Consider the following 143,244-nt stretch of genomic DNA (forward strand, 5'->3'; position numbering starts at 1 on the left):
TTCGGTTAGATAAATTTTTACATGATAGAGGAATTAGGGGATATGGGGAGAAGGCAGGTAGGTGGAGTTAGGTCATAAATTAGATCAGCCATGATCGTATTGAATGGCGGAGCAGGCTCGATGGGCCATTTTTGGCCGACTCCTGTTCCTACTTCCTATGTTCCTATATAGAAAGATTACAGGACAGAGCTCAAGCAGATCGGTGGAAAGGCCAAAAAGTGGCCCTGAGGTGTCTTTGGTGGAGCAGGATTATAAAACATTCCAAGTCATATTGAACATATTAAAAACACAAGGAGGAACTGCTTTTCCCAGAGGGGGGTGAAACTGTGGAATTTGCTGACCAGTGGAAGCAACCTCAGTAAATAAATTTAAGATAAGGTTGGATAGATTTTTACATAGTAGGGGAATGAAGGGATATGGGTAAAGGCAGGTTGGTGGAGCTGAGCCGATCGAATGGCCGAACAGGCTCAACGGGCCGGATGGCCAACTCATGCTCCTATTTCTTATATTCTTGTAACCAGGGAGATGACAGAACCACTCAGGGAATTTATGCTTGGAATCAGAGGAAGTTGGCGAGGCATTAAACGACAACTCTGCAACGTGGACAGCGATGGGCAGCATAATGTGGGAATAGAACCTGTGTTGGAGCATTTTGAGATCCAGAAAGAGGTGGTGTTGGGTAATTTGAGGAGCATTAAGATGGGAAAGTCCCCTAGGCCTGATGGGTCCCCAGAGAGGCATGCAAAGAGATTGCTGAGGCCTTGACAAAGATTGTTGTCTCCTCACTAATGACAGGAAAGGTCCTGAGGACTGGAGAGTGGCTAATATTGTCCCTTCAAGATGGGGAAAAAAAGGATAATCCAGGAAATTATAGGCCAGTGCACCTCAAGTCTGTGGTAGGGAGGGAAAACTATCAGATAGAACGTACAGCACAGTACCGGCCCTTCACCCCACTGTACTGTGCCGACATATAAATATCTACCAAAAGAAGTAGTAAACCCTCCCTACCCCGTAACCCTCTATTTTTCTTCCATCTATGTGTCTAAGAGTTTCTTAAACGTCCCTAATGTTCCAGCCTCCACCACCGTCCAGACCTCCACAACCCACTGTGTCAAAAATATATCCCTGACGTCTCCCTAAACTTCCCTCCCTTCACTTTGTACACGTCCTCTGGTGTTTGCTACTCCCGCCCTGGGAAAAAGGTGCTGGCCGTCCACCCTCATGCCTCTCATAGTCTTGCAGGGGAAAGAATTTATGCTCATTTGGAGTCACGGTCAAAGTGTTTGAGGAGATTCAGTATACCACCGAAGACACTCGAAAACCTCTTCAGGTGCACCATGCAGAGCATTCTGGCTGGTTGCATCACTGTCTGGTACAGAGGTGTCAACTCTCAGGACAAGAAAACTCCAGAGGGTTGTTAACTCGGCCTGCGACATCACAGGCACTAGACTTTACTCCATCGAGGACATCTACATGAGGCGGGGTCTTAAAAAAGCAGCTTCTATCCTCAACGACCTCCACCACCCAGGCTGTGCCCCTTCACTCTGCTCCCATCGGGGAAAAAGATACAGGAGCCTGAAGCAGCACAAGGACTGCTTCTTCCCCGCTGCTATCAGATTCCTGAATGATCCACAGACACGGCCTCACTTTGACTTTTCGTGCACTAGGTTTATTCATCGTTGGAAGGTGGTTTATCTGAATGTTTCCCTGTGACGCTGCTGCAAAACAACGAATTTTGTGACATGTTCATGAGAATAAATTCTGATTCTGATATGGACAGTCTGTGTGACTTTGTGAGGGGGAGATCATATCTTATATATTTGATTGAATTGAATGAGGAGATGACAAGGAAGGTTGATGAAGTTAGGGCAGTGGGAGTTAAGAGAAGCATTTGCACAATACATAAAAGATATCGGAGCAGAAATGGACCATTCGTCCCATCGAGTTCATTCCACCTGCACGAGATCCATGGTCTCTGAATTGACTTCCCCATCAAAGAGGACTGTGACCGGGGTGACCGGGGTGTTCCGCAGGGACCAATGCTGGGAACATGTTCCTTTTGTGATGTACATCATTAGCCTGGATGATAAAGTGAGTGGGTGGGTTAGTAAGTTTGCAGAAGTGCAGGTGAGAGATAGAACTTGGGAAAATGGGAGCAGATCACAGGGAAAATCAGTGGGAAATAGAACCTAGCATAGACTCGATAGACTGAATGGCCTCCTTCACTGTCATGGAGAAATAGAGGCCTGTTTCCACACTGAGTGACTCGACCTTATATACTCATGCAATCACCAATTTTTTGGATCAAATTTTGGAGGTGGGGGGTCGACTTTTACATGGGTCATACACAAGATCATAAGAGCAGAAGGAGGCCAATTGGCCCATCGGGTCTGCTCTGCCATTTAATCATGAGCTAATTCTTAGCACTCAGCCTCACTCCCCTGCCCTCTCCTCATAACCCTTGATGTCTTGACTAATCAAATACACGTCAATCTCTGCCTTAAATACACCCAGCAACCTCACTTCCACTGCTGCCAGTAGCAACAAACTCCACAGGCTCATGACCCTCTGGTTAAAGAAATTTCTCTGTGTCTCTGTTTTAAATTGACACCCTTTTATCCTGAAGTTGTGCCCTCTTGTCCTGGACTCCCCTACCATGGGAAACATCCTTGCCACATCTACTCTGTCCAGGCCTTTCAGCATTCGAAGTGCCTCAATGAAGTCCACCACCCCCCCGCCCACCACTCATCCTTCTGAACTCCGACGAGTACATTCCAAGAGCTGACAAACATTCCTCATATGCTGACCCTTTTGTTCCTGGTATCATCTTAGTAAATCTTCTCTGAATCATCCACAATTGCCAGGGTGTACTTTTGATCACGGTGAGTACCTGCGGCGTTTTAGGCACCGGGAGCTCAGATGGCCGGGACCAGGTGGCGAGTCCACGGTCAAGGCAGCTCGACTGGATGGGAGGCTAGGGTGAGCCTCCGCAGTCGGGGCATCGGGAGCTCGGATGGGCGTGTATCAAAACGTACACCTGACAGCTCCCCTGAACTTTCCTACCCTCATCTTAATCAGATGACCTCTACTCTTTACTATTCTTGCCCCAGGAAAAAAGTGCTGGTTAGCCACCTTATCCAAGCCCTTCCTAATCTTACACTATTAAAAAATTGGAGTAGAAATAGGCTATTCAGCCCATCGAGACTTCACCTCTAATAAGTCACCTCTCATTCTTTGTCTCTTCAAAGATGTTTACATGGGTCATACAAAAATGCGAGTTTTGAGCCAAAAAAGTGGTGGGGGGGGGGTGTCGACTATTACACAGTATCAATGATTACACAGGTATACAGTATATGGTATATATTTCTGGATATTAAAAGAATTAAGCGAGATATCCTGAGGTAAAGATTTAGCCATGATCTTGTTGAACGGGAGCAGAGTCGCAAGGGGCTGAGGCATATAACCATATAACAGTTTACAGCACGGAAACAGGCCATATCGGCCCTTCAAGTCCACACCGGTTCACTTGAACAACTCCACTAGTTCCCCCCCCCCCTCCCACTCTCTGCCCATAACCCTCCAACCCCTTCATATCCATGTACACATCCAACCTTCCCCATGACGTCTCCCCTAATCTTTCCTCCCTTCACTTTGTACAGATGTCTTCTATTGTTTGCTACTCCCACCCTGGGAAAAGGACTGTCTATCTTATCTTAAATGCTTTTATCTCTTTTAATATTTTTACTGATTTTACACAAATAAAACATACAAAACATTTATGGAATACACAATAATAAATGACAAATTACACAACTCAACAAAATCTAAAAGCAGATTTAGTGCATTCATAATACATTTACTGCCTTTATCAACCATGCAATCAATCTTCAGTGCCTGAGTTTGCAAACCTCTTACTGTTGGCAGAACAACAGCCAAGCAATCTGCCAGTTCCAGGAAAAAACTGTTCTGAGCTAAATTTAGACCTTTAATAACTCCAATCCCCCATTGACGAGACAAATGTTTGCAATAAATGTTCTCATCCTTCTCCACTCTCCCTGTGGGAACTACCTGCAGAGAATGTGTCCCTCCTGCAGGATCTCTTCCAGAACATTTCAGCATGGTACAGACCCTTCAGCCCTCAACGTTGTGCCGACCTGTGGAATCCTGCTCCACCATAATCTAATTTTTCCCTGACTTTGCACCCTTAACCCTCCATTATGTGCCAGTCTGACAGTCTTTTGAACGCAGCCTCCATCACCACCTCTGGCAATGCATTCCTGGTACCCACCACTCCGAGTAACAAAACGTACACCTGACATCTCCCCTGAACTTTCCTCCCCTCATCTTAATCAGATGACCTCTACTCTTTGCTATTCTTGCCCCAGGAAAATAGTGCTGGCTGTCCACCTTATCCAAGCCCTTCCTAATTTTACACTATTAAAAAATTGGAGTAGAAATAGGCTATTCAGCCCATCGAGTCTACACCTCTAATAAGTCACCTCTCATTCTTTGTCTCTTCAAAGAGAAAAGTCACAGCCCTATCAACCTTTCCTCATAAGATTTATTTCCCAATCCAGGCAACATCCTGGTAAATCTCCTCTTCCCCCTCTCCAAAGTTTCCTGCACTTTTTAAATTTCTTGTAGAAATATCATCCAATTCTGTTCTGCCGTCCCGATATCTAGCTGACCTTTCCAGTCAAGTTGGGCAAGTTCCTCTCTCACACCACCGTAATTCCCTTTGTTCCACTAAAATATTGATACACCTGATATCAGCTTTTCCTTTTCAAATGTGAAACTGAATTCAATCATGTTACAGTCACATCTTCCCAAGGGTTCTATTACCTTTAGTTCCCTAATCACCTCAGACTCATTACACATCGCTCAGTCCAAAACCGCCGATCCCCTGCTAGGCTTATCAACAAGTTGCTCCAAAAAGCCATCCCGTAGGCATTCTCCAAACTCTGTCACCGGAGATCCAGAACCTTCCTGACTTTCCCCAATCCTCTTTCATGTTAAAATCCCCCATAATTATTTTGATATTTTTCTTCTGACAAGCTTTTTCTATTTCCAGCTGTAACTCGTAGTCCACTTCCCGGCTGCTGTTTGGGGGCCCTTATATAACTGTCAAAAGTGCAGAGAACAAAACAAAGGTCTCTACATCACTTTTGTTGACCTCACCAAAGCCTTCAACACCGTGAGCAGGAAAGGGCTTTGGCAAATACTAGAGCGCATTGGATGCCCCCCAAAGTTCCTCAACATGGTTATCCAACTGCACGAAAACCAACAAGGTCGGGTCAGATACAGCAATGAGCTCTCAGAACCCTTCTCCATTAACAATGGCGTGAAGCAAGGCTGCGTTCTCGCACCAACCCTCTTTTCAATCTTCTTCAGCATGATGCTGAACCAAGCCATGAAAAGACCTCAACAATGAAGATGCTGTTACATCCGGTACCACACGGATGGCAGTCTCTTCAATCTGAGGCGCCTACAAGCTCACACCAAGATGCAAGAGCAACTTGTCCGTGAACTACTCTTTGCAGACGATGCCGCTTTAGTTGCCCATTCAGAGCCAGCTCTTCAGCGCTTGACGTCCTGCTTTGCGGAAACTGCCAAAATGTTTGGCCTGGAAGTCAGCCTGAAGAAAACTGAGGTCCTCCATTAGCCAGCTCCCCACCATGACTACCAGCCCCCCCACATCTCCATCGGGCACACAAAACTCAAAACGGTCAACCAGTTTACCTATCTCGGCTGCACCATTTCATCGGATGCAAGGATCGACAACGAGACAGACAACAGACTCGCCAAGGCAAAAAGCACCTTTGGAAGACTACACAAAAGAGTCTGGAAAAACAACCAACTGAAAAACCTCACAAAGATAAGCGTATACAGAGCCGTTGTCATACACACACTCCTGTTCGGCTCCGAATCATGGGTCCTCTACCGGTATCACCTACGGATCCTAGAACGCTTCCACCAGCGTTGTCTCCGCTCCATCCTCAACGTTCATTGGAGCGACTTCATCCCTAACGTCGAAGTACTCGAGATGGCAGAGGCCGACACCATCGAATCCACGCTGCTGAAGATCCAACTGCGCTGGGTAGGTCACGTCTCCAGAATGGAGGACCATCGCCTTCCCAAGATCGTGTTCTATGGTGAGCTCTCCACTGGCCACTGTGACAGAGGTGCACCAAAGAAGAAGCACAAGGACTGCCTAAAGAAACCTCTTGGTGCCTGCCACATTGACCACCGCCAGTGGGCTGATAACGCCTCAAACCGTGCATCTTGGCGCCTCACAGTTTGGCGGGCAGCAACCTCCTTTGAAGAAGACCGCAGAGCCCACCTCACTGACAAAAGGCAAAGGAGGAAAAATCCAACACCCAACCCCAACCCACCAATTTTCCCTTGCAACCGCTGCAACCGTGTCTGCCTGTCCCGCATCGGACTTGTCAGCCACAAACGAGCCTGCAGCTGACATGGACCTTTACCCCCTCCATAAATCTTCGTCCGCGAAGCCAAGCCAAAGAAATCTTCATCCGCGAAGAGGACGATATACAGTTATATCATTTGACATAACTGTCAATAGGGCACTTTTATCAATCCCATTTCTTAAACCAACCTATAAGGATTCTACCACTTCTGACCCTGTCCCTTCTTTCTAGTGATTTAACATCATTGCTTTCCATCAGGGCCACACCACCCCCTCTACCTACCCGCCCATCTTTCCTATACACCATTCAGCTCCCAATCACATTCAGCGTTAAGCCATGTCTCGGTGATCATCTTTCAATCTGTAGCTGTACAACAAGGTCAGCTACTTTATTCCTAATGCTCTGTGCATTTAAGTACAGTAGGGATAGGGTCTCCCAAAACTTCTCTTTGCCCACACACCATCACACTCGTTTCCTATGTCTGTCTCTGTCTCTGTCTCCCTCTCACTTCCCTTTTCCCTCTGTCTCCTTCCCCCCAGCTCTGCATTCATCAGAGCCAAACCTCCCTCCCCCCATCAATTCTAACCTCTCCGCTCTCCTGGCCTCTTCTCCATATCCAATTATCACCTTTTGTCTCCCACTACCAGTCTTTTAATTCAGGCACCTGCCTGCTTTTACTCACCCCTTGAAGAAGGGTTCAGACCCGAAACATCGGTAATTTATCTTTAACTCCTATGGACGCTGCGAGACCTGCTGACTTCCTTCAGCATTTCTGTGTTTTTGCTTAGAAAGCTGAAAATTTCCAGATGCAAAGGGATTTGGGAGCCCTGGTGCAGGTTGAGTCGGTGGAGAAGAAAGCAGATGCGATGCTGGCGTTCATTACAAGAGGAATAGAATCTAAGAGCAGGGATGTGATGTCGAGGCTTTATAAGGCCCCGGTGAGGCCTCACGTGGAGATTGTGAGCAGTTTTGGGATCCTCATTTAAGAAAGGAGGTGCTGACATTGGAGAGGGTTCAGAGGACGTTCACGAGGATGATTCTGGGAATTAAAGATTTATCATATGAGGAGCATAAGAAGGCTCTAGGCCTGTACTCACTGTAATTTAGGGGAATGACCTGGGGTGGGGGGAGGGGGGAAATCTCTGAAATATTTCAAATGTTGAAAGGCATGGACAGAGTGGACATGGCAAAAGTTGTTTCCCATGTTGGGAGAGTCTAAAACAAGAGGGCATAACTTCAGGATTGAAGGGTGTCCACTTAGAACAGAAATGCAGAGGAATTTCTCCAGCCAGAGGGTGGAGAATCTGTGGAATTTGTTGCCACAGGCAGTTGCGGAGGTCATTGGGTGTATTTAAGGCAGAGATTGACAGGGCATCAAAGGTTATGGGGAGAAGGCCGGGCAGTGGGACTGAGAATGGATCAGCTCATGATTAAATGGCAGGGCAGACTCGATGGGCTGAATGGCCTATTTTTGCTTCTATGTCTTGTGATCTTATGAGTAGAAGGGGTGGAGAATGTCATGGTGGGCATTGTGGCAAGGCCGTAGATATCCTGGCGAACTGTGGGTCTGTCTCCAGGGTGTGAGTACTCTTGATGGTCTTCAGGAAGGCTGTGTAATCATGCACTGCAGTGACTAAATTGAGCAGGGTTTTGTGTAGAGGGTTGACAACCTGCCTGAAAGCCACTGCCCTGACAATTCCACAGTCATTCGGTGAGGTAGAGCTGAGCAAGTGCTCTTAGCTCCCAGCTCTACTCACTTTATATCTGTGACTGTGTGGCTCGGTATGATGCCACCACCATCCACTCACACATCTGTCCATGGCCTCATGTACTATCCCACCAAGACCACCCCTAAATTGGAGGGACATCACCTGATTTTGCATTTCAGCACTTGTCCAGCTGGATAGCATTAACATCAACTTCTCCAGTTTTTGCTAGCCTACTCTCCACTTCCACTCCTTTCCCCTCCCCCTGTCTTCTTTTCCTCACCTCTCTACCCCCTTTCCCCTCTATTCACAGAGCCATCCCTCCTCTCACTGCTATCCGTCCCTCCCTTCTCCACCTATTACCTCCTGCCTTTCTGACTCTGCCTCCCCTCTTACCTTTTCATTTAGGCACTTGCCAACATTTTCCCACATCTTGATGAAGGCCTCAAGCCCGAAATGTTGGTTCTGTATCTTTATCTTTGCTACATAAAGGACACTGTTTGACCTGCTGAGTTTCTCCAGCGTCGTGTTTTTCTTCAACTAAGGTGTCTGCAGACTTTTGGGTGAACTAAAAATACCATCTACAAATTCTATGACGATACCACGGTAGTGGGTTGTATAAAGGATGAGGATGAGTCAACGAACAGAATGGAGATTGAAAACTTGGCTGAATGGTGCACCAACCACAACCTTTCACTCAATGTCACCAAAATCAAGGAGTTGACTTCAGGAAGGGAAAACCGAAGGTGTACGATCCAGTAATCATTGGGGAATCAGACGTGAAGAGGGTGAGCAAATTTAAGCTCTTGGGAGCCACTATCTTGGAGGATCTTTCCTGGACCCAACTCACTAATGGTATCGTGAAGAAAGCTCGTCAGCGCCTCTACATCCTCGGGAGTTTGCAGAGGTTCAGTATGACATCCGAAATCCTAGCAAATTTCTCTAGAGATGAGGTGGAAAGTGAGCTGGCCGGCTGCATCATGGTCTAATACAAGGACTAATACCCCTGAGCATAAAATGTTCCAAAGTTAGTGGACACAGCCCAGGACATCACAGGCAAAACCCTCTCTGCCATCAAGAACAACTACAGGGAATGCTGCCTTCGGAGAGCAGCAGCGATCATCAAGGACCCACACCACCCAGCACACGCTCTGTTCTCGCTGCTGCCATCAGGAAAGAGGTGTCGGTGCCACAAGACTCGCCCCACCAGGTTCAGGAACAGCTGCTCCTCCTCCACCGTCAGACTCCTCAACGTCAAACTCAATCAGAGACTCATTTATGGGCTCTTACTTTTGCACTTTATTAATTACTGAATATTTATTTTCTGTACTGCAGTTTGTTTATATTTGTTTATATGCATACAGGTTTTTTCCCCCCACTACCAATAAGTGGTAATTCTGCCTTGCCTGCAAGATAAAGCATCTCAGGGTTGTATGTGATATCATGTATGTAATCTGATAATAAATCTGTGCCATGCAATGCCGAAGTGGGTCTGTATCACAACTCCTGACTCACCTGAACCAATGACACAACAATCAGTGAAGACTGTTGGTGAGTCAACAACCCAAAGTATCGAAAACCTGTCTCCCTCTGATGGGCACTGTGGAGCTTGTTGGAGGAAGTGGTACCATGCTGATGCTACCATCTAGTGGGAAACTCTTTTCTTGGGAGGATGACTCACACAGCTGCCCCCCCCCCCCACCGCCCACCCCTCCCCAGCAATTGCACTGAGTTCGCTTGACATGCACTGACTGCAGACACATTTCACTTCCTGTCGAGGGACTCTCACTCTTTAACCTGTCTTGTTTAGACTTTATCTCCAATAGGACCAGTAACTGCTGATGGAGTCTGAGTAGCTACCAAAGTTCTGGAGGTGAATCCACATATATTCAGTGTCTCTGAAGGGACTCTCTTTTGCTTCTCTTTCTCCGATTGTTATAAGCACAGCGCAATGCTCATGGTGACTCCGCCTTACGGCTGGCAAAAATCATTCTATCATTATTTAATGCATTATAACCTGACAATAGAAGGAACCTTGAAATGGTCAGCATGGTCAAGATGGGTGGATGGCCATCAGACTCCTCAGGGACAGACTCAATCAGGGATTGACAGAGATCCCAACAGTGGGGATCTCCCACTCGCCACCAATTTCAATTCTCTGTCCCACCCCCTTGCTGACATGTCTATTCATGGTCTCATGAACTGCCAGACTGAGACCACCCATAAATCGGAGGAACAACACGTCATCTTCCAACTGGGCCCCCTCCAACCAGATGGCATTGATATCAACTTCTCTGGCTTTCATCAACCCCCCCCCCCCACCCCCATCACTTCTTTCCCGTCACCTTCCCTCAGCTCTGTCCCTCCCTTCCCTGGCTCCTCTTGCACAAACATGGTAAGTTCTTACCTTATTCCTATCATATCCAATAAACACCTTGTGTGGGTCTGGATTCCTCCTCCGGCCGGCACTATCTGAATTCTGAGATTTCCTGCTTCTGGCACATTCTACTATTCCTTGAAGGGCTCAGGCCCGAATTGCTGGCAATATATTTTTGTCTCCTTCTTTTCTTTTTTTTTTCTTTGGCTTGGCTTCGCGGACGAAGATTTATGGAGGGGTAAAGTCCACGTCAGCTGCAGGCTCGTTTGTGGCTGACAAGTCCGATGCGGGACAGGCAGACACGGTTGCTATAGAAGATGAACAGACTGGCTGAGTTCCTCCAGCATTTTGTTGTGTTTTTACTACTCATTTAAGGACTCTTGTTTATTACTGAATATTTATTTTCTGCATTTGCACAATCAGTTTGCTTATATTTATTTCTTTTGTACACATTTCTTTCTTCTTGAGTACAGTTTACAGATACTGGTAATTAGAAATTCTGCCTGGCCTACAGGAAAAAAAAATCTCAGGGTTGTCGTCAAGTTTATTGCCATCTAATTGTACAGACGAAGAAACAGCATTCTCCAGTCATCAGTGTAAAACATGCAGACACACAACCAGACATTCTTAAAAGGATTCTTAAGGATACGATCGATGAGCATTTGGAGAAGTCCAGTGTACTCAAAGATAGTCGGCATGGCTTTTTGAAGGGAAGATCATGTCTTACGAGCCTAATTGAGTTTTTTGAGAGGTAACAAAAGAAATTGGAGGGTAGGGTGGTAGATGTGGAAGAATGAGGGGAGACTTGTTAGAGGTTTATAAGATTATGAGTGGCATAAATAGAGTTGATGTGAGTAGGATGTTTCCACTTAGATTGGGGGAGATAAATACAAAAGGTCATAGCTTTAGGCTGAAAGGTGAGAGGTACAAGGGGAACATTAGGGGAAAGTTTTTCACTCAGAGAGTGGTGAGAGTGTGGAATGAGCTGCCATCGATGTAGTGAATGCAGTTTCAATCTTGAGTTTTAAAAATAAATTGGAAAAATGCATGGACTGGGGAGATCTGGAGGGCTAAGGAATGAGCGTAGGTCAGTGGGACTAGCTAGTTTTATTGGTCAGCACAGAATGGAAGGGTCGAATGGCCTGTTTTCTGTGCTGTAACGTTCTATGGTTCTATTTAACAAGGTCACCCATTAGAGCAGGGGTGTCAAACTCAAATTCACAGAGGGCCAAAATTAAAAACTTGGACTAAGTCGAGGGCCGAACTAAATATTTATTGAAAATTTTCAATGACATCTGCATGTTTTCTCTTCTTTCAACATATGTAATGTTAAACTTTTTCTTATTAAAATAAATGTTTAATAATAGTTTTGGTTAAACTCTTTCCAGAAGAAGCATTAACAAATTAGAAATAAAATATTCAATCAATAATATTTCTTTATAGCCTTTAAGCTCCTTTTAAATGTATTTTTTTTCACAAGCCAACAAGTCAAAAAAATAACAACTTGCTTCAATGACAAACAGGTTTGTCTTTTAAAATGATGAACATATAGTCTGCTTCCCACCTGTCTTGAAAGGTCCTGTTTTCTGTCTTTCGTTTGGCCATTTTTCGTAAGGGGTTTATTACATGTGAGTTAGGCGACAGGTCACAGATGCTAATAAAAGTAAAGAGAGGTGGTGTGGGCGATTAGCGGGCTGACGGCAATGCATTTGCAAAGCATTCTGGGATTTGTAGTATTAGCTGTGCATGCGCTATACTGGCACGGCGGCCAGCGGGCCAGCTCTAATACATATTTGATATGATCTTGTGGGCCAAATATAATTATATCACGGGCCAAATTTGGCCCGCGGGCCTGAGTTTGACATGTGTGCATTAGAGATTCATTCAGAAAGTCATGTCGCTGGGGATCCATAAAGCCTTGGCTGTGTGGATTAAAAATTGACATGCATGCAGAAAGCAGAGAGTGGTAGTGGAAGAAACATATTCTGCCTGGAGTGGAGTGGAGTGGAGTGGGGTGCCACAAGGGTCTGTTCTGGGACCCCTGCTTTTTGAAATCTTTATAAATGCCCTAGATGAAATAGGTGGAAGGAGAGGTCAGTAAGTTTTTAAAAATATTTTATTTTGAGAATTTTCAATCAACCTGGTCAAAACAAAGAATAATTTAAAAAAACATCGATATCCATATATTATCAAAATAATGCAAACATTGGCCCACATGTCGAGATTAAAGGAAATAAGAAAAATGAAAAGTCAACATATGATTCAATTATTCTAAAGAAAGAAAAATTCCAATAATACGACAAAAATGCAAATTCAATGTCCATGTGGAACCAAAGGGAGAAAAAGAGAATGGAGAGAAAGAAGAACAAAATAGAGAAACCCTCCTTTGTGGTTGCTGGTTTGATCTTGTAACGTAAGGAATACATTTTTGAAATAATTTTTTTTTGTTTCGCTACACTGTGGTAAGGTTAGTGCTGGACCTAATTTGTCCCTTGATGGGCCAGTAGGTTTGCAGATGATACAAAGGTTGGGGGAATTGTAGACGATGCTGAAGGTTGTTGTGGGTTACAAAAGGATAAAGACAGAATGCGGAGTTGGGCAGAAAAGTGGCAGATGAAGTTCAATCCAGATAAATGTGAGGTGATGCATTTTGGAAGGTCAAACCAGAAGGCTGAGTACAGTAGAAATTTACTTTTTGAACCTTCTAATGCATGCTGGTCATAATCCCCCCTCCCCCCCCACCCACCACCCTACCCCGGCTCAGTGCCCCACCCTGGACATATAAAGAATACACATCTGTTTCTCCCATCTTTGGTATACTTGGTCCATGATGGAGGGTGGATGGGTGGGGGTGACACCATGATTTACCACACCAGGTGACACTAACTGTAGTGACGCTACTGAGTGTGAGGTACAGGTCACTGGAAAAAGAGGAAGAGGTGCATGCCGATTACATATGGGTTGAACCGGGTAATTTACCGGGTCCACACCCAGTAACTGCGTGGTGTGACACGTCCCAACCTCGCAGAGCAAGTTAAATTCACTTGGTGGGAGCAAGTGTCAGCGCCTGCCCTTCTGCCGGTGTGAAAGCACAGCCTGCTCTCAGTACTGGTGCGGACCCACGGGGAGCGAGGAATGGAGATACAGCGCTCCCGCAAGTTCAACCACCCATTCAATTGCCATCAGCTCCGCACAGGCTTTGAACGGCCCATTAAAGGAGCCAACCGCAATTTTATTTAAAATCCCACGACCACAGGATCTGCGCCCAAAATGTGGCGCCTCTGACTGGCAGCAGCCACGAGGGGTTGCAGACTCCAAGAGAGCGGAGGACTGGAGCAGGGCACCAGAAAATGGGGAGATCATCCCCCTCTGAGAAGAAGCAGAAGAGATGACCCATGGGATGGTGACCACGGCGACGGATCAGTGAGGGGGTTCTGCGGCTGAAAGACCCACGCAGGCTGTGGGCTGCTGGAGACTGCTGTCAGGGGACTCAGGGATGGCGTGGCTGGGGGGGGGGGTTTCCAGGTGTCAGAGCTGGGACGTGAGGGGGTACCCCTGACCGTGTTGGAAATTCGGATCTGGAGCTCGGGTTGCCAATGGTTGGGACTGGACTCTGTGAGGCTGTGGGACCGCTGGAGGCGAGTCTGCAGACTCCGAGGGAACTCTCTTTTGCTTCTCTCTCTGAGTGTAAGAGACACTTTAGGCAATTTCTGCCGATGGCGAATCTGTCAGCTTTACAAGAGACAAAAGCAATTTTATATAAATGTGACCCTGTTTTATTACACAATGATAATAAATTGAATCTTGAATCTTTGTCGCCACTGGAGACAGGACTCCCCTTAAAATGCCAGGTTGCTGTATGAACCAGGTAAATCATGGAGCAATGATGCAGTGGGAAAGGCTCCCGGGTGCAGCAGGCCCGGTAAGTTTACCTGCTTCCTAGGTGTGTTGACGGGGTGAAAGGGATATCTCTTGACATCTCGTCGTAGTTCAAGGGGAAAGAGCTGTACAGGATGGGTGCGCACAATTCATAAACGGGGATACACCTGCATTAATAAAATTTAAGTAAAAACACAAAATGCTGGAGAAGCTGAGGAGGTCAGGCAGAGATACAGAACTGGCATTTCAGGCTCGAGCCCCTCATCAAAGTTTGAGAAAAGGTTGGCAAAAGAGTGAGAAAACACACAAATGAAGGTCTCAGTGCCTTTATGTAGCAAAGGTAAAGATAAGTCACCAACATTTCAGGCTTGAGCCCTTTATCAAGGTGTGGGGGAACATGAGAGATGACCGAACAAAAAGCAAGACAAAAGTGTGAGGGGGGAGAGAGGTGGCAGGGCAGGAGGTAATCGATGGAAAAGGGAGGGAGGGGACAGCAGCAATGAGGGAGAGGGGGGAAAGTCAGATCTGTGTAGGTGAAAAACCTGAAAAGGCAGCTATCGTGTGGGGGGGGGGGGGGGGTGGGGAGGAAGTAAAGGCAGCAGGTTTAATGGAAAGCAGTAAAGTCAATGTTCATGCTATCTGGCTGCAGAGTACCCAGCCAGAAAATAAGGTGTTGTTCCTCCAATCTGTGGGTGGTTAGGGTGGGACAGTACACAAGGCCATGGACAGACATGTGAGTGCAGGAGTGTGACGCGGAATTGAAGTGGTTGGCCACTAGGAGGTTGCTGTGGTTGAGGATGGAGAGGAGGTGCTGAGTGAAGCGAGGTCCCAGCCTGTGACTGGTCTCTCCAATGTAGAGAAGGCCACAGAGGGACCACTAGATGCAGTAAATCAATCCTCTGGATGTACAGGTGAAGTGTTGCTTCACGTGAGAGGCTTGTTTGGGGCACGGACCGGGGTGAGGGAGGAGATGTGGGCCCAACTGTTGCACCTCCTTCGGGCCCAGGGGAAGGTGCTGGAGATGTGACGGGGAGTAGTGAGGGAGGAGGAGCGGGGAAGATGTGTCAGGTGGTGGGGTCTTGTAATAAGTGCTAGAAATTCAAGAGAATTATGTGTTGGATGTGGTGGCTGGTGGGGTGGTAGGTGAGGATGAGGGGGATTCTATATTAGTTGTTTCTGGGGGCAGAGGGGGCCAGGGCAATTGTGCGGGAAATGGAGGTGATGTGGGTGAGGGCTGAGTTGATAGTTGTGGAGGGGAAGACACGCTTGTGGAAGGCAGACAGACATTTCAGAAGCTCTGGACTGGAAGACCTCATCTTGGGAACAGATGAGATGGAGAAATTGAGAGAAAGGGATGGAATCCTTGCAGGGAACAGGGTGTGAGGAAGTGTAGTTGTGGGAGTTGGAGGGTTTATAGCAGTGATTTTCAAACTTCTCCCCTAAACTCACATTTCGCTTTAAACAATCTTTATACCATTAGTGCTCTGTGATTCATAAGGGATTGCTTAAGGTGGTCTGTGATTAGGAAGGGAAGGTTGAGAACCACTGCTCTAGACCCAATTGTTACTGAAATATTTTGCTTGAGAAAAGTTGTCATTGGCCCATTTCCTTTAGAGTTCTGAAACCGTGCACATATCGAGTCAATGGGGGACCATTAAAACAGGGGTGTTCAAACTTTTTCTTTCTACCATATACCACCTTAAGCAATCCCTCACTGATCACCGAGCATTTTCAACATATGGACTTCTTTTATTTTTATTTATTGAAACCATGACACATACATTCAAAAATCATATACGATTAATAGATAAAAGTTTTAAAAAACCATACGTGGTATATTATATAAACTAACCCCCTATAAACCCCCACCCCACCCCCACTAACCTATCTCCCAAAGAAAGAAAGAAAAGGAGATTAACCATATAACAAATTTCATTAATTAATTACCATGGATTAGAGAAACACCACCACTGTGCAGGCAGGGGGTTCAAAAACTCAAACCCATATAATCCAAATAAGGGCTCCAAGTTCTACAATAAAAAAATATAATCATCACGTAAGTTATATGTTATTTTCTCCAACGGGAGACGAGACCTCAATTCCATCTGCCATCTCTGAATCCTCAAATCAGTCTCATTCTTCCAAGTAATTGCTAAACGTTTTCTAGTCACAGCTAAAGCCAATCTCAAAAATGCAATTGGAAATCTATTTAATTTTAATTCTAAACTCAACCTTTTAATATTACCCAACAAAAACACTAAAGGATCTAGTGAAAGGTTCACTTTCAAAATAAACTTCTAAAAATTCCTTGAGTCTATTCCAAAAAGGTTTTTATTGTTACATATAACCAAATAGAATGTAAAAAAAAAACTCTGACATCTAAAACATAAATTTGCAGAAATTAAATTTTAATTTTTCCAGAGTTTAATATAATTGATGAATATAATTGTAATGAACTATCCGAAAGCTAACATTTATAATTTTAGTCACACTATCCTTACATAAATTCATCCAATCATCTTGATGAATAAATATTCCTAAATCCTTTTCCATTTCAACCTAGATTTATGCATATCCAACTTAGGCATTTTATTCTGTATAAATCTCAGGTATAAATCGCTTCTTACCACCCTCTGTAAGTAAAATTTCAAACACATAGGGATTGTTTCAGGTGGAATGTGAGTGGGGGGAGTGTAACGTGATTGATTGCTCTCAGAGACAAGTGAGGTGTACAAAAACGCTTTTAATAGCTTGGTTGGTCGACACAATAGTCCTCAGGTGAATCTGAGGTAAGGCGGGAAAACCAGGGTGGAGGTGGAGCCTGCCATCTGTACAAGACATAGACAGTGCATTCCAGATCAGTGTACGGAGCAATTTGAAAATCACTGGTTTGAAGAATACATCAGTGGAAAGTCAGAGATGGAATTAGAGAAGTCCAGGAAGGGGAGAGTGTTATCAGAGATGGACCTGGTGAGTTGGAGGTCGGGGTGGAAGTCCGCCGCGAAGTTGCCAAGCTCATCGCGGGTGCATGAGGCAGCCCCGATGGAGTTGCCAGTATACTGGAGGAAGACTTGAGGGGTCTTCCCTGTGTCGTCTTGCAGCATGGATTGCTCCACAAAGCCTGCAAACAGGCAGGTGGGTACCCACAGGATTTGGAGGAAGAGGGACGAGTTGAAGGAGAAATTATTGAGCGGATATGTTGTGCCAGGTGGAGGAGGGTGATGGTAGAGGGTGACTGGTTCCCCTCCCCCCACTCTTTTATTCAGATGCCTACCAGCATTCTCTCATACTTTGATGAAGGGCTCAAGCCCGAAGCATCAGTTACGTATTTTTCCCTTTGCTATATGAAGGACACTGTAACCTGCTGGGTTTCTCCTGCATCTTGTGTTTTTATTTCAACCACGACGTCCACATAATTTTGTTTTACTTGTTACAGGATATACATAGGTTTTTAAAAGGGATAGATTGTGGGGGTCACTTCACAAACAGATACTGACACTTCACGTCTCATTTAAAATGCAAGAGCTTTGCTGAAGCTGGACATTCAGGCCCCGTGACTTTGCAGAGACAATGGAACTGCTTTGGAAGGAACTTCCAAAGCAGGTGAAAATGGAAAAGTCCGGGCTCAAGTGCTGATAAAGATCTTTCAAGGATTGGGTTTGGAGCCTTGGGAGAGGTTTTGGTTTTTACAAGCAGAGAGAGGAAAGAACAAACAGGATTCTTCTCCGTGTGTGTGAGAGAGAGAGAGAGAGAGAAGTCAATTGATGCTGGAACATGGCAAGCTGGCAGCTTGTTGAAAAACCCCATTTTGAAGATGGGTTGTGAGTTCTGAGTTCAGCCTGTTGAAAACCCTTCTGGTCCTTACAAGAGGAAGCGTCTGGCTGGAGCGTTTCTCCTGAAATAAGGGAAACAAGAGGAACTCCGTGGTGACCTGGAAGAAGAGGTGATCATCTGGAGAACCCACGATGGGGCAGGTTTCTTCGGCAAGGCACTGAAGTGGCTGATCTGAAGGAATGAGTTTGTGTCCAACGAGCAACAAATCTCTCTCTCTGAAAACCTTCCTGAGCGGTAACCCTTTACCTTTCGAGCACCAAAGCCCGGTGAAGTTTATAAATGTTCCATTCTGTGCACAGTCTAAGAATTGCCTGATACCAGGGAACTTGGAGGAATGAGAAGGGAACCCAAGAACTTTCCTGAATTTACACACAGGGGCACTTAGAAGGAGAAGGGGGTTAAGTTCATAGTAATAAGTTCAAGCCTGATCGTGTTTTTATGTTTAAGGAAAGTTAAAAGTAAGTTTTGTTTAAGTGTGGGTGAAGTTCTATTAGTGCTGGGTTTTGGGCTCCTCAGGGCCCGTCACCTACTTCCTAATAAAGAGTAACAACTTTTGTTTATTACTGTATTAAAAGGACACCCCTCGTTATTCCTCACCCGTGTCACAGTCAGTGCCCACATTACCTCAGCACGGAGATCCTCCTCGCTCGGCCTCCACCTCCATCTGCCTCACTGACCAATCAGCGCTTCGGCCTCCATCTGCCTCACTGACCAATCAGCGCTTCGGCCTCCATCTGCCTCACTGACCAATCAGCGCTTCGGCCTCCATCTGCCTCACTAACCAATCAGCGCTTCGGCCTCCATCTGCCTCACTGACCAATCAGCGCTTCGGCCTCCATCTGCCTCACTGACCAATCAGCGCTTCGGGCTCCACCCCGCACGGCCGGTATCCAGGGCGGGCTTGGAGGCTGCAGCCAATCGGCGCCCGGTCCGATCCTCGTGCGGCTGCAGCCAATCGGCGCCCGGAGGTCTCAACCTGGGACTGCCTGTATCCCAGAGTGCATCAGGTCGGCTTCGTCGCGATGGTGAGTGAGTGAGGCGCGGCGGGCGATGGCGGGGTTGGGGGGGGGGGGAGGCACAGCAAGATCCCAGGGGAGGGGAGGGGAGGGGAGGGGAGGGGAGAGGGGAGGGGAGGGGAGGGGAGAGGGGAGGGGAGGGGAGAGGGGAGGGGAGAGGAGAGGGGAGGGGAGAGGGGAGGGGAGAGGGGAGGGGAGGGGAGGGGAGGGGAGAGGGGAGGGGAGAGGGGAGGGGAGGGGGGAGGGGAGAGGGGAGGGGAGGGGAGGGGGGAGGGGAGAGGAGGGGGGAGGGGAGGGGAGGGGAGGGGGCTCCCCGGATTGACCAGCGTCCGTGGGGAGAGAGAAGCCGCCAACTTCCCGGGCCGCTGTATAAGTCGAGCACAAATGGGCAACTCGGTTAGCACGGACCTGTAGGGCAGAAGGGCCTCTCGGGACTTCTCCGGTCTCTTCGAGTCAAACGGAGGACCCTACAGCGCAGTGCAGGCCCTTCGGCCCTCGACGTGGTGCTGACCCATCCTCCTTAGTCCTAACCTGACCTCCTGTCAGAGGGTGGTCCTTCCAATGCACCAGATCCAACTCTGGGGCTGAGATAAAACCAGTAAACATCTTGCATCGCTTCGCATTCAGACTTTCATAAGGGGACGAGTAGCAAAGTACTTATTGTATAATGGAGATATTAGAAAATAGGGGAAGATACAAATGATATAAAAAGGTTTTAAAGAGGTACAAAAGTTCCAAGAGAAATTTCTCGTGCTCACGCTCCCTTCACATCCTGTGGAATAGTAGCCTGGGCGGAGATGACGACATTATACCAGAGTCACTATGGTCACGCTACAAACAATAGTTCTCTTAAAGAGACAGGCACAATCTTAACAGAGTTAAAACACGTGGTTTTCGCCTTTATTTTTTTCTCTATTTTATTTATAGATGCCATACAATCAATTACATTTCATATACTTCATTCCCGAGGTTTTAACCTTGATATCCACCACCGCTGGCCAGGCAATTCAGACCCCTACAACTTTGCTTAAAAGAAAGACTTGCCCCTGATGACTCCCCTAAACCTTCCTCCCTTTCAGTTTGTATGGATGTCCTCTGGTGTTTGCTCTTCCCATCCTGTAGAGAGTTGAGTCAAGTTTATTTTCATCTGATTGCACAAGTACATCCTGACGAAACTGCATTCTCCGGTCCGAGGGGCAAGCCACACAACCTGACGTATACACACATGTACAGGCAAACCATACATATGCAGGATAAGTATTCATGTCTACAAGTAAATATTGTTTTGTACATATGAGAGTCTCTGATGTTTGGGGTTAGCAGTTTCTTTGGTGGTTTAGCACTGTCGCTGCCTGTGGAAAGTGTTAATCCCTTTCCTCTAGCCTTGTCTTACTCTCTCTCTTCCCTTTCCCTCTGTCTCCTTTCACAGCCAAAAACAATCACTTCTCACCTTTCCTCTCCCCCATCCTCTTATCATATTCAATTGTTCATTCCCCTCCCATTCTTCCCTTCTCCCCTGCCCTTTAATAATTCCTTGAAGAAGAGCTCAGATCCGAAATGTCATTCATGTTTCTTTACCTCTCCCGCTGCAAGACTTGCTAATTTCCTCCGGCACTTCTCTGTTTCTACTCCAGTTGCGCAATGTTTGCAAACTTTCGTGTTTTCCCTCCTGTAGTGATCGGCCAATTTGCCAAAAATTAGTTCTTGTATAGGGCCAAAAGAAAGAGTCGATTTTTATTTTTGCAAGGGAGTCCAATAAAGGTGATAAAATATGGTGTAAATTCAAAAGTGATGTAGTTCCATCTTAAACCAGGAAGGCTATGAAGGGGGGAGATGCAAGAAGGTTTGCCATGATAGGTTATCTAACTGTATTAAAGGGTATGGCAGTGGACAGGTACAGGTACATTTTGGAACGTATCAGATACACAGTGGGGTAACCATAACCATATAACCATTTACGGAGCGGAAACAGGCCATGTTGGCCTTTCGGGTCCGCCCCAGATCACTGATTTTGTGCGCCCTCTTCAGGCATTGGTCCCGGTAGATCTTCATTCAATAACGATGGGCATGTGTGAACCTTGAGGTCGGCTCACGAGCTTGCGCCCAGCACAGCCTCAGAACTTTGGTGGGCACTGCCCGAGGCCCGAGAACTGGAGTCACTTCTGGCGGGGAGTGGGGTGTTGACCAACGTCTAATTGCTGGGAGATGAGGGTGGGGTGGGAGTGAATGACATCCACTTGTACGTTCCGATATGGTAAGACACACTTCCCAGGGTGCCGCACTCCCATGGGGCAAACCCCCTCCTGCTGCACGTGCGTCCTCGCCATTTACCCAAGGCCTACCAATATTTGTAACAATTTCTGCTCATGATGAATCTTTATCTGCCTTATGCCAGACTAAAGGAAATTTGTGTAATATTGCTTGCTTTATTACAAAACAATAAAAAAATCTTGTCAGTTCATGGAAACTGACTGCTAAAAGAGTTCAGAGCAAAATTCTGTAAATAACCTGGTTATTTGTAAATCTAAAAAGAGATTTAAGAGAAACTTGTTCCCACTGTACGTGGAAAAATATGAAATTTACTTCCATGGGGAACAGTTGGGTCGATTAGCGAAGGTGCAGTAAAGGGGAAGGTAGATGAAGAGTGAGTTGCTTGGCAACTGAAGGACACACCTGGGCTGCGGGCGACTTGCGGTCGGGGGAGACACCCGGGCTGTTCATAAGAACTAGGATTCGACAGGGTGCAGAGGGTGAGAAGGGTTCTTGAAGTGCTTCAGGTGCTGAAGGCTTCCTGATCGTTTCAGAGATTTGGATCGCCGATGGGTCAACGAAAGGTTTGAGTAGATGTGGAGACGGCAGGAGCGCTGGAGGTGAATCCACAGACAGTGATTCTGAAGGGACTCACTTTTTTTTCTTCTCCTGTACTGTAAGGGGCGGCAAGAATGATGACTCTTTGTCTTTCGGCAGGCAGAAGGCAATTTTGTGTTCTATTACATGTTCTGTACTATTTTTCAATAAAGGCATCTTAAATCTTGAGATAGAAATGATTGGCTGATGGTGAAGGAGAGTGCAGGGTGTGGCACAGATGCACTGGCATGGAGCAAACAGACCAATGACCTGGAGTTAAACTTCTGTGTTTTGCCTGCAAGCATGATAGCTTGCCTTTGTCGAGTAATGTAGCACTTGGGTGCTAACAAGTTGCATGAGGTTTGTTGGGTGTGCAGTGTTAACTATCCTCAACTCAGAAGGGAAGGGGGGTGGGGGAGGAAAGAAGAGAGCTCTTGTAATTGGGGACTCGCTGGTTATGGGAGCAGATAGGTTTGCTGGATGAGATTGAGGCTCCCGGATGGTATCTTGCCTCCAGGTGCCAAGGTCAGGGAAGTCTCTGATCGAGTATACAGTATTCTGGAGTGGAAGGACAAGCAGCCAGATTTCATGGTCCATGTGGGGACCAATAACATAGATAGAAGTGGGGATGAGGTCCTGAAGGAAAAATATAGGGAGTTGGGGAAGAAGTTAAAAAGCAAGGGTGGTAATCTGAGGATTGGTGCCTGGGCCACGCACCAGAGAAAATAGGAATATGAAGATGTGGCAGATGAATGCGTGGCCGACGAGTTGGGGCAGGGGTTCAGATTTGTGGATCATTGGGATCTCTTCTGACCTGTACAAAAGGGACTGGATGCACTTGAACTTGATGAGGACCAATGTCCTGGTGGGCAGGTTTGCTAGAGCTGATGGGAGGGTTTAAACTAGTTTGTCGAGGGGGTGGGAATCCAAATGAGAGTGCGGAGATTAGGGTAGAAGGTCAACTAGATCTGAAGGGAGAGAGGAACCAGAATGTTAAAGTTAATGGGGGGGAGGGGGTGTTAGTAAAAGTAGATGGTCATCAAAGGAGTGAATGTTGGGGACATTCAAGTGTATATATTTCAATGCAAGGAGCATTGTAGGAAAGATGGATGAGCTTAGAGCAGGGATTGACACATGGAAATATGATATTGTAGCTATCAGTGAAACTTGGTTGCAGGAGGGGCATGATTGGTAGCTAAATATTCCAGGGTATTATTAGAGAAAACATAACAGCGGTACTATGGCAGGATAGATTGGGGGACTCGTCCAGAGAGGCTACTTGGGTGGAAGTGAGGAATGGGAAGGGCATGAAAACACTAATGGGAGTTTATTATACATTAATGAACGGAGCTATTAGAGGAGAAAATTTGTAAGGAGATGGCATATATGTGTAATAAAGCCGCTGTTCTGCGCAGAGCTCCAACAGGAGGCGCCCGTTGTCGTTGCACTTGCCGACACCATGCTTGCCCAGGATTCCTGGCCAGGTTTCTGAGTCTTTGCCGACGCGAGCGTTGAAGCCACCAAGGATGACAATCTTGTCGGCTGTAGGGGTTCGTTGAATGAGGTTGCGCAGATCAGTGTAGAACTTGTCCTTTTCTGCTAGTTCCGCCTGGAGGGTTGGAGCATAGACACTGATGAGGGTGATGCGACGCTTGTTTTGAAGGGGGAGTCGCATGGACATGATCCGGTCCGAGTGGCCTGTCGGGAGGTTTTTGAGTTTGGAGGCAATAGAGTTCTTGACCATGAAGCCTACACCAGATAGGCGTCGTTCATCCATAGGCTTGCCAGACCAGTAGAATGTGTAGCCCGCGCCGCATTCTTGGAGGCTGCCTACATCTGCAAGGCGGACTTCACTGAGAACGGCTATGTCAAGTCTGAGGAGTTCATGTGCGATGAGGGCAGAACGACATTTAGGTCGGTGGCTGTCAGCCTTGTCTAGCATGGTTCTGATGTTCCAGCATGCTAGCTTGAGTTTGTGAGCATCTTTTGAGGGGGAGGATGTGGACCTGTCCTCGGGCCTGCACAAAGGAGCTTTTAGGTGGAGTGCAGTGTGTGCAGTACTGGCCCCACCCTTTACACCCATGGTTCGTGTGCCGCGGCCAAGCAAGTTAGGACGTGGCAGCGAGGTCCTTGGGTAGTAGATTTTATATCGGATTGGCCTTCTCCTATCCAGGTTTCTTACCCGGGCTGGAGGGGCCTGCCTCCCCTCCTAGGTCGGACCATACCTGGTCGCAAATCACCTGTGGACATGGCCTAGGTAAGTTTAATTGGGTTCTCTAACTACGTCTGAGGTAGGTCAGGGACCCGGTTGGATTCTGAAGGGGTTAACCGAGTCACACCCTTTCTTACTGGTGTGTAACTGGGGTGTAAAATGTAAAAAGCGAGGGGGAGGTGGCGGCCCCGGCCTTGGTAGAGTGAGGCAGGCGGAGGCCCTGGTCCGGGCAGAAAGAAGGAGGCGGCAGCCCCGGTCCGGGCACAGGGAAGACGGTGGCTGCCCCGGCCCCAGTCCGAGCAGAAGGTGGGCGGCGGCGGCCCCGATCCGGGCAGAAGCGAGGGGGAGGTGGTGGCCCCAGCCATGGTAGAGCAAAGCAGGCGGAGGCCCCGGTCCGGGCAGAAAGAAGGAGGTGGCGGCCCTGGCCCCGGTCCAGGCACGTAAACATAAAGTCCGGGTAATAAACATAAGGTGGTGATTATAGAAGATTTTAACTTTCCGCACATTGACTGGGACACCCATACTGTAAAAGGACTGGAGGGGTTGGAGTTTATCAAATGTGTTCAGGAAAGTTTTCTAAATCAATACATAGAAGAACTGACTAGAGAGGGGGCCGTATTGGATCTCCTATTAGGGAACAAGATTAGTCAAGTGACAGAGGTTTGTGTTGGGGACTTTGGGTCTAGTGATCACAATACTTATTAGTTTTAGTTTTGTCATGGAAAAGAATAGAGGTGGGCCAAAGGTTGAGATCCTTGATTGGAAGAAAGCAAATTTGGAGGGGATGAGAAAAGATTTGGTGTGGATTGGGATAAGATATTTTCAGGGAAGAATGTAGCAGATAAATGGAGGATATTCAAAGGATAAGTTCTGAGAGGGCAGTGTTGGTGTGCCCCCGTGAGGATTAAAGGAAAGGTTAGAGGGAGCCTTGGTTTTAAAAGATATTGGGAATTTGGTTCGGTGGAAGAGGAATGTGTAAAACAGGTATAAAAATCAGGGAAGGGATGAACTGCTTGAGGAATGCAAGGAGTATTAAAAAAAAAATCTGAAGAAGGAAATTAGAATGGCTAAAAGGAGATATGAAGGTGCTTTGGCAGGAAAAGTAAAAATAAATCCAAAGGGTTTTATAGATACATTAAAAGTAAAAGAATAGTGAGGGATAAAATTGGACCCCTTGAGGATGAGGGGGGTAGGCTATGAGAGGAGTCAGGAGAGATGGATGAAATTTTAAATTATTTTTTTTCTTCAGTGTTCACTAAGGAAAGGAATATTGAGCCAGGTGAAGTAAGGAAATCTGGTAGTGAGGTCATGGATAATATACAGATTAATAAGGAGACAGAAATATTTAAAACGTCTATGCTATAATTGTTATATGGTCACTGGCCACAGGGGAAATGCTGGAGGGTGGCTCATGTTGTTCCGCTGTTCAAAAAAGGATCCAAAAATAAACCTGGTAATTATAGGCCTGTGAATCTGATGTCAGTGGTGGGTAAATTAATGGAAAGTGTTCTTAGAGATGGTATATACAACTATTTGGAAAGACAGGGATTGATTCGGAGTAGTCAGCATGGTTTTGTACATGGTAGATCATGTCTAACAAATCTTGTAGAGTTTTTCAAGGAGGTTATTAAAAAGGTTGACGAGGGGAAGGCGGTGGATGTTGTCTATTTGGACTTTAGTAAGGCTTTTGATAAGGTTCTCCATATGAGGTTAGTAAGGAAGGTGGAAGCATTGGGTATTAATGCTGAAATAGTGAAATGGATTCAACAATGGTTTCAACAATGGTTGGATGGGAGATGCCAGAGAGTAATGGTGGAAAATTGTTTGTCGAATTGAAGGCAGGGATGAGTGGAGGGCCTCAGGGATCGGTACTGGGTCCACTGCTGTTTGTCATATATATTAACAATCTAGGTGATAGGGTGGCAAATTGGATTAGTAAATTTGCAGATGATACAAAGGTTGGCAGTGTTATGAACAGTGAGGAAGATTATCAAAGCTTACAGGGTAATATAGGACAGTTAGAAGAGTGGGCTGAAAGATGGCAGATGGAGTTTAATACTGATACATTTTGGTAGGACTAATCAAAATAGGATATGCACGTTAAATAGAAGACAATTGAGGAGTGCAGTGGAACAAAGGGATTTAAGAGTCCTGGTACATAATTCTCTGAAAGTTGAAACATGGATAGGGTGGTGAAGAAGGCATTTAGTATGTTGGCTTTCATAAACCAGAGCATAGAACACAGAAGTTGGAATGTTAGGAGGTTGTGGTCTTGTGTTGAAATTGTACAAGGCATTGGTGAGGCCAAATTTGGAATATTGTGTGAAGTTTTGGTCACCAAATTACAGGAAGGATATAAACAGTATAGAGAGAGTGCAGAGGAGGTTTATGAGAATGTTACCGGGGTTTCAGGGTTTGAGCAGGCTGGGACTTGATTCCCTGGAGCATAGAAGATTGAGGGGTGATTTGATAAAGGTATCCAAAATTATAAGGGGGACGGATAGAATAAATGTGGATGGGCTTTTTCCACTGAGAGTGGGGGAGATTCAAACAAGAGAGCATGGATTGAGAGTAAAAGTTTAAGGGAGATATAAGGGGAAATTTCTTCATGCAGAGGGTGGTGGGGGTATGGAATGAACTTCCGGCAGTGGAGGTAGAAGTGAGATCGATGTTAATATTCAAGGAAAGGTTGGATAGGTATATGAACAGGAGAGGTGTGGAGGGTTATGGGCCAAATGCAGGTCAGTGGGACTAGGTGGGAGAAGGTGTTCAGCATGGACTAGAAGGCCTGTTTCTGAGCTGTAATTGTTATATGGTTACATGGTTATATGATTGGCCGCCTTTGGAGATTTCTTGCATTTGACCTTTTTAAAAAATTTTCCAGCCACACCGGAAGAAGAAATCGTTTATCCAGAAGAAGTCATCGGTGACGTTCCACTTGGTGCACAGGAGTCAGAAAGATCCATTGGTGGCAGATGAAACGGCCCCCCAACGAGTTCTACTACCAAGTGAGGTGTGGCATGTAGTTACGAGGCGTGCATGAGTACACACATGCTGTACCTGGGCATGGCTTCCTCATTAGTGATGTATCGTCATCTCTGGGCCTTTGCATAGGGTGGGCAGTGGCAATTCAGCCCCTTGAGTCTGTTCTGCTGTTGAGTGAGCCATAATTGATCTGTACTTCAACTCAATGCACCCTATCCCTCCCTCCGACAAGCAATCTCTATTTTGAAAGCATCAGGTGACCAATAGCCTTTCAAAGTGTATAGCAGAATTCCTCTGCAAAAATGCTTCCAATTTCTAATGTTCAAGATTGTGCTGTTATTTGGAGCATAAGGACATCGAGTCTGCCCCACCATTCAATCACGAGCTGATCCATTTCCCCACTCAGACCCAGTGCCTGGCCTTCTCCCCATAACCTTTGATGCCCTGGCTAATCAAGAACCTATCAAGCGTGAATCAGAATTTATTGTCGTGAACGTGTCATGAAATTCATTGTTTTGCAGTAGCAAATCAGGTGTAAAATCGCTCTAAATTAAATTAAAAAATATATATATATAACAGTGGAAAAGAAGAGAAAGAAAGGTAGTGTTTGTTGTCCTTTCAGAAATCTGATGGTGGAGGGGAAGAAGGTGTTTAAGTATCACTGGGTGTTTATCTTTAGGCTCCTATACCTCCTTCCTGATGGTAGCAGAGTGAAGAGGGCATGGGCTGGGGTGGGAGGGGGGTCCTTGAGGATAGGGGCTGCTTTCTTAAAATACCGGCTCTTCTCTGTGTCCTTAATGGAGTGGAGACTAATGCCTGTGATGGCGCTGAGTTCACAGCACTGTTTCTGGCTTGTGCATTGGCACCTCTATACCAGACAGTGATGTAGCTCGTCAGAATGCTCTGCATGGTACACCTGTAGAAATTTCCACGAGACTTTGGTGACACTAGAGTAGACAATGGGCTGAATGGGCAAATTCTGCTCTGATGTCTTGTGGGCTGAAAGGAAGCAAACTGCTGCCCTTAGTACAACACTGGGGCTAACTGTGGTCTTTGTGCTCCAGTCTGGGAGTGGGATCCACAGCCCAAGGTAACCAGAGCTGGGAGTGTGGGGGTAAAACGAGCATTGCCAGACCCAGTCTCCACTCCTTTCTTGTAGAGAGCTGACTTGCAGAAGCAGAAAGAGGAGCAGAGGAAGTATGGAATCTTCTTCGATGATGCTTACAACTACCTTCAGCACCTAAAGGAGGCGTCTCCGGTTGCTGAGCTTGTGGCCGCTAGCCCCCAGCTACAGGGAACCCAGGTGGTGGCTCCCTTGGGAGATGGAGTACAGCAGGACGTGCATCTGATTCCGGTAAGGATTAAGGAGGCAAGAGGGTCGGCAGAAAAATCCAGATCTAGTGTGGGGAGGAGAGCATTCTGGGGGGGGTTCCTTTTGTTCTCCACTCCCCACCAAAACCTTCCCCTTCTCACCTCCTGCTAGGCACCAGTGAATGGATGATGCCTGGGAGAGGTTTGACCAGCATCCCCGTGTTCCCTTGGGAGGAAGAGAGGACCGTTTCTTTCCTGCTTTCTATCCCAAACTTCCTTAGTCTTTTGAGAAAGCAGAGGTGAATGCATTGAGGTGGTTGATTCAGGCCAGCTCACGGGATGTTTATTCACAGATTCCTTTTATTATCATGTAATAATACATTAAGAATATAACATACATGATATACGTTAACATTTGTTTGCTGGAAGGCAAAGTTATTGTTCCCTAATAAATCAGTGGAAAAGAAGCAAACGAGAGTCCCTTCAGAGACACTGAGTGTCGGTGCATTTGCCTCCAGTGCCCCCACAGTCTCTGCAGCTACAGACTCCTGTTAAAACCCGAGTTCCTGATCCAAACCTCCCATCACGATGTGTAGGCCTTTAGTGCCCAAGGCCCTTTGGGAGCCTTTCCCTCAGCGCCCTCTTGGATCCCAGTTCCTATACCTGGTTCCCATGAGTCAGCTTCCCGCAGCCTGTGCTGGTCCCCCGACCGCAAGTTGCCAGCAGCTGGATGGTTTATTCCTGAGAACTTCTTGCCAGCACTGTAGGGGTGTTGCAGGTGGATCTGGGCGACAGACGATTTCCATGAGACGAGCATAAGTCGTCAGTGGATTCAGTCTGCAGATGAGTGTCCCGTCTCTTTTTCTCCCACCCCCCCCCCGCCCCACACCAAGATTGAAAAGTAAGACTGAAAGAGTGTAGAGGAATCTACAAGGATGTTGCTGGGATTTGATGAGCTGAGTTTATGGGGAAAGTTTGAATCGGTTAGAACTTTATCGCCTGGAGTGTCGGAGAATGAGGGGAGATTTGATAAGAGTTTACATAATTATGAGTACATGCAAACAGGCTTTTTTCCTCTGAGGTTTGATGAGACAAGAACTCAAAGATGTGGGTAAAAGGTGAAATATTTAAAGGGAAAATAAGGGGGAAGTTCTTCGTACAGAGGGTGGCGAGAGTGTGGAACGAGCTGGTGGATTGTGGGTTTGATTTTCACATTTAAGATTGGGTAGATACAAATGGTGGGAGGGGAATGAAGGGCTATGGACAGGGTGCAGATTGATGAGACAAGGCACAATGAATAGTTTGGCATAAATGAGATGGGCCGAAGGGCTTGATTCTGTGCGGCGATGTTGTCTGATTAAAACATCTGTTTGACGTGGTGATCTTTAACCCCACAACTTGCCCTTCTGTTCCCAGAGCTGCTCCATTAACCTGCCTTCCTCGGTGTTCGCCTCAGAGTTCGAGGAGGAGACCGGCCTGCTAAACAAAGCTGCCCCTGTGCGAGGTAATCTGTGGGCTTCCACTTCACACCCGATCGGTGCTCCTAATCAGACTGGGTTCAGGCCGACGCAAAACACCTGAGGTCCAGAGTGGGAGCAGTGACGTCGTCTTGAGCTGTGATCATTTTGCAGAAAGTGTTGGAAGGAGGAGTCACTGACTTCTGATTTGATTTGGTTGCTCTTTGGAAGTTTGAGAAGTACCTACTGTGGTAGGTTGGGGAAGGGGCGCTAGAATTGGAGGTGCTGTGGACGGTGAGGAAGGTTTTCAAAGCTGCAGAGGGATCTGGACCAGCTGGAAAAATGGGCTGAAAAATGGCAGATGGAATTTAATGCAGAAAAGTCTGAGGGGTTGCATTTTGGAAAGACAAATCAAGAAAAGACGTACACAGTAAATGGTTGGGCACTGAGGAGTGCGGTAGAACAGAGGGATCTGCGAATACAAATAAATCATTCCCTGAAAGTGGTGTCACAGGTGGATAGGGTTATAAAGAAAACTTTTGGCATTTTGGCCTACATAAATCAATGTATTGCGTTTTGGAGCCGGGATGTTGTGTTAAAGTTGTATAAGACCTTGGTGAGGCCAGTTTTGGAGAATTGTGTGCAGTTTTGGTCATCTAAATACAGGGAGGATATCAATAAGATAGAAAGAGGGCAGAGAATATTTACTAGGATATTGCCCGGACTTCAGGAACTGCGTTGCAGGGAAAGGTTAAACAGGTACGGACTTTATTCCCTGGAGCATAGAAAAATGAGGGGAGGGAGTGTCGGGATCGCCCGAGTAGTGGTGAACCATTGAGAAGGTCAACGGGGGTTGGGGGGGGGTGATAGGTTTAGTTGAGTAGTGTTTTGAGAGTTGAGGAATAAAGAAAGTCGACCTCATGGTGCGCTGAAAGAAATGGTTGACCATATTCTTGCTGGTAAGGTGTGGTAAATCAGTGCTGTTACAATTTCAGTATTTTGACTACAGTCACAGCATCTGCAGACTTTGGTGCTTCAACCCGAATCGTTGGTTACCTTTGACTTCGTATGGATGCATCGCAACCTGCTGAATTTCTCCAGACCCTTTCCGTATTGCACTCGACCCCAGCATCTGCAGACTTTCCAGTTTAATGCTATGTTAGTTATTTTTTTGTCGTCTTTAATTGAGTTAAGTACAGTGTTCTATTTTTTGTCACAAGTACCTGTTTGGCTGGAGCAAGTAAGAATTTTGGTGGATGTACGCTTTGTACAAAGTTACACGAGAAAATCTGCAGATGCTGTGATTGTAGTTTCCACAAAAATCCTGCAAAAGTACAAGTTGTGCCGCGTTCTTTCGCGAAGATAAAGATGAAGGGGATCAATGTTTCAGGCCTGAGCCCTTCATCAAGGTGTGAGCAAATCACAGGCAGTCACCTGATAAAATGGTGGGTGGGGAGGGGCACAGATGAACAGGCAAAAAGTCATAGGTGGATATGGGTGGGAGGGCAGGAGAAAAGACCTGGGGTGATTGGAGGAGGGGGTAGCTCTGTGAATGGAGGGGAAGGGGGGAGCTGGAGGAAAGGAGAGAGGGAGACAGGGTGGGGACTAACGGAAACCGGAGAAGTCGATGTTCATGCCTTGTACAATGTATATGACAATAAACTCATTATCTGCTTCTCCCAGCTGGATGTGAGGTTCCCTCAATGTTGACTGTGTGCTTGGATCTTTCCTCAGGACCACTCCCGGAGCTGGACCCGGATATTGTGGCTGCTCTGGACGACGACTTTGACTTTGACAATGCAGACAATGTGCTGGAGGATGACTTTGTGCTGAAGGCAGTGGGGAGAGGGAGCGAACTGGTCTCTGGAACGTACGTGGGTTGTGTTGGGATGGTGGCAGTGCGGAGAGGGTGGTATCTAGTCTCTGGGATGTGGGTTGTGTGGGGCTGGGGGGAGAGAGGAGAGCCAGTCTCGGATGACTAGGGGTAATGAGGAGAGGGAGAAAGCTGGTCTCTGGGTTGTATGTGGGTTGTGTGGTGATCAGGGCAGTGGGGAGAGAGAGGAGCTGGTGTCTAGGTTGTACGTGGGTTGTGTGGGGACAGTGGGGAGAGGGAGTGAGCTGGTACCTCTGATGTACGTGGGTTGTATGGAAGTGGGAGTCGGGGTGGAGGTTCTGTGGAAGGATCACCAGTGAAGGCTGTGGGTTGAAGGGCTCTGATCAGCTGAGCACGTATGTGACCATGGACAGGAAGGGAACCTGGCCCGTTTAACTGCACCATCAACATCACAATTCAGTCCCCTGTAGCTCGTCAAGAGGGGCCAGGCTGAGCTGTGATGATGCATTAGAAACAACAAAATAGAAGGCCATTCAGCCCTTCGAAACTGCTCCACCATTCAATGGTCTCATCGTCCGCTATTCCTGCATTCTCTCCATGCTCCTTAATCCCCTTGGCCATAAGGGCCTCATCCAACTCCCTTTTGAATATATCTAATGAACTGACCCCAACACCTCTGATAAGAGGATAAAATTGAATCTGGCTCTGTGAAAGAAGGCAGGGCAAAGGGAGAGACGAGAGACCAAGCTGAGGGAAAGGAGACCCAAGAAGTTGCCGGGGGGGAGGGTTGTCTTAACAGGAACCAGAGAAGTCTGTTAATACCATCTGTTTGGAGGGAGCCCAGACAGAAGGTGGGGTTTTGTTTCTCCAATTCGTGGGTGGTCTCAGTCGAGCAGTGCATGAGACCATGGACAGACATGTCAACAAGGGAATAGGGCAGGGAATTGAAATGGGTGGCCACTGGGAGATCCAGGTGATGGGTAGATATATATGGGCGGTCTGTAGGGATAAATGATTAACGCAGGCATATGAGATGGGCTTGGTGAGGTAACCTGGTCAGCGCAGACGTGAAACTTCATGGCTCCTTGTGGGATGTCTGCAATGATTTGGTTTCTGCTCTCCAGGGGATCCGACGGTGAAGACAATGAAGAGGATTGGGAGGATACTGATGGTGAGGATTATGACTCGAGCAGCGCCCTGTCTGACGAGAATGGCTCACTCACTGGCAGTGGCGGGAGCAAACCCCGGGAGTTCCTCTTCGCAGAAGAGGAGACGAGAAGCCGTTTCACCAACTACTCCATGACCTCGTCAGTGATGAGGCGCAATGAGCAGCTCACACTGTTGGACGATCGGTTTGAGAAGGTCGGGTTGTGTGAAGGATGTCCCTCCATCCCTTGTCCCTGTCCTGTCCCAAGTAGTGTGTGCAGATTTGTGTGTCTGTTTTGGTAGGTGTGTGTTCTGGTTTGCAAAGTAATGGCATGGAGGGAACAGGAGATAACTTAGCAGGAGGCGGATAAAGAGCCTATGGTAAAACAGTATGGATGCTAATGTGGGTAGAGCACTTGCTCAGATTCGGAATACATGCATCCTATTCCGGTTGGCTGCCAGATGCTTGCAATGTTCCACATTGATCGGGGTTTGGGGCTGCCTCTTGTGTTGAATGTCAGTAATTTAGATTATGGAATGAATGGCTTTGTGGCCAAGTTGGCAGATGACACAAAGGTAGGTGGAGGAGCAGGTAGTGCTGAGGAAACGGAGGATGCTGAAGGACTTGGACAGATGAGGAGAATGGGCAGAGAGGTGGGAAATATACAGCAGACTATTTTCTAAATGGGAGAAAAATTTAAATTCCTTGGTGCAAAGGGACCTGGGGGTTCACGTGCAGGACAGCCTGAAGGTAAAGTTGCGGGTTGAGTGAAGAAGGCAAATGCATTGCTGGCGTTCATTTCAAGAGGAATAGAGTATAAGAGCAGGGATGTAATATTGAGGCACTAGTGAGACCTCGCCTGGAGAATTGTGAGCAGTTTTGGGCTTCTCATTCAAGAAAGGATGTGCTGATGTTGGAGAAAGTTCAGAGGAGGTTCACAAGAATGATTCTGGGAATGAAAGTGTTTCACTGCTCATTGCAATTCAGGAGAATGAGGGTGGAGTCTCATGATAGCATTTTAAATATTGAAAGGTAGGGATAGAGTAGAAGTAGAAAGGTTATTTCCCACAGTGGGAGCATCCAGGACAAGAGGGCACAACTTCAGGATGCAAGGCATTCACTTAGAGCAGAGATGCAGAAGAATTTCTTTAGCCAAGTTGGTGAATCTATGGAATTTGTTGCCACAGGCGTGATGGAGGCCAGGTCATTGGGTGTACTTAAGGCAGAGATTGATAAGTTCTTGATTAGCCAGGGCATCAAGGATTATGGGAAGAAGGCGGGCAGGGGTTGAGTGGGAAAGTGTATCGCCTCAAGATTGAATGGCAGGGAAGACTTAATGGGCTGAATGGCCTATTTCTGCTCCTATGTCTTATGGCCTTGTTTTAAAAAAAAATGTATATGCAGAGAGGGGAAATGGATGGGCGGGTGGCGGCACCTGGTATTCCCAGGAGTGCTCACGCTGTATTCCTCCCTGCTTTAGCTGTACGAAGAGTATGACGATGATGAGATTGGGGCCCTGGATCATCACGAGCTGGAGGGTTGCATTCAGGCGGACAGTGAGCGGCTGGTCGAAGTCATCACTGATTATCACAACCAGAAGTTTAAAGAGTAAGTGGGATCTCCCAGTGAGAAGGGGTCTCCAAACAAAAAAACTGCCTTTGTCTTGATATTGGAGGCAGCTCAAAGGCTATGGACTATTGGCTAGCTCCTGCGGTGAAAAGATCACCCTAAAAAAAAATCATTCTCTGTATCTTGAAGTTTAGAAGAATGAGGCGTGATCATATTGAAACATCTGAGCTTCTGAGAAGGCTTGACAGGGTATCAAGATGATTCCACTTATGGGAAAATTACAAATTTGATTCAAGATTGGACGGTCATGAAGAATGGAGGTGTGATGGACCTTCCAACAGGGAGTGGTGAATCTTGACACCCCCCACCCCCCCAAGGCTTTTGGAAGCTGGGTTATTGTGTGGGTGTTGGGGAGTGTAGTGTAGTCAGAGAGAATGGTTGAAAGATCTGAGAATTGAGGGCTGTGGGGAACTGGCACAGAACAGGAGACCCAAGATAGATCTGCCATGATCTCACTGTATCTCTTGTATCTATCTTCTGGTGTTCACTTAAACCCAGTTTCCCTCCCTTTCCCACAGCGTAAGTTCTCTTTCAGCATTTGCCACTCTCTGGGCGGCACCATTAGCACAATGGTGCTCCAGCGCCAGCAACCCGGTTCGAATCCCATGCTTCTGTAAGGTGTTTGTACGTTCTCCCTGTGTCTGCATGGGTTTTCCTCGGGGTGCTCCGGCTTCCTCCCACTGTTCAAAAACATTTAGGGAGTTGTAGATTAATTGGGTAATGTGGGCAGCACAGGCTTGTGGGCCAGAAGGGTCTCTTGTTGAATTTACCTCCACTACCCTTCTGGTGAGTCGCTGACCAACTCTAACCACTCTGGCTCACAGAGCTGTGCACCAAGTGCTGGGCGATGGGGTCAGTGTGGAAGGGTGCCCACTGTTTGGAGTGGATTGTTTAGCACCGATGTTAAATGACAAATCCAGGTCTCTCTGCTTTCATTTCCCACCTGCCACTTAAACCCAGACTCCATCCAAACACTGGATATTTTGGAATCTTTCCACTGCCTCCACCAGTGGAAGAGCAAACAGCAAACTGACATTGTGAGGACCAATCTGGAAAAATATTTGTACAATAAGCAAAATTTGCAGATATTTGCTTGATTGTGACCAATGCTTTAATGGTGACCATTTTCAACCTTTTTCTTTTCCAGTGATTATTCCCCACCCCCCCACAAGGGGATCTACTTAAAGTTTATGGGCCCACTTCCCTGCGAAGCAGTCAGGTTTTGTTTTCTTCCGCATTTCTCTCCCACCGTCTACTTTTTAAAAAAAAATTAAAGACTTTTGTTGCGTGATAGGAAAAGAAAACGAGGCACTTACTTAAATGTCCCATGAGCCCCCAGGGAGGCTGAGGGCCCCTGTTGAGAGTGGCTGGTCTAAACACAGTCAGCAGGCCATGCAGCATCCGCAGAAAGTAAAGGGTAACCAACGTTTCAGGCCTGAGCCCTTTGTCGTGTTACGGAGTCCACAGGACCCCAAAAACCACCAGCTAGAGATATGCCCCTCAACACAGGGTTACGTTAACAAAAGTAGTTTTTAATTATATTTGAACAACAGAATTAAACTTTAACTTATTACTTAACCTACCTAACCCACTTAATTCCCCCTCTAATACTAAGCACAGGGGTGTGTAAAGATTAGAAAAATTCTTTGGATCACAGTCCAATCTCACTGGTTGCAGGCAATTCTTGTTCTGTGCACAGAAGTTAGCATTAACAAAGTTCACCCGTCTTTGATGCTTAACAGGCAAATGGTTACCACTCAGGAGGGTTCTTGCTGGTTTTCAGAGAGAGATTCCTTTTCCAGGACCTCCGCAACTGATTCCTTCTCAATCAGTCTTGCTGACAAAACTTACCCCCTTCAGGGTTCTCCAGATGATCCTCTTTCTTTCAGGTCACCTTTCAGACCGCCAGTCTTCTCCTTTGACCAGACAGCCTTCCAAAGTTTGGCAGCTTGTCCCTCAAACTGATTTCTGTGTCTCCTTCTCTCTCACTCCCTCCCTCTCTGAGAGCAAAACGGTTCTGTCTCTGCCTGCAAAAGTCGCATCCTCTCCCAGGCCACCTGTATGTTGAAACTTTATTGCTCCTCTGCAAAATAAGTCCTGCAAATATTCAGTTTTGGGGGAAATGTGTGTGTGCAAACTGCTCTAACAATTCCTCCCAAACCACCTCGAAATACTCTGTCACAGCCAGGGTATGAGCAAAAACAGACAGATGCCCAAGGTGGGGGAGGAGAGGAGGGGGAAGAGCTGCAGCCACCTCCACCAACAGACTCCAAAGCAACAAACTCATTAGGAGTCTCTTACTTAGCATTCGATTTATTATTCTGTGTTGCACAGTCAGTTTGATTACATTTTTTGCTTGTATTTCTTTCTTGTGTTCATTTGAGTGCAGTACTGCTAAGTAGAAATTCTGCCGTGCCTGGAGTTATGTGTGTACTTTGACAAAAAAAAATCTGAACTTTGAGGGAGGGAGGGGCAGGGAGAGGATCACGGGCTACAGGTAAAGGTCATAGATGGGTGCGGGTGGGAAGGAAGACGAGAAAGGGGTTGAGGGTAGCTCTCTGAAAGGAGAAGGAAGGGAAGCCCTTCTTCCCCATCCCCAGACCTTTCTTCAGGCACTTGCATGGTTTGTGCCCAGGACCAGAACATAGCTTCCCATTTACTTCCCACGTATGCTGCGCGACCTGAGTATCTCCAGCATGTTTGTGTACTGCACTTGTTTCCAGTGTCGACAGGCATTCCTGATTAACTGGTCTCTGTCCTTGATCAGAAGATTGAGAGGAGAATTGATAAGAGCTATACAAAATTGAGGGAGACAGACAGAGTAAATGCAACTGGGCTTTTTCCACTGGGAGTAGGTGAGATACAAATCCAAGGACATGGGTTGAGGGTGAAAGGGGCTAAGTTTAGGGGGAATTTCTTCACCCAGAGAGTGGTGGGAGTGCGGAACGAGCTGCCAACTGAAGTGGTGAATGTGTGCTCAGTTTTAACATTTAATAAGAATTTGGACAGGTCCATGGATGAAAGGGCTATGGACTGGGTGCAGGTCAGTTGGACCAGGCAGAATAATAGATCGGCACAGACTAGAAGGGCCTGTTTTCTGTGCTGTATTGCTATTTGGTTCTCTGAAGGGTGTCCATTATGACAGTCCATGAGCTGATGAATAACCAGATAACAATTTACAGTACGGAAACAGGCCATATCAGCCCTTCTAGTCCACACCAATTTATGTGAAACTCCACTAGTTCTACCTACCCACTCCCTTGCCCATAACCCTCCAACTCCCTCACATCCATGTACTCATCCAACCTCCTCTTAAATGACAGAATTGACCCTGCCGCAACCACCTCTTCCGGAAGGTCATTCCACTCAGCCACCCCTCTCTGAGTGAAGAAGCATCCTCGTATATTACTCCTAAAGTTTTGCCCCCTAACCTTTAACTTATGACCCCTTGTACCAGTCTCCCCTACCCTCAGGGGAAAGACTCTATTCACAACTACTCTATCTATTCCCATCATAATTTTAAATACCTCCATCAAATCCCCTCTCAACTTTCCCAGTCTACTCGATCTTTCTCCGTATTCAAGATACTGCAATCCAGGCCACATTTTTGTAAACCTTCTTTGCACCCTCTCCACCTTATTCATATCCTTCCTATAATTTGGAGACCAGAACTGCACACAATACTCCAAACTTGGCCTCACCAATGCCTTGCAGAGAACCTCTCCAGGTGGGCACTTTAGGATAGAGCCACCTTACCCTGAATGTAGTTGGGGAACCTTTCACACTGCAGTGAAACACGAACATCTGCAGGCACAGTGATTGAAGTAAAAACACAATGCAGAAGCAACTCAGCAGGTCCAACAGCTTAACATGGTGCTTACACTTTTGTACACTTTAACATTGTGGTTTGTGCTTTGCCTGACTGGAGGGAGCCCTGGTTTAACTCTTCAATGTTCCCCACAGCTGTCAGAAGCCGGATGATTTGGGGCCAAGAGCAGAGGTCCTCATTCTGGTGGAGGATGCAGAAGAGGAGATGGAGACTCTGGTCACTGAGGAAGTGACTGAGCAGTGGGACTGTGAATCCATTCTCAGTGAGTGATGCTTGCAGAGGGCTTGCTCAAAGAAGTTCTCTTTCCTCCGCAGTGACCACTCTGTCCTGGAGGTGACGGGGTCCAAGCAGACCGCCCGGGCACTGCTGGAGACGCCAGAACTTTGCACACATCCCATTTGTTCTTCAAGAGTCTGATGGAGTGGACTCTCCCCACAACTCATCCCATGCCAGAGAGGAGTGCACAGTCTGACCCACAGTGCAGTGGGGGGGCAGAGGGGTGGTGCTGAGGGAGGAGCACTGTGAGGTGAGGTGGAAGTGCTATGGGGAGGGAGAGGAAGAGAGGTGTGGTGGGGGACGAGTGATGCTGATGGGAGACCATTGTGGAGGGGAGCATTGCTAAATGGTGTTACTCTGGCAGGAGAGAGGTGTGGGGCGGGCGAGGCTGACGGGAGTGCGGGGCGGGCGAGGCTGACGGGAGTGCAGGGCGGGCGAGGCTGACGGGACTGCGGGGCGGGCGAGGCTGACGGGAGTGCGGGGCGGGCGAGGCTGACGGGCCTGCGGGGCGGGCGAGGCTGACGGGAGTGCGGGGCGGGCGAGGCTGACGGGAGTGCGGGGCGGGCGAGGCTGACGGGAGTGCGGGGCGGGCGAGGCTGACGGGAGTGCGGGGCGGGCGAGGCTGACGGGAGTGCGGGGCGGGCGAGGCTGACGGGAGTGCGGGGCGGGCGAGGCTGACGGGAGTGCGGGGCGGGCGAGGCTGACGGAGTGCGGGGCTTGAGCTGTTGTCTACATGGATGGAGTTGCTCTGTCTGACTGGTAACTTTGCAGTGTAATTAAATCCTCCATCTGAATCTTCCCTGTACAGGTACCTACTCAAATCTCTACAACCACCCGAAGCTGATCACTGATCCACCAAAGGTATGATCTCTGACTTATGACAAAACTTCAGCCACCACACCATGCTGACCTTCATCTACACTAATCCAGCTATCAACCACTCTATGTGGAAAACTATTATTCTACCTAGTCCCACTGGCGTGCATCCACTCAAGGAAAAAGCCGACCTACATTGACTCTGTCTGTCCCCCTCATAATTACCGCTATCAAATCTCCCCTCATTCTTCTACACTCCAGGGAATAAAGCCCTAACCTGCTTAACCTTTCCCTGTAACTAAGTTTCTGAAGTCCGGGCAACATCCTCATAAATCTTCTCTGCACTCTTTCAATCTTATTAATATCTTTCCTATAGTTTGGTGACCAAAATTGCACTCAAAACTCCAAGAATGGACTCGCCAATGTTTCCTACAGGTTGCGCCCCTCTTATCTGGCACTCTGTGGTTCGGCAACTCCCATGGTCTGGCAAGTTTGAATCTGCCGCTGTTAGTACAAACTTCTTACAGCGTGGGATTCAAACTTTGATCCTGACCACTGTGCTGACCCACAGTATTATTTCCTGTTTTAAGCTTTGTTCTTTCTTTGGCATGTTTACATTTGGGGTTCCCTTTGGGTTCAATTTCTGTTTTCCAGCAATGGCCAGGTTCCAACGTTGCCAGAATAGATGTAAAACCATTACAACTTTACCATAGCATCCCAACTCCTTTACTTGATTTATGAAGGCCAACATGCCAAAAGCTCTCTTTCTAGCCCTATCTACCTACTCCCTTTCAGGGAGTTACGTGTCTGTATTCCCAGATCCCTCTGTTCTACTGCACTCCTCAGTGCCTGACCATTCTCCGTGTGTGTCCTTTCTTGGTTTGTCCTTCCAAAATGCAACACCTCACACTTGTCTGCAATAAACTCCATCTGCCATTTTTCAGATAATATTTCAAGCTGGTCCAGATCCTTTTGAAAGCCTTTCTCGCTGTCCACAACACCCCCAATCTCGTGGGCCAGAATGGCCTGTTACCATGCTGTATGTCTAAATTTTTAAAAACAACTTCTTCTTTACAGGGTTTCTCACGTGTCCAATGTGGTCCCTGCACTCCGAACTTCAATGGGTCTTGCCATTCTTTATGACTTGCTAGGGAAGTACTTTGATTCACAGTCCAATCTCACTTCTCATTCCTTCAAGTTTACTGGTTGCAGCCAATTCTTATACTGTGCACAGAAATTAACATTTATGAAGTTCACGAGGCTTTGGTGCTTGAAAGGTAAATGGTTATCGCTCAGGAAGGTTCTTGTCGGTTTTCGGAGAGAGTTTTGTTGTTTGCTGGACATCCACAGCTGATTCCTTGTAACCAGCCACTTGTGTTTGGCTGAAGAAACTTGCCCCCTTAGGGTTCTCCAGATAATAATCTCTTTCTTTCAGGTCTCCACAGAGTTTCTTTTTGTTTCCCTTATTTCAAGTGAAACATTAGGCAGCCAGTCCTCTCCTCTTGTATGGACCACAAGGGCTTTGATCGGGCTGAACTAAGCACTCACAACCCGTCGTCAGTGTGGGGTTTTTCCACAAGCTTGCCAGCTTGTCCTATTCCAGTCCCAGCTGCTGCTGAACTCTAGCACTGTAGAACTGAACTCTCTCTCTCTCTCACACCCAGAGAAAAGACTGTTTGACTCTCTCTGCTTGCAAAACCACATGATCCTCTTGGAACAGCAAACTCCACTCAGACACCCTGCAGCTCCGAAATTAATCCTCCGAGTTTTTTCATCTGTTCAGTATTTTAAATGAGATCTGTTTTGAAATGTTTGTTTGTGACCTACACTTAAAGGAGATAAATTGTGGCAGGTTTTTTCAAAAAAACGTATCTATATACAATTCAAAATATAACATAATCTGTCACATCTCCTCAAAAAATTCAATTAGCCTCGTGAGGCACGACCTTCCTTCACAAAGCCATGCTGACTATCCTTGAATAGACGGGGTTTCTCCAAATGCTCATAAGCCTGTCCTTTAGAATCCTCTCTAATAGTTTGCACACAACTGACTCAAGACTCTCCGGCCCATAATTCCCAGGATTCTCCCAATTACTTTTTTAAACAAAGTACAACGCGAAAGTCTGCAGACATCATGGTTGAAGTAAAAACACAATGGTGAAGAAACTCGGCAGGTCGAGCTCTACAAAGAACACTGTTTGACCGGAATTTCTCCAACATTGTGTTTTTACTTTTTTAAATGAGGCGATCACGCTTGCAATTCTCCCATCCTTGGCCACTTCCCCTGGAGGATGCAAAGATCATCGCCAACACCCCAGCTATCTCTTCCCTCCTTTCACTCAGCAACCTGGGTATATCGCGTCCAGCCCTGGGAACTTGTCAATCTTAATGTTTTTTCAGGAGATACAGCACTCTCTTTCCTAATCTCAGTATGGTCCAGCACACAATCAAAGTATTCATTTTTGACCTCCCCAACTTCCTCTGCCTCCAGCCACATATTGCCTCCTTTAGCGGCCCCACCTTCACTCTCATCTGGTTGATCTTTGTGGTTTGGAACCTGTGTTGAAGCACAGGGCCATTTCACTGAATGAGTCCCTCTTGCTGTGTTATGGGCAGTAAGGCTTTCACACTTTTTTTTCAGTCCAGTACAATCAAGGTTTCCAGCAAAACGGGAATCCCGCTGGGTGTCTTGTCCAGACCAGGCCTCACATCTAAACAGCTGGAGCGACTGGAAATGATTAACCTCAGTGATCTACCGAGAGCATCCACCCAGACCCGTCAGCGTGGTGAGAGCAAGGAACAGAAAAGGCTCCGCAAACAGGCGATCAAAATGGAACGAAAGGTGTGTGCTGGTAGAAAGCTAAGAAATGGCGCAGGCCCTTTGGCCCACAGTGATGTGCTGACTTAATAACCGGCTCCAACGACTGCCTAGAATTTCCCGACTGCATAACCCTCCATTTTTCTCCCTTCCATGTCCCTGTCTAATAGTCTCTCCATGCACCTGCCACCGCCCCACCATTGTCGATACTGCATTCCTTGCACCCACCACTCTGTTAAAAATAAAACAAAAAAACTCCATCCCCCCTGTACTTAGTTCCCAAGCACCTTAAAACTTTGCCCCCTCGTGCTAGCCATTTCATCCCTGTGATAAAGCCATCCACACAATCAGTGCCCATCATCTAGTACACTTCTATCAGATCACCCCTCATCCTCCGTCACAGGGAATACAATTGAATCTGTTCCCAATAGCGTAATCACAGTTTTGTTTGTGTATATAGATATATAAAAACAAACTCTCCTGTGTTCTTTAGAGTTTCAATGATCATTTCTGGTCCCTTTCTGTCCTGCCTCTTGAAGTTCTCTTCACTGGACAAATTCAGGGTCGTGCTTTAAATGCCTCTCTGTTCTCCCAACGAGCCCCTCTGTTGGGGTAAAGTTTGGGTCTACTTTGGGAAACAGTTTGCCTCGTCTGATATCCCTTCCCTCTCTGATCTCTGGGCAGGACCGAAGAATGGAGAAAAAATGCAACCAAGCAGCTTTCAAGGCGGAGAAGGTCCGACAGGAGAAGGTGTTACTGAACCTGAAGCAGAACTTGCAGGGGATCAAGCTCTGAGGGTTGCCGATGGTAGCTCTGTGTTTACCCCTCCCCAGGGGAGAAGGTTCTGATGAGGTCACTGGCCAGTAGTCATCCCAGTGCTGGCCACTAATGAACTGCTGGACATTTCCCACTGGGAATCTCAATCCCTTAGGAGTTGCAGTGAAGTCAATCCCACAAGAGTAACGTCTCTGGGAGTGGAAGCATGAAACTTGGAGAGAGAGGCAGGTGTGGAGAAGAGAGGGTTTTTCTGAGATATCCTCTGGTGTTTTGCCACTGGATACTTTGAAGAATAAAGATTGGGAGTGAAAAATGAAAGTGTGCAGACGCATTTATTGAAGTAAATGCACAATGCTGAAGCAACTCAGCAGGTCACACAGTGTCCTTAATACAGCAAAGGTAGAAAGAAATACTTACCAATAGTTTGGGCTTGAGTCCTTCATCAAGGTATGAGCAAAGTGTTGGCTGGCGCCCGAACAAAATGGTGGTGGAGGAGCACAGACCCACAGGCAGGAGGTGGATCAGGGTGGGAGGGCGCAAGAGAAAATGGGAAGGAGGGGGATATCTCTGTGGATGGAGAGGGAAGGGGGTGAAGAGCTGGAGGAGAGAAGGCAGAGGGAAAGGGAGGAAGAACGGGGAGTGGCCTGACAGAAATTAGAGTTAATGCCATCGGGTTAGCGAGGGCCCGGACGGAATATTGGGTGTTGCTCCTCCAAATTATGATTGACCCTGGTTTGGCCATGCACAAGGCCAGGGTCATGTTGGTGTGGGAATGGGGCGCAGAATTGAAATGTTTTGGCCATGAAATTGGGAGGATATTCTGTTTTGTGGATCTTCATAAAATGAGTTGCGGGTGTCTTTAGCCAGGGGGTGGTGGATCAGTTGCCACAGGCGGTTGTGGAGGCCGTCATTGGGTGTATTAAGGCAGAGACTGAAAATTTGCCATGAGTTTGCTTTGGCAGATAATGTCAAGGAAAATTCTACAGGCATATTAAGAACAAAAGGATAGTAAGGGACAAAATTGGTCTCCTTGAAGATCAGAGAATTTGGATTTCTATGGAGCCAAAAGAGATGGGAAAGATCTTAATTTTTTTTCATCAATATTTACTCAGGAAATGGGCACAGAGTTGTGGGAAGTAAGGAAATCAAGCAGTGAGGTTATGGAACCTGTATAGATTAAAGAGGAGGAAGTGCTTGCTGTCTTAAAGCAAATAAGGGTGGATAAATCCACAGGGCCTGTCAAGATATTCCCTTGGACCCTGAGGGAGGCTCATGTATCAGAAATATTTAAAATGTCCTTCGCCATGAGTGTGGTGCCAGAGGATTGGAGGGGAGCTCACGTTCTATTGTTTAAAAATGGCTCCAGAAAGTAGCTCTGGAAATTATAGGCCAGTGAGCCTGATGTCATTAGTAGGTAAATTATTGGAAGATGTTCTAAGAGATCAGATATACAATTATTGGGATAGCAAGAAACTGATTAGATGGTCAACATGGCTTTGTGCATGGTAGATCATGTTTAACCAATCGTAGAGTTTTTCGAGGAGGCTACCAGAAATGTTGATGAAGGAAAGGCTGTGGATGTTGTCTACGTGGACTTTAGTAAGGCCTTTGTCAAGGTCCCACAGGGGAGGTTAGTCAGGAAGATTCAGATACTCGGTAGTGAACTGGATTGGACACTGGCTGGACGGGAGAAGCCAGAGAGTAGTGGTGGATGATGTTTCTCAGACTGGAGGCCAGTGACTAGTGGTGTGTCTCAGGGATCGGTGCTGGGACCCTTGTTGTTTGTCATCTATATCAATGATCTGGATGATATTTGGGAAATTGGACCAGCAGGTTTGCGGATGACATTAATAGGCATTGTGGACAGGGAAGAAGGTTTTCAAAGCTTCTGGATCTCAACCAGCTGGAAAAATGGGTGAAAATGGCAGATGGAATTTAATACAGACAAGTGTGATCTGGGAATACAGATCTATAATTCCCTGAAAATGGCATCATAGGTGGATAGGGTTTTAAAGAGACTTTTCGGCACATTGGGCCTTCATAAATCAAAATATTGAGTATAGGTAAAGATGTACGAGACATTGGTGAGGCCACATCTAGAAAGTTGTGTGCAGTTTTTGATCACATGACCACAGGAAAGATATCAATAAGATTGAAAGAGTGCAGAGAAGGTTTACTAGGATGTTGCCCGGACTTCAGGATCTGAGTTACAGGGAAAGGTTCTTCCCTGGAGCGTAGAAGAATGAAATGTTTAAAATTATGAAGGGGACAGACAGAGTAAATCTAAATAGGATTTTTCCACTGAGGGTAGATGAGGTACAAACCAGAGGACATGGGTTAAGGGTGAAAAGGGATATGTTATGGGGGAATGTGAGGAGTGTGGAACAAACCTTCAGCTGAGCTGGTGAATGTAGGCTCAATTTTAACATTTAAGAAGAATTTGGACGATAGATGGGAGAGATGGAGGGCTATGGACTGGGTGCAGGTCAGTCAGACGAGGCAAAAAGAAAATGGTTCGGCACAGACTAGAAAGACCGAAGGGGCCTTTTCTGTGCTGTAATGTTCCATGGTTCTTAATTAGCCAGGGCATCACAGGTTATGGGGAGAAGGTCGGGCAGTGGGGCTGAGTAGGAGAAGGGATCAGCTTGTGATTGAATAGTGGGACTGACTCGATGGGCTGAATGGCCTATTTCTGCTGCTATGTTTTGTGGTATTATTGTGCAGCAGTGTGGCATGAAGACATTGACTGCGTTTGTTCCCTCAACTGAGGGTAGTCAGGGTTTGAGTGTAGGAAATGTGAGACTGCAGATGCAAGAATCTGGAGCAAAGAGCAACCTGGAATGAGGGATTCAATGGATCGAGCAGCATCGATGGGAGAAAAAGAATGACCGTAAAACATTTCAGCCCAGTACGGGCCCTTCAGCCCACAATGACCTCTGTACACCTTGCTCCACTCACATCCATAACCCTCCATTTATTCTGCAGCCTGTTTAAGCAGACCTTTTCCCCTAAACCTTTCTCCCCTCACCTTACACAGATGTCCTCCGGTATTTACTGATATCACTCTGGTGGGGGCGGGGGGTGTAGAGAAAGTTGTCTCTCAATCTTAGACACCTCACAGTGTCCTTTGTTGCTCCAAAGGGCCTTAGCTCTGACAACCTTTCTCCAATCTAGGCAACATCCTGGTAAATCTCTGCAGGGTTGGCTCTTGGAGTTGAGAGAAGGGAATGGAATCCTTACAGGGGGTAAGGTGTGAAGAGGTGCATCCATGGGAGTTGTTGGGTTTGTAGATGTTTTTGCGATGAAGACGGAGGAACTGAAAAATCTTCACTGCGCCCTGTCTATAATGCCTTCCTGTAATGAGGCGACCAGAACTGAATGCAGTACGCCCAAGTGTGGTCCAACCAGAGTTTTGTCAAACTACAACATTGCCTCATGGTTCTCTTGAACTTGATCATCTGACCAATGAAAGCCAGTGCACCATAAGCCTTCTTAACTTGTGTGGCAACCTTGAGGAAATCTCTGGATCACTGATGGAAATGAAGGCCTTTGACATTTTCTGTGAGAACCCCCAAGCTGTTCAGTGGTCTTGAATATGGAGAGTTCCGTGTAATATTGTTCTTAATAACGAGGAACAGACAACTTGGTGACTACAACGTATGAGCGGTTCTCAACCTTTTTTTTCCCCACTCACATACCACCTTAAGTAATCCCTTACTAACCGCAGACCACCTGTGGCATCCTATGTCTGATGAAGGTGAAAAAATTTAGCTCTTTAATTATCAAGATTCCTTTGTTGTCTCGTAATAGTACAGAACGTGTAATGTTACATGGAATTGCCTTCTGCCAGCTGTATGGCAGACAGAGTCGCCATTAGTGTTACTCGGTGCCCCTTGAGAGAGAAAGAGAAGTAGAGTCCCTTCAGAGACACTTGAGTGTCTGTGGTTTCGCCTCCAGCCCTGCCACAGCCTCTGTAGTCGCCTATTCTCCAGTTCGCTCCATCGGCAGCCTAAGCTCCAGGTCCGAACCTCCGATATGATCAGGAAGTCTTCAGCGCTGGAGGCCCTTCTCTGGAATTCATTCTTGGGCATTCCCCACAACAAAAATAGATGGCTCAGATAAATCACTGCCATACCAGGTTCTGTCGAGTAAAAACGCTCCAAAATGCTGGAGGAACTCAGCTGGTCTTTTCAGCGTCCATAGGAGACAAAGACATATTGCTGATATTTCAGGCCTGAGCCCTTCAGGGAGTAAGCAGAATACAAGACAGTGCTGGCTGGGGGTGGAATCCAGACCAACACAAGGTGTTCATTATATATGATAAGGGGAGAGGTGAGGATTGATCAAGCTTGTGTGACAGAAGATGGGGAAGGGAGAGAGGGAGAGCTGGGGGAAGGCGACAGGGAAAGAACTGAGGGGGAGGGGGTTTAACGAGAGTCAGAGACATGATGTTAATGCCGTCTGGGTTGGAGGAGGCCCAGCCAGAAGATGAGGTGTCGTTCCTCCAGTTTGCGGGTGGTCTCAGGCTGGCAGCGCATGAGGCCATGGACAGTCATGTCAGCAAGGGAATGGGAGGGGGAATTGAAATGGGTGGATCTGAACTATTGCGGTGGACAGAGCCAGGGTCTCAACAAAGGGATTTCCCAGTTGTTCCGATGTAAAGATTATAATGGGAGCACCGGATGCAGTGGACGACCCCTGCAGATTCACAAGTTGCATCACTTGGAACGACCTGTGAGTGTCCCCGAATGGTTGTTGAGGGAGGAGGTGTGGGCATGAGTGGAGCATCTCCCACAGTTACGGGTAGGTCCAAAGGGGTCGATTGGTGGGGAGAAATGAATGGGTGACGGGGATACAGAGGGAGCGGTCCCTCCGTGACTGAATTCCGAGATTTCCTGCTTCCAGTTCATTCTGCTTATCCCTTGAAGAAGGGCTTGGCCCGAAATGGCAGCAATATTATCTTTGTCTCCAATGGATGCTAAAAAGACCGGCCGAGTCCCTCCAGCATTCCCGCATGTTTTAATTACAACCGCAGCGTCTGCAGACTTTTGTGTTTCATCTGGGTCATTCAAGGCTGAGTGAAGGGGAAATGGGTAGGGAGATGGCTTCCATTGTCATCCCTAGCAACGGTTGCTATTACAGGACACTGCCCTCTGACACGAGGGAGGAAGGGAGTTGGTCACTCGTCCACCACCTGACCCATACCACCAGTTTTAGCGAGTCAGCTTCAAATAGGAGGCACGAGATGAATGCTCCTCGTAAGTTGTTGGGCACCTGTTAACCCTTCCAACCCAACACCATCACAGACCAGGCAAGATGGGGAAGAATGCATACTGCAGGAGGTTAGAGCTCCATGGCACCCTTCCAGGCCAGGGTTAAGAGTAACAAACTGGGGCACGGGGATCCTTGCTCTCATGACAGCCTCAGCTGTGTGATATCAATGTCACAAAGGCCATTGTTCAGATGCCTTGTGCCAAGGCCCCGCTCCAGGGAGCCTGTGAAAGGAGCTCTCCGAGGCTGCCATGGGAGGGGAGGAGAGGATTCGGGTGCAGGAATTCGGAGGAGAACAGCCCTTTCTCCCCCAAAGGTTTCTTGTGGAGGAAGATCTGATCGACCTGCCAGAGTACAATGCTGGTCCCACGGTCATTGGGGAGAGGTTGCAGGGTTTGTGGGGGTGTCAGTAGTGGATGCAGGGACTCTTCTAAGGACCCACAGTACACCCATACCCTGGGATTCATGGCCATACCAGACCTCTGATAGCCCTAAGGGCTGATCCCCTGCAGCTTAGCTCTGACTGAGCACGAACCGACCATCGAAGTATCCTGTGAGCTGAGATCATTCTGCCCGACCCCCCGCTCCCACACCCATCTAGCGTGTTTTATATTTTGTACGTGTTTGAATCTTGATGTTGGAGGTCTACCGCGTGCACCGACCCGCTCCATTGGGAACAACAGCCACATGTAATCTCGTGAGTGAATGTTGACTGGACTTTCGGGAGGTTATAAAGGGAGTTCACAGGTCTAGGCCACCAGGACTTGCTCATTCATCGCTGCTGTATCACTGAGCTCCCCACAGTGATGCACTTTAGTAGAAAAAAATAAACGGGCAGTCTATTTTCTAAATGAAGTCCTGTACGGGATAATCTGAAGGTTAACTTGCAGGTTGAGTCAGTAGTGAAAAAGGCTAATGTGATGCTGGCGTTCATTACAAGAGGAATAGAATCTAAGAGCAGGGATGAGATGTTGAGGCTCTATCAGGCCCTGGTGAGACCTCACGTGAAGATTGTGAGCAGTTTTAGACTCCTCATTTAAGAAAGGATGTGTTGATGTTGGAGAGGGTTCAGGGGAGGTTCATAAGGATGATTCCGGGAATGAAAGGGTCATCATACGAGAGTGTTTGACAGCTCCTGGCCAGTATTGGGGGTGGGGGGGGGGGGAAGAATCTCATTGAATGTTTTGAATGTTGAAAGGCGTGGACAGAATTGATGTAGAAAGGTTGTTTCCCATGGTGGGAGAGTCCAGGACAAGAGATTGAAGGGCATCCACTTAGAACAGAGATTCAGAGGAATTTCTTCAGCCAGAGGGCAGTGAATCTATGGAATTTGTTGCCACAGGTGGTTGTGGAGGCTGGGTCATTGGGTGTATTTAAGGCAGAGATTGACTGGAATAAAACGCATGGACGCCTTATTTATTTGATCATAATCAATAATCAGGTTCCCATCTCGCTTACGAATCTTCGTAATCTGTCTTTTATATAACCGCTTTCAATTGACTAGCCAATGGCTTACTGGATTTCACCCCGTGTATGTCAAACTGGCTTTTGGATTTAAGAAGTTGGCTTTCAATCGGGTATGTTAAAAGCAGATCATCTTGCATTTGGAGTTCCACTCTCTCTTTAGAAAGGACAGAATTAGGAGCTACTGAGTCTAATCTATCAATTTCTTTATCTTATTAAACAACAACATTCTCTCCAAATGGGGACTTTTAAAAAATATTTAGACCTACAGCACGTTAACAGGTCCTTCCAACCCATGAGATTGCGCTGCCCAAATATGCCCATTTGACCAAGACATAGGAGCAGAAATGGGCCACTTAATCATGAGCTGATCCATTTTCCCACTCAGCCCCACTGCCCGGCCTTCTCCCCATAACCTTTGAGGCCCTGGCTTATCAAGAACCCGTCGATCTCTTAAATAAATGCAATGACCCGGCCTCCACAATCATTCATGGACAACGAATTCCACAGATTCTCCATTCTCTGGCTGAAGAATTCCTCCTCATCTCTGAGTTGTGCCCTCTTGTCCTAGACTCTTCCTCCATGAGAAACAAGCTTGCTTCATCTACTCTGTCCACACCATTCAACATTTGAATTGTTTCAGTGATACCCTCCCCTCTCATTCTAAATTTCAACGAGTCCAGGCAAAAACTTTCAAATGCTCCTCATATGATAACCCTTTCATTTCCAGAATCATCCTTGAGAATGACCTTTGACCTGTCTCCAATGTCACCACATCCTTTCTTAAATGAGGAGTCCAAAACTGCTCTCAATTCTCCACGTGAGGCCTCACTAGGGTTTTATAAAGCCTCGACATCACATCCCTGCTCTTAGATTCTGTTCCTCTCGAACGAACGCCAACATTGCATCTGCCTTCTTCTTCACCCCAAACTCAACCTGCCAACCCCTGAACATTTTTGGGACATGGGAGAAGACCAGAGCACCAGAGGAAACTCATGCGGACGTGAGAACGTACAAGCCCCCTACAGGCAGCGCCAGGTTTGAACCCGGATTACTGGCGCTGTAACAGTGTTGCGATAACTGCTATGGTAACCGTGCATCTCCATGCTGGACTGAGCTGGGATCTGAGCCTGCCTTTCCAAGCCGAGTCCTCTGCAAGTCAGTCACGAAGTGAAATGGCTGCATTGAAGTTCTAGCACAAAGAACATAAAACATTGCAGCACAGTACAGACCCTTCGGCCCTCAATGTTGTGCTGACCCATATATCCCTACCAAAAAAAGTATTGGCTCGTAACCCTCTATTTTTCTTCCAACCATGTGCCTGTCTAAGAGTCTCTTAAGTGCATCTAATGTTTCAACCTCCACCACCATTCCTGCCAAGGCATTCCAGGACCCACAACTCTCTGTATTTAAAAAAAAACTTCCCCCTGATGTCTCCCCTAAAGTTCCCTCCCTTCACTTTGTACACACGACCTCTGGTGTGTTTGCTGTTCCTGCGCTGGGTTAAAAGCGTTGTCTGTCCACCCTATCTATGCCTCTCCCAATCATGTAGACCTCGATAAATCTGCTCTCATCCTTCTACGCTCCAAAGAGAAAAGTTCCAGATCTACTCACCTTGCCTCATAAGGCATGTTTTCCAATCCAGGCTGCATCCTGGTCAATCCCCTCTGCCCCCTCTCCACAGCTTCCACATCCTTTCTGTAATGAGGCGAGCAGATCTTAACACAATACCTCAAGTGTGGTCATGCCAGAGATTTGTAGAGCTGCAACATGACCTCATGACTCCTGACCAATCCCCCTGACTAATGGAGCCCAGCGTCCATAGGCCTTCTTAACTATCTTGGTTCTTTCTGTTCCTGAACACAGAGCAGAACATGAAACTGGTACCTTGCAGAAACTGTGGACGGAACTTCGAGGCTGATAGTTGGTAAGCTGCTGCAAGACTCACGTTTGTCACATTATTCCTGGTATAGGGAATGTTTCTTCTGTGAGCAGTCTAACAGGTCAACAGCTGCATAAATAAGCTGGGCATAATTTCCGAGTGTAGAATTGCAATGGGTGAGATGGTTAGTGTGGCCGTTAGCGCAACGCTCTTACAGCTCAGCAATTGGGACTGGAGTTCGAATCCAGCACAGTCTGCAAGGAGTTTGTACGTTTTCCCCGTGTCTGCGTGGGTTTTCCGCAAGGCTCTGGTTTCCTCCCACCGTTCAAAACATACTGGGGGTTATTGGGTGTGATTGGGCAGCACGGACTCGTGGGCTGAAAGGGCCTGTTACCGTGCTGTATGCCGAAATTAAAAAAAATTAAACATTAAAAAGTACAGAGCAAGGGTATCACTGGTGCACTGTTGTGGGGACCATTCAGGAGCCTGATGGCTGTTTAAGTCTGTTGGTGTGCAATTTCACACTTGCAATGGGAGGAGGGAGGGACTGTGTGTCTGGGGTGGGTCGATCAGTACATTGGCTACCTTTCCCAGGCAGTAGGACATGTAGATGGAGTCTGTGGAGGGTGAGGGGTGAGGGAGGTTTGCGTGATAGTCTGAGCTGCATTCACTGCCTTCTGCAGCTTCTCCCGATCTGGAATGGAGCAGCTCCTGTCCCGCGCTGCGATGCATCCAGCAAGCCTGCTCTGGATGGGGCCACTGGGAGGGACAGGGAGAGACATGCCAAGCCTACTCAGTCTTCCCAGAAAGTCGAGGCATTGGTGTAGCTTTCTTAACAGTCATATCGATGTGCTTGACCCAAGTTGGGCAGTGAGGCTGAGTGGGAAAATGGATCAGATCATGATTGAATGGTGTGGCAGACTTGATGGGCTGAATGGCCTACTTCTCCTATGTCTTATGGTTTCAGGGCCAAAGACCTGGAGACATGAATAAGGTGCACAGCTGGCAGATTTTGTGGCGAGGTCAATGGCATAACTGGAAGATGCCACTCCCTCACTGCGGAGAACTAGGTTCGATCCTGACCATGGCCAGTGTCTGGGTGGAGTTTGCACATCCTTCTTGTGAATTTGTGGGTTTCCTCTGGAAACGTGTGGGTTGGGGGATGATGATTTACCCCTGGTGTATGGGCAAGTGGTAGAATCTGGGGGGGGGGGGGGGGCGTTGATGGGAAAGTGGGGAGAATAAACAGGAATTGGTGTCAACTTAATGTAGAACCACAGAACATTACAGCACAGAAATAGGGTCTTCAGCCCATATAGTCTCTGCCAATCTATTTCCATAAGACATAGGAGCAGAAATAGGCCATTCAGCCCCTCGAGTCTGCCTCACCATTTAATCATGAGCTGATCCATTTCCCCACTTGGCCTCACTGCCCGGCCTTCTCCCCATAACCTTTGATGCCCTGGCTAATTAAGAACCCTTTAATCTCTGCCTTAAATACACCCAATGACCCGGCCTTCACAACCGCCTGTGGCCACAAATTCCATAGATTCACTTCCCTCTGGCTGAAGAAATTCCTCCGCATCTCTGTTCTAAGCGGACGCCCTTCAATCCTGAAGTTGTGCCCTCTTGACCTAGACTCTCCCACCGTGGGGAACAACCTTTCAACATCTACTCTATCCACACCTTTCAACATTCAAAATGTTTCAATGAGATATCACCCCCCCCCCCCCCCCCCCCATTATTCTCCTAAATTCCAACGAGTCCAGCCCAGGATCTGTCAAACGCTCCTCGTATGATAACCCTTTCATTCCCGGAATCATCCTCGTGAACCTCCTCTGAACCCTCTCCAACAGCAGCACATCCTTCCTTAAATGAGAAGCCCAAAACCCCTCAGTCACCCATGTAGTCTCACCAGGGCCTCCCAGGTCCCTTTGTATCTAGGTATTTTCAATTTTCTTCCCATTTAAAAAAAATAGTCTGTTTATTTTCCCACTTAGTCCCATCGACCTGCAGCCGGTCCCTATCCCTCCACACCCATATCCCATCCATGTACCTGTCCAATCTTCTCTTAAATGTTAAAACAGAGCCCAAATTCACCACTTCAGCTGGAAGCTTGTTCACCACTCTTTGTGATGTTCTCTTTAAACCTTTCCCTTTTCACCCTTAACTTATGTCCTCACCTGTCCTCAATGGAAAGAGCCTATCTACATTTACTCTAACCATCCCCCTCATAATTTTAAATATCTCTATCAAATCTCCCCTCATTCTTCTACGCTCCAGGGAATAAAGTCCTAACCTGTTCAACCTTTCCCTGTCACTCAGTTCCTGAAGTCCAGGCAACATCCAAGTAAATCTTCTCCGCCCTCTTTCTATCTTATAGATATCTTTCCTGTAGTTTGCATACAATTCTCCAAATTTGGCCTCACCAATGCCTTATACAACTTTAGCATAACATCCCGACTCCTGTACTCAATACTTTGATTTATGAAGGGCCAATATGCCAAAAGCTCTCTTTACCTGTGACGCCACTTTCGGGGAATTGTGTATCTGTATTCCCAGGTGTCTCTGTTCTACCGCACTCCTCAGTGCCCAATCATTCATTGTGTACGTCCTTTCTTGGTTTGCCCTTCCAAAATGCAACACCTCACACTTGTCTGCATTAAATTCCATCAGCCATTTTTCAGCCCATTTTTCCAGCTGGTCCAGATCCCTCTGCAAGCTTTGAAAACCTTCCTCACTGTCCACAACGTCTCCAATCTTAGTGTCATCTGCAAACTTCCTGATCTAATTTACCACATGATCATCCAGATCATTGATATAGATGACAAACAACAATGGTCCCAACACCGATATTTGAGTTCTTTCTATTTATCATTTGTGAAATATGGGTGACGGGGGCTTAGAGTTTATTGATCAGCAGGCCTGAGTCAATCAGAGAGTAAAGCTGAGGTGGGCATGAGGGGGAAGGGACTGCGTGTGTCAGCCAACCAACAGCAAGCCTGCTGACCATATGACAATTTTTCCGAGAAAAGGCACGAGCAAAGTGTAGGATGGGAGGGGTTGGAGGGAGCCCGGAGAAACAGCTGTGTGACAGGGTCAGAACTCATCGGTGGTCCTTGATTCTAGGCAAGACATGAACCAATCTGTGCCCATCTCAACAAAAGGAAGAAACGCGTCTTCAATTCATACAAGCAAAGGGCTGAAGGGACTGACATCGAGTCAGTGAGAGGATCGTCAGTTGGGAAGGTAGGGCTCACCTTCCAGTACCAGGGGCTTGGACCCAGAGGGAGTCTCATCAACACCCATCTGCTCCCGTGTTGAGTTAAAGAACATACATGGAACAGTACAGTGCAGGCCCTTCAGTCCACAATGATGTGCCAACCCATGTACACCTGCTCCACAACAATCTAACCCCTCCCTCACACCCATAATCCTCTATTTTTCTTTCATCCATGTGCCTGTCGAAGAGCCTTTTAAATGTTGCTGTTGTTCCAGCATCCACCACCGCCCCTGGCAAGCATTCCAGGTCCCTGCAACTCTTCTGATGTCTCCCCTGAGCATCCCTCCTTTCACTTTGGAATGATGGCCTTTGGTGTTTGCTACTCTGGCCTGGGAAACAAATGCTACCTGTCCACCTTATCTATGCCTCTCAGAATCTTGTAGACCTTTATCAAGTCTCCTCTCATCCTTCCACGCTCCAAAGACAAAAGTCCCAGCTCTGCGAACCTTGCCTCATAGACTTGTTTCCAATCCAGGCAACATCTGGTAAATCTCCTCTGCCCCCTCTCCACAGCTTCCACATCCTTCCTAATAATGAGGTGACCAGAACTGAACACAATTCTCCTATCTGGCCATATTTTTATAAAGCTGTAATATTACCTCACAGCGCTTGAACCTAATCCACTGACTATTGAAAGCTAAGGCACCATAACGCCTTCGTAACCGCCCCTAGAAATGATGAGTTCGGGGAGAAGAGTTGGGTGCTGGGAAACTAATCTGTGCACATCATCGTGAGCCCCGACATTTTTCTCCCAGCTTCTGTGAAAGGCAAAGACCCACAGTTTGAAGTGAATTGTTATGTGTACCGGGAAACAGTGCAAAGCGTTGTTTGCGTGCTATTCAGGCAAGTCAACCCATATTGAAATACTGCTGGTGGTACAACGATACAAAATGCAGAGTGTCGCATTACAAAATATAAAATGGAGTTAGAATAATGAAAAGAGTAGTGGAGGGGCCACAGGGATCTGTCTGGGACCCCTGCTCTCTCTGATCTTTGTAAATGACCTGGATGAGAGGCGGAAGGATGAGTCAGTTAGTTTGCAGGTGACACGAAGATTGGAGGAGATGTGGATGGAGCTGAAGTTGTCAAAAGTTACAAGAGGAAAGGATGGGATGCAGAGTTGGGCAGAAAAGTGGCAGCTGGATTTCAATCTGGATAAGTGTGAGGTGTGTGCATTTTGGACAGACAAACCAGAAGGCTGAGAACAGGGTTAATGGTCGGTTACTTAAGAGTGTGGATGAACAGAGGAACCTTGGGGTCCAAATCCATACTTCCCTCAAGGTTGCCACACAGGTTGATAGGATAGTTAAGAAGGCCTAATGGGATGCTGGGATTCATTAATGGGGGGGATTGAGTTCAGGAGTAGAGGGGTCATGTTGCAATTCTACAAATCTCTGGTGAGACCACATTTGGAGTATTGTGTTCATTCTTGTCACCTCATTATAGGAAGGATGTGGAAGCTGTGGAGAGGGGACAGAGGAGATTTACCAGGACTGAAAATAAGTCTTATGAGGGCAAGGTTAGTAGAGCTGGGACTTTTCTCTTTGGAGCGTAGAAGGATGAGAGGGAGACTTGATGGAGGTCTACAAGATAGACGGCCAGCACTGTTTCCCAGGGAGGATCAGCAAACACTAGAGGATGTGTGTACAAAGTGAAGGGAGGGAAGTTTAGGCAAGACATCATGGGTAAGTTTTTTTTTTACCCAGACAGTTGTGGGGGCCCTGGATGGTGGTGGAGGCTGAAACATTGGGGGAATTTAAGAGACTCTTAGACAGGCACATGGATGGAAGAAAAAATAGAGGGTTACGGGGGTAGGGAGGATTAGTACCATTTTCTCTAGGGAATGTATGGTTGTTACAACAATGAGGGCCGAAGAGCCCTGTACTATGCTGTAGTGTTCTATGTTCTAGATCACGATGAGCTGTGGCTTGTGAGATCAGAGATTATTTACAAATGAGAGGCTCACACAGGAACTGATTACAGCGGGGAAAGAAACTGCCCTTAAATCTGGTGGTGGGTGATCTCACACTTGGGAAACTTCCTCCTGAAGGGAAGGGCTGAAGAGTGTGGTCGGGTGAGATGGGTCCTCTCATGTGTTTGCTGCTTTTCCCAAAGCTGTGGAGTTTTGGATGGAGTCAATAGAGGGTAGGGAGAGTGTGTGTTGGAGGAAAGAGGGTCATGTGTTGAAGGGGAGAGGGGCATGTGTCGGAGGGGAGGGGGGCGTGTCTCAGAGGGGAGGGGGCGTGTCTCAGAGGGGAGGGGGCGTGTGTCGGAGGGGAGGGGGCGGTGTGTCGGAGGGGAGGGGGCGTGTGTCAGGAGGGGAGGTGGGGCGTGTGTCGGAGGGAGGGGTGTTGTGTCCGGAGGGGAAGGGGTCTGTGTGTCGGAGGGGAGGGGGGCTGTGTGTCGGAGGGGAGGGGGGCTGTGTGTCGGAGGGGAGGGGGTGTGTGTCGGAGGGGAGGGGGGTGTGAGTATCTGAGCTACGACCACGTTCTGTCTGTAGGATGTGGAGGGGACAGGGAAGTGTGTGCAGGGGCCATGACCTCCCCTCCCTGCATGTCCATGCCTCAATCTGCGGGGTCCAGGGCTTGCCTCCCTCCACAGTGACTGGTTCCCTCATGTCCTCTGCAGCGTCTGGGACCCCCCGTCTCTAACTGGAGGCAACAAGCACCAGGAGTTCCTCGACACCATCAGGAATGCCAGGGTGGCCACCCACGCGATGAAAAAGGGGCTTCCCCTGCCCCTCCCACCGCCACCCGCCACAACACCCAGGTGCTCTTCATCGGATACCCGCCTCAATAGACCGTTTTTCCCATCTGATCTATGCTGGCTTCAAGGGGCGCCATCAAGAAACAGGAGCAGGGTGACATCTTTCCCATGGAAATGCTCGCCATTCAATAAGATAGAACATTCCAGCACTGTACAGAACTTTCAGCCCATGATGTTGCACTGACCTATATAAACCTACTCAACAATCTAACCCTTCCCTCCTTCACACCCTTAATCCTCCATGTTTCTTCCATCCATGTGCCTGTCTAATATACCCCTAATGTTCCAACCTCCACCACCATCCCTGGCAAAGCATTCCAGGTACCTACATTCTCTGCGTTTATATTTTAAAAAAAGTACCCCTGACGACTCCCACCAAACTTCCCTCCCTTCGTGTTTGCTGATCCTGCCCTGGGAAACAGGCGCTGGCTGTTCACCCTTCGTGTTTGCTGATCCTGCCCTGGGAAACAGGCGCTGGCTGTTCACCCTATCTATGCCTCTCAGAATCTTGTAGACCTCTATCAAGTCTCCTCTCATCCTTCTATGCTCCAAAGCTCTGCCAACCTTGCTTCATAAGACACACATAAGATGCTGTTGTAATTCTGTTAACTTTTTTTCACTGTCTACCACCAATTTTAAAGTAATTAGCAAACTAATTAAAGCATGCTGTCTACTCCATTACCTGTATCAACAACCTGGAGACGAACAACAGTGGACCCAGCACCTAGAACTGTGGTAACAGAGCTCCAATCTCAAAACCAACCCTCCATTACCATCCTCTAACTTCTCCCTTCATGACAATCGACTCTGGATGTGACCTAATCTTCTGGGCCAGCACTACTTTGTCAGAGGCCATGCTGAAGTCCATGTAGCCAACCGCCCTGCCCTCTTCAAAAAACTCAATCAATTCCCTTTTCCACTTTTGTAAAAAGAAAACATACCCCTGACATCACCCCTAAACTTTCTTCCCATCACCTTGTGCAGATTTGTACAGGAACGGCACGGCTGACATAGCATTTAGTGCAGCGCCTTTACAGCGGCAGTGATTGGGACTGGGGTTCGAGTCCCGCGCTGTCTGTAAGTCTGTATGTTCTCCCCATATCTGCATGGGTTTTTCTTGGGGGATTCAGTTTCCTCCCACCTCTTGAAACGTACCAGTGGTTGTAGACTAATGGGGTGAAAATTGGGCGGCATGAACTCATGGGCCAAAATGGCCTGTTACCGTGCTGTATGTCGAAATTTAAAAAAAGGATTACTCCTGTCCGGGAGAAGCCATACCTCCCTCCCCAGTCCCCCTCTCCCTCCCCGGTCCCCCTCTCCCTCCCCGGTCCCCCTCTCCCTCCCCGGTCCCCCTCTCCCTCCCCGGTCCCCCTCTCCCTCCCCGGTCCCCCTCTCCCTCCCCGGTCCCCCTCTCCCTCCCCGGTCCCCCTCTCCCTCCCCGGTCCCCCTCTCCCTCCCCGGTCCCCCTCTCCCTCCCCGGTCCCCCTCTCCCTCCCCGGTCCCCCTCTCCCTCCCCGGTCCCCCTCTCCCTCCCCCGGTCCCCCTCTCCCTCCCCGGTCCCCCTCTCCCTCCCCGGTCCCCCTCTCCCTCCCGGTCCCCCTCTCCCTCCCCGGTCCCCCTCTCCCTCCCCGGTCCCCCTCTCCCTCCCCGGTCCCCCTCTCCCTCCCCGGTCCCCCTCTCCCTCCCCGGTCCCCCTCTCCCTCCCCGGTCCCCCTCTCCCTCCCCGGTCCCCCTCTCCCTCCCCGGTCCCCCCTCTCCCTCCCCGGTCCCCCTCTCCCTCCCCGGTCCCCCTCTCCCTCCCCGGTCCCCCTCTCCCTCCCCGGTCCCCCTCTCCCTCCCCGGTCCCCCTCTCCCTCCCCGGTCCCCCTCTCCCTCCCCGGTCCCCCTCTCCCTCCCCGGTCCCCCTCTCCCTCCCCGGTCCCCCTCTCCCTCCCCGGTCCCCCTCTCCCTCCCCGGTCCCCCTCTCCCTCCCCGGTCCCCCTCTCCCTCCCCGGTCCCCCTCTCCCTCCCCGGTCCCCCTCTCCCTCCCCGGTCCCCCTCTCCCTCCCCGGTCCCCCTCTCCCTCCCCGGTCCCCCCTCTCCCTCCCCGGTCCCCCTCTCCCTCCCCGGTCCCCCTCTCCCTCCCCGGTCCCCCCTCTCCCTCCCCGGTCCCCCTCTCCCTCCCCGGTCCCCCTCTCCCTCCCCGGTCCCCCTCTCCCTCCCCGGTCCCCCTCTCCCTCCCCGGTCCCCCTCTCCCTCCCCGGTCCCCCTCTCCCTCCCCGGTCCCCCTCTCCCTCCCCGGTCCCCCTCTCCCTCCCCGGTCCCCCTCTCCCTCCCCGGTCCCCCTCTCCCTCCCCGGTCCCCCTCTCCCTCCCCGGTCCCCCTCTCCCTCCCCGGTCCCCCTCTCCCTCCCCGGTCCCCCTCTCCCTCCCCGGTCCCCCTCTCCCTCCCCGGTCCCCCTCTCCCTCCCCGGTCCCCCTCTCCCTCCCCGGTCCCCCTCTCCCTCCCCGGTCCCCCTCTCCCTCCCCGGTCCCCCTCTCCCTCCCCGGTCCCCCTCTCCCTCCCCGGTCCCCCTCTCCCTCCCCGGTCCCCCTCTCCCTCCCCGGTCCCCCTCTCCCTCCCCGGTCCCCCTCTCCCTCCCCGGTCCCCCTCTCCCTCCCCGGTCCCCCTCTCCCTCCCCGGTCCCCCTCTCCCTCCCCGGTCCCCCTCTCCCTCCCCGGTCCCCCTCTCCCTCCCCGGTCCCCCTCTCCCTCCCCGGTCCCCCTCTCCCTCCCCGGTCCCCCTCTCCCTCCCCGGTCCCCCTCTCCCTCCCCGGTCCCCCTCTCCCTCCCCGGTCCCCCTCTCCCTCCCCGGTCCCCCTCTCCCTCCCCGGTCCCCCTCTCCCTCCCCGGTCCCCCTCTCCCTCCCCGGTCCCCCTCTCCCTCCCCGGTCCCCCTCTCCCTCCCCGGTCCCCCTCTCCCTCCCCGGTCCCCCTCTCCCTCCCCGGTCCCCCCTCTCCCTCCCCGGTCCCCCCTCTCCCTCCCCGGTCCCCCTCTCCCTCCCCGGTCCCCCTCTCCCTCCCCGGTCCCCCTCTCCCTCCCCGGTCCCCCTCTCCCTCCCCGGTCCCCCTCTCCCTCCCCGGTCCCCCTCTCCCTCCCCGGTCCCCCTCTCCCTCCCCGGTCCCCCTCTCCCTCCCCGGTCCCCCTCTCCCTCCCCGGTCCCCCTCTCCCTCCCGGTCCCCCTCTCCCTCCCCGGTCCCCCTCTCCCTCCCCGGTCCCCCTCTCCCTCCCCGGTCCCCCTCTCCCCCCGTTCCCCTCCCTGTTCCCCCCTGTTCCCCTCCCCTCTCCCCCTGTTCCCCTCCCCTCTCCCCCCTGTTCCCCTCCCCTCTCCCCCCTGTTCCCCTCCCCTCTCCCCCCCTGTTCCCCTCTCCCCCTGCGCCATCCTCACTTCTCCTCCCCATCAACTCTCCTTCAATACACCCCCCCTTCAGGGGTAACAGGGTACGGACATTTAAACTCACCCTCCCATCCTACCTTTTGGAGGTGGGTGAGTGTGCAAACTCCACACAGACCGAAGGACACTGCATCAGCTAAGGGCTGAACTTTGACCTCAGTGTCACCATCCTGCACTGATCACAAGTCTCTCAATTCCTGCAATTCCCCAAAAAGCGATCGTCCTCCTTTTGGAATATGTTTGGAGCAGAGTTTCCACAGTCCTCAGGTAGAGAATTCCAGACACTTCACCCTCCAGGACAAGAGGGCACTGCTTCAGGATTGAAGGGAACAGAGATGCGGAGCAATTTCTTCAGCCAGAGGGTGGAGAATCTGAAATTTGTTTCCACAGGCGGTTGTGGAGGCTAGTTCATTTGGTGTATTTAAGGTTGAGATTGATAGATTCTTGATTAGCCAGGGCATCAAAGGTTATGGGGAGAAGGCCAGGCACTGGGGCTGAGTGGGAGAATGAATCAACTCATGATGAAATGATGGGAGGACTTGATGGGCTCAATGGCCTATTTCTGCTCCTGTATCTTCTGGTCAACTCCCTGCACAATGGATGACGAGACTAGTTCTCGACACTACATCATCCCTGCATCCTACATCTCCAACCCCCCACCATCTCCCACCACCACTCTGGAGGACTCCATGGTCTTCCTTGGTCCTGCACCCCTGCAGTGCCATTACCGATGGATGGTCCACTACTCCCTGTTTACCCTCTCTTCTCTATCCCCCTCACTCCTTTTTACATGCAGCACGGTAACAAGCCCTTTTGCCCCACGAGTCCGTGGCGCCCAATTTACACTCTACACCACCTGGTATGTTTTGAAAGGTGCGAGGAAACTGGAGCCCCCAGGGAAAATCCACACAGACACGGGGAGAACGTATGAACTCCGGTCGCTGGTGCTGCATCAGCGTTGCTCTAACCGCTACGCTCTTTCCTCCAGTTCTCCACCCCCTTTTCTCTCCATTCACAGAGCTATACAACCCCTCCCCCTGTTTTCTCCTGTGCCCTCCCTCCCTTACCCAACATTGCCTGCCAGGCATCTCTTGCGTTTCCCCTGGTGTCCTCCACACATAGAATCATTGAAAATAACATTCCAGTACAGTAGAGGCTATTCAGTCCCTGATGTTGTGCCAACCCATCTAAACCTACCCCACAATCTAACCCTTCCCTCCCTCACACCCATAATCCATCCATGTGCCTGCCTAAGATTCTTTTCAATGTCCCTATTGTACCAGCCTCCACCACCACCCTGGCATTGCATTCCAGCACCCACCACTCTCTGAGTAAAAGATTTAGCTCTGACATCTCCCCTGATTCACTGTCTATCTCGATCATAAATTTCAATTTCAAAGTTAAATTTAAAACAAAAATTATTTACAGCACGATTCCAGCCATTTAAACCCGTGCCACCTAATTATGTCCAACTACAAGGCCCGTACATTTCAAAGGGCGGAAGGAAATTGGAGCCCCCGGGGAAAACCCACACACACACGGGAAGAACGTACAAACTCCTTACAGACAGCGCTGGACCCAAACCCCAGTCCCGCTGGCACTGTAACAGCATTGCGCTAACCGTACCACCCCTCTCGGCCCGCGTCCCCGGTGGCATTGCGCGGTACAGATTTCCATTGGAAGCGGCATTTACCTGGGCTTGTGTTCGGACCCACAGACTACATTGAGTGCCCCTACTGCAACAGACGTTTTAACGAGACAGCCGTGGAGCGCCACATCAACTTCTGCAGGACCAATGTGAACCGCAAGATGACAGCCCGACAGAACCCCCAGCCTGAGGCTCTGCCTTCCAAGTTGAAGGTGCAGATGGCCTCTAGGCGGGTGCCTGACCCCAGAGGAGCTGAGGCCATCCCGTCGACCTCTCAGCGCCTTCCCCGAGGCCCCCCTGCCACCAGTGGCCCATCCATCTATCCACTATCGTCAGTGAGGCAAGCGCAACAGGTACCGGGGGCAATGCGTGGGCCACAGCATAGCTGGTAAAGAGGCCCTGTGTCTCTGGTCATCGTTACATCACAGGAACAGGCCCCATGGCTCTGAAACTCAGCAGGTCAAACAGTGTCCTTTATGTAGCAAAGATAAAGATACATCACCAATGTTTCAGGCTTGAGCCCTTCCTCAAACTGTGGGTAAATGTCGGCAGGTGCCTGAACAAAATGGTGGAGGGGGGTGCAGGGAAGGGCAGGGGAGGAGCACTGTCCCCCAGGCAGGAGGTAATAGAGACCTGGCCCATCGGGTCTGATTCCCCATTCAGTGAGGTCATAGAATGTTCTAGCACAGAGCAGGCCCTTCAACCCACGATGTTGTGCTGACCTATGTAAATTAAAAATTTAAATTTAGACATACAGCACAGTAACAGGCCATTTCGACCCATGAGTCCGTGCCCCCAATTAACCTACAGCTGCTGATCCATTTCGAATGGTGGGAGGAAACCAGAGCCCCCAAGGAAAACCCATGCAACATGCAAACTCCTTACAGACAGCGCGGGATTTGAACCCCAGTCTTGATTGCTGGCACTTTAACAACATGGTGCTAACCATGACTCTAACCATGCTGCCTGATATAAACCTACTTAACATCAAATCTAACTCTTACCTTCCTCACACCTCTCCCGATAACCCCCATAATTTATATCTTTTCAATCCCCCCTAATGTTCCAGCCTCCACCTCCATCCCTGGAAAGGCATCCAGGCCCCCACAACTCTCTGTGGGAAAAGTCTTACCCCTGACGTCTCCCCTAAACGTCTCTCCCTTCACTTTGAACACTTATCCTCTGGTGTTTGCTATTCCCGCCCTGGGAAACAGGCGCTTGGCCGTCCACCATATCGATGCCTCTCATAATCTTGTCGACCTCTATTAAGTCTCCTCTCATCCTTCTACGTTCCAAAGAGAAAAGTCCCAGCTCTGCCAACCTTGCCTCAAAAAACTTATTTTCCAATCCAGGCTTTCAGATCCATCCAACTGTTTTTTTTGTCCACGCAAGGTCGAAATTGACCAGGCCTGTGTGCTGGACAATGTTGAGATTAAGGAAGTGGAAGTATTGGATCTTCTTTAAAAATATCAAAATTGATCAGTCTCCAGGGCCGGATGCGATTTACCCCAGGCTGCTGTGGGAAATGAGAGAAGAGAGAGCTAGAGCAGTAGCGATGATCTTTGAATCTATTTTGGTCACAGGGGGAGGTTCCGGAGGATTGGAGAACGGGAAATGTAGTCCCCTTGTTTAAAAAAGGTAATAGGGAGAATCCTGGGATTTATAGACCAGTGAGTCTTGCATCAGGGATGGAAAGGATTCTTAAGGAGAGAATCTATGTGCATTTGGAGAAGTCCAGTCTACTCAAGGATAGTCAGCGTGGCTTTGTGAAGGGAAGGTCGTGTTTCATGAACCTAATTGAGTTTTTTGAGGAGGTAACAAAAGAAATTGATGAGGGTCGGGTGGTAGATGTGGTCTACATGGATTTTAGCAAGGCTTTTGACAAAGTCCCCCATGAGAGCCTCATCCAGAAAGTCATGAGACGTGGGATCAGTGGAAGCTTGTCTGTGTGGATAAAAATAATAGACTGGTAGGAAGAAAGCAGAGAGTAGTAGTGGAAGGAAAGTTTTCTGCCTGGAGGTCGGTGACTAGTGGAGGGGCCGCAGGGATCTGTTCTGGGATCCCCTGTTCTTTATGATGTTTATAAATGACCTGGATGTAGATGGAGAAGGATGGGTCAGTAAGTTTGTGGATGAGATGAAGGTTGGAAGAGTTTCAGATGGAGCTGAAGGTTGTTGAAGGTTACAAGAGGATATAGACAGGGTGCAGAGTTGGGCAGAAAAGTGGCGGATGGAGTTCAATCCAGATAAGTGTGAGGTGATGCATTTTGGACGGACAAACCAGAAGGCTGAGTCCAGGGTTAATGGTCGGTTAGAGTGACCTTGGGGTGCAAATCCATACATCCCTCAAGGTTGACAGGATAGTTAAGAAGGCATATGGGACTTGAACTTCATTAATGGGGGATTGAGTTCAGGAGTCGAGAGGTCGTGTCACAACTCACAAATTTCTGGTGAGACCACGCTCATTATAGGAAGGATGTAGAAGCTGTGGAGAGGGTGCAGAGGAAATTTACCAGGATGTTGCCTGGATTGGGAAACAAGTCTCATGAGGCAAGGTGAACAGAGCTGGGACTTTTCTCTTTGGAGTGTAGAAGGACGAGAGAAGGCTTGATAGAGGCTTACAAGATTATGAGAGGCATTGATAGGGTGAACAGCCAGCGCCTGTTTCCCAGGGCGGGAATAGCAAACACCAGAGGACGTGTGTACAAAGTGAAGGGAGGGAGGTTTAAGTGAGACATCAGGGGTAAGTTTTTTTTATACAGAGAGTTGTGGGGGCCTGGAATGCCTTGGTGGGGATAGTGATGGAGGCTGAAACATTGGGGGCATTTAAGGGACTCTTAGACAGGCACATCGATGGAAGAAAAATACAGGGAAGAGAGGGTTTAATACCTTTTTTAGGAAGGAAGATGTGGGTCAGCATAACATCGAGGGCTGAAAGGCCTGTATTGTGCTGTATTGTTCTATGTTCTGTCTCTGTTCTAAGCGGACACCCTTCAATCCTGAAGTTGTGCCCTCTTGTCCTAGACTCTCCCACCGTGGGAAACAACCTTTCTAGATCTACTCTGTCCATGCCTTTCAACATTTAAAATGTTTCAATGAGACCCCCCCCACCATTCCCCTAAATTCCAATGAGTACAGGCCAAGGGCTGTCAAACTCTTCAAGAGTCTGGTAACAGCAGGGAAGAAATTGTCATTGCAATCTGGAGTTATCGTCTGACAGAAGGAGAAGAAGATTGTGTGACCGAGGTGAGAAAGGTACTTTAATACAGCCATTCTCAATGGGAGCCCAACACCACCACCCCCTTCCCACCTCCCCCACTTGGGGCCCACAGCACATTTAAGTAAAAGCCTGGTTTTCTTTTTTCCTCACCAGTTTTTTTTTATTTTGAAATTTAAATTTAGACAAATATCATGGTAATAGGCCCTTTTGCCCCACGAGTCTGTGCCGCCCAATTACACAGAATTAAGTGGACTCCAAGGAACTAGGTGCTCTCCTCTCTCCACTAAAGAGTTGTTGATGTGCAGAGGTGGGTGGTCATTCCTGGTCCTCCTGAATCCACGATCGTCTCCTTTGCCTTCTCCACATTGACATTCAGGTTGTTCCTCTTGCACCATTACACGAAATTTCCCACCTCTTCTCTGCAGTGCGACTCCTCGTTGTTGCTGACGAGGCCAACGACTGTTGTGTCATCTGCAGACTTGACGACTCTGTTGGAGCAGGAACTGGTGATGCCGCCGTGGGTCAGTAGCATGAACAGGAGCGGGCTGAGCACACGGGCCTGAAGGGCGCCAATATGCAGCGTGATGGTGCTTGATATTCTGCTTTGGACCCAGATAGACCACGCTACAGATGAGTGGTTGAATGGTGGGGAATTGAGTCCAGGAGTACCGAGATCCTACTGCAGCTGTACAGGGCCTTGGTGAGACCACATCTGAAGTACTTCGTGTGGTTTTTGTCTCCTTATCTGAGGAAGGACATCCTCGCCATGGAGGGGGTGCAGAGAAGGTTCACTAGACTGATACTAGGGATAGAAGGACTTCCACATGAAGAAAGGTTGGATAGACTAGGCTTGTATTCTCTGGAATTTAGAAGATTGAGGGGAGTTCTTATAGAAACATATAAAATTCTTAAGGGTTTAGACAGACTAGACGCAGGAAGGTTGTTTCCAATGCTGGGATAAACCAGAACCAGGGGTCACAGTTTAAGAATAAGGGGGAAGTCTTTTAGGACTGAGATGAGGAAAAATGTATTCACTCAGAGGGTGGTGGATCTGTGGAATTTTTTTGCCACAGGAAGTAGTTGAGGGTGGTTCCTTGTCAATATTTAAGAGTAGGTTAGATTTGGCCCTTGTGGCTAAGGGGATCAGGGGGTATTGAATGGCGGTATAGGCTTGAAGGGCCAAACGGCCTACTGAACCTATTTTCTATGACTTGATGGGCTGAATAGCCTATTTCTGCTTCTATGTCTTTTGGTCTTGAAACCTGATGCACGGTTTAACCACTTTATCTATGATTCCTGCAGCCCTATACCCTGAACTTTTATTACTGCACTTAATTAAGGGTTGACTTTAAATTTTTTAAATTTAAAATTTAGTTTAAAAATATTTAGACATACAGCACTGTAACGGGCCTACCAGCCCACAGGTCCGTGCCGCACAATTGAACCCAATTAACCTACAATCCCCCGGTATGTTTGGAACGGTGGGAAGAAACAGAAGCCCCCCCAGGGAAACCCCATGTAGTCATGGGGAGAATGTTCAAACTCCTTCCAGACTGGCGCTGTAATGTCATTGCACTAACTCCTACGCCACCTCGCCGCCCCAACTTGCCTGGATAACACAAATCACAAAGCCTTTCACTGTACCTTTGTCCATGTGACAATAAACAATATTATCAAATCAATTCACTCTGGTCCCTGGTGTTAATATGCCCTCCGACAGTGGAATTTGCCCTTGTCCTTAGCTTACTGAAGTGACCTCTGGCCGCCTCAAGAGGATTGATCTCCGCCATGTGTACCTCACCACCGTTGATGCACTCTGAGGCTATTGGCTGGAGGGTCTTTCTCATTCCACGGGACTAGTTTTTTTCATCTACGGCAGTGCAGGGCTCCCCTACTCTGGAATCTCCGGAGCAGGGATCTAGACTCGGAGGAGGGGAGATGTCCTGCCAGGGCAATGGACAAACCTTGGAATTCCTGCTCAGAATGTTAATGCTCTTTCCTTTTTTCTCCATCGAAGGGCAAGCTGACAGCGGCAGCTCAAGCCGTCATGGGCATCAGAGCAGGTGAGACAGCCTTTGCTTATCCAATGCGCCCGATTAGTTAACCTTGCAAACGACAGGAGTGTTGGCAGAATTGTAGGTTGTCCAAGGACACAGCAGGATTTCTTATCAGGATGTTGCACGTCTTGAACTGAGTTACAGGGAAAGGTTAAACAGGTACGGACTTTATTCCCTGGAGCCTAGAAGAATGAGGGGAGATTTGACAGAGGTATTTAAAATTATGAGGGGAATAGAATAAATGTAGATAGGCTTTTTCCATTGAGGGTAGGTGAGATACAAACCAGAGGACATGGGTTAAGAGTGAAAGCGGTGAGGTTTAGGGGGAACTTCTTCACACAGAGAGTGGTGGGGGTGTGGAACGAGCTTCCAGCTGAAATGGTGAATGTGGGCTCAATTTTAACATTTAAGAAGAATTTGGACAGGTCCATGGATGGGAGAGGGATGGAGGGATAGGTCAGTGAACTAGGCAGAATAATAGTTCAGCACACACTCGATGGGCCGAAAGTTCTGTGCCGTAGTGTTCCATGGTAGATGGAGTTTAACCCAGGCAAATGTGAAGGGATGCACTTAGTGGGGTCAAACGTTGGTTGGACATACAGAGTAAATAGTAGAGGACCTGATGTACACACTGGGCTGGGGGACACACGTCGATAAGGTGGTGAAGAAGGCGTTTGATGAGCTCGTCTTCACAGGCCGAGGCATTGAGTACAAGAGTTGGGACACCATGTTGCGCACACGTAGAGTGCAGTGGATCTCAACCTTTTTTTTCCCCATTCATATACCACCTTAAGTAATCCCTTACTAACATTAGGATGCCACAGGTTCTCTGTGGTTAATAAGGGATGAGTTAAGGTGGGATTTAAAAAAAAAGGTTGAGATCCACTGGAATAGAGTTCTGGTCACCACACTACAGCAAGGATGTGGCAGCAATGGACGGAAAGCAGAAGAGATTCACACCGGGGTGTTGTCTGGAATGGAGAGTTGTTTATATATAAAGAGATCGTGAAGGCTGGATTGATTCTCACTGGAGGCTGAGGTGCCTTGGAGAAGTTTACAAAATTACAAGGGGTCAGAAGATTTTTCCCAAGGTAGAGTCTTGAACGAGAGGGCATAACTTTGTGGTGAGATGGTAGAAATTTGAAGGTGATCCAAGGGGTGGGTTTTCCACACAGAGGGTGTAGAATCATTGGAAATAGGCCATTCAGCCCTTTGAGCCTGTACACTATTAATTGCCGCCATGGATGATCACACTGTCCTGTGTCCGCTCCGTATCCCTTGAGCCACATCCAACTCCCTTGAACTGGCCTCGACAACGTTCCATGGCAGGTTCACACCTCCCTGAGACCATCTCGGTCCCAAAGGGCTTCACCCTTCTTCTTACGCCTGGTGGGATGATGGAACGGCACTAGGATAAGTATGTGGACAGGAAGGATGAGACACCGAGCTAATGCGGACAGGTTCGGCGGGATGGCGGGTTGGATTCACGGGCCATGGCCCCCCAAATGAGTTATTGTGCCCTCCCCCCCACCCACCCATAGCCGTCTCCATGCGCGTTTGTCTGTTATATCCAAGAGGGAGGCAGTGCATGGAGGTTTCATGATGATATGTATGGCACTCACTCCCCCCCCCCCACTGAGTGAGTTTTCGCATGTCAGTTTCTCCTCTCCCCCCCCCCCCACAGTTACCCTAATGCCCCCCCCCCATTAGACTTGTTCTGACTCCGACTGTGAGTGCGGGTTCATGGGAATGACCAGTCGTCTTTTTGCAGAAGATGCCTTCAGTTTTTGGGCTCCTTATTGAAAAAGGGATGTGTTGGCATTGGAGTGGGTTCAGAGAAGATTCACAAGAAGAATTCCTGCGATTAGCATGTGAGGAATATTTAGCCTGTCCTCCCTGGAGTTCAAAGTGGGGGGTGGGGGGGGGAACCTCGTGAAAGCATTTCGAATGTTGAAAGGTCTGGCCAGAGTAGATGTGGCAACGTTGTTTCCCATGGTAGGGGAGTCAACAACAAAAGGGCACAACTTCAGGACTGAAGGGCGCCCGTTTAAAACAGAAATTTCTTCAGCCAGAGAGCAGTGAACTTGTGGAATTTGCTACCGCGGGCAGCTGTGGGAGGCAGGTCGTTGGGTGTATGTAAGGTAGAGATTGATGGGTATCTGAATAGTCAGGGTATTAAAGGTTATGGGGAGAAGGCCGGGGAGTGGGGCTGAGTGGGAGAATGGATCAGCTTACGATGGAATGGCTGGGTAGACTCGATGGGCCAAATGGTCTATGTTCCTGATATAGGCCTTTAACATCACAAATGGGTTGAGTCACAGGTTCGATAATGCATGAGAGCAGGCCCAACATCGACATGCTCAAAGTCCGTACAAATTGCATTTCCCAGCACATGATCCATAGCCGGCTTTGCCCTGATGAATTCAGAAGATCATCTCGACACTTCCTCACTCTTGTGTTTAAAACAACTTTCTCCACACATCTTCCCCCTCACCAAGTACAGTGATTTTCAAACTTTATTTTCCCACTCACACCCCACTTTAAATAATCCCTATGCCATCGGTGCTCTGTGATTAGTAAGGGATTGCTTACAAAACCTCACACTTTCTGGATTAAACTCCATTGGCATTTCTCTGACAAGGAAGACAGAAACTTTCTCCCCTGGCAAGAGTATCAAAAACAAGAGGATGAGTGGGACCAGGCCATTCAGCCCATCAAGACCATCCTACCATTCCATTATGGCTGATTTACTATCCTTTCCAACCTCATTCTTCTGCCTCCTCCCCATAACCCTGGATTCCCTTCCTGATCAAGAACGTACAGTATGTTGAACCAAACATTATCAGATCTATGCTTTAGATGTGATCAGGAAGTCGGTTCGTTTTTGCATTCTACTTGAGAGTGACCCAGAGTAAAACCTTTTTGGTTAGAGGTAAAAATGAATTTGGAGAAAATAGTAGGGGTAAAACTCCCACAGGACCTGATGTTATTTTTGTTGGGTAATATTAAAGTGCAAGGAAGTGCATAGCCATTACTTGGAAATCAGATATGGATTTAGGGATGGAAAGGTGGCGTGCTGAATCACGTTCTTGTATTCCTCTTGAGAAAATAACATGATCTAGGAAATAAGTTTCAATTTTTTTTGGAATTATGGAGCCCATATGTACAATATGTTAGTTTTAAAATTTGAAGGACTCTCTGAAAGCCCATCCTGTTGGTAACGTCCCCCCCCCCCACCCCAGTTCCATTATTATTTGTATTGAGATTTATGTTTCTTTTTAACATTGCTTGATATTTAGGGGAGGGGTGGGGGTGGGAGGGATGAGCCCACCTCACTGACAAAAGACAACGGAGGAAAAACCCAACACCCAACCCCAACCAACAAATTTTCCCCTGCAACCACTGCAACCGTGTCTGCCTGTCCCGCATCGGACTTGTCAGCCACAAACGAGCCTGCAGCTGACGTGGACATTTACCCCCTCCATAAATCTTCGTCCGTGAAGCCAAGCCAAAGAAAGAAGAAGATTTGTACTTAATTTTCTTTTAGTTTTTATTGAATATGGTTTTACAATTCTTAATTGTTCAAAAAAAACATACAGTTTCCACTTCATTCTTAAATATCCCTAATAATGTGGTTTCCACGGCTCCTCTCTATATTAAAGGGACATTTCTGTATTCTGAGTCTGTACCCTCTGGTCCCAGACTCTCCCTACCAGAGAAAGCATCTTCTCCGCATGAAGGAGAAGGGGAAGAAGGGTCATAGGGGATCTGAAGAGGTATTTTCTCCGCACAGAGAAGCTGGAATCTCCACAGAATCCACCTGAATGAGGTGGGAGGAGGTGAAGAGCACAGGCGATAGGTGGTTACAGATGGTGGCAGAGCTTGCTGATTGGGGTGAAGGGAAGGGGCTGGGGGAAGGAGGATTATGGTGATGGGGAGGGGGAAGAGAAGGGGCCTGAGGGATGATGGAAAGCGGGGAGGAGGGGGAAAAGGTTGCCAGGAATTGGAGGCAAATATTTTTGGCAACCGGTTGGACAGCTGGGATAATAGGGAGGCACAGATTGGGGGGTGGGGGGAGGCTGGTGTCAACGGAGAGCTCATTATCATGCAGTCTGGGTCTCACATTCTCATGCCTTTCCTTCGGCCACAGATTACGACAGCCCACCCACTGTGCGAGCACCGGACACAGTGAGAGTGGGCGCAAGGGGACATCCTCCCACGCAGACGTGAGTATGGGTTCGCAGAGCTCCCCTCGTGTCCGCGTGGGCAAGGTGGCCAAGGGTCTATGCTCAACACTGGGGCCACCTTGCACAGCAGAGCAGCGAGAGGACGGTGAGGCCATCATGACTTAGGGCATTCGGCCCATCGAGTCAGCTCCGCTGTTCAAATCGCAGCAATTCCTATCAACCCCATTCTTCTGCCTTCTCTCCAGAACACCCTTGCTAATCAAGGACTGATCAACCTCTGCTTTAAATCTTAGCCAAATGACTTGGTCTCCATGTCTGTCTGCGGCAACAAATTCCACAGATTCCCCTCCCTCTGGCTGAACTTCGACTCATCTCTGCTCCAAAGGGACATCCTTTTATTCTGAGGCTGTGCCATATGCGCACAGACTCTCCCTCTACAGGTGCTCCCCTACTTACGATGGTCCAACTTACAATTTTTCCAAGAGGATAGTTCGAATCTGTACTTCCAATTTCAAATTCCGATCTGTTCCTGCACTTGTCATACACAAGCTACTCTCTCGCTTGTGTATGAGAGCCCAGCGATGCTGGGCTGTCCCTTTAGCATCCCCACCATCCAGCAATTAATTTCAGTTCAATGCTTCCAACATTCTTCATGCCCAGTGCACTTTCAGCTGTGTATGTTAATGGTATTTTCAGTGTGGAATAAAGGTATTCAAAATGTAATTATAAAAAATGGTAGGTGCGGTGTTCTTTCTCGACTCACGATGGGTTTGCTGGAAACATCTCCTCCACGTCCACTCCACCTTATCCAGCGGGGAGGCTCTGTGGAATGGGCCCATTTTGCTGAGAGATGGGCGGGTGGGAACTGTTGATGTTGGAACCCACGAAATCCTCCTTGAGGAGTTGGCGGCAAACTTCTTCAGCCACTGCAGTCCTTCGAGGGCCTTTCTGGTTCTTAGACCCATGGACGCTGTGCTACCTTTCCAAGTTAGGATGAGGACAGATTTAATTTTTTTGTTAAAATTTAGCCACACAGCATGGTAACAGGCCCTTTCAGCTCACAAGCCTGTGCCGCCCAATTGTACCCAATTTACCTACAACCCGGAACACCCAGAGGAATCCTTCGCAGACACGTGGAGAACGTGCAATCGCAGACACGTGGAGATCGTGCAAACTCTTATGGTCAACGACGGATCTGAACCCGGGTCGGTGGCACTGTAAGGGCGTTGCACTAACTGTGCCACCATTCTGCCCTTCTGGCCTGCCCCACCCATCCAATACAATCATGCTGACCTACCCCAAGACTCGTCACCAGTTAGTTCCCCACAGCCTTAATTCTTGGGGCACAGACAGTCTTCTGTAGTCATCAAACTTCATCATCATACTCCATCAAACTTCTGCAGGTACATCACAGCCTGGTTTGGTACCCTGAGTGTCCAGGAACTCTATGGTAAAGTTGTATAAGATATTGATGAGGACAAATTTGGAGTGTTATGTGCAGTTTTGGTCACCTAACTACAGGAAAGATATCAATAAGATAGAAAGAGGGCGGAGAAGATTTACTTGGATGTTGCCTGGACTTCAGGAACTGAGTTTACAGGGAAAGGTTGAACAGGTTAGGACTTTATTCCCTGGAGCGGAGAAGAATGAGGGGAGATTTAGATAGAGGTATTTAAAATTATGAGGGGGACAGAGTAAATGTAGGTCGGCTTTTTCCAGAGGGTGGGTGAGATACAAACCAGAGGTCATGGGCTCAGGGTGAAAGGGGAAAGTTTAGGGGAAACATTAGGGGGAATTTCTTCACACAGAGAGTCATGGGAGTGTGGCACAAGTTGCCAATTGAATTGGTGAATGGAAGCTCAATTTTGACATTTTAAGAGGAAATTTTGGACTGGTACTTGGATGGGAGGGGTATGGACGAGGTGCAGGTCAGTGGGACGAGGCAAAATAAGTTTGGCACAAGACTAGAAGGGCTGAAGGGCCTGTTGATGTGCTGTAGTGTGGTATGGGTGTAAATGTACTTGAGCATGTTAGATTTTTGAATAATTGGGGAATTCAGGATCATGGGGGATGGTTGGATAAGTGGAGCTGAGTCCAAGGCCAGATCCACCATGATCTGTATAATGGTGGGGTAGGCCCAACGGGCCGGATGGCTGACTCCTGCTCCTGTTCGAACAAGAAAGTCTGCAGACGCTGGACTGGAGAGCAATGCACAAACGAGCTGGAGAAACTCTTCAGGTCCCGCAGCGCCCAGAGGATGTAGAGGGTAACCCACAATTGGGTCCAGGCCTGAAATGGCGACTGCCTTCCTATAAACGCTATATGACCTGCTGAGTTTCTACAGTGTATTATATTCCTGCTCCTCTTTAAGCTTTACTGTATGTGACTTGATAATGTGGGCGAGTTTATTGTCATACAATGTACACAGACATTCTTACTTGCTGCAGCCAAGCAGGTACTTTGTAAAGAAAATAACTGCAATGGCATTCATTAAATTAGAAAGGGATAATAACGTTTCCCATGGTGGGAGAGCCTAGGACAAGAGGGCACAACTTCTGGATTGAAGGATGTCCGCTTAGAACAGAGAAGTATAGGAATTTCTTCAGCCAGAGGGAGGTGAATCTGTGGAATTTGTTGCCGTGGGCAGTTGTCGAGGCCGGGTCATCGGGACTATTTAAGGCAGAGATTGATAGGTTCTTGATTAGCCAGGGCATCAAAGGTTATGGGGAGAATGCCGGGCTGTGGGGCATTGGATTGGATCAGCTCATGTTTGAATATCAGTGCAGTCACGATGGGCTGAATGGCCTATTTCTGCTCCTGTGTCTTATGGTCAAAATGATAGGTGAGGGGTGCAGAGGCGCTGTTACCTGCTGCCTTTGGGTGGTGTTGTCGAAGGGGCCCGTGTATTTTGTAAATGGGGTGGCATGGCCAGCGTAGCGATTGGCGCAATGCTGTTGGGACCAGGGTTCAAATCCCACGCTGTCTGTAAGGAGTTTGTACGGTCTCCCCGTGTCTGCATCTAGTTTCCTCCCACTGTTCAGATCGCACCAGGATTATACGTTAATTGGGTGTAATTGGGCAGCCCGAGCTCGTGGGCTGAAAAGGCCCTGTTACCGAGCTGTACGTCTAATTTTTTTTTAAAGTTTATAAAATTAAAACATTTAAAATTTAATGGGGAAGACTTTAGCCATAGTGCTTTGTGTGAGGGGGTGGTTAGGGAGGTGAATGGGACTTTGAGAACTGATGGAGTTAGATTCATCTTGAAGAGTGGGGAATCCTCCGAAGCACTCCTAAATGACTGGGTTCGAGTCGTAACAGCAATGATTTACCCAGTGACACACAATTAAAGAATACACTCACTCGTTTCTTTCAGCACAGAGCTAACTTGCTTTATTCCCTTCAGACACAAAGCTGCTTTCTTCAACTCCCCAAACAGCACCCAGACAAACCTCTCTGACGTTCTATCACACAGAGATCCTGACACCCTCACTCTCCTTCATCCAAGATCCATCCCCTCCATACTGATGCTTGCGCATACATGCTATTACCCTGTGCTTCGCTTACATCATCAGCGGCGGCTGGCACTGCTTTCGACGCAGGTAAGTGTGCGACCGTGAGTCACTCACCACAGACTAGCGAGTGGCGACCGTAGGAAGTTCATAGTGGGGATGCGGAGGACAGTCGGACTCTCTCTATCTCGGTTATACGCCGTAAGTTACTGTCTTCCCCTCTCCCATCTTTTCCAGATCGAGGCATAGCCGGATGTAGGAGCGGCTGGTGTGAGGTGTGGAACTGCAGGAAGTGACGGCACTCCTTTACCCATAGAAGTGGTCAGCTAGTTATTCTCATCTGCCTCCATCAAATCCGGTCCCTGCATCGAACAGCCACTCTCCCAAACACCAGTAAAAGTGGATTTAATGGTCTGTGTTTTATTCAAGGTGGGGAGGGGAGGTCGGGCTGTGCTGGGGCAGTGGGTGGGAGGGACACACAGCTGAATTGATGCGTGGTGCTGTGTATTGTATGAGTGGGGGTATGTGCAGTGTGACGGTGTGTCAGTCGTTCTGTAAGCGAGTGTCAGAGGTTTGGATCTGGAGCAGGGTCGAACAGGAGCCTGTGTGGCTGCAGAGGCTGCGGGAGAGCTGATGGAGAATCCACGAACACTCAGTGACTCAGAAAGGACCCTCTTTGTCACAGCAACTCCATTTGCCTTATGGCAGGCAAAGGTTGATGTCTATCGTGTATGTTACATTTTTAATGTATTATTATGCGACAATAAAAGGAACCTTTGAAACCACACTCTCCTCTGCCTGACGGAACTCGTTCTCACCCTGAACAATCTCTCTTCCCAACATATCAAAGATGTAGCCATGAGTACTGCTGTGGGTCCTAGCTGCAACCATTGTGGACTGTTCCCCTTTCCAAACCTTCCCCAGCTCCATCCCGCAGCTCATTCTCCACGTCGGCAGCGTGCTGCTTCGTGCATTGCTTGCGGAACCCTTCAATTTGGTGGCTAATTTCCAGCTTGTCCTCAGATTCACTCGGACCATTACTGGCACATTTGAGAAGTATCTGAATCACCGAGGCAGAGGAGGTTATCGACCAAGTGCTGGTAAATGAGATGACCAGAGGTCAAAATACAGTAAGCCTGCAGACGCTGGGATTGTAGTTTTAAAAACTGAGAAATGCTGGAGGGACTCAGCAGGTCTCGCAGCGTCCAAAGGAGGTAAAGATATATTACCAACATTTCGGCCCTGACCTCAAACCTTGAAGAAGGGCTCAGGGCCGAAACGTTGGTAATATATCCTTAACACCCCTCCCCCCCTGGAGATGCTGCAAAGACCTGAGTCCCTCCAACATTTTTGTTTTTAGAGGTGAGAATGGATATGGTAGGCTGAAGGGCCTGATTCTGTGTTGTACGGCTCAACAAATGGAAATAGTTTGATGATTGCTCAGTGAGTTTGCAATCGAGGGAGGTTATTGATTCTTTGACTAGACGTTTGCAACACGATGGGAATGGAGGAGTGTGTGTGTTCAGGAGGGACTGCTCTCCACATGATGCACACTCCTGGCACAGACTGGTGAGGCAGTTGGGTAAACATAAGCTTCTCTTTCTTTCTACTAGAAATCCATGAATGGGTTGTTGGACCAAAGGCCAGAAAAGTGAAAGTTAGAGGTCTTGAAAAGATTTGCCTGATGGTGGATAGTGATTGTTGTTGAGTGTGGGGTAGAGTCCCAGTAAGAGGCCAGGGAAGAGTTACAATGGTTACGGTTTTGGAGCACAGCCTCATGCTCTCCGTGTGGAATCTGAATGTTCTCATTGTGTTGGGATGGATCTCCTCCCACAAAGAAGTTGTGGATGGAGTGGAACAAGGTGCAGAGAAGATTTATGAAAATATTACCTGGGTTTCAGAATCTAGATTACAAAGAAAGATTGAACAAATTAGGTCTTTATTCTTTGGAGCGTAGAAGGTTGGGGGGGGGATTTGATTATGAGGGGGATGGATAGAGTTGACATGGATAGGCTTTTTCCCTTGAGGGTAGGAGATATTGAAACAAGAGGTCATGAGTTAAGAGTTGAGGGGCAAAGATTTAGAAGTAACATGAGGGGAAACTTTGGAATTTAGAATTGGTGGGGGGGGGAGAAGGGGAATCTCATTGAAACATTTCAAATGTTGAAAGACATGGACAGAGTAGATGTGGAAAGGTTGTTTCCAATGGTGGGAGAGTCTAGGATAAGAAGGCAGGATTGAAGGGCGTCTGCTTAGAACAGAATTTCTTTAGCCAAAGGGTGGTAAATCTATGGAATTTGTTGTCACAGGCGATTGTGGGGGCCGGGTCATTGGGCGTATTTAAAGCAGAGATTGACAGTTTCTTGATCAGCCAGGGCATCAAAGGTTACGGGGAGAAGGCCGGGCAGAGGGGCTGAGTGGAAAAATGGATCAGCTCATGATTAAATGGTGGGGCAGACTCGATGGGCTGAATGGCCTATTTCTGCTCCTAGGTCTTAAGGAGCTGATAAGAATCTGGGGAAGAATACATCACAGGGAAATTTAGTGGGAGAGTGGTTTTATTCAGAATCGGGAAAAGGATACTTGGATACATGTTGCCTCATGAACCAGAAGGGAAGATTTGACAGATTTCAAGTTGGGGAATGAGCTGTTGAAATTCAAATACCTGACAATGTAAAAGCTGATTCACAAAGAATAATGGAAGGGAACTGGATTAATATTTGATGGAGAAACAGTTGCAATAATGCAAGAGAAAGGATTGTTCACTGACAGGATCGATTATCGTCGATATTAAATCCGACCGACTCAGTTTCGGTAAAAAAACAGTAGAACCTAACTCTGAAGGGTGCAGAAACAATAATGCTATACAGAAGGAACGGGTTAATTGCAAAGGCAGGGGAACGAGCCAACGAGCTGCTCTTTTATAGATGGGCTCAATGGTCACATCTTAAAACTGGCTGACCTGCAGGTGAATGACTAAAGGAACAGCTCATGAAACAATATTAGTATAGATAAAATACTTGTCCTGCATATGTATTGTTTGCCTGTTTGTGGTTTGTCTGGTTGTGTATCTGCATGTTTTCCACCGAGGACCGGAGAACTCTATTTCAATCAGGTCGTACTTGTGCAATCAGATGACAATAAACTTGACTTAAAATTTAAATTTAGACATTCTGCACGGTAACAGGACCTCTTAACCGACGAGCCCATGCCACCCTATTACACCAAATTAACCTACAACCCCCAGCATGTTTTGAACGGTGGGATGAAACTGTATATTTCCATCATAATTCTAATTCCTCTCTCAAATCTCCCCTTATTCTTCTACGCTCCACGAAATGAAGTCCTAACCTGTTTAACCTTTCCCTATAACTCAGTTCCTGAAGTCCAGGTAACTTCCTAGTAAATGTTCTCTGCCCTCTCTCTTATTGATATCTTTCTTGTAGTTAGATGAAGAAAGCTACACACCAAAGTCTTCTACAATTTTACCATAACATCCCAGCTCCTGTACTCAATACTTTGATTTATGAAGGCCAAGATGCCAAAAGCTCTCTTTACAGCCCTATCCACCTGTGTCACCACTTTCAAGGAATTATGTATCTGTATTCCCAGGTCCCTCTGTTCTACTGCACTCGTCAGTGCCCGACCATTCACTGTGTATGTCCTTTCTTTGGTCCTTCCAAAATGCAACACCTCAAATTTGTTTGCATTAAATTCCATCTGGGGTCAATTGATTGAATGCGTGTCTGTAGTGGAAGTAATGGTTGTTTAAGATCTTGCCTGCTACTGTTGTGGTATCAAGTCTGTGGTGAGGTCCTTCTGATAAGTCACTGGGCAGTAAGGCGGGCGGGAGTTATTTGTTGATTGGGGACCTTTGCGAAGTTTGTGTCTGCTTGGTGTGTCCTCGCTACGTGTGCTCAAGATGGCTGCGTATATCTACGGCAGCTTCATGAGCAGGTAAAGTGGTTTGGACTTGGTTTTATGTTCGGTCTGGTGTTCATGCTTGCTGCTTTGCTTGATCATCATGGCGGCACATATTTCGCAGCGGCTTCCGTGGTTGGCTGAGAGGCATGCATGGACTGTCTTGTTTTGTTAGATTGTTTTTGGTTGGGCCTTGTTTCGTGTTTATGGGCTCTGTTTCAGGGAAATACTATTTCATTTTTATGCTTTCAGTATGGAAATGACAATAAAGTGCCTCTGAGAAAACTTTCCCGAACACATTTGACAAACTCCAAGCCATCCAGCCCCTTTTACAGTCTGGGAGTCCTAGTCACTATGTGGAAAATTGAAATGCCCAACTATCACAACCTTGTTTCCTGCAGCCTTCCGCTCTCTCTCGACAGATTTGCTCCTCCAATTCTCGCTGACTATGGGATGGTCTATAATAAACCCCATGAGTGTGGTCATCCCTTTCCCGTTCCTCAGCTCCACCCGTACAGTCTCAGTAGATGAGACCTGGTCTGTCTTACCTGAGCACAGCTGTGATATTTTCCTCCCTCCCCCAACCCCTCCCCCCCCAGGTTCCATTGCAACTAAAGCAATGGAAGCCCAGAACATTAAGCTGCCAGTCCTGTCCCTCCTGCAACCAAGTTTCACTAATGGCCTTAGTGTTATAATTCCAGGTGCCATTCCATGCTCTAAGCTCATCTGCCTTTAATACAATACTCATTGCACTGAAATAGATGCACTGTAGAAAATTTCCATGGTGTATGAAATTTTCACATCAGCTTTTCCATCCTCCACTCCTCTATCTGCTCTGGCACTCTGGTTTCCCTCCCCCTGCAAATCTAGTTTAAACCCACCAGAAAAGCACCAGCAAATCTTTCCATATCCTTCCAGTTCAGATGCAAATTGTCCCCTCTGAACAGGTCCCACCTTCTCTGGGAGGGAGTACAAATATCTCAAAACCAGAAGCCCTCCCTCTTGCACCATGACTTTGGCCATGTGTTAAGCTGCATTTCTAACCTCACCAGCAATGTGGCACAGGTAGCAATCCTGAGATCGCATTGATGGAGGGTCCTGTCCAACCTAGTCCTTAACTCCCTGAACTCTCCTTGCAGGACCTCCTCACCCTTCCTACCTCATCTTTCGTCCCTGCATCATCCACGAAATCTGGCTGCTCACCCTCCTACCTAACAATGCGGTGAATATTGAGAGAGAGACAAACAGAACTGGAGGAAAGGAGAGAGGAGGAGGATGGGGGGGAAGAATGGTGAGGGGGGGGATGGGCTTTTTGTCAACAGAAACCTTGATATTAATGCCATCCATTAGGAGGGTGCCCAGATGGAAGGTGAGGTATTGTTCCTCCAATTTGCAGGTGGTCTCAGCCAGGCAGTGCATGGACCATAGAACTTTACAGCACAGAAACAGGCCCCTTTGGCCCTTCTAGTCAGTGCCAAACCATTTTTTAGTTGCTTAGAAGCCTAGTTTAAAAATGCTTCATGGACATAATCATATAATGGGGCTCATGAATATGTTTTCAAAGGGTGGTCGGGGAGGAGGGGAGTAGGGGAGAAGACCGTGAGATATGCAGGGAAAGTGATTTTCAGTTTTACACACACACACACACACACACACACACACAGGTGGGTGCATCAAACAGGTTACGAAGGATTGAGGTGGGAGCAGTTTGAATAGTTTGAGGTTTCTAGACAAGACACGTGAATATTAAGGGATGGAGCGATATCGATCGGGCGCAGGCAACAGAGCTTCAGATTAAATTGGACATCACGTTCAGTGCAGACACGCAGGATGAAGGACTGTTCCGGGAAAGTGTCGAGGGAGTTTCACGCCTCAAGCACGTTTGAGGCATCCAGACATTAGGAAGCTGCTACCCACGGCAAATCTTTCAAATGACTTGCAGGAAATTGAGTTTTAGGACAAGTTTGTGTAGCCGTGCTTTACTACTGGAGTTAGCACATAGCTTGTTCTTCACTTCATGGTGTAAAGGATTGTAGGAAGAGGATCGTAGCAAATTGAAAAGGCAGGTTTGATTGGAGAGAGAAAGGATTGAAAAGGCAGGATGTAGATCATGAGGGTTGAATTAGAATTTTTTGTCAAGGGCGTTTAGGTATTAACAAGATACAATTTTTAAACCCAAAAGTAAATCTAAGTTTTGGGGTTTTGACTGGACATTTTTTTAAACTTTGCAAGTGGATCTACCTGTTGCTCCTGAGAGATTCATTATGACAGAGAGATTATGGAGAAATTAACTGAAAAACTATTTATTTCCGTCAGTAACAAACATCTAGACAAGCCTCGTTTTCACAAGTTTCTCCAGCTTCACCCAGAAGGCCGAGTTTTCGATCACGGCATGTGATAAGAGTTCCAATTTGAACGGATGCCTGAACACTTCAGTCGTGGACTCACCCTGAGGCAAACAGTCAACGTGAGCAGGCTCGAGATCCTCACTGCGAGATGCTGGACTCGCACCGACTCACGGGGCTTCTCTTGCCCCGTGGCAATCGAATGGAGAGGGCACCTCGGGGCCGCAGGCAGGGCCGTCGATGTGCCAAAGCTGGCCAGTGGCTCAGTGAGCGGGACAGAACCCTCGCGGCAGATATACCGGTTCGTACTCCAGGAGCCTGGACCTCACTGGCAGATAACCAGCTGCTGGTTGAGCGGCACCTGTGGGTGAGGCGGGGGAAGGGAGAGGAACTGTTGATACCTTCAGATTGAAACCTTGCCTCATTTTGGCTCCAGATTCCAACATCTGCAGTCTCTTGTTCCTCCAAGAATCACTTCACAGGTTGGTTCACGTCAGCAACATTTACATTTACATTGTACAGGAGCCCCACTCGCATCCACCTCGATCAAACCATGTTTGGGGCAGCAGCCTTCGGGGTCCTATGACAGTCACACACTTCAACCGGCCCGTCAAGGTAAAGGGGCCCTGGGAGAGTTCACTTGTAGAAAAAAGCTCTCTTGCCCCACCTGTAGACTTTTGTTGTCATGCTCTGCTTTTCCACTCACACATCCTTCACTGGGAGCTCACATCAAGGTGATTCGCCAGCTTCCCCACCAAGGGCTCGGTCAGCCCCCCAAGTCTCAGCTTCAGGTCTGCACAGTGAGTGGCAGGTCATCCAACCGGGAAACCTTCCCGTGCGGGAATGGGTTATCCCTGAAGACGGAAGTTTCTCGTGAAAGGATCCGCTTGTCGACATTTCCTTGTAAGGCGTTGCAGGCGTGAGGTTTCCTTCCTCGGACGTAGTTGTGGGTCAGCTTGCTGAAATAACACCAGTGGTTCCAACTCTCTGGACAAGTCACACATCCTTGAAGCCACTTGATCTTGACACTTTGGTTTAACCCTTCAACAAGCGCGCTCATGTTGCTCTGTGAGAGAATTTTGCTTTGCAGACGATTGGCTGGATTTGCAAGAGTGAGCCGGTGTTTGTGAACGTGAGTAAGACCATTTGAGCCGGTGACTGAATTCGGGGGGGTTTCCAACTTTGCCACGGCTTCAGATCGAACACAAGTCCTCCCTGTGACGGCCCAGTGGGCAAAGAGTTCGGCTGGAGCCACATGAGGAGCTGCAGATGCTGGAGGAACTCAGGGGGGTGATGCGCACCACCTCCCCAACTCCTGGGACTCCCCATTCACCCACAGGCTCTCCCAATCCCCCAGACCCCAAGCCCCTTATCCCGACCTCCAGGCCCATCACCAACACCCCGTGCAACACCAAGGCCCATCCACCCAGCCCACATCCCCATCACCAAGACCCCAACCACCAGGTCCAGGTCGAGGTCCTCTACTCAATACCCCCAAGCCCCCTATCCCCAGGTAACTGGCCATCACCCCCCCCAACTCAGGCTCCTAGGCCCATCCCCTGGCCCAGGACCCCCTACCCACAGGCCCCCTGACCGCCCCCTCCCACTCAGGTCCCCCTACCCCCAGGACCCCCCTACCCCCCAGGCCCCCCCCAGCCCCAGGCCCCCCCTACCCCTAGGACCCCACCCATCCCCAGGCCCCCCCACCCCCAGGACCCCCCCCACCCCCAGGATCCCCTCCACCCCCAGGATCCCCTCCACCCCCAGGACCCCCTCCACCCCCAGGACCCCCTCCACCCCCAGGACCACCCCCATCCCCAGGCCCCCCCCAGCCCCAGGCCCCCCCTACCCCTAGGACACCCCCCACCCCCAGGACCCCCTCCAACCCCAGGACCACCCACCCATCCCCAGGCCCCCCTACCCCCCAGGCCCCCCCTAGCCCCAGGCCCCCCCTAGCCCCAGGCCCCCCCTAGCCCCAGGCCCCCCTTACCCCCAGGGCAACCCCTACCCCCAGGACCCCCCCCACCCCTAGGACCCCCCCATCCCCAGGCCCCCCCTACCTCGCAGGCCCCCCCCAGCTCCAGGCCCCCGTACCCCTAGGACCCCCCCCACCCCCAGGACTCCCTCCACCCACCCATCCCCAGGACCCCCCCAGCCCCAGGCCCCCCCCAGCCCCAGGCCCCCCCTACCCCCAGGACCCCCCCCACCCCCAGGCCCCTCACGCCTCCTCGGGCTTGTCGGGCGGGGGGCCGCACGGCTGCAGCATCTTCTCCATGAGGTTGAAGCGAACCCGGGCCTTGGTCTCGTTCTCGGCCACGGCGAAGTAGTTGAGCAGGTCGAAGCGGCCCATGTAGGAGGCGCACGAGTCGCGGTGCTGGTTCACCAGCCACTCCCACTTGGTGGTGTCGGCGTGGCCTGTGCCGATGTACTTGGACTGCAGGTGCTCCAGTTGGCTGTGGATGTTGTAGCGGTCCGTCATGCTGTCGCCCGCGCCGCGCTGCCCGTCCGACCAGGCCCGAGGCCCCGGCGCGGAAAAACCAAGATGGCCGCGCTGCACCGGCCCGAGCGGGGCTGAGGCCGCAGGGCGGAAGAGGCAAGATGGCCGACTTCCGGCCGGAAAAACCAAGATGGCCGCGCTGCACCGGTCCGAGCGGGGCTGAGGCCGCAGGGCGGAAGAGGCAAGATGGCGGCGCTCCCGCCGGAAAAACGAGGATGGCCATCTTGGTTTTTCCGGCCGGAAGTCGGCCATCTTGCCTCTTCCGCCCTGCGGCCTCAGCCCCGCTCGGGCCTGTGCAGCGCGGCCATCTTGGTTTTTCCGCGCCGGGGCCTCGGGCCTGGTCGGACGGGCAGCGCGGCGCGGGCGACAGCATGACGGACCGCTACAACATCCACAGCCAACTGGAGCACCTGCAGTCCAAGTACATCGGCACAGGCCACGCCGACACCACCAAGTGGGAGTGGCTGGTGAACCAGCACCGCGACTCGTGCGCCTCCTACATGGGCCGCTTCGACCTGCTCAACTACTTCGCCGTGGCCGAGAACGAGACCAAGGCCCGGGTTCGCTTCAACCTCATGGAGAAGATGCTGCAGCCGTGCGGCCCCCCGCCCGACAAGCCCGAGGAGGCGTGAGGGGCCTGGGGATGGGGGTGGTCCTGGGGGTGGAGGGGGTCCTGGGGGTGGGGGGGTCCTGGGGGTGGGGGGGTCCTGGGGGTGGGGGGGTCCTGGGGGTAGGGGGGGGTCCTAGGGGTAGGGGGGCCTGGGGCTGGGGGGGGCCTGGGGCTGGGGGGGGTCCTGGGTGTAGGGGGGGCCTGGGGCTGGGGGGGGTCCTGGGGGTGGAGGGGGTCCTGGGGGTAGGGGGGGGTCCTAGGGGTAGGGGGGCCTGGGGCTGGGGGGGGCCTGGGGGGTAGGGGGGGCCTGGGGATGGGTGGGTGGTCCTGGGGGTGGAGGGGATCCTGGGGGTAGGGGGGGTCCTGGGGGTGGGGGGGTCCTGGGGGTGGGGGGGTCCTAGGGGTAGGGGGGCCTGGGGGGTAGGGGGGGCCTGGGGATGGGGAGGGTCCTGGGGGTGGGGAGGGTCCTGGGGGTGGGGGGGTCCTGGGGGTGGGGGGGTCCTGGGGGTAGGGGGACCTGAGTGGGAGGGGGCTGTCAGGGGGCCTGTGGGTAGGGGGTCCTGGGCCAGGGGATGGGCCTAGGAGCCTGAGTTGGGGGGGGGGTGATGGCCAGTTACCTGGGGATAGGGGGCCCTGGGCCAGGGGATGGGCCTAGGAGCCTGAGTTGGGGGGGGTGATGGCCAGTTACCTGGGGATAGGGGGCCCTGGGCCAGGGGATGGGCCTAGGAGCCTGAGTTGGGGGGGGTGATGGCCAGTTACCTGGGGATAGGGGGCTTGGGGGTATTGAGTAGAGGACCTCGACCTTGACCTGGTGGTTGGGGTCTTGGTGATGGGGATGTGGGCTGGGTGGATGGGCCTTGGTGTTGCACGGGGTGTTGGTGATGGGCCTGGAGGTCGGGATAAGGGGCTTGGGGTCTAGGGGATTGGGAGAGCCTGTGGGTGAATGGGGAGTCCCAGGAGTTGGGGAGGTGGTGCGCATCACCCCCCTGAGTTCCTCCAGCATCTGCAGCTCCTCGTGTGGCTCCAGCCGAACTCTTTGCCCACTGGGCCGTCACAGGGAGGACTTGTGTTCGATCTGAAGCCGTGGCAAAGTTGGAAACCCCCCCGAATTCAGTCACCGGCTCAAATGGTCTTACTCACGTTCACAAACACCGGCTCACTCTTGCAAATCCAGCCAATCGTCTGCAAAGCAAAATTCTCTCACAGAGCAACATGAGCGCGCTTGTTGAAGGGTTAAACCAAAGTGTCAAGATCAAGTGGCTTCAAGGATGTGTGACTTGTCCAGAGAGTTGGAACCACTGGTGTTATTTCAGCAAGCTGACCCACAACTACGTCCGAGGAAGGAAACCTCACGCCTACAACGCCTCACAAGGAAATGTCGACAAGCGGATCCTTTCACGAGAAACTTCCGTCTTCAGGGATAACCCATTCCCGCACGGGAAGGTTTCCCGGTTGGATGACCTGCCACTCACTGTGCAGACCTGAAGCTGAGACTTGGGGGGCTGACCGAGCCCTTGGTGGGGAAGCTGGCGAATCACCTTGATGTGAGCTCCCAGTGAAGGATGTGTGAGTGGAAAAGCAGAGCATGACAACAAAAGTCTACAGGTGGGGCAAGAGAGCTTTTTTCTACAAGTGAACTCTCCCAGGGTCCTTTACCTTGACGGGCCGGTTGAAGTGTGTGACTGTCATAGGACCCCGAAGGCTGCTGCCCCAAACATGGTTTGATCGAGGTGGATGCGAGTGGGGCTCCTGTACAATGTAAATGTAAATGTTGCTGACGTGAACCAACCTGTGAAGTGATTCTTGGAGGAACAAGAGACTGCAGATGTTGGAATCTGGAGCCAAAATGAGGCAAGGTTTCAATCTGAAGGTATCAACAGTTCCTCTCCCTTCCCCCGCCTCACCCACAGGTGCCGCTCAACCAGCAGCTGGTTATCTGCCAGTGAGGTCCAGGCTCCTGGAGTACGAACCGGTATATCTGCCGCGAGGGTTCTGTCCCGCTCACTGAGCCACTGGCCAGCTTTGGCACATCGACGGCCCTGCCTGCGGCCCCGAGGTGCCCTCTCCATTCGATTGCCACGGGGCAAGAGAAGCCCCGTGAGTCGGTGCGAGTCCAGCATCTCGCAGTGAGGATCTCGAGCCTGCTCACGTTGACTGTTTGCCTCAGGGTGAGTCCACGACTGAAGTGTTCAGGCATCCGTTCAAATTGGAACTCTTATCACATGCCGTGATCGAAAACTCGGCCTTCTGGGTGAAGCTGGAGAAACTTGTGAAAACGAGGCTTGTCCAGATGTTTGTTACTGACGGAAATAAATAGTTTTTCAGTTAATTTCTCCATAATCTCTCTGTCATAATGAATCTCTCAGGAGCAACAGGTAGATCCACTTGCAAAGTTTAAAAAAATGTCCAATCAAAACCCCAAAACTTAGATTTACTTTTGGGTTTAAAAATTGTATCTTGTTAATACCTAAACGCCCTTGACAAAAAATTCTAATTCAACCCTCATGATCTACATCCTGCCTTTTCAATCCTTTCTCTCTCCAATCAAACCTGCCTTTTCAATTTGCTACGATCCTCTTCCTACAATCCTTTACACCATGAAGTGAAGAACAAGCTATGTGCTAACTCCAGTAGTAAAGCACGGCTACACAAACTTGTCCTAAAACTCAATTTCCTGCAAGTCATTTGAAAGATTTGCCGTGGGTAGCAGCTTCCTAATGTCTGGATGCCTCAAACGTGCTTGAGGCGTGAAACTCCCTCGACACTTTCCCGGAACAGTCCTTCATCCTGCGTGTCTGCACTGAACGTGATGTCCAATTTAATCTGAAGCTCTGTTGCCTGCGCCCGATTGATATCGCTCCATCCCTCCCTCTCTCTCCCCCCCCCCTCCTTTTCCTTCTGTCTTCTTTCACAGATCCAAAATCAATTCTCACCAGTCCTCTTATCCAATGTTGTCTATTGGTTTACTCCTCCCCTTCCAACTCTTCCCTCTTTCTTCCTCCAGCTTTTAATTCAGATGGCTGTCTATTTTCTCTGTCACCTTGAAGGGCTCAGGCCCAAAACATCGGCAATATATCTAGTCAAGTCACCTTTATTGATTGTTCATCCCATGCTCACATGGTAAAGATGAGATAGCGTTTCTCCAGGACCACGGAGCATATTCACATAAATAAAAGTTAGAATAGAAGTTAAACACACTAAAATACTAAGACGTGTACAGAAATAGTCCGCGGTACCCTATCCCCAAATGATCTGGGAGTTCAGGAGCCTGGGGGAAAATAACTGTTGCCCAATCTGGACATAAGGGCCCGAGTGCTACGGTTCCGCCTACCAGATGGCATAAGGGAGAACAGTTTACATGAGGGGTGTGTGGAGACCTTCACAATGTTTATTGCCTTCTGTTGCCAATGCAAGACTGGCTGAGTTCCTCCAGTATTGCGTGTTTTTACCCCAATCACAGTGTCTGCAGATTTCCGTGTTTCACTCCTTGGATAATTCTTTGTAAACCTGAGTAAATTTTTTTTCCCCCAGTCGCTTTCTTGGTTCTGTGAGTGTGCACAGAATTTTCTTCATTCCTGAGAAGTTCTAAAGCACAGCGATCCTTGAGCTGGCGTGATAGAGAAAGGTTGTTACGAGATGCTTCCAGAATTTGGACCATCGATACGAGTTTTAATCTCACCCCAGTAGCCGTGGAATTTAAATTTGTGTAATTAAATCTGGAGTAATGAGTTAGTGTCAATGAATGCAAACAAAGAAAGTTTGTAGTAAGTATTTGAATATGGATGGGCAGGTGATAGAGAAGGGAAATGCTCTGGAAGAAGATGAAGAGCAATTGGCAGGTAAAGTAAATAATGTTGTTATTAAAGATGAGGGAAAACGGATTAAAAATTGGGAAATCTCTGAAATTCATATATTTTAATGCCAGGATATTGTAAAAAAGGTGGATGAGCTGAAGGTGTGGATTGATACTTGGAAGTATGATGTGGTAGCGATTAGTGAGACATGGTTGCAGGAGGGATGTGATTGGCAGCTGAATATCCCTGGGTTTCGTTGTTTTAGCTGTGATAGAGTCAGAGGGGCAAGAGGAGGTGGGGTTGCATTGCTTGTCAGGGAAAATATTACAGCGGTGCCTAGGAAGGATAGATTAGAGGGCACATCCACGGAGGCTATTTGGGTGGAACTGAGGAGTAGGAAAGGAGAGGTTACACTTGTAGGGGTGTATTATAGACCACCCGGAGGGGACCGAGACCTAGAGGAGCAAATCTGTAGGGAGATAGTAGATATTTGTGATAAGCACAGGGTTGTAATTATGGGAGATTTTAATTTTCCACATATAGATTGGGAAACACATTCTGTGAAAGGACTGAATGGGTTAGAGTTTGTGAAATGTGTGCAAGATAGTTTTTTACAACAATATGTAGAGGTGCCGACCAGAGAAGGAGCAGTGTTAGATCTACTGTTGGCAAATGGGATGGGTCAAGTGACGGAGGTTAGTGTTGGCGAGCACTTCGGGTCCAGTGATCATAATGCCATCAGCTTCAATGTCATTATGGAAAGAGAGAAGTCAGGGCCAAGGATTGAGGTTTTTGATTGGGGAAAAGCTAGATTTGAGGAGATGCGAAAGGACTTACAGGGTGTGCATTGGGACAATTTTATGGGCAGGATGTAGTAGAGAGATGGAAGTCTTTTAAAGATCAGATTTTGAGAGTGCAAAAGCTTTATGTTCCTGTTAGGTTAAAAGGAGGGGCAAAAGGTTGGAGAGAGCCGTGGTTTTCAAGGAATATTGGAAACTTGGTTCGAAGAAAAAGGGAGGCGTACATTAGATATAAGAAGCATGGAGTTAAGGAGATGTTTGAAAGATACATTGAATGTAAGAGGAATCTTAAGAGAGGAATTAGGAAAGCTAAAAGAAGGTACGAGAAAACTATGGCAAGCAGGGTGAAAACTAATCCAAAAGAGTTCTACAAATATGTTAATGGTAAGAGGAAAGCTAGAGACAAAATTGGTCCCTTAGAGAATCAGAGCGGAAAACTCTGTGTGGAGCCTAGAGAAATGGGGGAGATATTGAACAGTTTCTTTTCTTCGGTATTCACCAAGGAGAAGGATATTGGGAGATGTGAGATAAAAAAAGCAAATTGGGTAAATATGGGGAATATAGAGATTACAAAAGGTGTAGTTTTAGGGCTTAGGGCTTATGAAGAATATAAAGGTGGATAAGTCTCCGGGACCAGACGGGATCTTCCCCAGGACATTGAGAGAAGTGAAGGAGGAAATAGCAGAGGCTCTGGCGGTAATTTTCCAAATGTCATTAGATATGGGGATAGTGCCGGAGGATTGGCGCATTGCGCATGTGGTTCCGTTATTTAAAAAGGGTTCAAGGAGGAAGCCTGGCAACTATCGGCCTGTAAGTTTGACGTCTGTGGTAGGTAAATTAATGGAGAAAATTCTTAGAGATAGTACTTATAAACATCTGGATAGACAGGGTCTGATCAGGAGCACTCAACATGGATTTGTGGGAGGAAGGTCATGTTTGACCAATCTGATTGAATTTTTTGAAGAGGTGAATAGGAATGTGGATGAGGGTAGCGCAGTGGATGTTGTCTATATGGACTTCAGTAAGGCCTTCGATAAGGTACCACATGGAAGGTTAGTTAGGAAGGTGCAGTCTTTAGGTATAAATTTTGAGATAGTCAAATGGATTGAACATTGGCTGAAAGGGAGAGGCCAGAGAGTGGTAGTGGATAATTGTCTGTCAGGTTGGAGGCCGGTGACCAGTGGTGTGCCTCAAGGATCTGTATTGGGCCCATTGTTGTTCGTTATATACATTAATGATCTAGATGATGGGGTGGTGAATTGGATTAGTAAATATGCAGACGATACTAAGATAGGTGGAATAGTGGATAATGAAGAAGGTTTTCAAGGATTGCAGAGGGATTTGGGCTGCTTAGAAAAGTGGGCTGAAAAATGGCAGATGGAATTTAATGCTGATAAGTGTGAGGTGCTTCATTTTGGTAAGAAGAATCAGAACAGGACATACGTGGTAAATGGGAGAGCATTGAGGAATACAGAAGAGCAGAAGGATTTAGGAGTGACGGTACATCGTTCCCTGAAGGTAGAAACTCACGTGAATAGGGTGGTGAAGAAGGCTTTTAGTATGCTGGCCTTTATCAATCATTGCATGGAATATAGGAGTTGGGAGGTGATGTTGAGATTGTATAAGACGTTGGTGCGGCCTAATTTGGAGTTCTGTGTGCAGTTCTGGTCGCCTAATTATAGGAAGGATATAAACAGAGTGGAGAGAGTGCAGAGAAGGTTTACCAGAATGTTACCTGGGTTTAAGCATCTAGAGTATAGGGAGAGATTGGACAGATTAGGTCTTTATTCTTTGGAGCGTAGAAGGTTGAGAGGGGATTTGATAGAAGTATTTAAGATTATGAAAGGGATAGACAGAGTGGATGTGGATGGACTATTTCCGTTAAGAGGAGGAAAGATTAAAACAAGAGGACATGAGTTAAGAATTAAGGGGCAGAGGTTTAGAGGTAACATGAGGGGGAACTTCTTTACTCAGAGAGTGGTAGCCGTATGGAATGAGCTTCCGGGAGAAATAGTGGTGGCGGAGTCAATTGTATTATTTAAGAAAAGGTTGGACAGGTCTATGGATGAGAAGAAGATGGAGGGTTATGGGCATTGTGCAGGGAGGCGGGACTAGAGAGGGGTGTTTGGTTCAGTGCGGACTAGAAGGGCCTAATGGCCTGTTTCCGTGCTGTAATTGTTATATGTTATGAATGTGAGCACCCAGCTGTGTCCCTCGGGGAATGACACTACATAATTTGGTTTCTTGGACTTCAGACCCTCAGTCTGGTTTACTTTTAATCCCCAAGTTAGCTAATAATTGCCGGAGTCACTAACATGAACACAGAAAGGTTCTTTTAAATTTCTGTGCATCTTCCTGTCAGCACCCCAACTGTGGCCCAACACCTCCCAACTCTTGTCCTGAAACTAATGTCTGATCCTCACCCACACCTTTGCCAACTTTAAGATGTGACTGGGGCAGCACGGTTACCATATCGGTTTGTGCAATGTTGTTACAGCGCCAGCGATTGGGATTTGAATCCCGCGCTGTCTGTAAGGAGTTTGAGCGTTCTCCCCGTGTCTGTGTGGCTTTCCCCAGGGGCTCCAGTTTCCTCCCACTGTTCAAAATGTACCAGGGGTGTAGGTCAGTTGGATGTAATTTGGGCGGCACGGGCTTGTGGGCCGAAAGGGCCTGTTACCGCGCTGTATGTCTCAATTTAATTTAAAAATTTTAAGTTTATTATCAGCTAATTGTACCAGTACGTTCTCTGATCTTCCATGTGACATAACACACGTGCAGACAAAAGATACAGATGCATTATGCATGTACAAATATTAAAATCAATAAATATTGTTAAATTAATAATAGATTCATGGAGGGATTGTATGAGCAGTTCATCAGTTGTTCACTATTCTTACTGCCCATGGGAAGAAGCTGTTCCTCAGCCTGGCGGTGCTGGCTCTGATCCTCCTGGATCTCTCACCCGACGGGAGCAGCTGAAAGATGCCGTGAGCGGGGTGGAAGGGGTCCTCGATGATTTTGCACACCCTCTTCAGATGACGATCCCAGTAGATCTCGTTGATGGGTGGGGGGGGGGGGGAAAGAGGGATCTTTTCTGCTGCTTTTATGGTCCTGTCGATTGAGTTCAGATCCATTTCTCTACAGCAATTCCTCACAGTGTGATGCAGCCGGCCAGGATGAGAGAGAGAGAGAGAGAGCTCCTGGAGAAGGTTGACATAATAATGGTCAGTAGCCTCATCCGCTTCAGTCTTCTCAGGAAGTGCAGTCTCTGTTGCAGCTTCCCGACAGATGGGAATATGCTGTGTCTAGGATAGGTCACTTCTTTAGCTGTATGAACGAATGTACAGTACAACCGATTTGGATCTGAAGCTTGGGCTGTTGATGGATCAGACGGGTCTGTGTGGCTGCAGAGGCTGGTGGAGCACTGGAGGCGAACCCATGGACACCCAGTGTCTCTGAAGGGTCTCTTGAACTGGGCGACACTTTGCTGTTTTGTGTAATATTGCACGTTCTGTTCTATTGCATGACAGGAATCTTGGTGTGAGATGTTGCACTTTGGAAGTTCAAGTGTCAGGTAATAACGTACTGTTAAAGGAAGGGAGTTTAGCGAGATCTCAGGATGCAAGTCTATAGCTCCCGGAAAATGTCCCTGCAAAGGGTGGTAAAGAAGGCATGTGGTCTCCTTGCCCATATGGTTGGGGTACTGAGTGCAATAGTCAAAGAACTATAGAACATTACAGCACAGAATCAGGCCCCTTTGGCCCTTCTAGTCTGTACCAAAGAACCATTTTTTGCACTGAGCTGCACCCAGTCCATACCATCCAAATTGAGCCCGCATTCACCACTTCAGCTGGCAACTCTTTCCACTTCCGCACTCTCACCACTTTCTGTGTGAAGAAGTTCCCCCTAAACTTCTCCCCTTTCAGCCTTAACCCATGTCCTCTTGTTTGTATCTCATCTACCCTCAGTGGAAAAAGCCGACTTGCATTTACTGTCATAATTTCATATACCTCTATCAAATCTCCCCTGTAACTCAGTTCTGGGCAAATCTTTGCACTCCTAATTGATATCTTTCCTGTAGTTAAATGACCAAAACTGCACACAATATTCCAAATTTGGCATCACCAGTGTCTTATACAACTTTACCATAACATCCCAACTCTTGTACTCAAACAAGTCCAGAAGTTGTGTTGGCGACACGTGGATTGCTGTGTGCAGTTCTGACCACCGCGTTACAGGGAGGATTTGAAGGCTTTACAGAAGGTGCAGAGGAGATCTATCAGGATGCTGCCTGGATAATAGGGTGCTAGGGGCAAAGGATCAGTTGGACACAAACCTGAGGCTTGGGAGACTGCAGGCGCCGAAATCTGGAGCAATAAACAAATCTGCTGGTGGAACTCAGTGGAACACGTAGCATCAGTGGGAGAGAAGAGTGGTTGGGAGCATATTCCACTCGAAGAGCTTAGGCCCAGAACGTTGACTACTCTTATTGTGGATACTGCGTGATCTGGTTTCTTCAGCATATTTGTGTAGTGGAAAGGAATAGTTGGTTTGGGGTTGGAACCTTCCATCAAGGTTCTCTGCAGCCTCAGAGAGTGAGGGGAGACCAGATGGAAGCTTGGGAGTGGTGCAGCAGGGCTCTGAAGGGCCTTTGGCGATGATGGCTTCCTGATCGTGTCAGAGCTTTGAACTGGCCAATGGTATGAGTGAAAGACGAAAGTCTGCAAGCGCTGTGATTGTAGTTAAAACACAGAAATGTGGGAGGAACTCAGCAGGTCTTGCAGTGTCTGTAGGAGGTAAAGACATAACCGATGTTTCGGGCCTGAGCCCTTCTTCAAGGTGTGAGCAAAGAGGAGGCAGGTACCTGGAGAGAAAGGAACAATGAGCAGGGAAAGGAGAAACAAAGAAACAGATGATAATTGGATAGGGAGAGGCAGCAATGAAAGGTGAGAAGTGGAGATATTGTTGGGTCTGTGAAAGGAGACAGAGGGAAAAGAAGGGGGGGTAAAGAGAGAGACAGGCACAGAATGAGAGGATAGAAGACATAGGGAAAGTTGGGTGGGGGAGGGGTTAACTGAAACCAGGGATGTTGATACTAATGCCTTCCGGTTGGAGGGGGCCCAGTCGGAAGATGAGGTGTTGTTCCTCCAAATTGCAGGTGGTCTCAATCTGGCAGTGCATGAGACCGTGGACAGACATGTCAGCAAGGGAATGGAACGGGGAATTGAAATGGGCGGCCACTGGGAGATTCCAATTTGTGTCCGGTCTCTCTGATGTGCAGGAGACCACAACAGGGGCACCAGATGCAGTAGATGACCCCTGCAGATTCACATGAAGTGTTGCTTCACTTGGAAGAACTGTTTGGGGCCCCAAATGGTGGTGAAGGAGGAGGTGTGGACGCAAGCGGAACATCTGCAGTCATGGGGGTAGGTGCCAAGGGGGTGATTGGTGGGGAGGGAGGAGAGAACGAGGGGGTCACGGAGGGAGAGGTCCCTGCAGAAGGTGAGAGGAGGAGAGGGGAAGATGAGTCTGATGGTGGGATCTTGTGTGTTGTGGAAATGGCGGAGGGGGATGTGTTGAATGCAGAGGCTGGTGGGGTGGTAGGTGAGGACCAGGGGAATCCTGATCATGTTGTGTATAGTGCAGGATATGTGGGTGAGGGCTGGGATGATGCTGGTAGAGGGAAAGCCACAGTCATGGAAGAAGGAGGACATTTCTTGATCTGGCATGGAAGTCTTCGTCCTGGGGGCAAATGCGATGGAGACCTTCCATGGGATGGAGTTCTTCCATGGGACACAGTGTGAAGAGGTGTAGTCAAGGTAGCTGTGAGAGTTTGTGGGTTTGTAAAAAAATATCTGTCTAGAGCAGTGGTTCTCAACTTTTTATTTCCACTCACTTTAAGTATTCCCTATGCCATCGGTGCTCTGTGGTTAGTAAGGGATTGCTTAAGGTGATATACGGGTGGAAAGAAAAAGTTTGAAAACCACTGTTTTAATCGTACCTAATTGGCTCATTATGTGCACGGTTTCATAACTCCAAAGAAAAAGGGCCATTGACAATTTTTCTCAAGCAAAATGTTTCCGTAACAATTGGGTTTGGAGCAGTGATTTTCAACCTTCCCTTCCCTCTCACATCCTACCTTAAGCAATCCCTTACTAATCACAGAGCACCAATGGCACAGGGATGACTTAACGTGGGATGTGAGTGGAAAGAAAAGGTTGAGAGCCACTGGTCTAGAGTTTGTCTTCGGAAATGGAGGCAGAGAGATCAAGAAAAGGGATGGACCAAGTGAATTTGAGGTCAGGGTGGAAGCTGGCAGCAAAGTGGACAAAGTCAACGAGCTCATCATGGGAATATGAGGAGGTGCCTTGCCTGTGTTGGCTTGTAGCATAGATTGCTCCATGTAGCCAACAAAAAGGCAGGCAGAGCTGGGGCCCATGTGGATCCCATGACTTCCCCTTTAATCTGGAAAAAATGGGACAAGTCAAAGTAGTTATTGAGGGTGAGGACAAGTTCTACCAGGTGGAGGAGGGTGGTGATGAAGGGGAACTGGCGGTAGAGAAATAAATAATCGATGGGCTTTGAGGTCTTTGGAATAGGGGATGGAGGTGTATGGGGATTGGATATCCATGGTAAATATGAGGCGATCGAGTTCAGGGAACTGGTAGTTGTTGAAATGAATGAGGGTTTGTGAAGTGTCCCGATTGTAGGTGGGGAGGGACTGGACCCGGGGGGACAGGTAAGCGGAAACCATTTGGTGGGGCAGGAGCATGTGGACACGATGGGTAGGAGGTAGAATGGGGCAGTGCGGGTTTGGGTAACGATGAAGTTGGAAGTGATGAGTTCAGAGATAGTACAGTGGTGTGATGAGTTTTGGAAGGGTAAGTAAGAGGATGTGTCTGAAAGTTGTCGTCTGGCTTTGAGCAGAAAGAGGTCAGTGCACAGACCACAGCAGCACCACCCTTGCCTGCGGGTTTGATGGTGAGGCTGGGATTAGTGTGGAGAGAGTGGAGGACCAGGTGTTCTGAGGCGGTGAGATTGGAATGAGTGAGAGGATTAGAGAAGTTGTGGTTGATGTCTCGGCAGCAGTTGGAAATATAAAGGTCCAGAGCAGGCAGAAGGCCAGATTGAGGTGTCCGGGAGGAGGAAGGTTTAAAGTGGGAGAAGTGGTCTGAAGTGGGAGGAGGCGGAGAATCGCTGTCGGCACAGAGACGAAGACAACAGAACAAGGGTTTCACATCATGGCATGAGTGGAACTCGTTGAGGTGTGGGTGAAGGGGAATGGAGGGGAGGCCCCTGCTGAGGACAGAGCATTCCATGTCCGAGAGGGGAAGATTTGATCTGGAGTCTAAGAGGTTGCAGGAGAGCTGGAGGCGAATCCACAGACACTCAGTTACTCTGAAGAGACTCTGTTTTGCTTCTCTTTCTCTCGTACTGTAGGGAGCGCCGGGCAACACTAATGACGACTCTTTGACTGCCTTACGACAGGCAGAAGGCAACTTTGTGTAATTTTACACGTTCTTGAGTTGGTCACAAGGTTTGCAGCAGCCCTCTTATCTGCTTCCTTTCCCCTCAGAAGGCACACAGATAGGAGGGGTTGGACATGGACTAAATGTGGGCAAATGGGACTAGCACAGACGCCAACGTGACTGGCATGAAGGAGTGGGGCTGAAGGGCCATTCCCATACTGTGATTCGAAGATGATGAGTGCTTGTTTGGAGTTTAATTTGAATAATCTTCTCTGAATTCCAGGTTGTACCTGATCCTGCAGGAAGTGATCAGCACCCATCGTCCCTGCTGTTGCTGGACCACACTGCCTCCCAGTTAGGCAACGCTTCTACATTCCCATCCTTGTTTCTCAATCCTTTCATAAGTCCATACGTAGGAGCAGAAATAGGCCATTCAACCACAAGCTGATCCATTTACCCACTCAGCCCCGCTGCCTGGCCTTCTCCCCATAACCTTTGATGCCCTGGCTAATTAAGAACCTGTCAATCTCTGCCTTAAATACACCCAATGTATTTCGATCATAGTTAGATCTAAAACTAATATATTATTCTTCAATAGGGGTGACTACCATAGGATGAGGGAGGAATTGGGCAGAGTGGACTGGGAGCACAGGCTCATTGATGAAACAGTTGAGGAACAGTGGAAGATTTTCAAAGAAATATTTTGTAATGCTCAACAAAAATATATTCCGGTCAGGAAAAGGGGCAGCAAGGGAGGGAAAAATCAACCGTGGTTAACAAAGGAAATAAAGGAGAGCATAAAATTGAAGGCGCAGGTGTACAAAGCTGCAAAGAGCTGTGGGAAACTGGAAGATTGGGAAAACTCTAAGAGACAACAAGGGGTTACAAAGCGGGTCTGCAGCTGACGTGGACTTTTTACCCCCTCCATAAATCTTCGTCCGCGAAGCCAAGCCAAAGAAATAAGAAATGGGGAAAAGGATTATGAAAGTCAATTGGCACAAAATATAAAAACGGAAAGCAAAAAATTTTATAAAGATATAAAATGGAAGAGGGTGGCCAGAGTTAACATAGGACCCTTGGAGGATGAGAAAGGAAAACTGGTAGCAAAAAATGAGGAAATGGCTGAGGCTTTGAACAAATATTTTGTGGCAGTCTTCACGGTGGAAGACACGTCCAGCATGCCCAAGTGCGGAGTTAAGGATACAAATGTTGGGGAGGGCCTTGATAAAATAGTTGTTACAAAGGAAGTAGTGATGGAGAAACTAATGGGACTAAAGCCAGACAAGTCACCTGGTCCTGATGATATGCATCCAAGGGTTCTGAAGGAAATGGCAGAAGTTATAGTTGGTGGTCATAGACCAAAATTCCTTGGATTCTGGGTGGTCCCGGCAGACTGGAAGACAGCAAATGTCACGCCACTTTTTAAGAAGGGATGGAGGCAGAAGACTGGAAATTATCGGCCAATTAGCTTGTCGTCTGTGGTTGGAAAAATGCTTGAAGCCGTCATTAAAGATGAAATAGTGAAACTTTTGGTACGTAAGGGTTCAATCAGGCAGACGCAGCATGGTTTTAGAAAGGGAAGATCTTGTTTGACTAACTTGTTAGGATTCTTTGAGGATATAATGGGTGCGGTGGATAGAGGGGAACAGGTTGATCTTGTCTATTTGGATTTCCAGAAAGCGTTTGATAAGGTGCCGCACAAGAGACTTCTCAGTAAGTTACAGGAAAGTGGAGTCCGGGGAAGTCTATTGGCCTGGATTGAAAATTGGTTGTCTGACAGGAGGCAGAGAGTCGGGATAAATGGGAGTTTTTCAGGTGGGCAGAGAGTGGTAAGTGGGGTGCCGCAGGGGTCGGTGTTAGGCCCACAACTGTTCATCATTTACATTGATGACTTGGAGGAGGGGACAAAATGTGGTGGAGCCAAGTTTGCGATGACACCAAATTGAGTGGAAGAGCAAATTGTAATGAGGATGTGGAGAGTCTGCAGAGGGATAGAGTTAAGCTGGATGAGTGGGCAAAGGTCTGGCAGATGGAGTACAATGTTAGTAAGTGTGAGGTGATCCACTTTGGCAAGAAAAATAAAAGAGCTGAATATTATTTAAAGGGTGAAAAACTACAGCATGCTGTGGTGCAGAGGGACTTGGGAGGGTTTGTGCATGATTCGCAAAAAGTTAGGTTGCAGGTGCAACAGGTTATTAAGGCAAATGGAATGTTGGCCTTCATCGCGAGAGGAATTGAATTCAGGAGTAGGGAGGTCATGTTGCAACTGTACAAGGTACTGGTGAGACCGCACCTGGAGTACTGTGTCCAGTTCTGATCTCCATATTTGAGGAAGGGTATACTGGCTTTGGAGACGGTCCAGAGGAGGTTTACTAGGTTGATCCCTTGGATGAAGGGGTTGACTTATGATAAAAGATTAAATCGTCTAGGATTGTATTCGCTCGAGTTCAGAAGAATGAGAGGAGATTTTATAGAAACATATAGGATTATGAAGGGTACAGATTGGATAGATGTAGGAAGGTTTTTTGAGCTGGCCGGGGAAACTAAAACGAGAGGACACAGTCTCAAGATTCGGGGGAGCAGATTTAGGACAGAGATGAGGAAAAATAGTTTTTCCCAGAGAGTAGTGAATGTTTGGAATTCTCTAACCAGGGAAGTGGTTGAGGCTGCCTCATTAAACATATTTAAAATTGGGTTAGATAAATTTTTACATGATAGAGGAATTAGGGGATCTGGGGAGAAGGCAGGTAGGTAGAGTTAGGTCATAAATTAGATCAGCCATGATCGTATTGAATGGCGGAGCAGGCTCGATGGGCCATTTTTGGCCGACTCCTGTTCTTACTTCCTATGTTCCTATGACTTGCCCTCCACAACCGCCCGTTGCAACAAGTTCCACAGATTCACCGCCCTCTGTTCTAAGTGGACGGCCTTCAATCCTGAAGATGTGACCTCTTGTCCTAAAGTCCCTCTAGTCATACAGTTTTGCCTTCCTGTCCTAGACGCACCCTCTCCATCACTGAGTTCCTCCCTGATTTTGATCACTCCACCCTGGCTGACTGTTCCCACACTTCTCTTGATCCTGAGCTCTGGATTTCTCCCCCTCCCCTCCCGTCCAAAACATTTTCCCCCTCACTCCTCCTGACAACCCCTCCTTCTCCCCACCCTTCGCCATATCATAGAAGATAGGAGCCTAGGGTCATTCAGCCTTTTGAACCCACACCATTAATCAACACAACCATGGCTGATCCTGTGTCTTTACCCTATTCTTGCTTTCTGCATGACCCCCTTTAGCCAATAGGATCACATGAATATAAAGGTTAAGATTTCGATGAACTGGCCTCAACAACGTCCTTCACACATTCACAACTGTCTGAGTGAAGAGGTTTCTCCTCATTTCAGTCCAAAAGGTCTTCCACCTTCCTCCCTAGGCTGTTTGTTCTGGACTTCCCCAACATTCTTTCTGCATTGATCTTGTCTGTGTCAGAATTTTATACATCTCCAGGGCAGTTACTGTTAGAGTAATGGTTTAAGCGCAGTGTTGACACAGCGTCAGTGACCTGGATTTGAATCTCATGCTGTTTGTAAGGAGTTGGTATGTTCTCCCAGTGTCTGTGTGGATTTTTCCTGGGTGATCCAGTTTCCTGTCACACTTCAAAACGTATGGGGGTTCTAGGTAAATTGGGGTATTTGGGTGGTATGGGCTCTTGGGCCAGAAGGGCCTGTATGTCTAAACTAAAATTAAAAAAAAAATTAAAATGTAAATGTAAATTCAATGAGATCCTCTCTTGCACCACTTTCTGCCTCAAATATTTTTGATACCGCTTTTCATATTTCATTTCTCCTATCAAGTCTATGCAAGGTCATTACCACCCCAATCCTCCATCAGTTTCCCCCTATCACCTCCTCATGCCTCACTCCCATCAATTTCCTGATTCTACCACCCACATACTCCCAACTGATTGCCCAACCACTCAACCTTTGGAGAGCAGTTGCAGGGGGTTGGACATAGACTGACTCTCAAGCCCATGCCACACGATAGGGGTCTGCGGTCTATGGGTGGTTGGATTTCATCAGTGTGTTGGGAAATCCACTTATAACTGTTGACAGGCTCACAATGAAGGAGCAACTATCAAATCCTTGTCCCACCACATCTCCAAAATGAACCTTGTAACCACCTAGTGGATATTCTACTCACTCTTCAGTCCATCGCTTGGGAGCTCATTTACCACAATAGGCATTAACCTTGAAGCCTCCGTCAATCCCAGGGTTAGACGATCGTTCAGAAGGTTTTCCATCCATAAAGAAGGCACACCATGTCATTGAATACTCCATCAAACTTCTGCAGGTACATCACAGCCTGGTTTGGTAAACCGAGTGTCCATGAACTCTATGGGAAAGTTGTATAAGATTTTGATGAGGCCAAATTTGGAGTGTTATGTGCAGTTTTGGTCACCAGACTACAGGAAAGATATCCATAAGACAGAAAAAGTTCAGAGAAGATTTACTAGGATGTTGCCTGGACTTCAGGAACTGAGTTACAGGGCAAGGTTAAACGGGTTAGGACTTTATTCCCTGGAGCAGAGAAGAATGAGAGGAGATTTAGATAGAGGTGTACAAAATTATGAGGGACAGACGAGTAAATGTAGGTCGGCTTTTTCTACTGAGGGTAGATGAGATACAAACCAGAGGACATGGGTTAAGGGAGGAAGGGGAAGAATTTAGGGGGAACATGAGGAGGAACGTCTTCAAACAGAGAGTAGTGGGAGTGTGGAACGAGCTGCCAGATGAAGAGAATGCAGGCTCAGTTTTAATATTTAAGAAGAACTTGGATGGTACATGGATGGGAGGGTATGGAGGGCGATGGACTGGGTGCAGGTCAGTGGGACTAGGCAGAAAAATGATTTGGCACAGACTAGAAGGGCTGAAGGGCCTGTCTCTGTGCTGTAATGTTCTATGGTTCTATGAATGCTGAAGGCTGCAGAAAGTGGAAAACTGCGCAAGATCCAACGCAGACTTCGCCTCACAGCATAGCAAACATTACGCGAGGTGCTGCTTTAGGAAGGCAGCCAGCATCATAAAACCATAGACCACTACAGCACAGAAACAGGCCCTTCAGTCCTTCTAGTCTATGCTGAACCATTTTTTTGTCCCTCAGACCTGTACCTGAACCTTTCCCTCTGTACCCATCCTGACCATGTACCTGTCCAAATTCTTTTTGCATATCAAAATTGAGCCCCAATTCACCACCTCAGCTGGCAGCTTGTTCCACACACCCACCACTCTCTGTGTGAAGATGTTCCCCCAAAACTGTTCCTTTTCACCCCTCTAGTTTATAATCTCTAGTTTTTAATCTCACTTAACCTCAGTGGGATATACCTGCTTGCATTTACTCCGTCTATCCCCCTCATAATTTTGTATACCTCTATCAAATCTTCCATCATTCTTCTATGCTCCAAAGTCCTAACCTGTTTAAACTTTCCCAACAATTCAGTTGTTCAAGTCCTGGCAACACCCTCGTAAATCTCCTCTGCACTCTTGCAATCTTATTAATATCCTACCTGCAGTTAGGTGGCTGAAACTGCACACAATAAAGGACCCCATCACCCTGGTCTCAACCTCTTCTCATCGCTACCTTCAGGCAGAGGGTAATGGAAGCCTAAAGTCCAGAACCTCGATGTTCAACAGCTATCAGGCTCTGGAACATCCCCGTAATGTCCTAACCCTAGGATCACCAAAAGATCTGTCTGCACGATTGAAATCAATTTTTATGTACTGACTGCAACTGTAATTATTTTATATTTATTAACTTTTTTTCTCATGGACTATTATGGTAATTCAATTTTCACCATTGTGGTTGGGGCATCGTACGTACCTGTGTGGCTGAAGCAAGTAGGAATTTCAGTGCAGCACTTCTGTAAATGACAATAAACTCTCATCCTCATACCACAACATTTCATTTCCATCCCTTTCCCTCCTGGGTCAGTTTGGCCCAACTCTCCATCCAATGCATAGAACCATAGGACATATTGCAGAACAGAAAGAGGCCCTTCTACTACCGTGTCAAATTATTATTCTGCCTCGTCTCACTGTCCTGCACCCAGTCTTTAGCCCTCCATACCTCTCCCATCCATGCAATAAATGTTAAAACCGAGCCCGCATTCACCAGTTCAGCTGGCAGCTTGTTCCACACTTCCACCACTCTCTGCATGAAGCAATTCCCCCAAATGTTCCTCCTAAACTTTTCCCCTTTCAGTTTTAACCCATGTCTTCTGGTTTGTATCTCACCTACCCTCAGTCGGGGGTGGGGGGAGGGAAGCCTACTTATATTTACTTTATCTATCTCCCTTATAATTTTAAATACCTCTATCAAATCTCCCCTCATTCTTCTCCAGGGAATAAAGCCCTAACCCATTTAACCTTTCCCTGTAACTCAGTTCCTGAAGTCCAGGCAACATCCTAGTAAATCTTCTCTGCACTCTCTCTATCTTATTGATATCTTTTCTGTAGTTAGGTGACCAAAACTGTACACAATTCTCCAAATTTTGTCTTGAACAACTTTACCATAACATCCCAACTTCCCTCTCCAATACTTTATGAAGGCCAATATGCCAAAAGCTCTCTTTACAATCCTATCCACCTGTGATACCACTTTCAGGGAATTAGGTATCTGTATTCTCAGGTCCATCTGTTCTACCGCACTCCATAGTTCCCTACCATTTACTGTGTTTGTCCTTCCAAAGCGCGACACCTCACATTTTTCTGCATTAAATACAATCCTTGGAGATTCTCCGGTATCCTTGGCTCCAAGCCACCAGGACCACTGGGGGACAAGTCCGGAGTTCCAGATGAACCTGCCAGACACCTGTTGTTTGTGACGGGCATGCACGTATCAACATGTTGTTGGGCAGAATGGAATGCAGCGGCGCATGCTTGCCAAAGAGCTCAATGCATTCTATGCTGGCATTGAACAGAACAGGGAGATGATATCCATTACCATGAAGAAGGGCTCAGGCCCAAAATGTCAGTTATATATTTTTACCTCCAAAGGATCCAGACCCTTGCTGAGTTCATCCAGCATCTGAGTTTTTACCACAATCACATTGTCTGTAGGTCTTCATGCTTCACTCCAGGGAAATGACATCAGCTGCCTGACAACGTCAGATGCACCTACCCCCCCCACCCCCCGTGGATCAGTGCCGCAAGATGTCAGGCCAGCCTTCTTGTGGGTGAACCTGTGGAGAGTGACTGGTACAGATGGAGGTACTGGCCATGTCATTAGACCATCCAAGTGGAGCAGCTGGTGGGACTGTTCATGGTAATCTCAGCCTCTCCCATCATAGTTTGAGGTTACCACCAGCTTCAAGAGGACCACTGACATCCCTAAGAAGAATGCGATAATGTATCCTAATGACTACCATCCAATGGCTGACGACTGTCATCATGGAAGTGCTTCGAGAGGCAGGTCACGCCTCACGTTAGCTCCAGCCTTCCAGACAGACTCGACCTTGTCCAATTCACCTGCTGGGACAACAGGTTCATGGCAGACGCCAGCTCCCTGGCTCAATACCCCTCTTCCTGACCCTATGCCCCTCTCCCTGACCCCATACCACTGAGGCCATGGAGTTCTACAGCATGGACCCTCCCGCGTGGACCAAGTAAGACCCTTCATCCACATTTCACTGCGTCGCCAAGTTCAACTTGACTAAAATCTATCATTTGGCTGACGACACCACAGTTGTTGGCCCAACATATTCTAACTTGTACTCAAGAACGACAAGACAACACACAAAACAAAGCTTTTCACTGAACCTTGGTACACGTGACTATAATTAAACTAACAATTCAAATAAAGAGTCTCGTGCTGCAACTGCAGGAGAGTTCAGTGACGTGTCCCCACCACTGTCTGTGCTCCATCTAGCAGAGACAGAGGACATTACAGCACAGTACAGGCCATTCGGCCCACAGTGATGTGCCAACCTATATAAACCTACTCAACAATCCAACCCCTTCCATCCCTCACACCAGAACCATTTTACATCACTGCTCCTGTCCAAGTTATTTAAATGTCCCCATTGTACCAGCCTCCACACCCCTCTCTCTGACCCCATGCTCCTCTCCCCGACCCCATGTCACTCTCCCTGACCCCACGCCTCTCCCTGACCCCACGTCTCTCTCCCTGACCCTACGCCCCTCTCTCTGACCCCACGCCCCTCTCCGACACCGCACCCCTCTTCCTAATCCCATGCCCTGCTCCCTGAACCAGTGCCCATCTCCCTGACCCTAAACCCCTCTCCCTGACCCTACACCCATCCCCATAGGGTATTGAATTTAAGAGCAGGGAAGTTATGCTGCAACTACAGTATCTGGAGTACTGTGTGCAGTTCCGGTCTCCTTACTTGAGGAGGGATGTACTAGCTTTGGAGGCAGTGCAGGGGAGGTTCTCCAGGTTGATTTTAGGGATGAAAAGCCTATGAAGAGAGATTGAGTCATCTGGGACTGTACTTGTGAGCATCCACCACTATGAAAAAATCCTTAAGCTTAAACAAATGTCCTCTTGTATCTACTGTTGTTATTCCCAGGGAAAAGATGCTGGCTGTCCACCTCATAATCTTATATATTTCTACTAAGCCACCACTCATCCTTCATTGCTCCAAAGAGAAAAGCCCTAGCTTTATTAACCTTGCTTCATAAAATGTATTCTCCAATCCAGGCAACATCCTGGTAAATTCTCCTCTGCCCCCTCTCCAAAGTGTCCACATCCTTCCTATAATGAGGTGACCAGAACTGGACACAATACTCAAAGAGTGGTTTTATAGAGCTGCAACATGACTTCATGACCCTTGAACTAAATCCCTAAACTCACGAAGGCCAGCCTTCTTAACTAAACCTATACAGCAACCTTCACGGATCTCTGGACCTGGACCCCAAGGTTCCAGTTATTCCACACTGTTAAGAATTTTGCCACTGACCACATATTCCACCTTCTGGTTTGTCCTTGTCTCCTTGGCCTCCTTGACCTCCCTTGCTCATGGAGATTTGAGCGAAGAGGCATCTGCTGGGGCTTCTGGCTGGCCACTAATCTTGGGGCATATGGCAGATGTGGGGCAGGCTTGGGCCTGAGAGTTTATGGCTCTTGGTGATGCCACTGCCGGTGACGCATGGAAACAGGTGCGGAGTCACAGAGTGTGTTGGGGGGGGAGGGAGTTGAAGGGATGGATCAAATGGTGTACAGGCTCAGGGCAAGTTCCTGTGAGGCTGTCATGCTCAGAGTGGTCCAATGGCTGGCTCCAGACTGGGCCCATGGGAATGCTTTGGACGGGTTAAAGTTCCGTTGTGACCTGGGTAAGCTCGGAGCCCAGGTCATCTCCAGGACAGGGCTCCAGGGATATGTCCACTCTTAGTCATACCTGCTGGTTAGTCCTATCCACTGTCTGGATGGTGGACAGGTGCTCACCATCCTGACCCCTAACATGGTTGGAACCCTCGTAGGGCAAGGGGGAGGATGAGGGCAGGCAGAACTCCCGGAAACACCTCTTGAAGTTCTCGTCCAGGTAGGCGTATAGCACAGGGTTGAGGCAGCTGTTGGTGTAGCCCAGGGTGATGCAGAAGTGCCAGGCCACCATGTCAAGGATTGTGGAGGGGATCACCACCAGGGCCCGCAGGATGACGTAGACGTGAATGGGCATCCAGCAGACAATAAAGACCATCACCACCACCAACACCATCCTGGTGATGCGCCGGAGATTCCGGTCCTTTCCCCTGGAACCAGATAATATCCGCACGCTCTTCAGCCGCAGGATCATTAGCCCGTAGCACACGGTGATGATGAGGACAGGCATGACGAAGGCGAAGATGAAGACACAGATCTTCAGGAGGTTGTCCCAGTACCAGTGGGGATGTGGGAACTTCAACGTGCACTCTAGCTGCCCTGCAGGTTGGTGGGGGTGGGGGGGAACATGGGATGAAAGGGGAGAGGGTTAGAGAGTGTTGGTCACCAGGATGGGCAGTGAGGAAGGACCCCCTGTCTGACATTCCCGACTCAAAGGAACCCAACTCCCTCCCTCACCTCCATCCCACAACTTATTTCCTCGGTCCCAGGAGCACCCACATTTCTCCTTACATCTGGGAATACAGGCACAGAGAGAGTAGAGAGTCTGAGAAAGAGGAGAGAAAAAGAGAGGCGTCAGATATAGTTACAGAGAAAGGAGAGAGAAATAAAGAGAGGTCAGGTAGAGAGAGATGGAGAGAGAAACGGACTGGGGAGTCAGGCCTTTTGGCCCATCTACTCTGTACTCACCATAAAGCACCATTTTCACTCATGCCATTTTATTCTCACCATGTTCCCATCACCCCCACCCCCCCCCCCCCAGATTCTAGCCCCTCATCCACTCCCCGGGGATAATTTATAGCAGACATTTAACCTCCCAACGTGCAGTTGAGATGGGCTCGGAAAGTTGGATGTGTGGGCAGCTGGGAGATGGGGAGGAGAGCAGCCGGCCCCAAGTAGTGGTCTCAGTAGGAAAGGAGCAGAGTTTGTATAGGCAAACAGATCCCCGGGATGGCAGGACTGACACATGAAGACAGACTGCATAGACCAGGGTTGTATTCATGGGGGCCTCATTGCAATGACAGGATCAGACAGGTGAGGTGCAGGAAACGCCAGCGATCGGGACTGGGGTTTGAATACCACACTGTCTGTAAGGAGTTTTTACATTCTCCCCATGTCTGTGAGTTTTCCCTGAGGACTCTGGTTTCCTCCCACGTTCCAAAACTTTCCGGAGTGGGACATAAATTGGGCAGCAAGGGTTTCATGGTCAGAATTGGCTTCTACCGTGCTGTAAATAAATTTAAAAAAAATTCTGATGTTGGGGAACTCCACAACAAAGGGTCACAGTCCTATCTAGATATTGTTTTTATGTCTGGTTGTGTGTCTGCGTGTTTTGCACCGAGGACCGGAGAACACTGTTTGTACAACCAGACGACAAAAAATTTGACTTAATGTGGAAAACTACCAAATATAAACTTGCCTCTATAAGGCCCCCTCCCCCCCCCCCCCCCCCCCCAGCCTTCTACTCTTCAGGGAAAACAGATCTCCTGAGAACTCAAGCCCTGCAATCGTGGTAATGTCTTGGCGAATCTCTTCTGCACCCAGATATCCGGTCAGTAGTGAGTGTCTCTCCGGGGAAGGAAAGGGCTGAGATGCAGGTGTGTAATAATCACTGATGGAGTGGGGATCAGGGCAGGAAGAACACACCAAAATGCTGGAGGAACTCAACTAGTCTTTCAGCGCCCATTATGTTGCTGATGTTTCAGGCCTGACCCCTTCTTCAAGGAAGAAGCAGAATGAGCCAGAAGCAGGAAATGTCAGAATACAAGACAGTGGCGGCTGGGGGAGGAATCCAGACCAACACAAGGTGTTCATCGGATATGATAAGGGATGAGGTATGAATTTATGCTGTTAGTATGAATGGAGACAGGGAAGGTTGGAGGGTGCCCAGTAGGAAGATGAGGTGTTGTTCCTCCAATTTGCAGGTGGTCTCAGTCTGGCAGCACATGAGACCATGGACAGACCTCTCGGCAAGGGAATGGGATGGAGAATTGAAATGGGTAGCCACTGGGAGATCCACGCTATTGCGGCAGATGGAGCCAAGGTGCTGATCTAACAAGGGCTTCAGGCGGACATTGAACATTGGCACCACTGCCTCCGTCCCCACTTCCCACCACTGTGTGAACATGGGGCAGGAGGGGAGCTTCAGTGATCCCAGACCTGTTGTAGTCACTGGGGAATCATGACCCTGTCGAGGTCACTCACCGTTATGGACCAGAGTGGTGGCCATGATCATCACAGGAAGTCCGATGGTTGAGGAGAGGATCCAGATGCAGACGTTGATGACCTTGGCATTGTGGGTGGTGCGGAAATCCAGGGCTTTGACAGGGTGGCACACGGCGATGTAGCGGTCCATGCTCATGGTGGTGAGGGTGAAGATGCTGGTAAACATGTTGTAGTAGTCGATGGACAGGACGACTTTACACAGGAGCTTGCCAAAGGGCCAGGAACCCATCAGGTAGTTGATGCTCTGGAATGGGAGGGTGCTTGTGGCCAGGGCGTCGGCCAGAGCCAGGTTGAAGATGTAGATGTTGGTGGCAGTTTTCATCTTGGTGTACCTTGAATGAAAAAACATAGGCACTGTTATTCCACAAGGACTGTCATTCTAGGATTATCAGGCCACTGGGAGGGATGGGACACTCTGAGATGGATAGGTCACTTAGGCAGGGCCGGGTCACTCTTGGATGGACAAGTCACACCAGGGCGGATGGTCACTTCGGGAAGGATGGGTTACTCTGAGGGATGGGTCACTTTGGGAGGGAAACATCACTCCAGGGTGGATGGGTCACTCTGGGATGGTCAGGTCACTCTGATATGGACAGGTCATCCTGTGATGGATGGGTCACTGGAAATGGACAGGTCATTCTGTGATGGACAGGTCACTCTGGGATTGTTATGGGCCCAGAGGACCCCAAAACCCAGCAGCAATAGAAATTCACCAAGACAAATGATCACTTAAACAAAAGTTGCTTTTAATTATCTTTAAACATTAAAACAGGATCAAACTTAAACTTATTATTAACAACCTAATTTAACACCCTTCTAATTCTAAGTGCACGTGTATGTAATGTGTATGTAAGTTCAGAAAAGTTCTTTGATTCACAGTCCAATTTCACTTCTCATTCCTCCAAGTTCACTGGTTGCAGGCAATTCTTATACTGTGCACAGAATTTAACATTTACAAAGTTCACCAGGGTTTGGTGCTTGAAAGGTTCTTGTCAACTTTTAGAGAGAGATTTGTTGCTCGTTGGACAGCCACAACTGATTTCTCTGATTGGACATTTCAGTGTCTTGCTAAAGAAACTTGCCCCATCAGGGTTTTTCAGATGATAACCTCTTTCTTTCAGGCCACCACAGAGTTCATTTTTTGTTAACTTATTTCAAGTGAAACATTATAGCCAGTCCTCTCTTGTATAGATCACAAGGGCTTTGACCAGGCTGAACTAAGAACTCACAACCCGTCTTCAAAATGGGGGTTTTCCACAAGCTTGCCAGCTTGTCCTGTTCCAGTCCCAGCTCCTGCTGCTGACTATAGAATTAAATTCTCTCTCTCTCTCAGAGAAAAACCACGTGATCCTCTTAGAACAGCAAACTGCACTCAGACTGAGGCACTTGTCTCAATCTTCTGAGTTTGTTCATCTGCTGCTTTCCAAAACAATAACCCATTACTCCACAACATGTCCAATTAGCACCTACTTGTGAAGTCCTTATAGGCACTCATCAAAGTTTTTGCAAAAGCACCCGGACGGAGCCTGGACTGACTGGCTTGAGCATTTTAAATGAAATGTCTTTTGAATGTTTGTATGTGATGTAACAAACTCCACACAATTTATTTCCTTTAAAACATACAATATATAATCTAGCATAATCTGTCACAGGATGGATGGGTCACTCTGGTATGGGCAGGTCATTCTGGGATAGATGGGCCACTCTAGAATGGAGAGGTCATTCTGGGATGATGTCATTCTGGGATGGGCAGATCAATCCAGGATGAATGGGTCACTCTGGGATGACAGGTCACTCTGGGATGACAGGTCACTCTGGGACAGATGTCACTTTGGGATGGATGGGTCATTCTAGAATGGACAGGTCATTCTGGGATGGGCAGGTCAATCCAGGATGATGGGTCACCCTGGGATGACTGGTCACTCTGGGACAGACTGGTCACTTTGGGATGGATGAGTCACTCTGGGATGGACACGTCACTCTTAGAGGGAAGGGTCACTCCAGAAAGACATCACTCCACAAGGCACTGTTAGTCCATGAGGCACTGTCACTCTAGGAGGGAAGGTTCATTTCATGAGGGATGGGTCGCTCCATGAGGCACTGACACTCCAGGAGGGACAGGTACCTCCAGGAGGAACTGTCAATCTGGGAGGAATGGGTCACTCTAAGAGTGATGGGCCAGTCTGTGATGAAGCCCCATCTCCTGGAGTGCCCAGGTTTCCTCCGGGTGCTCCGGTTTCCACCTACTCTCCAAAACCTACGGGATTGGTAGAGTAATTAGGTGGCACAGGTATCACGGCCCTTTTTGTGCTATATCAATAAAATAAAATAAACCCCAGAAGGCCAATGTGGTCAGCATGGGCAAGTTGGGCAGAAGGGCCTGCTTTATGCCTCGTCTGGCAGAGCCAAGTTCTGGCTGGGTGGGGTCAATCTCTGGACCTGAGATGGGGAGGATCCATCTATTGTCTCCCCTGGGGTTGACGTCTCAGTCACGGACACCGATTGCCTCGGCGGAGGATAGCCAGGGTTTGGGGGGAAATCAATGGGGAGGAATTAGATGCCATCTCTATACCCCCATCCGACTTAGAAAAAACCAGGGGTTGCTACAATGAGCTCCAGCTAATGCTGATCCTGTGGGATCATTGGTAACCCCCCCCCCCTCAGAAAGACGGAGGGTGGACATGAAATTAGGCGGAAGGGAGTGCTGGGCTTACAGGGAGAAGCTGGATGGGCTGCGGGACAGTGAATCACATTTTGTGAAGAAACACAAAACAGTTCTGGTTTTCTGACATTCCCAGATTTGTAGATCAATTCAAGATCTCCTTTCAGTACTCTTGGAGAGGGGTGACAGGAATAAGGCCAGTCAGCATGGATTATTGAGAGGGAAATCCCATTTGACCAATGTAGAATACCTTGAGGATGTCAGCAGTAGGGTTGGTGTCGTGTAGTAGAACACTCAAAATGCTTTTGATAAGACCCCCTGCACAGGTGATTGGCGTGAACAGTTTGGAGAATGCGGTCCAGGAGGTAACGTACTGAAGTGGATAGAGAACTGTGTGGCAGGCAGGAAGCAGACAGTTGAATGGGTCCTCTTCAGATCACATCTACCATCCAACTCTCATCAATTTCTTTTGTTACCTTCTCAAAAAAAACCAATTAGACTTGTGAGGCACGATTATCCTTGAGAAGACTGGACTTCTCCAAAAGCTCATAGATCCTACCCTTATGAATCCTCTCCAATAGTTTGCACACCACTGACATAAGATTCACCGGTCTATAATTTCCAGGATTCTCCCTATTACCTTTGTTAAACAAGGGAACTACATTTGCCATTCTCCGATCCTCTGGCACCTCCCCTGTGGCCTAAGATCAGAGCTACTGCCCAGCTCTCTCTTCCCTCCCTTCTCACAGCAACCTGGGATATGTCACATCTGGCCCTGAGGATTTATCAATCTTCAGATTTTTAAGAAGATCCCCACTTCCTCTTCCTTAATCTCCACATTGTCCATCACACAGGCCTGTTCTACTCCGATTTCATTCTGATCAAGATCTTTTTCTATTGTGAATACAAAAGCAAAGTATTCATTTAGGACCTCCCCAACCTCCCCTGCCTGCAGGTGCGTGTTTAACGGCCCCACCTTCATTTGTATTCCTTCTGTTCTCCACATACGCATAGAACGTCTTGGGGTTCTCCTTAATCCTACACGCCAAGGCCTTCCTATGCCACCTTCGAGCTCTCCCAAGTCCTTTCTTAAACTCCTTCTCATAAACCCATCTTGTTTTCAACTTCCTATATCTAATAAATGCTTCCTTCCTCTAATATATCTAATATCCTCTAATATATCTAATATATGCTGACCTGCTTCATCAACCACGGTTCCCTTTTCCTACCATCTTTCCCTGTCCCAGTGGGACAAACCCATCCTGAACCCAGTACAAGTGGTCCCTAAACTTCCTCCACGTTCCTTCTGTGCTTTCACCCTTGAATGTCTGTTTCCAATTTATTCTCGCTAGTTTCTGCCTCGTCCCACCCAATTGGAATTCGCCCTTCCCCAGTTAACTGTTCAAGACATCGGGGAGATGACCCTCAGAGATTTGGGCAGAGTTAATGTGAGAGGTGATTTTAAAGTTTTAATGTGGAGAAGCAGCGCATCAACAGGCCCAAGAGCCTGTACCGCCCAATTACCCCAATTAAGCTACAAACACATTATGTTTCTGAAGGGTTTGAGGAAACAGGAGCACCCTCCTTCCAGACAGGGTGGGTTTAACACTGCGTGAACTCATCCCACCCAGAGATGCCCAGATGGCAGAATCAGATTCAGACACTGTGTTCAAAGGGGAATTTCGATAAATACAAGGCACAGGACCCCGTGGAGGCAAATGTCGATGAGCAAAACAGGTCAGCACGGTTCTGATGGGCCGACGGATCCCCCTTTCTGCATTGGTATTAGAAACCCTCTCAACCCATCATGAATGATGAATGGTGGAAGAGGGCAAAGAGGAATTTCGGGGCGGGGTGGGAGTGGGGGGGGGGGTTTGGGTGGAGAAGAGAGGAGACCAGCCCGGAGGATGTTGGCCAGCGGACGATGGGAGTCCGATGATTGGCAGAGGAAGGGTGGGGGGGGGGGCAAACGGTCTGAGCTGGGAACAGCCCCACAAACGCTGCCAACACGAACAGCTACTGAGAGTCGCTCTCCCGCGCCTTGTTCCAAGAGTCGATGGCGTAAACACTGGAGGAAACACGGGGGGAACGATTTATACCCGACATTTCAGGCCTGAGCTATGAGCACATAGCAGACAGGCATCTGAATTAAAGGGCTGGGGGAGAAGGGAAGCCAAGGGAGGGGGAGGAACACAGACCAACAGTATGAATTGGACATAGATTGGAGGGCAGGAAGTGAGTATTGATTGGAGGAGGGGGGAGTTCTGTCAAGGCAAAGCTGGGGGAAAGAGAGAGGGAGACGGGGTGAGGGGAAGGGAGACATCGGGAGTGAAGGAGCGGGGGTAAAGAGGGAGGGAGAGAGGATGAGGGGAAGGGAGACATCGGGAGTGAAGGAGCGGTGCTAAAGAGGGAGGGTGAGGGGAAGGGAGACATCGGGAGTGAAGGAGGGGGGGTAAAGAGGGAGGGAGACGGGGTGAGGGGAAGGGAGACATCGGGAGTGAAGGAGCGGGGGTAAAGAGGGAGGGAGACGGGGTGAGGGGAAGGGAGACATCGGGAGTGAAGGAGGGGGGGTAAAGAGGGAGGGAGTCGGGGTGAGGGGAAGGGAGACATCGGGAGTGAAGGAGCGGTGTTAAAGAGGGAGGGAGACGGGGTGAGGGGAAGGGAGACATCGGGAGTGAAGGAGGGGGGGGGTAAAGAGGGAGGGAGACGGGGTGAGGGGAAGGGAGACATCGGGAGTGAAGGAGCGGGGGTAAAGAGGGAGGGAGTCGGGGTGAGGGGAAGGGAGACATCGGGAGTGAAGGAGCGGTGTTAAAGAGGGAGGGAGACATCGGGAGTGAAGGAGCGGGGGTAAAGAGGGAGGGAGACGGGGTGAGGGGAAGGGAGACATCGGGAGTGAAGGAGCGGGGGTAAAGAGGGAGGGAGTCGGGGTGAGGGGAAGGGAGACATCGGGAGTGAAGGAGCTGGGGGAAAGAGGGAGGGAGACATCGGGAGTGAAGGAGCGGGGGTAAAGAGGGAGGGAGACGGGGTGAGGGGAAGGGAGACATCGGGAGTGATGGAGCTGGGGGAAAGAGGGAGGGAGACATCGGGAGTGAAGGAGCGGGGGTAAAGAGGGAGGGAGACGGGGTGAGGGGAAGGGAGACATCGGGAGTGATGGAGCTGGGGGAAAGAGGGAGGGAGACGGGGTGAGGGGAAGGGAGACATCGGGAGTGAAGGAGCGGGGGTAAAGAGGGAGGGAGACGGGGTGAGGGGAAGGGAGACATCGGGAGTGAAGGAGCTGGGGGAAAGAGGGAGGGAGACATCGGGAGTGAAGGAGCGGGGGTAAAGAGGGAGGGAGACGGGGTGAGGGGAAGGGAGACATCGGGAGTGATGGAGCTGGGGGAAAGAGGGAGGGAGACGGGGTGAGGGGAAGGGAGACATCGGGAGTGAAGGAGCTGGGGGAAAGTGAATGCACCCGGCAGAAGAGAGGGGAAAACAGAAATGCTGGAAGAACTCAGCAGGTCTCGCAGCATCTGAAGGAGGTAAAGCCAAATAAGCGAAGTTTCGGGTCGGATGGTGTGAGCAAAAAGCAGACAGGAGCCGGAATTAAAAGCCTGGAGGAGGAGAGAAAAAGGGCAGAGGTTAAGGGTTAGAGGGGAAGAGTTCTTCCCACTGAGGCACGGTTGGCGTAGCGGTCCCACGCTGTCCATGAGGAGTTTGTACGTTCTCCATGTGTCTTCATTGGTTTTCCCAGGGGGCTCTGATTTCCTCCCGCCCTTCAAAACGCACTGGGTGAGTCGGACTCGTGGGCCAAAATTTCCTGTTACCATGCTGTAGGTCTAAATCAAAAATGAAAGAGGGTGGAACGAGCTGAAGTGAATGCGAGCTCAATGTTAACATTTAAGAGACATTTAGACAGGTCCATGAATGGGAGGGGTTTGGAGGGTCCAGGTATGGACTGGGTCCAGGTCAGTGGGACGAGGCAAAATAAAATGGTTGGACACAGACTAGAAGGGCCGAAAGGACCTGTTTGTGGGCTGCAGGAGCCCAGACCAACAAACATTGGCCAGAAGAGTCGGGAAAACACAGAAATGAGTTTCTCCAAGAGATTGTAAACCCGACCGGACATAATCACGTTGCAGTTGAAGTTTTGGTCACCACCCCGGGGTTGGAGGGGAGTTTTGGCGCTGGGGTCTTACCTGACGATGACAAACATGACCAGGACGTTGCCGACCAAGCCCAGCACACACACGACGGAGTAGAGAGCCGTGATGATGATGGAGCTGACGAGGGAGCCGGGGTTCTTGGCCAGGGGGCTGCCGCCGTCCGTGGCGTTGCAAGGCGGCTCGATGCAAGTGGCGGACGAGTTGCCCAGGCTGAAGCGAACGGCGCCCGGGCACGGGTGCGAAGTGTTGTCCCCTAGATCCAGGCAGCTCTGCAGCAGGCGATCCATGGTCAGCGAGGAGGAGGAGAAGGGAGGGGAGGGGGTTGTGCTCAGGACTAGCTGGGGTGCAGGGGAAGGGGAGAAAGAGGGGTGCATTCACCTCCCTGCGCAGGGGCTGGGGAACCGGGCAAAGAGCGGATACTGGGGATCCGCAAGGCGGTGGCTGCCCACCCCTTCGGCTCTTTTATTGGAGGCCGTGACGTCTGAATCCCCCTCCCTCAAACACACCTCTCCCCCCACCCATGCTCTCATATCCCTACCGACACGCCTGGGAGTAGAGGGGAGGAGCTGGCCATGGTGCTGAAGTCATGACTGAGACCACCAGCAAAGTGGACGAACACTGAACACCCTCCAACCTGATGGCATTAATATCGTTTTCTCTGGCTTTCATTAATAACCCTCCCTCCCCCCCCCCCCCGCCACTCACTTCCCCTGTTGCCTTCCAGAGAACCAGAGAATTTTACAGCACAGAAACAAGCCCCTTCGACCCTTCTAGTCTGTGCTGAACCACTTTTTCCTGCTTAGTCCCACTGACGCAGTCCATAGCCCTCCATACCCCTCCCATCCATGTACCCGTCAAACATCTTCTTAAAAGATAATATTGAGCCTGCATTCACCACCTCAGCTGGCAGCTTGTTTCACACCCCCACCACTCTCTGTCTGAAGTTACCCTTCATGTTCCCCCTAAACTTTTCCCCTTTCACTCTTGTCCTTCAGTTTCTAGCTCAGTGGAAAAAGCCAACCTACATTTGCTCTGTCTATCCTGTCATAATGTTAAATCCTCTAGCAAACCTTTCTTCTTCATTCCCTCCCCCCCCCCCCATCTCTGTCTCTCCCTTCCTGACTCCTTTCACACAAACATGATCAATTCTCACCTCTCCTTTTATCATATCCAATGAACATCTTTTGTTGGTCTAGATTCTTCTCTCAGCCGGCACTGTCTAAATTCTGATACTTTGTGAGATTTCCTGCTCATTCTGATCTTTTCTTGAAGAAGGAATACGTTGGAAATATATCTTTGCTTTTTTTGTGGCTGCTGTAAAGACCGGCAGAGTTCCTCCAGCATTTCAGTGTGTTTTTGTTGAAGTTATGTGGTCAAGATGCTCTGCTGATGGCAGCAGTATGGTGGATCTGGTGCTTAAGGTTGGACTTGGCTTGTGTAGCTCCACCGTGCCTAGGATCACACTGAGATCATTCCCTGTGCCCAGGATCACACTGGGATTGTTCCCTATGCCCAGAATCACACCAGTGTCATCCCCCATGTCCCAGGATCACAATGGGGTTATTCCCTGTGCCCAGGATCACACCAGATCATTCCCTGTGACCAGGATTGCATTGGGACAGCCCCCCCCCTCCCTTGCCCAGGATCAGACTGGGATGGACTACCTGTGCCAAGGATCATAATGAGTTCATTCCCTGGGCCCAAGATCACATCAAGATAATTCCCCATGCCCAAGATGACCCCTCTGGCTCTGACTCCATCTCCTGACACAAACTCTCAACAGATACTTTGTACAAGCCCATCAACTCCCACATCTACACCTACATCTCTTCCCACCCTGTCCCAATGTACCAATTCCATTCCAGTCTCTCAGACCCTCCGTTCTGTCGCATCTACACTCAGGATGAGGACTTTTTTTTAAAATTTTTTTTATTTTTCACACCATAAATCACAATAGCCATGATATACACTTTTTCTTTTTCACACATTTACAGTGACTTTTTCTCCCCCCCCCTCCCTCCTCCCAAGCCACCCCCCACCCCCCCCTCATCCATTTTAGGTATACAATCTAGGTTGCATTAATTCAGTCAGACAATGTTGTCATTCAACAAAAATACACCAGAAATTCTACAGAGTTCATTCTTTTCTTTCCTTTTCCTTCCATCAACTTAGGTAATGTTTGTCCCCGGTAGGTTTTTGCTATTGTATTTAATGTAAGGCTCCCATACTTGTTCGAATATTTCAATATTATTTCTTAAACTATATGTTATTTTTTCTAATGGAATACATTTATTCATTTCTATATACCATTGTTGTATTTTCAAATTATCTTCCAATTTCCAGGTTGACATAATACATTTTTTTGCTACGGCTAGGGCTATCTTAACAAATCTTTTTTGTGCATCCTCCAAATCAATTCCAAATTCTTTGTTTTTTATGTTACTTAGGAGAAAGATCTCTGGATTCTTTGGTATATTGTTTTCTGTTATTTTATTTAATATCTGATTGAGATCATCCCAACATTTTTCTACTCTCTCACATGTCCAGATTGCATGAATTGTTGTTCCCATTTCTTTTTTACATCGAAAACATCTATCAGATACTGTTGGGTCCCATTTATTTAACTTTTGCGGTGTAATGTATAGTCTGTGTAACCAATTATATTGTATCATACGTAGCCTCGTATTTATTGTATTTCTCATCGTTCCAGAACATAATTTCTCCCATGTTTCCTTTTTTATCTTTATATTTAAATCTTGTTCCCATTTTTGTTTAGTTTTACCATTTGTTTCCTCATTCTCCTTTTCTTGCAGTTTAATATACATATTTGTTATAAATCTTTTGATTAACATTGTATCTGTAATCACATATTCAAGGTTACTTCCCTCTGGTAAACTCAGATTGCTTCCTAATTTATCCTTCAAGTAGGATCTCAGTTGGTAATATGCCAGCGCTGTATCTCCAGTTATATTGTACTTATCTCTCATTTGTTCAAAGGATAAGAATCTACTTCCTGAAAAACAATTTTCTATTCTTTTAATCCCTTTTTTTTCCCATTCTCTAAAGGAAAGGTTGTCTATTGTAAAAGGGAGTATCTTATTTTGCGTCAATATTAGTTTTGGTAATTGATAATTTGTTTTATTTCTTTCTACATGAATCTTCTTCCAAATATTGAGGAGATGATGTAATACTGGAGAAGTTCTATGTTGTACCAATTTTTCGTCCCATTTATATAGTATGTGTTCAGGTATCTTTTCCCCTATTTTATCTAATTCTAATCTCGTCCAGTCTGGTTTTTCCCTTGTTTGATAAAAATCTGATAGGTATCTTAATTGTGCAGCTCTATAATAATTTTTAAAGTTTGGCAATTGTAAGCCTCCTTGTTTATACCATTCTGTCAATTTATCTAGAGCTATCCTCGGTTTCCCCCCTCTCCATAAAAATTTCCTTATTATTTTCTTTAACTCTTTGAAGAATTTTTCTGTCAGTTGTATTGGCAGTGCCTGAAATAAGTATAATATCCTTGGAAAAATGTTCATTTTAATACAGTTTATCCTTCCTATCAGTGTTAGTGGTAGATCTTTCCAATGCTCTAAATCGTCCTGTAATTTTTTCATTAGTGGATTGTAATTGAGTTTATATAATTGGCCTAGATTTTTGTTTATTTGTACACCTAGGTATCTTATTGCCTGCATTTGCCATCTGAATGGAGATTCCTTCTTAAATTTTGAGAAATCCGCATTATTCATAGGCATTGCTTCACTTTTATTTACGTTTATCTTGTAACCCGACACTTCTCCATATTCCTTCAATTTCTTATATAATTCTTTTATTGATAGTTCTGGTTCTGTTAAGTACACTTTAACATCATCCGCAAATAGACTGATTTTATATTCCCTGTCTTTTATTTTTATTCCTTTTATATTATTATCTATTCTTATCAATTCTGCTAGTGGTTCTATAGCTAGCGCAAACAATAAAGGTGATAGTGGGCATCCCTGCCGCGTTGACCTGCTTAAATTAAATTGCTTTGATACATGTCCATTTACTGTCACTTTCGCTAACGGTCCCTTATATAATGCTTTAATCCAATTAATATACTTCTCCGGAAAACTGAATTTTTGCAATACTTTGAACAAATAATTCCATTCTACTCTGTTGAAGGCCTTCTCTGCGTCTAAAGCAACTGCTACTGTTGGTGCTCTACTCCCTTCTACTGCATGAATTAAGTTAATAAATTTACAAATTTTGTCTGTTGTGCGTCTTTTTTTGATAAATCCAGTTTGGTCTAAATTTACCATTTTCGGTACCTGTTCTGCTAATCTGTTTGCTAATAGTTTAGCTATTATCTTATAGTCTGTGTTTAGCAAAGATATTGGTCTATATGATGCTGGTAAGAGTGGATCTTTCCCCTGTTTTAGTATTACTGTAATTATTGCTGTTTTACATGAATCTGGTAAGCTTTGTGTTTCATCAGTCTGGTTGATTACATCCAGGAGGGGCGGTATTAATAAGTCTTTAAATGTTTTGTAGAATTCTATTGGAAATCCATCCTCTCCTGGTGTCTTATTATTTGGTAATTTTTTTATTATCTCTTGTATTTCTACTATTCCAAATGGTTCTGTTAATTTATTTTGTTCCTCTATTTGTAGTTTTGGTAGTTCAATTTTAGTCAAAAATTCCTCTATTTTCCCTTCTTTCCCTTCGTTTTCAGTTCGGTATAATTGTTCATAGAATTCTCTGAAGTTTTCCTTAATTTCTTTTGGATTATATGTAATTTGTTTGTCTTTTTTCCTTGATGCCAATACCATTTTCTTAGCTTGTTCTGTCTTAAGCTGCCATGCTAGGATTTTGTGCGTTTTTCCCCCTAGTTCATAATATTTCTGTTTTGTCTTCATTATGTTCTTCTCCACCTTATATGTTTGTAATGTTTCATATTTTATTTTTTTATCCACCAATTCTCTTCTTTTAGTTGTATCTTCCTTCATTGCTAATTTTTTTTCTATGTTTACTATTTCCCTTTCCAACTGCTCTGTTTCCTGATTATAGTCCTTCTTCATCTTGGTTACATAGCTTATTATTTGCCCTCTAATGAATGCTTTCATTGCGTCCCACAGTATAAACTTATCTTCCACTGATTCCGTATTTACTTCAAAATACATTTTTAATTGTTTTTCAATAAATTCTCTAAAATCCTGTCTTTTAAGTAGCATGGGGTTTAATCCCCAACTATACATTCTTGGAGGGATGTCCTCTAGCTTTACTGTCAATATTAAGGGTGAATGATCCGATAGTATTCTCGCTTTATATTCTGTTTTTCTTACTCTATCCTGCATATTAGCTGATAACAAAAATAGGTCTATTCTTGAGTATGTTTTATGTCTAGCCGAGTAATATGAATATTCCTTTTCTTTTGGGTTTTGTTTCCTCCATATGTCCAAAAGTTTCATTTCTTGCAATGATTTAATTATAAATTTGGTTACTTTGTTCTTCCTGTTAATTTTTTTCCCAGTTTTATCCATATTTGAATCCAAATTCAGGTTGAAATCCCCTCCTATTAATATGTTCCCTTGCGTATTTGCTACCTTCAAAAAGATATCTTGCATAAACTTTTGATCTTCTTCGTTAGGTGAATATACATTGAGTAGATTCCAAAACTCCGAATATATCTGACATTTTATCATTACATATCTCCCTGCTGGATCTATTATTTCCTCTTCTATTTTAAATGGCACATTTTTACTAATTAATATAGCCACTCCTCTTGCTTTTGAATTATACGATGCTGCTTTTACATGTCCTACCCAATCTCTCTTTAATTTCTTGTGCTCCAATTCATTTAAGTGTGTTTCTTGGACAAATGCTATATCAATTTTTTCCTTTTTCAGTAAATTTAGTAGTTTCTTCCTTTTAATTTGGTTATGTATTCCATAAATATTTAAAGTCATATAGTTCAGCGTAGCCATTTTATACTTTGTTTATCTTCTCCTTCCGTTTTTCCATCATTACCTTTCCTCCTTTTCCATTTCTGTTTTCTTATTTTCAACTCTTTATAAGACAACATTCCTACAACATCCAACATTTTCCTTATTCTCCTATTTATATCTTCTTTATCCCCAATCTCCCCTTCCCCTCCTGAGTTGTCCTTTATTCCTTGTCGGACAACCACATCTCCCCTCTCCATTTGGGTTTGCGAATTCACTCGCAAGCGTCAACTGATTTTGCAGTGACCGTAACTCCTCCCCACCCAGCCCCCCCCAGAAAAGATTTCACTTTTCATATGTAACAAAGGTCACTCTTTTAATTCCCTCCTTATTCTCTCTATTCCATTACCTTCCCTTATTCATTCTTGTCTATACTATCTATATTTTCCTCTAAGTACAGATACCTTCACATATGCACATTTTATCTATTCACTCTTATACCTCTTTACCCACATACATATCAATCGTGATCATTTTTACTCTCATTACCCGTCTTCATCCCTCAGTCTATTTTTGTAATTGTTCTGCAAATTTTCGTGCTTCTTCTGCTTCCGAGAATAGTCTGTTTTGTTGTCCTGGAATAAATATTTTCAATACCGCTGGATGCTTTAGTATAAATTTATACCCTTTCTTCCATAAAATCGCCTTTGCTGTATTGAACTCTTTTCTCTTCTTTAGGAGTTCAAAACTTATATCTGGATAAATGAAGATTTTTTGCCCTTTATACTCCAGTGGTTTGTTGCCCTCTCTTACTTTTTCCATTGTCTTCTCCAGTACCTTTTCTCTTGTAGTATATCTTAGGAATTTTACTACAATAGATCTTGGTTTTTGTTGTGGTTGTGGTTTAGAGGCCAATACTCTATGTGCCCTTTCTATTTCCATTTCTTGCTGTAGTTCTGGACATCCTAGGGTCTTAGGGATCCACTCTTTTATAAACTCCCTCATATTCTTGCCTTCTTCATCTTCCTTAAGGCCCACTATCTTTATGTTATTTCTTCTGTTATAATTTTCCATTGTATCTATTTTTTGAGCTAGTAGTTCTTGTGTCTCTTTAGTTTTTTTATTAGATTCCTCTAATTTCTTTTTTAAGTCTTCTACCTCCATTTCTACTGCTACTTCCCGCTCTTCCATCTTGTCCATTTTCTTTCCCATTTCTGTTAAGGTCATCTCCATTTTATTCATTTTCTCTTCTGTGTTGTTTATTCTTTTTCTTAAATCCTTAAATTCCTGTGTTTGCCATTCTTTAAATGACTCCATGTATCCTTTAATAAGAGCAAGTATATCCTTTACCTTGCCTTTCTTTTCTTCTTCTATTTCACTGTACTCTTCCTCTTCTTCTTCCTCTGGGTTGGCCATCTGTTGTTTCTTTGGTGCCCTTTCCTCCTCTTCTTTCTTGTTTCCGTTGTCTTCTGTGGTCTCTTCTTGCTGCAGGTGTTCTGCAGCTGTCGTTGCCGGCTGTGGAGATCGACTCCCCAGCTGGTCCCCCCTCCCGTCGGTGTGTTTTTTTTCATGCGCGGTTGCGCACTTTTACTCGGCTCAGCGAGCCATTTTTGTAGTCCACTTTCTACCGACCTGAGGGAGCGGGTTTCTCTCTACGCAGCGGGCCTCTTCGAACAGGTAAGGCCTTCACCTTCTTCCTCCGTTGTCTTCTCTTCCTCTCTTCTTACCGTTGCTTTCGATTTTTCTTTTTTTGTCGCCATCTTCTTTCCACCTTTATACTCACTTTTCTTTAACTTTTATTTCTGTGCCTTTGTGTTTTCCTTTGTTTTTCCCGACTTTTCTGGAGAGGGCTGGAGTTCACCATCCGGCCACTACTCCATCACGTGACTCCTCCTCAGGATGAGGACTTCCATGCCAGATCATCAGAGATGTCCTCCTTCTTCCCTCTATCACCATCAACTCAGCACTCACCTGCATATCTTCCATTACCCGCACATCTGGACTGGCCCTCTCTACCCCCAAGCACATCAAGGGCAGGATTCCCCTGGTCTTCACCTACCATCCAACACATCCTTCTCTGCCATTTCTGCCACCTACTATGTGATCCCATCATTAGACATATTCCTCTCACCTCCACTCTCTGTCTTCCACAGGGACCGCTCCTTCTGTGACTCCTTGGCCACTCCTCCCTCCCCACCAATCACCCCCTTGGCACCTACCCCTGTGATCATGAGGTACTTCACTTGCGCCAAGACCTCCTCCCTTATCACCATTCAGGGCCCTAAATAGTCCTTCCAACATTTCATTTGTGAATCTGTAAGCTCATCTACTGCATCTGGTTCTCCTGCTGTGGGCTCCTCTACATTGGAAAGACTGGACAGAGGCTGGGAGATTGCTTCATTGAACCCCTCGACTCTGACTGCTGCAATAGTGTGGATCTTGCAGTGGTATTTCAATTCTCCACCCTATTCCCTTGCCGATGTGTCTGTCCATGGCCTCATGCACTGCCACCACCACCCGCAAATGGGAGGAACAGCACCTCAACTTCTGTCTGGGCACCCTCTAACCAGATGGCATTAACATCAACTCCTCCAGTTTCCATTAGCTCCCATCCCCTTCTCTTCCTCTGTCTCCTTTCCCCTAGCTAGAGCCAAAAACACACCCTCTCCCCCAATCAATTCTCACCCTTCCTCTCTCCTGACCCCCCATCCATACTTTTTGTCTGTATTCTTCTCCCTGCTCATTCTTCCCTTCTCCCAAGGCCTGCTGCCTGCTTTTAATGCATACTTTGAAGAAAGGCTCAGACCCGAAACACAGGTCATATATCTTTATCTCCTATGGACACTGTGAGACCTGTTGAGTTCCTCCAGCATTTCTGCATTTTAATCCACGGGACTGATGGCACGGAGTTAGGACAGGTTCTTGTGTGGGCAGGGCTGAGAGCACAGGGGTTGAGTTCACATTCATCCATCCAATCATTCCTAAGGAGAGCAGGGAGGATGGCAGTCTTGGTCCTTCAGAGTGCTGGGAAAGAGAGCACTAGTGCTCTTTTGTCAGGACTGGTCTGCCAAACCACTAAACGGGAGCTTGGCATGAATTCCCACTTGTATTTCTGAGCCCAAGGGAATCAATGCGGATTGGAAGTGTTAATCAGTGGTTTTCAAACTTTTTCCTTCCACTCACATCCCACCTGAAGTAATCCCTTTGCCATCGGTGCTTTGTGATTAGTAAGGGATTGCTTCAGGTGGGATGTGAGTGGAAAGAAAAAGTGTGAAAACCACTGTTTTAATCGTCCCTCATTGACTCGTTATGTGCACGGGTTCAGAACTCCAAAGGAAATGGGCCAATGACAATTTTTCTCAAGCAAAATATTTCAGCATCAATTGGGTCTAGAGCAGTGATTCTCAACTCCCCCCCCCCACTAGAAGACACGCTAAGAGTGTAAGTTCCACACTGTAGTAAAACTATGTTACCTTTGCTCTGTACCAAGCAGACATGATGGGTGCATCACAGCGCGGGACGGGAACTGCTCTACTTAAGATCGGAAGCAGCTGCAGAAGGCGGTGAATGCAGCTCAGAGCATTGCACCAACCTCTCTCACCTCCGTGGACCCCACCTACATCTCCTGCTGAGTGAGACACAAAAGTCTGCAGATGCTGTGAGGTGGTTAAAAACACAGCAGAATGCTGGAGGAACTCAACGCCCATAGGAGACAAAGATATGTTGCCGACGTTTCGGGCCTGAGCCCTTCTTCAGGGAAGAAGCAGAATGAGCCAGAAGCAGGAAATGTCAGAATAGAGACAGTGCAGCTGGGGAAGGAATCCAGACCCACACAAAGAGGAATAGTGAAGGTGGTTTTCGGGGACTGCAGAAGGATTTGGACTGCTTAGAAAAGTGGGCTGAAAGGTGGCAGATGGAGTTTAATGTAGATAAATGTGAAGTACTTCATTTTGGGAAGAATAACCAAAACAAGACAAGGGGAGGGCATTGAGGAATGCAGAGGAACAGAGAGATCTTGGAATAATGGTTCTTCATTCTTTCAAAATGGATTCCCATGTAGATAGGGTGGTGAAGGCGGCTTTTGCTCTGCTGGCCTTTATAAATCAAAGCATAGAATATGGGAGCTGGGAGGTGATGTTGAGATTGTTCAAAGCATTGGTGAGTCCAAGTTTGGAATATTGTGTGCAGTTCTGGTCACCGAATTATAGGAAGGATATCAATGAGGTAGAAAGGCTGCAGAGAAGATTTACTAAAATTTTTACTGGATTTCAGTATCTAGAATATGGAGAAAGATTGAGCAGACTGGGTCTTTATTCATTGGAGCGTAGAAGGTTGAGGGGAGATTTGATAGAGGTATTTAAAATTATGAGGGGGGATATATAGAATAGATGTGAATAGGCTCTTCCCCTTGAGGGTAGGTGAGATGGGAATGAGGGGTCATGAGTTAAGGGTTAGGGGGCAAAAGTTCAGAAGTAACAGGAGGGGAAAGGTCTTCACTCAGAGAGTGGTGGTTGAGTGGAATGACCTTCCAGAAGAGATGGTTGCAGCAGGGTCAATTTTGTCATTTAAGGTTGGATAAGTGCATGGATGTGAGGGGGTTGGAAGGTTATGGACAAGGAGCAGGTAGGTGGGACTAGTGGAGATCACTTAAATCAGTGCAGACTAGAGGGGCCGAGATGGCCTGTTTCCATACTGAAATTGTTATATGGTTATATGGATATGATCAGGGATGAGGTAAGGGATATGCCAGACTGAGACCAGTCAATGAGGAACAATTGAAACAGTGGTTTTCACACTTTTTCTTTCCACTCAAATCCCACCTTAAGCAATTCCTTACTAATCACAGAGCACTGATGGCCTAGGGATTATTTAAGCTGGTCTGTGGGAGCTTGGGTTGTAGAGTCATGTGGAGACAGGCCCTTCAGTCCAACTTGCCCACACTGACCAAAATGTCCCATCTGTACTAGTCCCACCTGCCAGAGATTGGTAGATATCCCTCCGAACCCATCCTATCCGTATATCCATCCAGTTTATTCTTAAATATTGCAATAATTCCTGCCTCAACCATCTTCTCCAGCAGCCCGTTCCACACACTCACCTCAGTTCCTGTCAAATCTTTCCCCCCTTCACCTTAAACCAATGGTTCTCAACGTTTTTCTTTCCACTCACATCCCACTTTAAATAATCCTAAGGCCATTAGTGCTCTGTGATTAGTCAGGGATTGTTTAAGGTGGGATGTGAGTGGGAAGGGAAGGTTGAGAATCACTGCTCCAGACCCAATTGTTACTGAAATATTTTGCTTGAGAAAAATGGTCATTGGCCCATTTCCTTTGGAGCTCTGAAACCGTGCACATAACGAGTCAATGAGGGATGATTAAAACAGTGGTTTTCTAACTTTTTTTCCCACTCACATCCCACCTTAAGCAATCCCTTACTAATCAGAGAGCACCAATGGCCTAGGGATTACTTAAAGTGGCATGTGGGTGGGAAGGAAAAGGTTGAGAACCACTGCTAAACCGATGCCTTCTGGTTACTGATTCCCCTACTCTGGGCAAAAGACTCTCTGTGTTCACCCTATCTAACCTCTCCTGGTTTTGTGCACAGCCGTGATATTACCCCTCATCCTCCTGCGCTCCATGTAATAAAGCCCCAGCCAGCTCAACTTCTCCCTGTAGCTCAGGCCCCCAAGTCCTGGCAACATCCTCATCAATCTTCTCCGCACCCTCTCCGGCTGGACGACATCGCTCCTGTAGCCCGGTGACCAAAACTGAACACAGTCCTCCCTCCGTGACCCCCTTCGTCCACTCACCCCTTCCCACACTCCTTCCAAGTGAATCTGCAAGGTCATCTGCTGCATCTGGTGCTCCCGTCGTGGCCTCCTCTACATCAGAGAGACTGGGCGCGGCTTGGGAGATCGCTTTGCCGAGCACCTTCGCTCTGGCCATGTCAGTGACAGGGAACTCCCAGTGTCCAATCATTCCAATCATGTCTGTCCATGGCCTCGTGCACTGCCAAACCAAGGCCACCCACAAAGTGGAGGAGTAACACCTAATATTCCACCTGGGCTCTCTCCAGCCAGATAGCATTAACATCAACTTTTCCATTTTCTGTCAGGCCCTTCTTTACATTCCTTGCTTTCTCTATCCCCCTGTCTCCTTTCCCTCAGCTCCCCATTCCCTTTCCTCTCCTCCCCATTCCTTCCCAGATTTTTTTCTCCTCTGCCCTTCTACCCATATCCACATATGGTCTCTTGCCTGTTGACTTGTGCCCCTCTCCCTGCCCTTTCTAACCTCCTCTCGCAGCCTTTTAATTCTGGCACCTGCCTGCTTTTCTGCTCATACCCTGAGGAAGGGCTCAGGCCCGAATTTTCGGTTAGAAATCTTTACCTCACATGGACGCTGCGAGGCCTGCCCAGTTCTCCCAGCTCATTTGTGCATTACACGACAATCACTGCATCTGCCGACTTTCTTGTTCCACTCAGTGGCCCAAATGGGACCTCACCAGTGCCTGTAGCATGACCTCCCGACCTCTGTAGTCTATGCTCTGATTGATGAAGGCCCTGCCAAGCCTCTGAGCTCATTGTTCCCATGGCTACACTTTCCCAGGCTTGAGGAGTGGTCAATGCAAAGCAGGGCCATGGGTTGTCGTGTCAAGCAGCAATGTCAACCAATAGGCACCTTTCCGTATTATCCCCATTGGCCAGCCCTTCGTCCCTAATCCTCCTCTGTTGGGGTAATTTGGATGCTCATCCAAACACTTCTTAAACACTGTCCAGAGAACATTATAACACAGAAACAGGCTGCTCGGCCATTCTAGTCTGTGCCAAATTATTATTCTGCCTGATTCCAATGACCTGCACCCAGTCCATAGCCATCCATGTCCTTCCCATTCATGTACCTATCCAAATTCTTCTTAAATGTTAAAATTGAGCCCACATTCACCACTTCACCTGGTGGCTAGTTCCACACTCCCACCACTCTCTGCGTGAAGAAATTCCCCCTCTTGTTCCGCACCCCCACCACTCTGTGAAGAATTTCCCCTCATGTTCCCCCTAAATATTTCCCTTTTCACCCCTAACCCATGTCCTCTGGTTTGTATCTCACCCAACCTCAGTGGAAAAAACCTATTTATATAAATCTAACTTTCCCCTCATAATTTTAAATATCTCTATCAAATCTCCCCTCATTTTTCTACCCTCCAGGGAATAAAGTCCAAATCTATTTAACCTTTCCCTGTAACTCAGTTTCTGAAGTCCGGGCAACATCCTAGTAAATCTTCTCTGCTCTCTTCCTTTTTTTAAATATCTTAGATAAGATAGGGTGGACAGCCTATCTTACTGGGGTGGGAGTAATAAACACCAGAGGACATCTGTACAAAGTGAAGGGAGGGAAGTTTAGGGGAGACATCAGGGATATGTTTTTTACACAGAGAGTTGTTGAGGCCCGGAATGCCTTGCCGGGGATAGTGGTGGAGGCTGGAACATTGGGGGCATTTAAGAGATTCTTAGACAGATACATGGATGGAAGAAAAATAGAGGGTTATGGGGTAGGGAGGGTATAGTACTTTTTTTTGGTAGGGATATATAGGTTGATACAACATTGAGGGCCAATAGGCCTGCACTTTGCTGTAGTTAAGTGATCAAATCTGCACACAATCCTCCATATTGGGCCTCTCCAATGTCTTGTACAATTTTACCATAATTTTACAACTTTATCTTATACTCAATACTTTGATTTATGAAGGCCAGTATTCCCAAAACTCTCTTTACAAACCCTATCTACCTGTGATGCCACTTGCAGGGAATTATATATCTGTATTCCCAGGTCCCATCGCACTCCTCAGTGCCTGACCATTCACTGTGTCCGTCCTTGGTCATTGAGTCTGTATTCCCTACTCTCTTGCAGTGTGTTCCATGTACCCTCCACACTCTGAGCAAAGGACCCCTCAAAATATCTTTACTTTAAATCTATATCTTCAAGTTTTATTGGCCTTTGTTATGGGGAGAAGTTCCCTGCACTCAATTCTATCTGTACCCCTTATAATGTCAACCATATCCCCTCCTATCCTCCTCCTCTCCAGGAAGAAAGAGCCCCTCATCACTGAACTGCCTTGTGCCTGGCAATGTCCTGGTGAATCACCTCTGCACCTCTGTCCTGGCAATGTCCTGGTGAATCACCTCTGCACCTCTGTCCTGGCAATGTCCTGGTGAATCACCTCTGCCCCTCTGTCCTGGCAATGTCCTGGTGAATCACCTCTGCACCTCTGTCCTGGCAATGTCCTGGTGAATCACCTCTGCACCTTCTCTCATCCCACCACACCCCTCCCCACTGCAGTGCGGAGACTTGATGTGCACACAGTACTCCAAATGAGGTCTGACTAAGGATTTTGTAATGTCGGGGATCAACCTCCCTGCTCCTGCATTCAATGTCTTGATGAATGGGTGAACGGTGTACAGAACATAGAAAAGCACAGTACAGGACTTTCAAATTTCAGATTTATTGTCAGTGTACATATGGGGCATCACACCCAACCCTGAGATTCTTTTCCTATGGGCGTAGCGGATTTACCACTAATTGGTAGTGCAAAAAAATAAACTACACAGCGTAAACATGTAAACAAATAAAGAACTTTAAACAGAAAATGAATGTAAACAAACTGACTGTGCAATACAGAGAGAACAAAAGAAAATCCATAAAGTGCACAAGTCAGAGTCCTTAAATGAGTCCCTGATTGGGTTTGTCACTGAGGAGTCTGATGGTGGAGAGGGAGCAGCTGTTCCTGAACCTGGTGGGGAAAGTCTTGTGGCCCCTACACCTCTTTCCTGATGGCAGCAGCGAGAACAGAGCGTGTGTTGGGTGGTGTGGATCCTTGATGGTGGCTGCTGCTTTCTGATGGCAGTTTTCCCCGTAGATGTTCTTGATGGTGGGGAGGGTTTTGCCTGTGATGTCCTGGGCTGTGTCCACTACCTTTTGGAGGGCTTTACACTCAGGGGTATTGGTGCTTACACAACAGACTGTGATGCAGCCGGTCAGCGCACTTTCCATCACACCTCTTCACCTTGGACACACATCCTCTGGTGTTTGTTATTGCCGCCCTGGGAAAAAGGCACTGGCTTTCCACCCTGTCTATGCCTTTCATAATCTTGTAGACTTCTATTTTCTCCTCTCATCCTTCTTCGCTCCAAAGAGAAAAGTCCCAGCTCTGATAACCTTGCCTCATAAGACCTGTTTCCTAATCCAGGCAACATCCTGGTAAATCTCCTCTGCACCTTCTCCACAGCTTCCACATCCTTCCTATAATGAGGTGACCACTCAGGGAAGAGTTGTAGGTAGGTGCTAACATCAAAGTGTCACCAACAAGCTGTACACAGAAGTCAATGGCAAACCAGTCCGAAAGTCAAGGGGTGATATATAGACATACAACTCTGTACAAACACGGAATGTCCCAAAATGCTTGGACCCAATGATAGAACTGAACGAAGAACAAGTCTACAAGATTACAAGAGGTGTGGATAGGGTGGGCAGCCAGTGCCTGTTTCCCAGGGAAGATTAGCAAACAGCGGAGGACATCTGTACAAAGTGAAGGGAGGGATCAGGGGAAAGTTCTTGTTATACAGAGAGTTGTGGGTGCCCGGAATTCATGGTGGTGGAGACTGGAACATTGGGGGCATTTAAGAAAGACAGAAACATGGATGGAAGAAAAACAGAGGGTTACAGGGTAGGAGGGTTTGTTTTTTTTGGTAGGAATATAGAGATCACACAATATCAAGAGTAGAAGGGCTTGCACTGTGCTGTAATGTTCGTTGTTCTATGTTCCATTACAGCACAGTACTCTCTTGCAGTATGTTCCATGTACCCTCCACTCTCTGAGCAAAGGACCCCTCAAAATATCTTTACTTTAAATCTATATCTTCAAGTTTTATTGGCCTTTGTTATGGGGAGAAGTTCCCTGCACTCAATTCTATCTGTACCCCTTATAATGTCAACCATATCCCCTCCTATCCTCCTCCTCTCCAGGAAGAAAGAGCCCCTCATCACTGAACTGCCTGGTGCCTGGCAATGTCCTGGTGAATCACCTCTGCACCTCTGTCCTGGCAATGTTGAGCTGATCTATATAAACCTTGGGCTCACAATGTTGAGCTGATCTATATAAACCTACTGCCTCATCAATCAGCCCTTCCCTCCCTCACACCCACAGCCCTCCATTTTCCTAACCTGTTCCTGTTGTAATATAACAGCTAATCCAAGCTCAGGTTCAAGGGGAGAGAGGCGATTTACAATCCGGTGCTGTCTGTAAGAAGTTTGGATGTGTTCCCCGTGTTTGTGTGGATTTCATCCGGGCGCTCCGGTTCCCTCCCACCCTCTAAAAATGTAGGTTGATAGGTGTATTTTGGTGGCATGGGCTTGTGGGGCTGAAGGGCCTGTTACAGTGTTGTATGTCCAAATTTAAATTGAATTTAAAACTACAAATCCTTGTAGAAATGACCCAGGGCAATGCTACCCTCTGCTAGAAGTTCCTGTTGAATCTGCCCTCGTGACAATTCATCTTAGATCCTAGCAACTCACCGGCTAATGTTGCCATGGCTACTGAGCCGTTCCTATTCTCTGATGTAAGAAAATATAGATTCTGTGAAATATTTATTCTCTTTCTGGGAATAAGTTTGAGCCGCTTATTTGAGAAGTAACATGCCGGCATTGGTTACAGAGTGTTCTTGAGCCAGTGTATGAGGGCAATCCGTAACACAGTGAACACACAGCGTTCATGCCTCAGTAGGTGAGCGCGGTCCACACTTGGCTACAATATCCTCAACTGTGCAGCACACAAGCGTGCTGGAGAAACTCGGCAGGTCACACTGCGTCCTTGGGAAGTAGGGAGAAACCAACGTTTTGGGCCCAGACCCCTCATCAGGAAAAGGAATGGTAGTGGGGAGGGATGAGAGTCTGTGGGACGAGCGGTTGTGTCGGGATGGAAGTTCAAAGTTCAAGACTCAAGATTTTTTTTAATGGTTATGTAATAAACCAATATAATACTACATGAAATTGCATCTAGTGTACCATAAGGCAGACAAAGATTCGCCATGAACAGAAATTTCTCGGCGTTCCCTACAGTCAGAGAGAAAGAAGCAAAAAAGGGTCCCCAGAGTGACTGAGTGTCCGTGGATTCTCCTCCAGCCTTCCCCCCCCCCCCACCCCCCCACCCCAGCCTCAGCAGCCGCACAGACTCCTGTTCAACTCAAGCTCCAGATCCAAACATCATCAGGTTGCCTTCAGCGCCCGAGGCCCTTCGGGAGATGCCCCTGCACTCGGCACCCTCTTGCATCCTGGATCCGATACCTGTTCGCCTTACAGCCAGTCGAGCCAGTGTTCAGCAGTTCTGTGTGGAGACAGGTACCAGCCTGGGCCCTGCTGTCACACATCCTCCAGCCCTCCGGGAGGAGCACACCTCCAAGGGTTACGGACGCTGTTACAATGGGGCCATTGAAATTAACTGGGAATTTACTGGGACAGGATCCAGTGGAAAAGGGAACACTGTCCGAACGCCGGCATCAAATGATGTCATTTCACGCCAGGGATTAACCGCCTCTACCCCTTATCGTATCCCTGGCGTTTGCTGACGCCGGCGTGCTGATCAAACCAGTGGAAAAGGGTCAGCAGAAATTCACCCATTTCCAGTTGAAGGTAGAAAACTCTAATCCCTGGTGATGAGTTGTGTCCAGTGGAAAAGCAATTAGTGTCCCAGTTAAGGGTGGCCCAGTGGAAACGGCACAAAGGGCTTCCTATTCTCAGGACACGGCACAGTCAATTATCTGGGATCCACTGGGAAAAAGGCTTTAGAAAGGCACATGGTTGCAAGAAAAATAGAGGGTTATGGGTGTGAGGTAGGGAAGGGTTAGATTGTAGAATAGGTTTACATAGGTCGGTACCACATTGTGGGCCGAAGGGCCTGTACTGTAACGTTCTATGTTTCTATGCAGTGAAATACACAAAAGCCTGGGCACTTGGTCAAGCTATGTGCAAAAGCAGATAGCGGCCTGAATATAAAGGGGGGAGGGAGGGGAGGAGATGAGAGGAGCACACGCCGACAGGGAAGGGGTGAAAGAAGGGCATAGGTGGGAGGATAGAAATGAAAGAAGTGGGAGGCGGGGTTACCGTAGCAGTCAGTGCAACGTTGTTACAGCATCCGGCGATGGAGGTTTGAACCCTACGCTGTCTGTAAGGAGTTTGGACGTTCTCCCCGAGTCTGCGTGGGTTTCCTCCGGGTGCTCCGGTTTCCTCCCACCCTCCAAACACAGATGGGATCTGAAGGCCAATGGGGTGTAATTGGGCGATATGGCCAGTGGACCGGAAGGGCCTGTTACCGTGCTGTATGTCTCAATTTAAAAATTAAGTTAAAAATTGTGATACGGAGAGAGGGCAGAGGGCTAAGAAGGTACCTCTCTGAAAGAAGAGGGAAGGGAAGGGGGTGGGCAGCTGAAGGAAAGGAAAGAGAGGGACCCAAGGGAGAGGTTTAATGGAAATTGGAAAAGTCGATAACAACCCCAGCTGGTTGGAGAGGGCCGGGACGGATTATTAGTTGTTGTTCCTCCAATTTGCGGGTGGCCTCGGTTTAGCAGTGCATGGCACCATGGGCAGACATGTCGGTGTGGGAATGGGGTAGGGAATTGAAATGGTTGGCCACTGGGAGTTCCCCACTGATGCAGTGGGCAGAGCGAAGATGCTCAGCGAGGCGATTTCTCAGTCTGCGTCCAGTCTATCCAATGTAGAGGAGCACAGGATGTAGGAAATGGCCCCCTGCAGTTTCACAAGTGAGGGGTTCATTTGCAAGGACTCCTGGCAAAGGACTCAGGCCTTAAATGTCCCTGCCAGACCTGCTGAATTTCTTCAGCACTTTCGTGTACTGCACTCAACCCCAGCATCAGTGCTGACCAACTGGCCAATATGTTCATGGATATCTCCAACATCTCACCTGGTTCAAACAGGCTTCAATCATACCAGTGCCCAGGAAGAGTGTAGTAACCTGCCTTAATGACTGTTGACCAGTGGCACTTGCATTCACAGCAATGAAGGCTGGTGTTGAAGCAGATCAGCTCCTGTCTGACCGGAGACATGGATACGTTCCAGTTCGCCTATTGCAGCAGCAGGTCTACGGCGGATGCTATCGCACTGGCCCTACACAAAGCCCTGGAACACCTGGACAGCAAAGTTGCCTACATCAGGATGCTCTTTCCCGACTACAGTTCGGCATTTAACACCTTCGTCCCCGCAAAACTGATCAGCAAACTCCAAGACCTGAGACCAACAACCCACTGTGTAATTAGATTGTGGATTTTCTCATCCAGACCACAATCAGTGAGGATTGGTAAGAACTTCTCCACAATCTCCATCAGTACCGGAGCACCACAGGGTTGGGTTCTTACCCCCGTACTCTACTTACTTTACACCTCCCACTGTGTGGCTCAGTATGACATTAACACCATCTAAAAATTTGCCAACAACACCAAGGTAGTGGGTTGTATAAAGGACGGGGATAAGTCAGCGTACAGGAGGGAGATTGAAAACTTGGCTGAATGGAGCACCAACAACAACCTTGCACTTGATGTCACCAAAACCAAGGAGCTGATTGTTGACTTCAGGAAGGGAAACCCAGAGGTGGACGATCCAGTGATCGTCGGGGGAATCAGGTGGAGAGGGTGAGCAAATTTAAGTTCTTGGGTGTTCTATCTCAAAGGATCTCTCCTGGACCCAACACACCAACGGCATCGTGAAGAAAGTGCGTCAGCGCCTCTACTTCCTCAGGAGTTTGCGGAGGTTTGGTATGACACCAGAAACCTTGGGAAACTTCTATAAATGTGTGGTGAAAAGTGTGCTGACTGGCTGCATCATGGTCTGGTATGGGAACACCAATACCCCCAAGGGTAAACGCCTGAAAAAAATAATGGCCATCACAGGCAAAACCCTCCCCACCATCGAAAACATCTACAGGGAACGCTGCCGTCAGAGAGCAGCAGCCATCATCAGGGACCCTCACCACCCAGCACACGCTCTGTTCTCACTGCTGCCATCAGGAAAGAGTTTACAGTGACCAATAAGTGGTAATTCTGCCTGGCTCACATGAAAAAGAATCTCAGGGTTGTATGTGATGCCATGTATGTACTTTGACAATAAATCTGAACTTTCACCTATATTCTTAATCTTGGGATGTGGGTGTCATTGAGAATGAGATGAACTGCCAGAGGAAATTGTAGAGGGGTCTAGGACAGGAGGGCACAACGTCAGGTTTGAAGGGCACCCATTTAAAACAGAGACGCGGAGGAATTTCTTGAGCTAGAGGGTGATGAACCTTTGGAATTTGCTACCACAGGTGACTGTGAAAGCCAGGTTGTTGGGTGTATTCAAGAGAGAGATTGATAGCTATCTAAATAGTTAGGGTATCAAAGTTTATGGGGAGAAGGCAGGGGAGTAGGGATGAGTGGAAGGATAGAACAGTTCATGATAGAATGGTGGAGGAGACTCGATGGGCTGAATGGCCAATTTTTTTCTCCAATGTCTTATGGTCTTAAGGTCTATTAGAACTTAGAATATAACAGGCCCTTCAGCCCACAATGTTTACCCGACCAATATAAACTTGCTCAACAATCTAAACCAGTGGGTCTCAACCTTTTCCTTTCCACTCACATCCCACTTTAAGTAATCCCTATGCCATCGGGGCTCTGTGATTAGTAAAGGATTGCTTAAGGTGGGATGTGGGTGGGAAGAGAAGGTTGACAATCACTGGTTGAGACCCAATTGTTACTGAAATATTTTGCTTGAGAAAAATTGTCATTGGCCCATTTTCTTTGGAGTCCTGAAACCGTGCACATAACGAGTCAATGAGGGACGAGGAGGTCTTTTTCAAATGTTTTCTTTCCACCCACATCCCACCTTAAGCTATCCCTCACTAATCACAGAGCTCCGATGGCAGAGAGATTACTTAAAAGTGGTATGAGAGTGCAAAAGGAAAAGGTTGAGAAACACTGATCTAAACCTTTGCTCCCTCACACCCACAACTCCCTGTTTCTTGCATCCATGTGCCTGTCTAAGAATGTTTTAAATGCCCCTATTGTACCAGCCACCACCATCCCTGGCAAGGCCATTCCAGGCACCCACTACTCTCTTGGTTAACATAGACTTACCCCTGATATCTCCCCTCAACCTCCCTCCCTTCACTTTGTACACGTCCTCTGGTGTTTGCTGTCCCTGCCTTGGGAACAATGTGCTGGCTGTTCACCCTGTCTGACTTTCATAATCTCATCTCCTCTCCTCCTTCTTCAGCCTGACTTTAACCTCATGTAGTTTCCATAGTGCACAGAGTCCTGTATTGTCAGAATGACCCGCAGGAGCTGGAACATCAAGTACAATCAGCTTAGGAAGCTATCAAACAGGGAAGTAATCTTTGGTAACACTGCAGTTTGCGAATAGCTCATCGCCTGATCTGGTTTCCATGTTACTGCCTCACGCAGTGGTCTTCTTGAATAATCTGGGAGAGAAGGTAAAAGTATGGGAAACGGAACCAAAAGGCTAACCTCTTCAGCTGGACTTAAAGAACAGAACAGCACATGTACAGGCTCTTCGGCCCACGATATTGTGCCGACCCCTGTCTTGTTGCACAGTTCCTTGTCAGAGGGACCTTTACCTGCTGTCTGACAGGATGGATGTTGATTCTCTTCAGTGACTCATTAGGATATTGCCAGGACTCGGGGTGAGGGTTGCTGAGTAACAGGGAGAGGTTGAGGAGGTTGGGGCTTTATTCCTTGGAGCTCAGGAGGATGAGGGATCATCTCACAGAGGTGGACAAAACCAGGAGAGGGATAGATTGGGTGAATGCACAGAATCTTTTGCCCAGAGCGGGGCAAAACCAGAGGACGTAGGATTAAGGTGAAGTGGGGGGCGGGGGATAGATTTATCATGAACCTGAGAGGTATATGTTTCACACAGAGGGCCATCGTGACTATGATGTCGATTCTCTTCAGTGGCTCATGCTGAAGGTGGGGGGGGGGGTGGTGGTGGGGGAGGGGGTGCCTGAATTCCAGGGAGGGATTGAGCGGGCTGGGGTTTTATCCTTGATGCACAGGAGGATGAGGGGTGATCTCACAGGGGTGGACAAAATCATGACAGGTCGTGTGAACGCAGAGAGTCGTTTGCCCAGAGTGGGGGAATCAGTGACCAGAGGATGTAGGTTTGAAGTGATGGGAAAGATTTACCAGGAACCTGAGGGGGTAACTGTTTCACACAGAGGATGGTGAGTGTACGGAATGGGTTGATGGAGGAGAAGGTGGTGGTTGAGGCAAAACATAGCCAGGTGGGACTAACGTGGGTGGGACTAACATGGGTGGGACTAACATGGTTGGGACTAATGTGGGTGGGACCAACGTGGGTGGGACTAATGTGGGTGGGACTAACGTGGGTGGGACTAACGTGGGTGGGACTAACATGGTTGGGACTAATGTGGGTGGGACTAATGTGGGTGGGACTAACGTGGGTGGGACTAATGTTGGTGGGACTAACGTGGGTGGGACTAATGTGGGTGGAACTAACGTGGGTGGGACTAACGTGGGTGGGACTAACGTGGGTGGGACTAACGTGGTTGGGACTAACGTGGGTGGGACTAATGTGGGTGGGACTAATGTGGGTGGGACTAATGTTGGTGGGACTAACGTGGGTGGGACTAACGTGGTTGGGACTAATGTGGGTGGGACTAATGTGGGTGGGACTAACGTGGGTGGGACTAACGTGGGTGGGACTAACGTGGGTGGGACTAATGTGGGTGGAACTAACGTGGGTGGGACTAATGTGGGTGGGACTAATGTGGGTGGGACTAACGTGGGTGGGACTAACGTGGGTGGAACTAACGTGGGTGGGACTAACGTGGGTGGGACTAACGTGGGTGGGACTAATGTGGGTGGGACTAACGTGGGTGGGACTAATGTGGGTGGGACTAACGTGGGTGGGACTAACGTGGTTGGGACTAACGTGGGTGGGACTAATGTGGGTGGGACTAACGTGGGTGGGACTAACGTGGTTGGGACTAATGTGGGTGGGACTAATGTGGGTGGGACTAACGTGGGTGGGACTAATGTGGGTGGGACTAACGTGGGTGGGACTAACGTGGTTGGGACTAACGTGGGTGGGACTAATGTGGGTGGGACTAACGTGGGTGGGACTAACGTGGGTGGGACTAACATGGTTGGGACTAATGTGGGTGGGACTAATGTGGGTGGGACTAACGTGGGTGGGACTAATGTGGGTGGAACTAACGTGGGTGGGACTAATGTGGGTGGGACTAACGTGGGTGGGACTAACGTGGTTGGGACTAATGTGGGTGGGACTAATGTGGGTGGGACTAATGTGGGTGGGACTAATGTGGGTGGGACTAACGTGGGTGGGACTAACGTGGTTGGGACTAACGTAGGTGGGACTAATGTGGGTGGGACTAACGTGGGTGGGACTAACGTGGGTGGGACTAACGTGATTGGGACTAATGTGGGTGGGACTAATGTGGGTGGGACTAACGTGGGTGGGACTAATGTTGGTGGGACTAACGTGGGTGGGACTAACGTGGTTGGGACTAACGTGGGTGGGACTAATGTGGGTGGGACTAACGTGGGTGGGACTAACGTGGGTGGGACTAACGTGGTTGGGACTAACGTGGGTGGGACTAACGTGGGTGGGACTAACGTGGTTGGGACTAACGTGGGTGGGACTAACGTGGTTGGGACTAACGTGAGTGGGACTAACGTGGTTGGGACTAACGTGGTTGGGACTAACGTGGGTGGGACTAACGTGGGTGGGACTAACGTCTAACGTGGGTGGGACTAACGTGGGTGGGACTAACGTGGGTGGGTCTAACGTGGGTGGGACTAATGTGGTTGGGACTAACGTGGGTGGGACTAATGTGGGTGGGACTAACGTGGGTGAGACGTTTTGGTCAGCAGGGCAAAGTTGGGCTTTAGACCCTGTTTCTGACTCTGCTAGAAGGAACATCACGAGGGGGGAGATAAGGTAAGTAATCACATTGTTTTTCTCCAGGGTAGGGGAGTCTGAGGCTAGAGGGTTAAAGTGAAATGGGAGAAATTTAAATGGGGTCTTGAGGGGTTCCTGGTTCACACAGTGTGCAGACCAGCTGCCAGAGGACGTGATAGAGGTGGGGACCATAATAGTGTTTGAAATGCATTTGGGCAGCTCCATGGATAGGAACGTAGAAACCGAGGAAACTGACAGCACAATATAGGCCCTTAGGCCCGCAACATTGTGCTGAACATGTCCCTACCTTAGGAATTACTAGGGCTTAGGTTCTAATGGACATGGGTGGGTTGGGCCGAACGCCCTGTGTCCATGCTTTGAAACTCTGACAGATGCAGGAGAAGGCCCCTCGGCCCTTCCAACCTCTTCTGGCATTCATAGAATAGAGAACATTACATTAAATGCCCCTAATGTTTCAGCCTCCACCACCACCCTCAGCAAGGCATTCCAGGCCCCCACAACTCTCTGTGTAAAAACCTTACCCCTGACGACTCCCCTAAACTTTGCTCCCCTCACTTTGTACAGATATTCTCTCGCCCTGGGAAAAAGGCTCTGGCTGTTCACTTTATCAATGTCTCTCAGTGTCTTGCAGATCTCTTCTATTAAGTCACCTCTCATTCTTCTACGCTCCAAACAAAAAATCCCCAGCTCTGCTAAAACCTTGCCTCATAAGACTTATTTTCCAATTCAGACAACATCCCGTTCAATCTCCTCTGCAGCCTCTCCATTGCATCCACATCCTTTCTGTGACGAGGAGAGCAGATCTGAACACAATACTCCCACTGTGGTCTCACCAGAGATTCAATTTAAATTATTAGACATACAGCACTGGTAAAAGGTCATTTTGGCCCACGAGACCCTGCCACCCAATTTACACCCAACTGACCTACAGTCCTGGTACGTTTCGAACAGTGGGAGCCCCCCCGGGGAAAACTCAGGTAGAGACGAGGAAAATGTACAGACTCTTACAGATGGCACAGGATTCAAACCCCAGCCCCGATCTCTGGCGTTGTAAAGGCGTTGTGCTAACTGCTACACCAGCCATGCCGTCCTAAATTTATAGAGTGGCAATATGACCTCACGGCTCTTAAACTCAATCCCTTGACTAATGAAGCCCAGGGTACTATAGGCCTTCTTAACTGTTCTATCAACCTGCATGGCAACCTTTTTAAAAATATTTTATTTAAGATTAATCAATACAAATATAACAATAATTACTACATGTCCGGTTGGAAGAGTGTGACAGGCGGGGAGCCTCAGGGAACGGTGCTGGGTCCCTTGTTGTTTATCATTTATATTAATGATTTGGTGGTTAACTGGGTAAGCAAATATGCAGATGATACGAAAATAGGGGGAGAGGTGGATGATGAGGTAGGTTTTCTTGGATTACAGAAGGATTTGGTTTGTTTGGAAGAATGGGCTGAAAGTTGGCAGATGGAATTTAATGTAGACAAGTGTGAGGTGCTGCATTTCGGTAAAAATAACCAGAATAGGGCAAATACAGTTAGGGGAGGGCATTGAGGCTCCCAGAGGAGCAGAGGGACCTGGGGGTTATGGTACAGAGTTCATTGAAGGTGGATTCCCATGTAGGCAGGGTGGTTAAGAAGGCATATGGTATGTTGGCCTTCATAAATCATAGTCTAGAGCAGGGGTGTCAAAGTCAAATTCACGGAGGGCCAAAATTAAAAACTTGGACTAAGTCGAGGGCCGAACTAAATATTTATTGAAAATTTTCAACAACATCTGCATGTTTTCTCTTCTTTCAACATATGTAATGTTAAACTTTTTCTTATTAAAATAAATGTTTAATAATAGTTTTGGATAAACTCTTTCCAGAAGCATTAACAAATGAGAAATAAAGTATTCAATAAATAATATTTCTCTATAGAGGATTTGTCAAATGTTGCTAGTGTGCTGTCGAATAGTAAAATCTGAGGGCTATTGAGAATGTGGGAGAATAACATGATTCCTGAAACAATCCAGTGGGTGACTGATTGTGGGCATGAACTCTAGCAGGGTTATTTGCCATGCCCTTTTCCATTGGTACAGATATCCTTTGATTTACACACTTTTCAAGTTTTATGCCTAATGAGCTTGTATCCAGGTGCAGGACCATTTTTAACCAGGAATATATTTATCACTGTGACATGAAACTATTGGAAGATCGTTTAATCCTGAGATTAAAGTTTATAATCCTTACTCAGGCCTGTGTGCGGGAGGGCGGGGTTTGCGGGCGATTGGGTTAGACAACGACAGTGCGGGGGCATCGGCTCTCGCTGCAGGGCGGCATCTCGGCGGATCAGCGGCCCCGTCACCATGAGTCGCGGGTCGGCCTGCGGCAGGCAGTGGGCAATGGTCCTGGCGAGGTCAGGCCCCCCCTGAGTTTCTGCTGGACCCCCCTTGACCTGCTGAGTTTCTCCCAGACCCCCCTTGACCTGCTGAGTTTCTGCCGGACCCCCCTTGACCTGCTGAGTTTCTCCCGGACCCCCCTTGACCTGCTGAGTTTCTCCAGGACCTCCCTTGACCTGCTGAGTTTCTCACGGATCTCCCTTTGACCTGCTGAGTTTCTCCCAGAGCCCCCTTGAACTGCTGAGTTTCTCCCGGACCTCTCTTGACCTGCTGAGTTTCTCCCGGACCCCCCTTGACCTGCTGAGTTTCTCCTGGACCCCCTTTTCTTTCCATGCCGGTGTCCCAGGACCTTTCCAGGCCAGTCTTCGCGCTCAGGATCGTGCTGGGATCCCGGTCAGCGGTGGAGGAGCAGGTGAGCGCGGCTAATCCCGATCCAGCCCACGCCACTCCCAAGATTGGCGGGGGGGTTCTACCCTACCTGCCCGACCACCCTCGCTCTCCACATGTACTCTGGGCACCTGCCGCTGGTCCGTTGGGAAGCGCAGGGCGGCCGGCGGCTGGCGCCCACATCGCCCGGCGGGGAGCCCCAATCTTCCCTTCGGCGTCCCGATTCCATCTGCAGCTCCAAGAAACGCTGTGCCACTGGGGTTCCGGGCGCTGGGAAGCGGCCTTGGCTTCCCCTGACACCGGCCAGGCCACGCTGCGGTGGGGGGGTAGGCGGGGGGACACGACAGCGTGTTTATAAAACCACCCACCACTACTTTTCAAGGACCAGGATTTTTCTCTCTCTCTCTCACCCTGGGACACAGCGGTTTTTGTGCATGCGCTATACTGGCGCGGCGGCCAGCGGGCCACCTCTAATACATTTTTGATATGATCTTGCGGGCCAAATATAATTATATCGCGGGCCAAATTTGGCCTGCGGGCCAGAGTTTGACATGTGTGGTCTAGAGTATAGGAGCTG

At 48.2% G+C, this 143,244-nt stretch overlaps 5 protein-coding genes across 6 annotated transcripts; 3 read left to right on the plus strand and 2 right to left on the minus strand.

Annotated features, from left to right (window-relative positions):
• Positions 1-19,162: 19,162 nt before the first annotated feature.
• Positions 19,163-43,496, plus strand: ltv1 (LTV1 ribosome biogenesis factor). Of its 2 annotated transcripts, none has more exons than XM_069930684.1 (11): positions 19,163-19,249; positions 27,184-27,312; positions 28,444-28,638; positions 30,012-30,099; positions 31,787-31,922; positions 33,011-33,248; positions 34,514-34,641; positions 38,626-38,753; positions 39,576-39,628; positions 42,225-42,425; positions 43,086-43,496. In XM_069930684.1, exons 1-11 carry the CDS (start codon positions 19,247-19,249, stop codon positions 43,194-43,196), a joined length of 1,410 nt encoding a protein of 469 aa, XP_069786785.1. In that variant the 5' UTR covers positions 19,163-19,246; the 3' UTR covers positions 43,197-43,496. The 2 variants fall into 2 exon arrangements, with proteins under 2 accessions (XP_069786785.1, XP_069786783.1); XM_069930682.1 differs by lacking the exon at positions 19,163-19,249 and adding an exon at positions 20,369-20,513.
• A 12,646-nt stretch (positions 43,497-56,142) lies between these two features.
• On the plus strand, positions 56,143-76,284 carry LOC138762332 (zinc finger C2HC domain-containing protein 1A-like). Its single transcript, XM_069936106.1, is given in 7 exon segments — positions 56,143-56,244; positions 57,707-57,739; positions 57,741-57,843; positions 62,970-63,256; positions 68,140-68,185; positions 72,330-72,405; positions 76,113-76,284. Coding segments are annotated over 7 exon segments (669 nt in total). The 3' UTR covers positions 76,135-76,284.
• An 8,048-nt stretch (positions 76,285-84,332) lies between these two features.
• LOC138759767 (splicing factor 3B subunit 5) lies at positions 84,333-84,703 on the minus strand. Its single transcript, XM_069930360.1, has one exon. The coding sequence runs from the start codon at positions 84,618-84,620 to the stop codon at positions 84,360-84,362; it is 261 nt and encodes an 86-aa protein (XP_069786461.1). The 5' UTR covers positions 84,621-84,703; the 3' UTR covers positions 84,333-84,359.
• A 222-nt stretch (positions 84,704-84,925) lies between these two features.
• Positions 84,926-85,300, plus strand: LOC138759768 (splicing factor 3B subunit 5). The gene has a single exon (XM_069930361.1). The coding sequence runs from the start codon at positions 85,010-85,012 to the stop codon at positions 85,268-85,270; it is 261 nt and encodes an 86-aa protein (XP_069786462.1). The 5' UTR covers positions 84,926-85,009; the 3' UTR covers positions 85,271-85,300.
• Positions 85,301-106,712: 21,412 nt separating this feature from the next.
• Positions 106,713-116,115, minus strand: LOC138759769 (mu-type opioid receptor-like). The gene is made up of 3 exons (XM_069930362.1): positions 115,982-116,115; positions 109,124-109,476; positions 106,713-107,239 (listed from the first exon to the last, which is right to left on the minus strand). Exons 1-3 carry the CDS (start codon positions 115,996-115,998, stop codon positions 106,713-106,715), a joined length of 897 nt encoding a protein of 298 aa, XP_069786463.1. The 5' UTR covers positions 115,999-116,115.
• Between the last annotated feature and the right edge of the window lie 27,129 nt (positions 116,116-143,244).

The sequence above is a fragment of the Narcine bancroftii genome, chromosome 4 (assembly GCF_036971445.1).
Source record: "Narcine bancroftii isolate sNarBan1 chromosome 4, sNarBan1.hap1, whole genome shotgun sequence".
NCBI classification, from domain to species: Eukaryota; Metazoa; Chordata; class Chondrichthyes; order Torpediniformes; family Narcinidae; genus Narcine; species Narcine bancroftii.

Excerpts from the sequence above, each read along its gene's own strand:
- ltv1 (XM_069930682.1), top strand. The coding sequence starts at position 20,466 with ATGTACAGGCAAACCATACATATGCAGGATAAGTATTCATGTCTACAA. Across the intron at positions 28,639-30,011 it reads AGGACGTGCATCTGATTCCG|AGCTGCTCCATTAACCTGCC; the intron begins GTAAGGATTAAG and ends TTCTGTTCCCAG. Across the intron at positions 30,100-31,786 it reads CAAAGCTGCCCCTGTGCGAG|GACCACTCCCGGAGCTGGAC; the intron begins GTAATCTGTGGG and ends ATCTTTCCTCAG.
- LOC138759767 (XM_069930360.1), bottom strand. The coding sequence starts at position 84,620 with ATGACGGACCGCTACAACATCCACAGCCAACTGGAGCACCTGCAGTCC.
- LOC138759768 (XM_069930361.1), top strand. The coding sequence starts at position 85,010 with ATGACGGACCGCTACAACATCCACAGCCAACTGGAGCACCTGCAGTCC.
- LOC138759769 (XM_069930362.1), bottom strand. Across the intron at positions 107,240-109,123 it reads CACCACTCTGGTCCATAACG|GGCAGCTAGAGTGCACGTTG; the intron begins GTGAGTGACCTC and ends ACCAACCTGCAG.